Source organism: Polypterus senegalus, chromosome 2, assembly GCF_016835505.1.
Source record: "Polypterus senegalus isolate Bchr_013 chromosome 2, ASM1683550v1, whole genome shotgun sequence".
NCBI classification, from domain to species: Eukaryota; Metazoa; Chordata; class Cladistia; order Polypteriformes; family Polypteridae; genus Polypterus; species Polypterus senegalus.
In genome coordinates, this window is record NC_053155.1 from 184,201,515 (window position 1) to 184,310,983 (window position 109,469).

The 109,469-nt window shown below is 40.9% G+C and overlaps 1 long non-coding RNA gene across 4 annotated transcripts; it reads right to left on the reverse strand.

The window, feature by feature from the left end:
* Positions 1 to 36,349: 36,349 nt before the first annotated feature.
* Positions 36,350 to 98,498, reverse strand: LOC120523581. 4 transcript variants are annotated; one of them, XR_005632660.1, is made up of 7 exons: positions 98,262 to 98,498; positions 47,106 to 47,197; positions 46,873 to 47,012; positions 37,944 to 38,044; positions 37,355 to 37,519; positions 37,008 to 37,118; positions 36,350 to 36,896 (listed from the first exon to the last, which is right to left on the reverse strand). It is a non-coding gene; the product is annotated as an uncharacterized LOC120523581 (long non-coding RNA). The 4 variants fall into 4 exon arrangements; XR_005632658.1 differs by having other exon boundaries at positions 37,719 to 38,044; XR_005632659.1 differs by lacking the exon at positions 98,262 to 98,498 and adding an exon at positions 48,902 to 48,938 and having other exon boundaries at positions 37,719 to 38,044.
* Positions 98,499 to 109,469: the final 10,971 nt, after the last annotated feature.

The following is a 109,469-nucleotide window of genomic DNA, read 5'->3' on the forward strand; positions in this document are numbered from 1 at the left end:
CAGTTAGCTTTGGGAACCCGCGTACCAAATTTCTTGAAGATGGGCCCATAAGTAACAAAGACCGTTGAAAAGTTCAATATGGCAGCCGACAGTGGCATCATACCACCAAAATAAGTACCAAATTTCAGCCTTCTACCTACATGGGAAGTTGGAGAATTAGTGACGTTGGAAAGTTCAATATGGCGGCTGACAGTGGCGTCATACCACCAAAATACGTACGTACATTCGTTTCGGTTAGCGCAGGGAAGCCGCCTACCAAATTTTGTGAAGATGGGGCCATAAATAAGAAAGTTCAACATGGCGGACGTTGTTGACCGTTATGACCGTTACATGTAGAATTTTGAAATGAAATCTGCTTAACTTTTGTAAGTAAGCTGTAAGGAATGAGCCTGTCAAATTTCAGACTTCTACCTACACGGGAAGTTCCAGAATTAGTGATGAGTGAGTGAGTAAGTCAGTGAGGGCTTTGCCTTTTATTAGTATAGATATACACACATACATCCATATATATACATATATATATATACATATCTACATATATACACACATAAATATACACATATATATATACTGTATATACCCTTTGGGGTGCGAGCAGCTGTTGCTGGGGGTGCCAGAATCCATCGAGGAAAAAAAATGAAAAACATTATTTGTACAAAATCTTAATTTATCTATCCATTCCTAAATAATTAAATGGGCAGGCTATTTCGTATCAGTGCAATACGCTGCTTGTTAAAACGGATGACTTCTGCTCTTACGTGCACTTAGTGCTGCATAGGTATTATGAACTATCGTATCTGTTCAAGTTCTATTTAAATTTTTAATATAAGTAATTTTTATTTAGTCGACAGAAATATATTTGGTAGGAATAGTTAAATTTAGTCATCATTGCATAAATTTTTCTTCACCATAGAAATGTAAAGACTAAATTCAACTTACATTCCTACCAAAGACATTTCTGTCGACTAAATAGAACCTACTTATATCCAAATAGAACTTGAAAAGATATATTTTTTTGAATCTGATCGCGCATTTTAGATCAATTTGATGTGCACTACATCAAGCCCGCGTGCTATTGTGCTCTCGCCTGCCTGCCTCAATAAGTCACCGTCGCTTCGCTCTTACTTTTTTACCGTTCATTTAATCATGGCTAGTCGCGAAAAAATTTGAAAATGGAAGGAGGATTACACTGAGTATGGCTTTACCAAAACAATTATTGATTGCGAATAAAGTATCCATTATTCATAAAGCTTCAATTAGTGATCTGTTTTTCTGCGTTAACCTCATATTTTTTCATACTTCTTCTCAAACCAATGCGGTGCGAAGGTAAAATGAATCGGGAAGCGCTGATATTAGAATATTAGAACATTAGAACACTCTAGATGAGAACAGGCCATTCAGCCCAACAAAGCTTGCCAGTCCTATCCACTTGTTTCCTCCAAGAAAACATCAAGTGAAGTTTTGAAAATTTCTAACATCTTACTGTCTACCACACTACTTGGTAGCTTATTCCAAGTGTCTATCGTTCTTTGTGTAAAGAAAAACTTCCTAATGTTTGTATGAAATTTACCCTTAACAAGTTTCCAACTGTGTCCCTGTGTTCTTGATGAACTCATTTTAAAATACAAGTCTCGATCCACTGTACTAATTCCCTTCATAATTTTAAACACTTCAATCATGTCACCTCTTAATCTTCTTTTGCTTAAACTGTAAAGGCTCAGCTCTTTTAATCTTTCCTCATAATTCAGTCCTGGAATCAGCCTAGTCGCTCTTCTCTGAACCTTTTCTAGTGCTGCTCTGTCCTTTTTGTAGCCTGAAAACCAAAACTGCACACAGTACTCAAGATGAAGCCTCACCAGTGCATTATAAAGACTGAGCATAACCTCCTTGGACTTGTACTCCACACATTGTGCTATATATCCTAACATTCTGTTAGCCTTCTTAATGGCTTCTGAACACTGTTGGGAAGTAGATAGCTTAGAGTTCACTATGACTCCTAAATCCTTCTCATAAGGTGTACTCTCGATTTTACAACCGTCCATTGTGTATTCAAACCTAATATTTTTACTTCCTATGTGTAATACTTTACATTTACTGACATTAAATTTCATCTGCCACAAATCTGCCCAAGCTTGTATGCTATCCAAGTCCTTCTGTAATGATATAACGGATTCCAAATTATCTGCTAATCCACCTATCTTGGTATCATCTGCAAACTTAACCAGCTTGTTACTTATATTCCTATCTAAATCATTTATATATATTAAAAATAGCAGCGGCCCTAGCACTGACCCCTGTGGAACACCACTCTTAACATCGGCCAGTTCTGATGAGGTTCCTCGCACCATCACCCTCTGCCTTCTGTGTCTGAGCCAATTCTGCACCCATCTAAAAACATCACCCTGAACTCCCACTTCTTTTAACTTGATGCCCAACCTCTCATGTGGCACCTTATCAAATGCTTTCTGAAAGTCCAGATAAATAATATCAAAAGCTCCACTTTGATCATATGCTTTTGTTGCAACCTCATAGAATTCCAACATGTTAGTAAAACACGACCTCCCTTTTCTGAACCCATGCTGACTGTTCAGAATAACTCCTGTCTTTGCCATGTGTTGCTCAATCTTATCCTTAATAATTCCTTCCAGTAATTTTCCTGTGATGCATGTTAAGCTTATTGGCCTATAGTTGCTTGGATCTGCCCTGTCACCCTTTTTATATAATGGGATGATATTTGCCATTTTCCAGTCCTTCGGAATCTCTCCAGTGCTCAGTGACTTCCTAAAAATATGTGTCAAGGGTTTATATATGTACTCACTAGCCTCCTTAAGAACACGAGGATAAATATTATCTGGGCCTGGTGATTTGTTTGATTTCATCTTATTTAATCTGAGCAGCACTTCTCCCTCTACAATTTCCAAATCCCTCAGTACCTCCTTAGTAGTTGCATTTACCTCTGGGAGGTTATCCACTTGCTCACTTGTAAACACCTCAGAAAAATATAAGTTTATGGCATCTGCTATTTCACTGTCTGTATCTTTTAATTCCCCTTTACTATCCTGATGAACTTGACCTCCTCAACTGTTCTTTTACTACTAAAATACTGAAAGAATCTCTTGGGGTCTTCTTTCGCCTTATCTGCTATATTCCTCTCCAACTGTCTTTTAGCCTCTCTGATATCCTTCTTAATGGTTGCCCTCATGTTCTCATACTCGCTACGATTCACTTTGCAGTCATTAGTCTTATATGCCTTATACAGCAGTTTTTTCCTTTGCAACTTCTTTTTTAAATCTTTATTAATCTATCGTGGAGTTTTTTTTAGTTTCCTATTAATTCCAAATTTAGGTATGTATCTGTCCTGCATTACATGTAAAACATTTTTAAACCTGTTCCACTGCTCCTCGACTGTCTCCACATTTACGATTCACTTTGCAGTCATTAGTCTTATATGCCTTATACAGCAGTTTTTTCCTTTGCAACTTCTTTTTTAAATCTTTATTAATCTATCGTGGAGTTTTTTTTAGTTTCCTATTAATTCCAAATTTAGGTATGTATCTGTCCTGCATTACATGTAGAACATTTTTAAACCTGTTCCACTGCTCCTCGACTGTCTCCACATTTAAAAGCTTATCCCAGTCTATCCTACTTAGACTTTGTCGCATCTGCTCAAAATTAGCCCTACCAAAGTTCAACTTAACAATTTTAGTCTTTGCATCTGTACTCTTACAAAATACTGAGAATTGTATTACATTATAGTCACTTGACCCTAGTGGTTCAATCACCTCTACACCCTCAATTCTATCCTGATTATTACAGAATACTAAATCCAGACAGGCTTCACCCCGTGTTGGTGCTTTAACATGCTGAGTTAAAAAACAGTCGCTGATTACTTCTAAAAACTCCTGCTCTTGTGCTCCTCCATCTGCAAGGTTATCCCAGTTAATATTTGGATAATTAAAGTCCCCCATGACTATAATATCCCCCTGTAAACTTGCCTTTTTGATATTACTAAAAAGATGTGTGTTGAAAGTACTGTCTGAATTGGGTGGTCTATAACACACTCCTAAAATACCTCTTTCCCTAAAATTTTCCAGGTGCAGACACATATCCTCACTAAGATGGGGCTCATCATCCAACTGTAGAGGTCTTACATTTAAACCCTGTTTTGATACTTCTAGCATTAAGGCAAGCTATTTTAATGTGTTAATCCTTCTACATTTACGTGTTTGCTTAGAATTTACATTACTATGCATTTTTATTTCTACACCATTGCTTGTTCTTCCATTATAGATCTAAACCTGGCCTATCCTAAACTCCCTGCCCCCATTCCCTATTTTAAACATTCCTCGAATAGCCTACACATACGCCTCCCCAATACATTGGTGCCCCTCCGGTTCAGATGTAACCCGTCACGGCGGAACAGGTCCCATCTGTTCCAAAAGGAGTCCCAATGCCCCATAAACCTATACCCTTCTACCCTGCACCAAGATTTGAGCCACGCGTTAAGCCTTCTAATCTCCTCAATCTTACCTGGACTCGCGCATGGCACAGGCAGAACTTCAGAAAAGACTACCTTGTCAGTTCTGCTCCTCAGCTTGGTACCTAACTCTTTGAATTTGGATCGCAGAACTGACAGACTACCCTTATGTATGTCATTTGTTCCAATGTGGACAATGACAACTGGATCCACCCCTGCTCTGGCCAAGAGCCTATCCACCCTTCCAGGGAGGTCTCCCACCTGTGATCCCGGAAGGCAACACTCCATGCGAGACTCTCTCTCTCTGGAGCACACCTGCACTTCAATCCCCCTAATGATTGAGTCCCCAACTATCACTACCTCTCTCTTTTTGGGAACTGGTTTTGAGGTGGCCCATTGGGGCTTTTCAACCCTGCCTACCACCTCAGAATTATAATGGTCACCATCCAGCTCCGCAAGGACATGATAACAGTTAGACGCTTCTAATTCTGGGGTTGATGCTCGGACAGTGTGCACCCTTTACCTTACATCTTGTGACTGTGACCCACCTATTCCTACCTGTCTGGTCTGGAATCTCCTACCTTAGGGGTGCACACTATCTCTCTAAAGGACACCTGGGCCAAGTCCACCAATTCTGTATTACAACGCAGGTCAGCCAACTCCTCTTCCAGTTCAGCGACCCTGAGCTCAAGGTGCTGGATCAGCTGGCATCTCTTGCAGATGTAGCCCTCATAGACAACTGGCTCTTCCAAACTATCATCTAAAAAGTCCAACATCCAACAGGACTTGCATTGCACTGGCCTCATTATTAAATTTGACTTGATATATATGTATGTGTGTGTGTATATATAATATATATATATATATATATATATATATATATATATATATATATATATATATATATATATACAGTCATGTGAAAACATTAGGACACCCTTTGAAAGCATGTGGTTTTGTAACATTTTTAATAAATGGTTATTTCATCTCCGTTTCAACAATACAGAGAGATTAAAGTAATCCAACTAAACAAAGAAAACTGAAGAAAAGTCTTTTCAAGATCTTCTGTAAATGTCATTCTACAAAATGCCTATTCTAACTGAGGAAAAAGATAGGACACCCTCACATGTATTCCCTCTTAAATTGGCTCAGATCTCACACAGGTATATCACACCAGGTGCACATAATTAGTAGATTGTTACTCTGCATGTTGAATGAGGCTTGCCCTATTTAAACCTCAGACATTTAGTTTGGTGTGCTCCTGACTGTTGAAGTGAGAGTGAGCACCATGGTGAGAACAAAAGAGCTGTCAGAGGACTTCAGAAAAAGATTGTAGCAGCCTATGAGTCTGGGAAGGATTTAAAAGATCTCAAAAGATTTTGAAATCAGCCATTCCACTGTCCGGAAGATAGTCTACAAGTGGAGGGCTTTCAAAACAACTGCCAACATGCCCAGGACTGGTCGCCCCAGCAAGTTCACCCCAAGAGCAGACCGCAAGATGCTAAAAGAGGTCTCCAAAACCCTAAAGTGTCATCTCGAGAACTACAGCAGGCTCTGGCTACTGTTGATGTAGAAGTACATGCCTCTACAATCAGAAAGAGACTGTACAAGTTTAACTTGCATGGGAGGTGTGCAAGGAGGAAACCTTTGCTTTCCAAGAGAAACATCGAGGCCAGACTGACATTTGCCAGAGATAAAGTTGACAAAGACCAGGACTTCTGGAATAATGTTCTTTGGACAGATGAGTCCAAAATTGAATTATTTGGACACAACAGCAGAGGACATGTTTGGTGAAACCAAACACAGCATTCCAAGAAAAGAACCTCATACCAACTGTGAAGCATGGAGGTGGAAGTGTCATGGTTTGGGGCTGCTTTGCTGCAGCAGGACCTGGTCAGCTCACCATCATAGAATCCACGATGAATTCTACTGTGTATCAGAAGGTGCTTGAAGAACATGTGAGACCATCAGTTAGAAAATTAAAGCTGAAGCGGAACTGGACCATGCAACATGACAATGACCCAAAACATACTAGTAAATCAACCAAAGATTGGCTGAAAAGAAGAAATGGAGAGTCCTGGAATGGCCAAGTCAAAGTCCAGATTTGAATCCCACTGAGATGCTGTGGGGTGACTTGAAAAGGGCTGTACGTGCAAGAAACCCTCAAACATCTCACAGCTGAAAAAGTTCTGCATTGAGGAGTGGGGTAAAATTTCCTCAGACCGATGTCAAGACTGGTAGATGGCTACAAGAACCGTCTCACTGCAGTTATTTCAGCCAAAGGAGGTAACACTCGCTATTAGGGGCAAGGGTGTCCTATCTTTTTCCTCAGTTAGAATAGGCATTTTGTAGAATGACATTTACAGAAGATCTTGAAAAGACTTTTCTTCAGTTTTCTTTGTTTAGTTGGATTACTTTAATCTCTGTATTGTTGAAACGGAGATGAAATAACCATTTATTAAAAATGTTACAAAAACCACATGCTTTCAAAGGGTGTCCTAATGTTTTCACATGACTGTATATATATATATATATATATATATATATATTGAAATAGTTTTACTGTCAAATAATGCAAAGAGTACGCAACACGTGTTTCACTCTAATTCTGGGCTCATCAGGTGTACACACTCACTGAACCCTCTCGAATCAAACCTCAGACGTCAGCTAGAGGCTTAAGCCTCTTGTGTTGCGCCACAGCGTGTGGTTCATTTATTTGACAGTATGTAGATCGGGATATATATATATATATATATATATATAAATATATAAGATAACTTCTGTAGTCACAATAAATGCCTTTATTGAATAGACAAACCAGGGGTGAACAAATTCCTTTCTACTGCAGCTACAGCTGCGACACACATAAAAACATCAATAATAACTCATAAACTTGCAATATTATTTATGAAAATCGCAACATTTTACTCACCAAAAATTCAGATTATTTGTAAACAAAATCCATTCTCCTCTCTTTCCTCAAAAACAGTTCAATTACTCTGTCGTACAGATTATCCGTGCGCTTCAGTTCCATCAAAAAGTCCCTTTCTATCGCCATCGAAGCTAATGCTGAAAGTCAAATGCCCTGTCGTATTTCTGGCATAAGTTTTAATTTGCTTTAGGGTTAAAATGTCTGCTCGACAGAAGCAGTGTACACGGAATGGTCACCGCCAAATATACCAATGTGAACAGCTGCCCCATGCTCTCAGTCAGATTTTTCTGATGAAGGAAGTCAAGGAGATCAGTGGGAGATTTTCCTGCAAAATCATCCATGGCATACATTACAGTCAGTTCTATTTTTAGCTGAGACAGATCAAAAACCGCTCCGTGGCTCTTGTGTTAAACTGGAGAAGGCTGCATGCAGGAAATTTTCCTAAATATTCCCGAAACTTCTGGGGTTCAGGTTTTCGTGGTCTTGAACTCTGGTCTGTGTCTCAATCAATCAATCAATCAACATTTATTTATATAGCAAATTATATTGTCCAGAATCCTGCCATGGAGTTGGCGTAGTGCTGGAGAAAAAATAAAATCGCAACCAAGAATCTTGCGTTCGGAGTTGGCCGTAGTGCACGCAAGAATCTTGCGTTCGGAGCGCTTGTAGTGCGTTCAGTGGCCTCGTAGAGTTCCTCATATCGGCTTCTATCCAATCAATGGGTCTGAATACGGTGACGTTGCCGTACACCTGGTAGAGGTCCCTACTGACACCAACTCAATATCTGATCAGTTGAAGCAACAGGTTAATCGACATTTATTCTGTGTTAGAGTGCCCGCACAATGGATTGTGAAGGCCTCGCTGCTGGCAACAAATGATGGCTGAAATATGATTGGTTAAATGCTTTAATATGAAAATACATGCCTGGAAGCAGCACAACCATCGGGAAAGCTATTAAAGGAAGCAGACAGACTAACTTGGAATTATTTAATAAGTATTCATGGACAAAATATAATTAACATCAGTTTGTGATTCAGATATTTTTTAGGCCAGCAGAGAAGGCATGACTTTGCCAGGTGTTTAGCATCGAGGCTTTATACTCTGCGTCTTCTCATTAAAGTTGTATCTCGCGAATATGTTGTGCGATCTTGTGATATCCACGGCTTTATTTAATTTTAGCTCAGACCCAGCACTTAAAAGTTTCTCTCACACTTTCGCTGAGGGAGTTTTTCCGCAGTAGCTGCATTTATGAATATGCTAAGCACAGTCCTTCACCCTCAAATATTTACCTTATATGGGCAGGCACTCAATTACATGGGAGGCATGATGATGTGAGACGCAACTCTGCCTCACACTGCCACTGAGCTGCAGTCTATTAAAGTATATGGACGAAAGTAGGATCCAGTTATGACCATTACACGTAGAATTTCGAAATTAAACCTGCCCAACTTTTGTAAGGAAGCTGTAAGGAATGAGCCTGCCAAATTTCAGCTTTCTACCTACACGGGAAGTTGGAGAATTAATGATGAGTTAGTCAGTAAGTGAGTGAGTGAGTCAGTCAGTAAGGGCTTTGCCTTTTATTACTATAGATGTATGTGTATATGTATATATATGTATGTATGTATGTGTATATATATGTGTATATATATGTATGTGTGTATATATATATATTTATATATATATATATATATATATATATATATATATATAGCAAAATACCAGCTTAGAGGAGAAGTAGTGTGTTAAAGAAGCAATGAAAAGAAAAGGAAACATTTTGAAAATAATGTAACATGATTGTCAATGTAATTGTTTTGTCACTGTTGTGAATGATGAGTGTTGCTGTCATATATATTATATATATATATATATATATATATATATATATATATATATATATATTATACACACACACACATAAACATATATATATACATATCTATACATATACACATATATATACACACACACATATATACATACATATATATATCTACATATATACACATACATATACATACACACATACATACATACACACACATATATACACACAAATACATATATATACATACACACACACATATATAAACATATATATACATATACATACATATCTACATATATACACACACAGCTATTTCAGATCAGTGCAATACGCTGCTTGTTAAAACGGATAACTCCGCTCTTACGTGCAAGTCTGCGTGGATATTATGAACTATCATATTTGTTCAAGTTCTATTTAAATTTTAAATAGAAGGAATTTTTATTTAGTCGACAGAAATATCTTTGGTAGGAATGGTAAAACAGACAGGAATATTATTCTGAATAAATCAACTCAAACCTTAAACAACTTATAATATTTTGCTCTCCATAAAAATATATCCTGTCTAAATTATACAAGTTAGAAATAAAGTAAACGTTAAAAGAACAAACATTCAAATTTCTTTACTCTTATGTAATTTTATATAAAAAATAAACTTAGATTTTAAATATCCCAAAAGATTTTGCTCTCCATAAAAATATATCCTGTCAAAATTATACAAATTCAAATATGAACATGCTGCATAACAAAACCTGGAAATATAAATAAAATGTGTTCCTTTCAGCAATAACAAATCAAATCATTCAGTTGTCTTTGCTCATATGTCATTTTAGAGCTGGACGCCTGGCATCTTTTTTGGCACAGGTTCGTTTCTGTTTGGTGTGAGGTTCTGTGTTGTGGAGATTCTCAGGATGGATTGCAGGTGCTCATCAGTGAGGCGACTCCTGTGTGCTGTTTTGTTAGTCTTTATCACTGAGAAGAGCTTCTCACACAGATATGTGCTACCAAACATGCACAAGGTTCGAGCCGCATGTAGACGGACTTTTTGTTCTTCAAAGTCACCAAAGCGCCGTGCAAACTCAGTGCGCTCAGTTTATCAGCAAAGTGCGTATTTGGGAACACCGTAGTGACGACTTGGTTGAACATTACTTGGCAACAGGGAAAGTGGGGCAAATTGTACTGGTGCATTTGTGTCTCCCATAAAAGCAGCTTCACTTTGTGATTGTGCACGGGTAAAAACGTCCGCTGAAGTGTCAGATTCTTATTTAATTCTTCTGCTTTCTGTATCTTCTGCATTGCATTCAGGTTACCCTGATGTTTTGTCTCATAGTGCCGCCTTTAGATTAAATTCTGTAATTACAGCCACATTAGCTCCACAAATGAGACACACGGGTTCAGTAAACATATACTCAGCCTCCCATCGGTTTTAAAGGCTCTATTTTCAGAATCAACTTTTCTCTTCAGCATCGTGTGAGCTAGCTTCAATAACTTGCAGCATCATAAGCTAGACTTGATTAACGCGTAAGTGTTGGCAAGGCAGCTGAAGCGCTGCATTATGGGATCTGTAGTTTATTGTGTTACCAGCGCTTCATATACCCGGCCATTAATAACAATAATACAGTATATAAAATGATCTCGGGCGGATATAATTACACGCCGGGCGGATGTGGCCCGGCCCTTGAGTTTGACACATATGGACTAAATAGAACTTGAAAAGATATATTTTTTCAAATGTGATCGCGCAATTCAGATAGAGTTGACGCACTACAGCCTGCATGCCTCAATAAGTCATCCTCCCTCGCTCTTACTTTTTACCGCTCATCTAATGAATACACTGAGTATGGCTTTACCAAAACAATCATTGATGGCGAATAAAGTATCCATTATTCGAGTATGTAGATCGGGATATATATATATATATATATATACCCGTGTATCGCAGCGAGAAGTAGTGTGTTAAAAAGCTAGAAAAGAAAAGGGAACATTTTAAAAATAACGTAACATGACTGTCAATATACAGTATTTGTTTTGTGAGTGTTACTGAGTGTTGCTGTCATCAAGGATTTGATTATCATTATTTCTTTCAATCAGGTTCGTATTTGTAGGATGTGTTGTGTTCAAGTTACATTCCGTGTTTGTCAATCGCTGTAAAGATGACAGGTTTCATTCATCGATTCGTTTCTTACTGCATCAATAAACAGCTCGTCTTCTTCTTTATCTGAGACCTGACACACTGCATGCACGGTTTTTTACACTGTCTTCCTTTAGCGGACATTGACTTTTTCCACGTGTGCTTTGTTTCCGCAGTAGCTGGATTTATGAATATGCTTGTATGTATCAGACGCTTCATATTTTTGCTGCCTTTTCAATTGTGTAATTCGTTTTGTTCAGCTCTTTGGAACTGTTGCTTTTATCTGTGCACTGCGTCAGTTCACGTGAGCCACTCGGTGTACATGCATCGAAGGTTCCCAGCTGTGCTGGTGCCATCTCGTGCTATGTCCATGGCTGTATTTAATGTTACCTTAGTCCTGGCACTTAAAACTTTCTCTCGCAGTTTCGCTGAGTTTGTACCAAACACCACCCTGACCATCTCATCTTCCTCTGCATAAGCACAGTCCTTAACCCGTGAATATTTAGTGGCAGTTTGCTATTGGATTGCTGCTGACGGACGGCCTTATATGGGCAGGCACTAAATTACAAACGCCAGCGGCAGCCTGTCTATGAACTTAATTTAAAGTGTAGGTTTACATCGTGCTTTGTTTCAGTAGCAGAACTCATGAATATGGTTGTATATGTCACTCGCCGCTTCTTATTGTTTCGCTGCCTTCTAAATTATATAATGCATGTTTTCTTCAGCACTTTTTGGAGTTCTTCCTGGTTTTCTATGTACTGCGTGATTACGTGAGGCGTGATGATGTCACACTAAACTCTCCCCACGGCGTTCAAGCTCATCTCCATTACAGTAAATGGAGAAAACAGCTTCCAGTTATGACCATTACGCGTAGAATTTCGATATAAAACCTGCCCAACTTTTGTAAGGAAGCTGTAAGGAATGAACCTGCCAAATTTCAGCCTTCCACCCACACGGGAAGTTGGAGAATTAGTGATGAGTCAGTGAGTGAGTGAGTGAGTGAGTGAGTGAGTGAGTGAGGGCTTTGCCTTTTATTAGTATAGATATATATATATGTGTTTTCTATTTGAGATTCTGCAGTTTTGTTATGAATTTATTTTAGCGATTGTATATAACAGAATCCAGTTGGTGACGACATATTACAAGAAGTCAGACAAAGTGCCTAATTTTCAGACAAAACGTGGTGCCAACTGGTTTATTAAATACAAGTATCCGTTGATGTCAAACGCCATGTAGGAATTGGAGAAGGAATTCATTTTCAGATATCCTACTATACTTGCTGACAGCTGAAGCCCAGTCACCACAAAGTACAGCAGAGGTGCCAACCTGTGGTGCCACAAATCCTAAAAAAAAGAATGAGATGCCCGATGCCACTTCCTCTGTTACTGCTGCATTGGCACTGTGTTCAAAAACAACAACAACAACATTTATTTATATAGCACATTTTCATACAAACAGTAGCTCAAAGTGCTTTACATAATAAAGAATAGAAAAATAAAAGACACAATAAGAAAACAAAATAAGTCAACATTAATTAACATAGAATAAGAGTAAGGTCCAATGACCAGGGGGGACAGAAACAACAAAAAAAAAAACTCCAGACGGCTGGAGAAAAAAATAAAATCTGTAGGGATTCCAGACCGTGAGACCGCCCAGTCCCCTCTGGTGTTAAGGACTTTGTTGTGAGTGTTTATTGTTAGGTGTTCATTGTTGTGTCTAAGTAGGGGAAGGGGAGGGTTACCTGCTTATTAGCAGTTTATATTTCCTTTTCATGTAATATATCACTAAGATATTTATTTATTTTATCTGCTGTTAATTTGTATCTCTGTGTACGAGTGGTACGAGTCAGGCCAAGGCTGGGTGCGTTCCTGCATAGCCTGTGCTGTGTGAGGGAGGGGTTGGGTGGCGTTCTATTTTGTCTCTCTCTCTCTCTGTCTCACCCTGTCCTTCAGGATATCTCCAGGCATGGTGGAACAAGGACTGTGCGGAACAGACAGTGGAGGCAGCAGACCGTCAACTTGTCTACCACAGTAGCCAACTCCAGCACTCCATCAGTCAGCTGAGTAAACGTCTGCTTGGCATGAAGCTGGTCGAGGATTACTCCCGGCCTACAAAATACACTGCTGAGGAGGGCATTTGCCGCAATCTGGCCCTGGTCTTTTTCCCTGTCTGTCTCTCCCTCCCTCTCCTACCTTTTAATTATAACCTGTACCCCTCTTTTCACATGGGAGCTTATCATCATCCAGTATTTGTTGTTGTAGACCAGTTGAGTGTTGCAGGAAGTGATCAGCAGGGATCCCAAAGTTCCAGATGGGACAGTGACCGGCAACAATGAGGGTGACAGCACCGACAATGGCTCCCAGGAGGAGGTGATGGTAGAGCCTCTGGACGACACCCTCTTTGATCTGGAAGAGGACTTCACCAGACTTCACCAGTTGGACTTCTGCCAACTGCCGAACCCACGTCATTGGAGACATCCCAGTCGCATTCTGCCACCGGCGCCTCACAGGCCAGGCCAGCCAACCAGGAGTCCTCCCCTGATGAGACGAGACTATTCCCAGAGTGTGCCATGAGCCAGTAGGTTTTCCACCGAATGGGGGAGTTGGTTACCCCCATGGATTATCTAATAGTACTCCTCTCTCACTTGCGCACACTCTCTCTCCCCTAACAGGATAGCTTGGGATCTGACGGCATGTGGTCAACCCGGTCTGCAGTCTAGTGGAGCATACCTGGTACTGCAAAAGGCCACAAGAAACCTAATAGGATGTCAGCATCTGAAGCAGAGAAGCATCTTGTAATCTTCAATAAGGTTTTGTTTTAATTTACTCAGAATATTGTATTATCTTAGTATTTAAGCTTTGTACAGATATTTTACATCATTGTTTTGTAAGACTGTATGGCAAGGAGTGACAGATTTAGAGTAATGTTTACAATCCAGTCGAGACAGCACTTAGTGAGGCACCAATGCCTAAAACAAGATTTGACAAACTATAAATCAGTTTAACTAAATTGTCTGTGTGGTTACTGGACCATTAAAATATATATATATATTGTAATAAGAAGAGACACGCGGCATGGCAAGGTTTGGGGCAGCCACCCGTTTAATGCGTTTTCCTGGCTGCAAAAGCAAATGATTCATGTAAGACAAGTTTACACGACAGAGTCCAAAACAGGACTGCCTCCCAGAGCAAAGGCGGGAGGCTTTATAGGATGTGGGGCGGAAGTGACGTCGTCCTCGTGGCCGGGACCGGAAGTGATGTCGTCCTCGGGGCCGGGACCGGAAGTGATGTGTCCCGCTTCTAGGTGGTGGCTCCTGGTGGGATTTCCCGAGAAAGACCTGTAGGGAACTTAGAAAGAGCATCAGCGTACAGGGGGAAGAATGTATAATCACTCATCTCTAAGCCCTTCAGCTGCCTCCTATGCACACGTGTGTGACAATATATATATATGAATGAGTGACCTCATTAATCCTGTAGGTTAGAAGTTTCTAAGTCTTTGTCACTCAATATCGCTACCACAGGTTCACCTTTAGTCAGGAACCAATACTCGAGTACCTCAATGCTGTTGAGCAAAGCAAACACCCTCACCTCCTTGCCATCGGGAGAAAGAAGAACAGTGTTCATCAGTACCACATCATTTGGGATAAGCAGGCCATCCTTGCAAGTCAAAAAGTGCCTTTGCCACTTTTGCTGAACTATTCAAGACACACTGTGTTCTGTACAACATGTGCACCTTCATTCAAACAACTGTGTACAAAACAGACATAGGGAAAGTGAAGGAGAGCCCAGGTGTTGCTGAACTCAGAGCCAGATTCCTGTGCTGAAAGCAAAACTGTGTTGTTGTTGTTTGTTCTGCTGATGGAGAAATGATTGCCTATGGAGAAAATGACTTTTTTGGTATACTGCGCAATGCTGTAATTTTATACCAATAAATGAATAATGCAATTGTTGTTTTAGCTGGCAACATATGAAGTAAATTTTGTAATGATCTACATTTGTATGTCCTTTTTAAAATTTGAGGATTTAATGCTTAATAATGACAAAGCAATTAAAAATATCACAGACGAATCAAACCTGTGGTGTAAAAACAGTTCGAGTAAGCAGAGACAATTTAACTCAACAATAAATTAACACCAAGAAATAGCTATGAGAGTTTAATCAACAGTCTTTTAATGTTTAAATTTGTACAACCACAGCAAATGAAATCATTTGCACTACAAGTGTTCATTCTAATTGGTGTCTTATTAACATTCAAGTGCTAAATTTGAACAACAGCAGCAAGTATAGTGTTTACATAGGTGTTCAATTTTCTGCACTACTTGGTGTCTTTTTAACACTCAAAATTCAACACAACTGTAGGAGGTCACTGAACGTCACTACAGTCGGGCATCTTGTTCTTTTTTTAAGATTTGTGGCACCATGGGTTGGCACCTCTGCTGTACTTGGTGGTGACTGGGCTTCAGCTGTCAGCAAGTATTGTAGGATATCTGAAAAGGAATTCCCTCTCCAATTCCTACATGGCGTCTGACATCAACTCATACTTGTATTTTGCTGCAATGGTGAGTGAGCTCTTGGCCTCTGACAATGTTACGGAACCTAATGCACACTGCACTCTCATGTCCCTTGAGAGAGTATTCCTTGAAAGATAACACAAAAAAGTAATTTAAAATCTGTCACAGACTGAAGAAAGAAAATGTTAAAAGACACAACTTTGAAAAAGTTAACAGAAAATTAAATAGAATGTAACTACATAATTCTGTAATACAAAACTCTACATATACAGTGAACTACAGTATATAGGGGCAGCATTTGTGGATAGTGTATTAAATTCCTTATGAAAAGCAATTGCTGAGGAGTAATTGATTTAGAAAAATAAAATTGAATATTGTTTACAAATACCTATGCATTCCAGTCATAGCTAAAACTAGAATATTAATAAACCAGTTGGCACCATGTTTTGTCTGGAAATTTGCCACTTTCTCTATATTCTTGTAATATGTTGTCACCTCCTGGCTTCTGTTATATGATGTCCTTGACAAGCTGTGAAATAAATTCATAAAATGTAACAAAACTGCAGAATCTCAAATAGAATATATATATATTGTGACACCCAGCCGGAATGCCTGATGCCTGGAGAGCCCTGGTCCTCAGCACTTCCGCCACACCCGGGACACCCAGCATTCTTCCGGGTAGCAGCCGGTACTTCCGCCACACTGGGGAGTGCCGGTGGAAGATTATCGGGAGGCACCTGGAGCACGTCCAGGTGATTATAAAAGGGGCTGCCTCCCTCCGTTCGGGGGCTGGAGTCTGGAGCGAAGGAAGACAAGGTCATGGAGGAGGAAAGGAGGTGGCCTGAAGAGTGATGCATTGTGTTAGGGCCTGGACTTTGGGGGAGTTTTGGGGTTCCGTGTGGCACTTTATTGTATATATTTGTAAATAAACGTGTGTGATGATTAAAACCCTGTCTGCCTGTCTGTGTTTGGGCCGTATATCACAATGCCTCACTCTTCAGGCTGTAGTGCAGTGCATTGGTGTTTAGTTGTGTTTGTGTGTTCGTCGCGGTGCAGGAGCTGGTGGATTCATTGTAGTCCCTCTACCTCAAATATCACCATGGACCCCAGGAGGAATGCCTGGAGGATGTCTCGCCTCCGTGGGAAGATCTGGAAAAACAATTCACCCAGCTGGATGAGAAAGTCCGCGAAGTTGCTGAAAGTGCGCTCGGGTGTAAAGATGCCTTGAGGGTTCGGATCAGCAGCTCCCAGGAGGTAATAAAAGAATATATAAATGATCAAATTAAACTCCTGGGGCAGGAAATTGTGTTGTGCTTCCAGAGGCGAGATCAACACTGGCAAGAAAGACTTCAGGGTGAGGTCCAAATGAGTCTCTAGAATTTACATCAGTCACCCTGTCATTCTACACTGTACAGGTCTCGGGGGCTAAATACATCAATCGTCCCTCTTTTCTCAAGTTGGGGGCTCAATATAACATTGATGATGTCCTCAACTTTGTGGAAGAAGGGGAGGCATATCTGGCTGTTAACCCTTTAACCCCAGAAGAGCTTATGGGGGTGATAGGGGCCTCCCTCTCGGGGCCAGTGCGAAGCTGGTGGCTGACGGTGAAGAAGAATATTCAAGACTGGGGATCCTTTCACCAATCTTTCCTCATGGCTTTTCTTCTGGAAGACTACGAATCCGAACTGGAGGACAAGCTGCGATCCATGGTGCAACTGCCTTCGCAATACATCCGGGACTTCACCTATGAATATCGGGCTTTGTGTTTGAAGTCGCGGCCGGCTAGGTCTGAAGAAGAGGTGGTCCACCGCATCCTTAATGCCTGTAGCATGTTAGCTGGGGGTCTCAGGGGGCTTGTGGGGTCGGTGGAAGACCTGGTGAAGGTAGGCTTGCAAGTGGAACGGGACTGGGGAAACTCAGAAATGTACTGGAACAAAGTACAAGCCAGTACTCGAGAAACCCAGCCCCTAAAATCCTAGCGAGCCAAACCTTGATGGTCGGAGGCCAATCTCGTCATCATGCAAGCAAGTATGTCCCTCCTGATCTTCCCAGTGAAGCTGCGGGGGTGGCAGGTGGATGCAGTGGTGGATACAGGGATCCATCACACCTTAATATATTCTGGCATTTGGAAGAGGATTAACCGAACGTCAGACAATTTAACATCTGCCCCGTCTGTCCAATTTGTATTGGCAGATGGGAGTGAACACAAGGCCCTGGGCAAAATCCCCTTGAGGTACAGTGTACTCTCCACCACCTGGGAGATGGATACCTATGTCCTGGATGACCAGCACCTGTCCATCCCATTACTCCTTGGGCTGGATTCTTTCACCACCATAAGGATGGCCATCCATCTCAGTCCCAGGGGGTATATGGTGCCGGGGGAATCCCCTTCTCCAGGACTTGGACACCATCTTCCAACGATTTCATCAAGCGCACCTCACACTGAACATGAAGAAATGTACTTTCATTCAACCCCACATCTGTTTCCTCGGGCACATTCTTTCATCGGAGGGGGTCTCTGTAGACCTCGAGAAGACCTTAGCCATCTGTGACTACCCCACGCCCATGGATTTGAAATCTTTACAATGTTTCCTTGGGTTAGTGGGGTGGTACCACAAGTTCATCCCCAGGATGGCTGATATAGCAGCTTTCTTGAACTAAAGAAAAAAAGATGTCCCATGGGAGTGGTCAATGGAGTGCCAGGACGCAGTTGAGCAACTCAAGATACAGCTACAAAAGCCGCCCGTTCTGGCCCAGCCAGATCCACAGCTCACCTTCCAGGTACAAACTAATGCCAGCAACCTGGGGCTTGGCGCCATGCTTACTCAGAAAATCCACCAGGCTGAACATGTCATTGTGTACGCCTTTCGAACATTGCACGCTGAAAAGGAATGTTTGGCCGTCGTGTGGGCTGTGGAAAAATGAAGACACTATCTGGAAGGCGTTGAGTTTGAAGTGTACACAGACCATCACACTCTGACCTGGGTATTTAATCACCCGAAGACCTCCTCCCGTCTAACCAGGTGGGTACTCCGCCTTCAGAACTTTACTTTCAAGGTGACCTATCGGAAGTATCGGAAGGGCTGTGGCAATATCTTGCCTGATGCTCTGTCCAGGGTGTCAGAGCCACCAGGGATGGTGTATTTGGCAGAGGCAAAGAAGATGGTCCTCCCTCTGCCAAGAAGCCTTCAAGATCTGGCTCAAACACAAACCACCATTCCATTCTGCCAGAACATCAGGGAGAGACTGGAACAGCAGAGTGCCGACCGGGTACACTGTGGACCTGCAGGGGGTTCTGCAAAGGACCACTCCATCCTCCCTTGGGGGTCAACAACACCAACTAGTGGTCCCGGAAGAGCTTATCCCCGACTTCCTGAACTATTACCGTGACAGTCCTTTTGGTGGTCATCTTAGAAGGATAAAAACTTTGTTGAAGATCCTGGGGGTTGCGTGGTGGCCGTCTCTCCGGAAAGACGTTTGCCACCACGTGAAGAAGTGCTTAACCTGCCAGCAGCTCAAAAACCCACCTGGTAAACCGGCAGGATTTTTACAATCGACAATCGCTGATGGACCGGGGGAGACTTTGGGAGTCACCTGATGAGGCAATTTCCTGTTACCAGCTCGAGGAAAACCGTCCTGATGGTGGTGGTTGATTATTTTTCGAAGTGGGTGGAGCTGTTTGTATTAACAAACGCCAAGACCAACAAAATATGCTCCACACTGAATGAAATCTTCACCTGCTGGGGGGTGCCGAAGAACATTGTTTCAGACCGGGGTCCGCAGTTCACGAGCTCTGTGTTGGATGAACTTTATACAGCCTGGGGAGTGAAGAAAAGCCTGACAACAGCATACCATCCCCAGGCCAACATGACAGAGCGAGTGAACCGGACCCTGACGAACATGATAGCCTCCTATGGGGGTGAATGCCATCAGGATTGGGATAAATGGCTCCCTGAGCTCCGGTTTGCCCTGAACACCGCTGTGCATGAAGCCACAGGTGAGATGCCTGCTTTGGTTGTGCTGGGCAGACAGTTGAAGGGCCTGCTTGACCGACTCCTTCCCAGAGCCCCTAGTCCAGAAACCACCAGTTACAATAATTTATTTAAGATCAACGAATTGCGGCGGAGAATCCAACAGAGGTTGGGGAGTTCGATATCCAGACATGCCAAGTTGTATAATGCCCGGCGTAAGGAAGCGCACTTTCAGCTGGGTGATTTGGTCTGGATTCATCTCTCGGATGCCTACAAAAGGTTCTCCGCCAAGCTAGCGCCTAAATGGTTAGGTCCAGCCCAAATCATTTCTCAAACAGGTCCAGTTAATTTCCAGATTCAAAGGGGTATCGGCGCTAACTCCAAGCTAGACATTATTCATGTGGCCAATGTCAAGCCGTGCTTTGGCCCTCCCTTGTCCAAGGTTGGGGGTGGGGGGAGAATGTTGCAGGGCTACATAGTGTTGTCAATGTTTGTGCTGAGTGTGTTTTGTTTCCATCGTCCCGTTTGCTGTTTATCATGTGTGTATGAATGTCAGACTGGGGGATGGATGATTGGAGAAAGACCGCAGCCCCAAGATGGAAAGCACCTGTTCACAATCGGATACATCTGGCTCTTAACTATTTAAACAAACAGGAGGGAACAGTAAAAAGGAAGGAGAAAGACGGAGCTTTCACTTTACGACTATGAACCACCATTACCTGCTGTTTTCTACATTGCGCTTTTGTGACCAGTTTGTTTTTCATTCCGCTGGACTTACTTCAATTCCCTCATCGCCAGAGACCCCGGGGTCAGACTACATCATCCACCACATGCCGAGGATTCACCGTGAAGAACACATCACTTATCTGTTGACAGGGGCAAGGGAGGGTTTGTTATTGTGTATATATGGTGTTGTCACGTTGCCGCTTTGGTGGAGGGATATACAGTAGTCTCACTTATCCTACCTTCGCTTATCCAACATTCCGTATTATCCGACGTCCCACCGCAAAAAAAACAAACAGAAAAAAAAAAATACACATCAATCGGCAACAAGAACTGCAAGCTGCGAGCTTGAGCGTAGTCTATTTTTTGTTGCTCCCGACTCTGCCGCAGCTAATTACAGTGGAACCTCGGTTTGCAAGCATAATTCGTTCTGGAAATGTGCTCGCATTCCAAAGCACTCGTACAGTATATCAATGCAAATTTCCCCATAAGAAATAATGGAAACTCAGATGATTCATTCCACAATCCAAAACTATTCATATAAAAATGATTAATACAAAATATAAAGTAAAAATACATAAAGCAAATTAACCTGCACTTTACCTTTGAAAGAATCATGGCTGATGTGAGTGAGTTTCTAAACTCTTGTGGGATTCCACCCAACGGGACAACACGCTGAAGAGCGTCCCAAAGCAATCGCAGTCTCCCAGCGCTGTAGCAGTTCGATGTAAAAGCCAATCCAAAAAGATCGCGGACATTCTATATGCGCCTGCCATTGATGGGTGATACAAGGAACAAGGGACATTATAAATGCACTGGGCTCAGTATTACTTTCCCCCCGACCCTGCCTGACTGCTGTGTCTGTGTATAGGAGAATAAAAGATCTCGCTACATTAAATAACCTCGCTGTTGCTGTTTCAAGCTTAATAAAGCTGGTGTTGCTAAAAGTACTGAGACTCAGCTTCGAGTTTTCGGGTGCAAGACGGGGACTTACACGTCACAGCACAAACACACACACACGCAGTCACAATGGTGTAGTAAACAGTATACGCTCGTATGGATGTTGACTATATTAGCGACGGAGTTAAGGCTAGAAACTGCAATTAATTACATTGAGCAACAAGAAGAAGCAACAGAAATCGACATATTGATGCTGCAAAGATGGGGAGACTTCACAGCGAAGAAACGGCACTCGTCAGAAAAGCAGACTATGATCAAAAATGTATTTAAATCATCACAGGACTGAACTTTTTAAGTACAGTACATACTCTATTTAACGTCAGACAATTCTGTAACTGTAAGTTCATTTTTTCAGTTAATTTATTCTGTTGTTTTGTTGTAAAACATGATTATTAGGTTCGTAATGTGTAAAATTATAACATAGTTTGAGGTTTAATAGGTTTTTTCTTAACACCTGCCATTATCCAACATTTCCGCTTATCCGACGTTCAGCCGGCCCGTTTATGTCGGATAAGTGAGACTCTACTGTACATATATATTTTTTCTACGTTGGGAATGTGCAGTAGTGTTTTGTTGTGTTTCATTTAATATATTCACTTACCTGATTTTACATGCTTGTTTAAACCGTTGATTGAGGGGAAAATTTCATTTGTTAGAGGTACGGGTTGATATGAGATTCATCTCATTAATTTATCCAGGCCATAGGTCTTGGAAGTGTAGCAGCCGGCTGGGTAAGGGGTCGGCCGTTACAACAGGACTTGCTTTAATTTTACCTGAAGGTGCAGCGCCATCGCTAACTTTCCATTTCATGTCCGACTTCTCATCTAACACTTCACTGCCGATTATCTTCATCAACTTCGGCCCTGGTTTCGTCAATAATGTGCACTTCGGTGTTAATGCTGATGTTGAATTTCTGTTAACATGAAAATCAGTCCTTCCAGTTTAAAAAGCTACCAGTGTGCTCAGCAGTTCTTAATTTTAAATCGACTGACTCACAATGTAATACTTTACCTTCTGTGAGTAATTCTGACAAAAGAGGCTCTATTACGCTTTAATTAAGAGTATTTTTGTGTCATCTGTACTGTACTTTAAAAAGCATATTAACACTGCAGAGAGGTATGCAAAATCATTAAGAATGCTGATTATAAAATGTTATTTTAAAAACAGTACAAGTCATCATAGGCAATGTACCGTATTTGACCCGCTGAACTTATTAACCAGCAGGCTGAACGGATTCCACTACATTAGCGATACATGATGGCAGCCTTTTCAAATCATAAAATTGTCCCTGCCTCAAAACTGCCAAACAGACTTTTTTGTTTTATTGGTACATACTGCTTCAACGACCTCACAATGTTCATTCCTATGAAATATCTTAATTCAAATCGAAACAAGGCAGAACGTTTGAAGTGTTCATTAGTCTCATCACTGCTCGATTGCGGCTGGCATTTGAAAGTTGGAGCGATCACAAAATAACGCTGCCACACCGACCTCAGAAACGTTTAACAAGCCAGTTATTTTGAATGAGTAACCGCTCTGTTTCTGTAGGCAGCGTCATCTTTTCAGATATACAGTGACAAAATGAGGAGCCTCGATCAAACACAATAAGATATATTCACTGGCTGAAAATTCCAAACATTACTAACGTGAGCCACCAAAATATCAGCAATTAGACAGAGCTAAACAAAGACATTTGTAGTTCGAAACTCAAATGGGGCAGATATTGTCTTAATATTATAAATGTTATGCCCAGCAAAGTAGCATGCTATGACAGAGTAAGTTTAGGACAGTCATTTTGAACTCTCTAACAAACAGTATGAGCGCCGATATTTTAACTTCATTTAAATAAAGTGCATACATTTTTTGCTTGCACGTCCAACATTTCTGGAACAAGTATTTAAGAAAATGTACCCCATCTTTAGTCATATGGCGGATTTGAAGATATCTGTAAATCATTTAAAGATATCTTTAATAGCTTTTTTTATAAAGATATCTTTAAAGGATTTACAGATATCTTAACTGCATTTAAAGATATCTTTAAAAGATTTAGAGATATCTTTAAATGTTTTAAAGATATCTCTGAATGATAATTTGGCTTGCCATATTAGTCATGAATTTTGGGTAATGACCGAAAGAAAGAGATCGCGGGTACGAGCGTTCTGAAAACAGCTTTCTCCGAAGCATGGCTGGGCTCTGCCTTAGAGGTCGGATGAGAAGCGTCGACATCCGGGAGATGCTTGGAACAGAGTACAATGCATCGAAAAGGAGGCAACTGAGATGGTTAGGCCATCTGATACGGATTCTTTCTGGACAGCACCCTATGGAGATTTTACGGGCACAGCCAGCCGGGAGGAGACTCCGCAGAATACCTGAAACTCGGTGGGAAGATTATATCTCACAGATGGCATGGGAATGCCTTAGGATCCAACAGTATGAGCTGCTAAGCGTGGCTAGGGAGGAGGATGTTTGGGCCTCAGTGCTAAGACTGTTGCTCCTCGCATCATCGGTGGAAAATTAATGAATAATTTCTCTTCAGAGACGAAGTACTCACATTTTGAATATACTGAAATGTTTTTCGGAAGATTAAAGAATTACCATTACTGTATATCGTCTCCATTTAATTAAAAAAAACATGCCAAATGGATAACACCCCACACTTCTTTCAGTGAACATAGCTAGGAGAGGGTGGCGTTGGTCTGTTCCTGTCTGTACCCAATCAGCATGCGCTTTGTAAAGTTGTGCAAAAAAAGAGTTCTTAGAGTCCAATGTGTGGGCGGAGCCACTGGTGATCCTTTGAATAGACGAGCCCCACTGTACGCTGCACATTTGCGCATTTTGGAGAGAGTCAATAAAATGGTTGAGGAACTTTCAGTTAGTTTTACCCTCCTGAAGACATTCCCGGAGATGTTGTTTCTTCCAGAAATGTGTTGTATTAAGCCAACGTCATTATCAAAGTACGCATAAATGTAAACGAGGTGGCAGCCATTTTACCGGAGAACAAGTAATTTAATGAATGCATTGAGAACATCAGTTTATATTTGATAAATATTTTGGCAGGTCCTGCCTGATGCTAATGATGCACAGAGCTCACAGGCCATGTTCAATCAGCAGATAGAAGATGACAAGGAGAATGAAGAATTACCATAAGTTGAATCAGCAAGTACACACAGAGAGGCAAAAAAACAGATATCATGGGTAGCTACATAGAGGGCCTGGAAAAAGAAGTGTGCACTTTGATGCATTAAGTGCAGCAATGTACAGAAAAACTAAAGTTGTTCACTTTGTGGGAAGCCCAGTTCAAAGATGATGAAGATAAAGTTTGTTATTACACAGGTCTCCATAGTTATTCTACTCTGATGAAGCTGTACAAGTATGTTGAACCTTGTTTGTATGAGGGCACAAATTCTTATTTGTCCAAATTTCAGTGCTTACTGCTGACACTTATGAAACTAAGATTGTATCTTGGGCATCAGATTCTTGCTGACATGTTTCATGTTTCACAAGGAACAGTGTCCAATGTATTTTTAAAAGTTGTGCATGTGCTTTTTGAAAAGTTAAAGTGTTTAATTGCATGGCCTGAGAGGGAGGAACTGTGAAAAGCCACACCTGTAGAATTTATAAGGTCATTTGGTCGCAAAATAAATGATAATTGAATGTTTTGAAATTTTTATTGATAGACCCTCCCGACTATTGGGGCAGGCACCACCCTGCTGCCTGCGCTTAGGAAAGCAGATCATAACCTGCTTCTGCTTTAGCCTCACTACAAACCAAGTGTGAGGGAGCTACCTACAACCACACGCTCATTCAGAAAGTGGTCCCCTGAGGCAGAGCAGGCTCTGAGAGACTGCTTTGGAACTACGGACTGGGATATCCAGCAGGGATCATATAGTGAGAACATTGAGGAGGTTGTTGACTGCACTGCTGACTACATCAACTTCTGTATGCACATTATAATTCCAGTAAGAACAGTACACTGCTATGCTAACAACAAGCCATGGATTACAAGTGACATCAAGGGCCTTTTGAACCAGAAGAAAAGGGCTTTTAAAGGTGGTGATCAGCATGAGCTGAAGCACGTGCAGAAGGAACTCCGAGTCCAGCTCAGGGCGGCTAAGGAGTATTACAGTAGAAAACTGGAGCAGAAGTTGCAGAACAGCATGAAGGAAGTGTGGGAAGGGATGAAGATCATCACTGCCTGCAGCTCGAACTGGGGTACCACCATCGAGAGAGACATGGAGAGAGCCAACCAGAAAAAAAACTTCTTTAACAGGTTTGACCACCCTAACCCACTCTCACCTTGGAGTACTGCACCATCCACCCATCCTTCTGCTGATACCAGCATAGGAGAGAGTTTCCCCCCACCCGCAATTACAGCAGCCCAGGTAAGCAGAGAGCTGAGGAGACTTCGTGCCAGCAAAGCAGCGGGTCCAGATGGAGTATCGTCCTGACTACTGAAGGCCTGTGCACTGGAGATGGGGAGTCCTGTACAGCGCATCTTCAACCTGAGCCTGGAACAGGGGAGAGTCCCCAGGCTTTGGAAAACATCTTGCATCACCCCTGTCCCAAAGGTATCACGTCCTAGTGAGCTGAATGACTTCCGGCCTGTCGCTCTGACGTCACATGTGATGAAGACCATGGAGCGACTGCTGCTTCACCACCTGAGGCCACAGGTGCGCTACACCCTTGACCCTCTGCAGTTCGCCTACCAGGAGAAGGTGGGAGCGGAGGATGCCATCATCTACATGCTATACTGATCCCTCTCCGACTTGGACAGAGGTGGTGCAGTAAGAATTATGTTTCTGGACTTCTGTAGCGCCTTCAACACCATCCTACCTCTGTTCCTTAGGGACAAGCTGACAGAGATGGGAGTAGATTCATACCTGGTGGCATGGATCGTGAACTATCTTCCAGGCAGACCTCAGTATTGCGTCTCAGGAACTGCACGTCTGACATTGTGGTCAGCAACACAGGAGCACTGCAGGGGATTGTACATTTTCCGGTCCTGTTCAGCCTATATACATCAGACTTCCAATAAAACTGTATCACTGACAACACTGCTATTGTTTGCTGCATCAGGAGTAGGCAGGAGGATGAGTATAGGAACCTAATCAAGGACTTTGTTAAATGGTGCAACTCAAACCACTTACACCTGAACACAAGCAAAACCAAGGAGCTGGTGGTGGATTTTAGAAGACCCAGGCCCCTCCTGGACCCCGTGATCATCATAGGTGACTGTGTGCAGAGGGTGCAGACCTATACTGTAAATACCTGGGAGTGCAGCTGGATGATAAATTGGACTGGACTGCAATACTGATGCTCTGTGCAAGAGAGGATATAGCCGTCTATACTTACTTAGAAGGCTGGCATCCTTCAACAACTGTAATTAGATGCTGCAGATGTTCTATCAGACGGTTGTGACAAGTGCCCTGTTCTACGCGGTGGTGTGCTGGGGAGGCAGAATAAAGAAGGACGCCTCACGCCTGAAAAAACTGGTGAGGAAGGCAGGCTCTATTGTAGGCACGGAGCTGGACAGTTTGACATCTGTGGCAGAGTGACGGGTGCTGAGTAGGTTCCTGTCAATCAGGTAGAATCCACTGCATCCACTAAACAGTATCATCTCCAGACAGAGGAGCAGCTTCAGCGAGAGACTGCTGTCAATGTCCTGCTCCACTGACAGACTGAGGAGATCGTTCCTCCTCCACACTATGCGACTCTTCAATGCCACCTCGGGGGGGTAAACATTAACATTATACAATGTTATTGTCTGTTGTACCTGCATTTTTATCACTCTTTAAATTCATTTTTTACTATTTTTGCTGCTAGAGTATGTGAATTTCCCCTTGGGATTAATAAAGTATCTATCTATTCTTCATACAAACAAAACACAAAAACACTGCCAAATACTTAATAGGTATATCACCCCAAGGAGTAGTGACATTTGTATCCCAGGGTTGGTTGGGGTAGTCATGCGAATAACAAACACATTACTGAAAATTCTGAATTTTTAGATAAGTTTCAGTTTGGAGATGTTGTTCTGGCGGACAGAGGTTTTGATATTGCAGAAAGTGTGAGAGTACTGTGTGCCGAGGTTAAAATCCCAGATTTCACAAAAGGCAGAAGCCAGATGCCTGCATGGCATATTGAAAGAACCAGGAAGATGTCACATATCCGAATCCATGTAGAACATGTTATTGGAAATATCACCCAGAAATATTCCATTTTACAAAGTATTATTCAAGTAGATTACCTAATTACACAGGAAGGAGAGACCCCAACCCTGGATAAAATTGTTACAGAGTGTTGTGCTTTATCAAACATGTGCCCTTCAGTTGTACCTTTTACTTAACTGTATCAATTAATACATAATTAACGCAGTTTGATAGAGGTTATGCTGATGGTGCAATTATTTTTCAATTAGGATCCTCAGGTTGAATGTTTGCTGTAAAGCGCATATAAATGATCATGACAATTACTTGCTTCTTGATAGTTTTCTGTGTATGTATGTATAGTCTGTGCATGCATGAGAGAGAACCTTGTTGAATGCATAATGCTAGTTCACATTTTCATAATATAAAACTTTATTTCATTATATAAAGTCCCAAGCTATGATTTATTTAGAAGAAAAACAAGTTGTCTATTGCAAAATTGTAAGCCATTTAGCTTATTTTAATACAATATAGCAACATATATATAAAGTTCTTTTCAAAAACTTTTGGTGGATTTGTCTTTTCTCTGCCTAATGAATACAATCTAATTAACAAGGTACGAACTCCTTTCTGTACTTTGGATGCAAACGTAGAAAGCAAGCTCTGTCACCTGCCTGTTCACTGCCTCCAACTTCTTGCAATACTGCAACGAACCTTCTGCATCTAATTGAGCGATGTACGACATCTTCGACATTCCTTGGTAAATTGGCCGCTAAACACTAATTGTAACGTAATATGCATGTAACTTAATACAACCCATTGTAAGTTAACTAAATCGATGGCTTTGACTGGAGAGGTTTAGTGTTCTTCCATCAATGTGGAAAGTCATTTTCAAGTTACGTTTATCGACGAGCCTTGTGTGTCAGCAGTCATTGCTGGATTTCTGCATGTGCTGCCACCCCGTGATCTCAGGAACAAGAGGAAGAAAAAGAAAATAAAGGAGAAGAGAAATAATGGATTCTCTAAACTGACTAGAAATGAAAAACCTTTGGGGAAAATAGATTATGAGATTTTTTTTTTACTTTTTACAGTTTAATTGTATTTGTAAATGGCATGTTGTATCCATCCATCCATCCATTTTCCAACACGTTGAATCTGAACACAGGGTCACGGGGGTCTGCTGGAGCCAAAGCATGTTGTATTGATTAATAAAGTTCAATTAAAAATAAAAAAAAATTAATCTCTTTCCCTTTTACAAGTATTAAAGTGTTCATTCATTATTGACATTCAAATTCGGTCTCCGGCTAATTTCTATCATGTTAAAAAGAATTTTAAAAGGAATATACCACGTTGTCATCTCAGACGCAGACCCGAGCGGAAGAACGTTCCTCGTCGTCACTGTACATGCGGCCAATCCGGCTTCTGCAAGTGCAGCTGGGTGTGTGCGGAGACCTTTCAATGAGTGGTGCCGGCTTTGCGAAGTGTTCCCACGGCACGAGGGAGAATGCAAAAGGAGAGTAATAAGCGCACCAGCATGTCTCTTCTCCCAACGCTTTAAGCCAGTGTGTAGCCCCCTGCAAGTGACGAAAACACGCCAAACAACGTTTTCTCAATGCAGTCAAAGACTACGGACTTTATTACTGAACGTGTTTAAACTACGTACATAACTCTCCACTCATCACCCCCCACCTCAGTGCGTGTGAAGTGTGTCCTTACACAGACCCCGACAGAATTCACATGCACGGGCATCGTTAACCTGGTCGGGGCACACAACATGCGCCCAGTCCAAGTACAGGTAGGCAAGGTTGAGAACGAACATCTGCATGCTCAGTAGGTAAATGTGTGTTTGAGGAAACAGGGAGCCGGAAAAGAGTCGAAATCCTGAGGGAAATCGATGTGCGCAGGCTTGAGCCAAGCCGTCTGCTCTTTGCCACTGACGTTAAGCACACAAACGCTTTGTCTCCATGTTTCAGGACTCGGAAAGGGCCGTCATAGGGTGGTTTCAGTGCGCTGCGATGTGCCTCCAGCTCGACAAACACAAAGTTTGCTGACTTCCTACGGATGGCGTGAGAACCAGGCGCGAGGTGTGGAAGGCACCGGCAGAAAGTGGACTGCTGTGCCCGGGAGCGGAGAGCGGTGTCGGGATGCAGTCTGAGTCCAGGGGACAGAGCTGGGAGGGATAAATTCCCGGGGCACACGGAGAGGCTGTCCAAATACCAGTTCAGCGGGCGAGACTTGCAGGTCCTCTTTCAGAGTTGTACGTAGCCTGTAAATAGCCCCAATAGCACCCAGGGCAGACGGTCGACTCATTAGCTTGGGGGTGGTAGGCAGTGGTATGGCGTACACAGGGTCCTGTGCCATCGCAGCCCAGCAGCCCAAGTGCTGATAAAAGCTGTCGCTACTTCTGCTACAGTCGTGGACGTCAAAGGCCACCTGGTAGTCCTGTCAGGAACGGTAAGCAAGTGCGCACAACCGTGGGAAAGATGAATGGGGTCTACCAGGGCCACGTGATCATGGTCGACATGACTAGTGGACACCGGGAAAGGTGTCAGTGGGGATTTAACATGGCGATGTATTTTAGCCTTCTGGCATGCTACACAATCTGCTGCCCAGCTCCGAACATCTTTTTTGAGGCCCTGCCAAACAAATCTTCTCACCACCAAACATTGGGATGCCCGCCACCCTGGATGTGAGAGGCAGTGCACAGTGTCAAAAATGTGTCATCTCCAGTTGCTGGAGACAATTGACCATAGGTAACCTGTACACAAAGGAGCTCAGCAGCACTACCGTCCAACTGCACCTCTGACAACTGAGGTCCTCCGGGTCCTTAGCTTGGTCAGCTGCCAGTTGAGAGTTGTCAATTCCAATATGTATGGTTGCTAGTGTGGACCGAGAGAGACACTCAGCCACCTTGTTGTTTTTCCCCCTGACATGCTGGAGGTCTGTTGAGAACTCTGACATGTAGGCCAGATCCCGTTGCTGCCGGGCAGACCATGGCTCAGTGACTTTCGACATTGTGAGGGCAAATGGTTTGTGCTCGACAAATGCAGTGAGTGGCCGGCCTTTAAGCAAGAAGCGGAAAAGCAGAATGGCCATGTACAAATTCAGTAGTTTCCAGTTAAAGGTGCTATACTCGCGTTTATTGGGTTGTATGTAGAGATTTAGTGTGCTTCTAAATTGTAAGCCGATCTTTGTGATGGAAGAGGGCTGCTGGCGTCGCAATGAAAGCTGCGGGCACACAGCAGATCAGCTGCATATAGAGAGCACTTCAAGGGGGTGACGGGACAGAAGCAGATAGACACAGCGATTCAATCAACAATCCAAGGGTTAGGAATAAATAACCAAATAACTATAAACATGGTGGTGCAGTGGGTAGCACTGTTGCCTTGCAGTTAGGAGACCCGGGTTCACTTCCCGGGTCCGCCCTGCGTGGAGTTTTGCATGTTCTCCCCATGTCTGCATGGGTTTCCTCCAGGTACTCCGGTTTCCTCCCACAGTCCAAAGACATGCAGGTTAGGTGTATTGGCGATTCTAAATTGTCCCTTGTGGGTGTGTGCCCTGCAGTGGGCTGGTGCTCTGCCTGGGGTTTGTTGCCTGCCATGTGTTGGCTGGGATTGGCTCCAGCAGACCCCCGTGACCCTGTAGTTAGTATATAGCAGGTTGGATAATGGATGGATGGATGGAACTATACACATGCAATAAATAAAAATCAAACAACAATGCAAGGTCTAAGAAAAACTATCCATCCATCCATCAATCTACAAGAAAAACTATATACATACAATAAACAGAAAACAAAAGGCAGTTATTTACAAAAAAATAAATACAATCAATAAATAGAATACAAAAGGCAGAAAACGATTTTACAGGCAGTGACACATCCCTGCAGATGAAGCCCATAATTAAAAAAGAAAATTGAGAGGAGGAGGCCTGCCAACATACAAAGTGCCAGTTACTCGCATAGATTAACAAGATCTTAAGTAGGCCTCCTCATGAACAAAAAAAAAAGTAAAGTATGGGCCCATCTACAGATTAAATAAGTAAAATAAATAAATAAATGCCTTTAATGGACATCCCTCACCCCCGAGGCACCATCTCACTTCTTCCTCCTTTTTTTTCCTCCAGCCACTCCTGAACGATGGCCTTCACCTTCTTCCTTTGTTTAGGTGAGATACCTTGCTGGTGTACCAGGTCCTTCACCTCCTGCTTCTTCCTGTGCCACCAGGCAGGGGTGTGGTGTACAGGAGGTTGAGCCGGTGGCGGTGGAGGAACAGAAGTGTTGGCCGGCAGGGGGAGTGACAGGTGCTTCATGTGGTACTTGCAGGGTTGGGGTGCCCGATGATGGGCGGTGCCGCATTCATGAGGCCCTGAGCGTCACCTGACCAGACAGATCTGGCAGGCCAAGGAACAAAAAAATCCTGTGCAGTGATCAGCTCAGGGCACGTGGGCGCATGGCAAGGGTGGGCTCTGAAGCCAGGGTTGAGGTGCTCAGCAACGGCATGGTCTGCTCCAGAGCCTGTTGTACCAGGTCCCTGGTGTGAGTGTAGTGCCTGCAGGGACACAAAGCAAAGGAAGTCAGAGTGGGGTGGAGAGGGGCACACGGACCCCACTCGTCCGGTGTGTACTTACTACTGTGCCAAGGTGCACTGCCTGAGGGGGAAGTGCTGAATACAGGTCCGGGCCAGGAGTACCAGCTATCTAAGGTCGTTCTCCAGGATACAGATGTAATCCCTCATGATGGCTGCCCAGCGGTTCACCCTCACGCCGCAGACGGTGGTCCTCTCGGGGTGAATCCTCGACAGCTGGATACAAATGGCCTCCATAAGGCGGCTGATGTTAGACAAACATCATGTCTTGGCAAACCATGCACCTGCAGAAGGGGCGGAGAGGAGAGAGTCAGTTCTGCCATTGACGCGCCTGATCAAAAGGACAGAGGCCATCAAAGAGATCGAGCACCTACCGTTGCAAGCTCTCCACTCCCGAGGTGACACTGGTGTGCGTGTGCTTTCGTCAGAACCTCCCCTTCATCTGTCTTTCCTGGTGGAGTGGCGGGAACTGAACCGGGGCCCTGTTACCCTTTGGCAATCGCTCCTAGTTAGCGACGATCTCTGCCACTTGGCGCTGCGTCACATAGGCATGGTGACGTAGCTCCACGACACTACAGACCAGGTTGACCAAGTGCTGGTAACCTAGGCCACTGTTAGGTACAAAGCTATCCTGTTGGGGGAAGACAGCCAGAGTGAGAGAGGGGAGTACTCATCAGACAATCCACAGGTATATCACAACTCCTCGGGGGACATTTTCTGGCTCGTGGCACACCCTTTGAATGGCCTTGTCTCCATGGGAGGTCTCCTGGTCGGCTGGCCCGGACTGTGAGTAAGGGCGCGACTGGGGCATCTTATACGACATGGGTTTTGGAGTCAGCGGGGCAAAGTCCTTCTCCAGACCGAAGAGTGTGTGGTCCAGAGGCTCCTCTACCACCCCCCTCGTTGACGCTGTCACTGTCGTTGTCTGTCTTGGTCCCATCCGGAGTGTTGGGATCCCTGCCCATCACTTCCTCCAGCACTCGACTGGTCTGCGAAAACAGGTACTAGACGCCGATGAGCTCCTCTGTGGAAAAGAGGGAACTGGTTTAAAATGAAAAGGTGGGAGGGATGGAGACAGACACACAGTCAAGGGCTGGACAGGCTCGCCTTACCAATGTACTTCACAGGCCAGGTGTAATCCTCAATCAGGCTGACTGTTGAGGTTCTGGAATTGGTCACTGTAGGGGACAAGATGACAAACTGCTACCTCCACTATCTGTGCCGCGCGGTCCTCATTCCACTACACCAGGCTTTCCAGGAGATAGGCCTGAAAGTGGGCTGTGCTGGCTGAAGTGCCCGAAAGAAAGGGTGAGACAGAGACAAAAATACAATTCTACCCACTCCCTCACAAAATACAGATCACAAAGGACAGGTTTTTGGGCCTGTACCAGGTATGACATGGTCCAGATGCAGGTGAAACAACTCCAACGAAGATGTGCAACTCTGAACACTGGCAGAGTGATCCCCCTTTGACCAGCTGTCCGGTCTGCATATACAGGTGCATGTCAGCTGGATCCTGGATGCAGTGGAGGTGGCATCCCTGCGTCTTCTAGATGTTCTGGATCTTGTCACAGTCCAAAAGGAGGATCCCCATGGAGTCACTGGCATCTCTGAAGGCCTCCAGTATCTCGTTGATGACCCAGCCGGTCTCCTCCGCCCCACATGTGGAGCAGCGGTCCAGCTTGTTTCATCCAAATATATATTTATTGTGTGAAATATTTTGAAAACAGTAAAAAATTTACAGACCATTTCATGTGGTAAATGCATAAGAAAATTATTTACTAGGATTTAAAAAAAAAAATGATGTTTTGCTTTCAACCTCATTGCCCACATGTGAAGTAATGGCTCATGAAATGGTGTTTGAGAATCAGGTGGCATTGATTTTAAAGAATTTGTGAAGTTCCAAAATAAGGTGCTTGAGGTTGGTGATCATACCCACTAATTACTGGGAGAAAGTTACATTTATGACTTGTAGCAAAAGTAAGAGCCTCCAATATTCATTTCCTTCATCATCATGATCCCCAAAAATCAAAGGAATATTGAGGTTCAAGCAAATGTCTGCATAGCACCAAGTCCAATGTTGTTTTCCGATTGTACAAAATGTAACCGTGTCGGGTGATTATTTTTCCCTCAACATAGTCATTATCATAGGAGTATATCTTATTATATAAGTCTTGTCTGAATATAAGGTTGTCATAAAGGTACCCAAACAGCAACTTGATTTCCAGTTGTGCCACTCTTTCCAGAATATCATGCATTATATCTGCTGCATGATTGTCAGAAACAGGAAAATATTTAAGGTCATTTAACAGGCATGTTCACTTCACCCCAAGACTGCAGAACTGTAGGATCACTTACAGGTTTGCTGCAGTGCTGACTATGCAGTACTTTATCACGTAAAGTGACCCCTGCTTCATCATCAGTTTACAGACTGTGACGTACGTTTGTCAACCAGACAAAAACGGCAGAACATACTCAAGAAATGTGTGCAATTCCAAATCATCACCTGCCACTTGCGCTGCTGTTCCTTGTGCAGGCTCAGCATAAAAACGTATTTTGTTCCCAGTGCTTTCAAGTACTTTGACATTGTTGACTAAGAGCTCTAAAACTGTATTGAAGTCGTACTTCTTGAGGCTAGGGACCTGCATTGGCAATTGGAAGGTTGCCAGTTCGAATCCCATAAAATGCCAAAAGGGACTTTGCTCTGTTGGGCCCTTGAGCAAGGCCCTTAACCTGCAATTGCTAAGCGCTTTGAATAGTGAGAAAAGCGCTATATAAGGGCAAATAATTATTATTACTATTATTAAGTGAAAAAGTGCTGCAAGATGAATGTTCAGTAAGACAGAGGTGACCTTTGGGGAAAGGTTTTGTAGCTGCGTTTCCCCAAAATTACCAAAGTTGTGCAGCTTTAGTTTGCTTCATGGGATTCTAACAATAGCTTGATGCGTTGGAATGATTCCAGAGAAAAAAAATTCTTTGTTTTTAAAATCTTAAGTAAAAATTTATAGTAAAACATTTCCACAAAAACAGAGAAAAAGATGGTATTGCAAAGTAAAGAAAAGTTCTATTTAAAGCTTGTATTGTTTTGTTTCTTTAAGTTTTCTCATACAGTAAATCCATTTCTAAACTGTCAGAAAACTGTATGTCTGTCCCATTTACAAACTGCAAAGAGGTCTCTCAGTCCATGCTAGCAATAGGACTAATTCCGAAACTGACTCAATTAACACTCTCGCTATATCTACCTCATATTAACTTACAGGGGATAAAAGGTTATACTATAATCTGTAGCTTTGAAAGAAAATTATATGCTATTTAAATTTAGCAAAACCTACTAACTTAAAGCATTAACTTTCAAAGATTGGCTCTTACAGGTTTCTTAAAACAAAGTAAATATTGTACTTCCAATCTTGTGGATACCTTGTTTTGAGCCTAAAGGATTTGCCGTTTCAAACTCATCATAAAATAGTTGGATTTGAAGAGCCAATTTTTCTTTGGAGAAATGGAGGTGATTTCTAAAGTAACTGCCATGACAAAAATCTTTAAATACACCGGTTTCTTAACAGGGCTTCACAGTATATTCCAAGAACTTGCGGATTAGAAAATATGACTTTTAGAGTTTCGAACAGTGGCACAAATACTAACTTGTCAGTCATAGGAACTTCATTGTAAGTACCTCAACTCCAATTCCTTCTCAAATCATACCACACATCTATTGGTACCTCAACAGGTTCCACCATAACCCCCTTGTCACTGATATTTATTCCACTTGCTCTTTGTGCTAAAATCTGAAACAGGGTTGTCACGATTATCAAAGTATTCCTGTACCTTGGAACTAAACCCACGATCAGCTGGGAGCAGACTTAACACTTCTTCCTTTATATCTGCATGCAAGTCATGAACAAATTCCTCGAAAATTTCAACAGCTGATTTTATGACATTAGTGGCAACACCACATCCAAGAAGTTTTGCAATTGTAGATGCACACATTTCTTGGGTGCTAACTTTGGTCTAAACAACTTTATTTGATGTTTGTGGACTATCTAAAGGCCACTCAGGCAAAGAAATATCAGCTGGGGGCTCTGGTCTGCAAATTGGAGGAAAGGAATTTTCATGTAGAAGTGGCGGGTCACTACAAACATGTAATTTTTAAAAGATGCTTTCAGAAAGCATAAAAAGAATAAAATCTCTCAACACACTGAGGAAGATCAGCCCCGACACAGACACTGAAACACAAGTCCCAAAGGCCGACACTTTTATTTTCTTCTTTTGTTTTCTTTCAGCACAGTGCACAGATCAGCAACAACATCACTATTCTTCACAATAAAGTTCAGTCCCTTTTGCTTTTTTCTTTCTTTATTCTTTTCTTCTCCATTTCTCTTTCTTTTGCCACCTCTACTTCTATATGGTGGTCTATATTACAGTGTACATGCTCTGTCAAATGACTCATCATAAGAGATGTCAAACACGGAATGTATTTTAGAAAGATTATCAAAAACTGACAGGGACGACCTCACTTGACAAGGAAAGAGATGACCATCCAGCACAATGTAGAAGTCATGGATGCCGTTCTTTGCTTTGTTCCAGCTGCCAGAAGGTAGGACTGTTCGCTCCTCAGTCTGATTGATGTGATCTTCAAGGCTACAGCATGTAAGAAAATAAATAAATAAACAATAAAACAATTCAGGGTTAGCAACTCATACATTTAGACTCTGAAGTACACTTCTCAAGAACACCTTCTTAGATGCTGACCTTGTGAAATTTGACAACATGTTCAACAGCTTCATGGACATTTTTCTTTACAGCCCTCTGTTTGGTGGAGGTGGAAACAGATATCGAAGCAGCAGGATTGATGCCATGTCACTATCACACATTGCAGAAAGGGGAAAAAACAAAAAACACACATTTAAAAACATACACGTTGAGCTTCAGAGAAAGATATTACTAAGTGGCTGCCCGGAATTTGAACTATCCAGCTCATGAAATTAGTTTATGCATTTTCAGACAATGTTTGAAGTACACCAATACTGACAGCAATAACTCAAGGCAAGTGAATAATACAAACTGTAATATTTTAGACATAGCTTTGTCATATTTACCTTGGATCATGAATATTCTCGGCAGACTGGATAAGTTTGCTCAGCAATAAGTCTGAGTAATGTTCTTGGCTTTCTGATGAGTTTGGTCTTGAAGAATGTGACCCATGTCTCCAGAAGCCTGGATGAAGTCTCCATTCCAAAAAGCAATTCAAAGTTTTGAAGAACCTCACAGTATTGGAAAAAAAGTAATAGACATAATTAAGACAATGACAAGATTATGTTCAATCATGCATCACTAAGAAATATTAAATATACATAGTGACAACCTTAACATAAAGATATATACAGTAAAGTACAAAAAAGTGGGCTCAAATATTAAAATGTAAAATGTCTCAAAAGGTACGTGTTAGAATGACAAACTTACCAGGCCTTTCACATCCAGAAACCATAGACACACTTCAAGTGCCGTAGTCGACTTCTTTGCATCATGAATTAATTGTGGCCTGCACTTGAAGGCTGATCTCATCTTTGAGATGACCTGGGCCCGGACTGTCGCATGTTTCAGTAAGGGAACAGCCTCTCTACCGCTGTCACCTTCTAGCTGATCCTTAGGCAAGTTTAAATGATCGTTCAGTGCCTGGCCACTTACTTTTTCAACTGTCTCTTCCGTGGTTGTCACTGCTCCTGCAGAATATTTTGTGCGGAGTTGCTTTTAAGTGCCATGCTACTTTCTTCCTCACAAAAGTGCTCCTGAAAACACAAAAGGAAAACGGCATAAAAGTAAAAACAGCTCAACCTTCTCACTCCCTAAACAGTTTAAGCCAATACATTGTGAAAACCTTTTCTGGATTTCTTAATTTAGTGAAATAACTCCCTTCAAACCTCTACAGGTTTACTGCTATATGAAGTACAGTAAGCTGTCTTACAGTAAATGGCGAACATAATAGGTTTAAAAAGTGAACACAAAAATTAGGCAAACATCTATCTATCAAAACTATCTGGGAATTTAAGCTAATTTTTTGGACCATAATGTTTGTCCATTTTTCATCCCACTAAGTTGAAAAAATAACATTGAGGCACCTACTGTACAAATTGTCTGACAACTCTTTAAAAACTGCAATGATACAAATGGTGTGATTAAACATACAGATGCTCTCCAAACAGGTAGACAGATACACTGACAGACAGACTTACACAGCCTTTTGTTGAATTGGGGTCTTTCAGTGAAGGGAACAGTATTATGATAACTAATGCATACTGCACTCTTATATACTTTGGAGGAATATTCTTTGATACAAAACACAAAAAAGAATTTTAAAATCTGACACAGATCGAAGAAAGAAAATGTTAAAAGATATAACTTTAAAATAAAGTTAACAGAAAATTAAACAGAATGTGAGTACATAATTCCTTAATAGAAAAGTCTTTATATAGTAAAATACATAAGGACAGCATTTGTGAAAAGTGTATTCAATTCTTTATTAAAAGCAAATGAAGAAGAGTAATTGATTTAGAAAAGAAAAAATGAATACTGTTTACACATACCCATGCTTTTCAGTCATAGCTGAAATTAAATTATTAACCAATTCTCACCATGTTTTGTCTGTAATTGTGCCACTTTCTCTGTATTTTTATAATAGTGTTGTTACCACCTGGCTTCTGTTGTAGGGTGTGTTTGACAAGCTGTGAAATAAATTCACAAAATGTAATGAAACTGCAGTACTCAAATAGAAAACAGATGTATGTTTTCTATTTTTTTCTTAATGTACGGTTACTTAGTCTTTGCATTCTTACATACTGCTTATTCAAATTCTTCCCAAACTACATTACCACAGATATGTTAATGTGCAGCTCAATTATGTTTAATTGCAAATAGCTCTTTTACAGAAGTCGAATCATTCTCAGTTTGTGCTCTTTTAGGTGTCTCCTGTGTCTGTACGTGACGATGACTGCACAGGGGATTCTTAAAAAAGAAAAGGGCATCATGTCAGTAGAAGACAGAGCAGAGAAATAAAACATTTTACTAACTAACCTGAAAATTTCATTTCTACCACTAAGCCACCACTCCTGACAGTATAGTGTTAAGTTGTTCACTTGCCTTCAGATGAGGGAGGTTTCTATCTAAATGTAGGATTAATAAAGATGGATGGCCTAAATAGTGTGAGTGTGTCTTTAAGAGATTAGTCACCTGTACACCTGTATAAACTGGCCCAGTATCAGTCTCAAGGCAGGTGTGGGAGGAGAGTAACGTTGAACTGGGAGTTCGCAGTGAGGAAGTGAAATCCGTGCCTTTAGGCCTTGTTCACACGGGCCTTACGTTTTTGGATAAACGAACTTGCTCTGAACGTCCTAGACATTTATGTTGCATTTTGTTGTGGCGATCGATTGACTTCTACACCGGCGTTCGTTTGTCTCTGTCTAACGCCAGCCTGCAGCCCAAATTGTAGTTTGTGTGTTAACCTGTGGAGGCAGTGTCGGGAACTTGGATATGAAAGCCCTTGTCGTTTTATTTGAGGTGCCTCCTTTCAATATGGGCCATTTTGCTATGTTAGATATTAATCTTCTTGTTTTAAAAATACTCGTAATACGGCGACGTAGGGAGAGAAAAAATCGCCGCCGCTACTGGGTTCATCCTCTGACTGCACAACGTCGGGTTAAAGCAGTGCTTCTCAATTATTTTCTGTCATACCCCCCCTAGGAAGAAGAAAACATCTCGCGCCCCCCGCGCGACTATAAATAGTATCATTTGTCTATAAAATTGTTATAAGTGCACCTCTGCATAACACTGTATCCTTATTAACGTATGAGAGAATAAAAAAAGAAAGAAATATGGACCAATTTACAACAAAGAATAACTTTATTAAATGTAACGGAAAAGATTTAAAGTGCATTCTAAATTCAAAAAAAAATTTAAAAGAAAAATAAAAAAAGCATGTTCCCCGAGGTCAAACGTGACCTCCTTGACGGAGCCACGGGGGCGCGCCCCACTATTTGAGAAACACTGGGTTAAAGGAAGTTTTTTGTGCTTTATGAAGAAATGCGAAAATTTCCGCGCAAGTTTTTTAATTACTGTCGGATGTCGGTTTCCACTTTTGATTGTCTGCTGCAGCTGGTGCAATGCCACATTGCACGCCGATCAACCAATATGCGACTTGGTGTTAGCCCCGAAGAGAGACTACTTGTCACTTTGAGGTAAGGAAACAGTAGTCGAGTGTGCGCTTACACGGTGTTATGCACTGAAATGCCCCCCATCCCCGCCATGGATTGCCCCCCTACATAATCGTTATCAAATATTATATTAGAACATAAATTAATAGGTTCGTGGTTTACAAATTACACGAGACAATAAAATAAAATAAGCAATATGAAAATATATATGTTGTATATGAAAACATAAAAATATTAATATTTTTTCATATACAACATGTAAACTTATATATATCCGGTCCTCCGGCGTAAAATAAACGCGCAGAAAACGAACTAGAAGCGGTTTCCTTGCGTTCGTTGGGTTTTGAACGCCAAGAAAAAGCTGCATGCAACGTTTTTTTGATGCCGTATAAACGCGCTGCCGGACAAACGCACGTCACCAAAGCCCGTGTGAACACTCTCATTGACTCCTATGTGTAGAAAACACTCGGCGCTTGATCCGCTCACCGGACGCTACGAACGCAAAAACGCTCGATTTTAACACCCGTGTGAACAAGGCCTAACTGTTTGGTTTTATGATACAAGGGGGCTTGTCACGTTTTTTCTTTACTCTTTTCACAGTATATTGTTAGATTGACTTGTTTTGTTGTATTGTCGCACTGTTTCTTTATAGGTTTTTTTTATTCATTATTTCACTAGTGTTTTTTGGGTTGTGGGGTTTTCATATATTTTATAGTACTAGGGTGTTGTACCATGTTAGCCATTATGAATGTAATGAAAAGTCAAGCAAAATGACACCTTTTACTGGCCAAGTAAAAAGATTGCAATATGCAAGCTTTCGAGGCAACTCGGGCCCCTTCTTCAGGCAAGATGTGTTGCCTCAATAGCTTGCATATTTTAATCTTTTTAGTTAGCCAATAAAAGGTGTCATTTTGCTTAACCTTTCACTACATGCGTTTTCAAGTTCATTTGTATTCATTCAAGCCTTGACGAGTACTATTGTATCTAGTTATTTGTTTGTAATAAAAGTTATGACTCTATAAGGGCAGGGGCATTTGTTTTAAATGCCGGACTGGTGCTGCATAAATATCAAAATAGTAAAAACGAATCGGGTTGGTGCTTGTCGGTCGTTACATATAGGCCAGGGACACAGGGTTTGTTTGCCTCATTTAGGGATGTCGATTTACAAACTGTAGCAGTAGATTAAACTTAAGAAATGTTTGCCAACGCATATTCTCTTTACTACTTTTTTGTTAACATCTTTAATGAATAATATTTAATTTCCATACAAAGTTAATTTATATTACACAAACCAAATTGTTCTAATCACTTTTATTCTGATTGCCTATGTAATTTAAACATCTCTACTGTCTAACACTTTCCCAGTTTCTAGTCATGTCAAAGTACAGAACTTTGGTGTACCACCACAGTAATAAGTGAGGGATAAGCCACAATGGATTATTATCTGCAGAATTTGAATATCAAAACCTTGTTGATATTAAATCATGTAATCTCTCAGTCTTACTGATTAATATTAAATTAAAAACTCCTTTTTATGTCTGAAATTATTTTTAAAAATTAATAACGTGCTGGAATTACAGTTGTGAAGAGAGCACGGATTTAATCAAGCGGAAGCACAGAGCAGCGGCGTCTCCCAAAGGCACGCAGCCCTTCGCAAGCACACGAGCAAGTTCACCTGAGGTAAAGCCGGCAGCTGACCAGTAGAAATAACCGGCAGTGAGAAATTAAAGTCGATCGCTCAGCGGGTGGTGGAAACTTAAAGCGACGGTGATTCAGCTGAACACGGAAAGCGCAGAAGCACCTATAAAACGGCAAAGATGACTTCAACACTTAATGTAAGTTCTATCTGCTCTCTGCCCGTCGAGGCCGCGTTTATATGTTGTGTGTCCTGCAGTATGTACAGCTCAGGTTTTCCGCCGACAGTGCAGATAGCTTCACCTGCCAAAATGTTTAGTTAATTTAGAGTTGGTGGGAAAATACGCAATTGGAGGACCGCGTTAGGAATCTGATAGCGATTAGGCAAACCAAAATTGGATCGACTCGGTTTGTTTAGACAATTCGGCTACATCTGATTGGCTTCAGTCTCTCCAGGTCCCACTGTAGTCAGTGCGAGGCCGAAATCAGCAGCACCAATTCAGCCACAGGGCGAGTGGGTAACAGTAAGACGGGGTCTAAGAATCCAAAATTTAGTCCCCAGCACCCAGGTCACCAATTCGGACCCAGAACAGGTTCTCAGCTCTCCAGCAGCCTGTGGAAACTGAGAATAATAAAGTGCTCATAATTGGCGATTCCATAGTGCGGAATGTTAGAATTCCAAACTATGTTAAACCAGCAGTTAATGTTAAGTGCCTTGCAGGGGCCAAGATTTCTGGCATAAAGGCGCATTGGACCGTGTTGCGACGATGAAGTATCTACCTTATTGCTGCATGTCGGCACTAATGATATTTATTTACAGCAATCTGAGGTATTAAAGCGAACTTCATCTCTATGCACCAAAGCTAAAACAAAATGTCGGAATTTAATTGTATCTGGTCCCTTACCAAGATTATATAGAGGGATGTGATTTATAGCAGATTGCATTCCTTTCACTGCTGGCTAGAAACCTGGTGTGCAAATAAAAGCATAGCATTTGTGAACAATTGGGATGATTTTTGGGAAAGGCCTGGATTTTTCAGAAGAGATGGTCTTCATCCTAACTGGAGGGATCTTATGTATTATCCCAAAATATGGCAGCAAAACTGCCTGGTTGACTGATTAGAGCACCATCCAGGCCGCAGTCATGTGATCTTAAATCACAGGCTGTTCTTTATCCCACCTGTTATTTTCCTGAAGCTGTTACCCATAATCCCTGTTGTGGGGCATCCAGTAAATTTAGTCTTGATACAAACCATAAATTAATTGATAACCAAAAATAAGGTGTATAATTAGACCAAGGGATAAAACCAGACACTCCACCAGGGGCATCTGTAATAGAAATTTAATTCAAATTAAAACAAAAATATATCAGCAGTTCAGAAAGAACCATGCAGTTTTAAATGCTGTTTATTGAACATTCGCTCTCTTGGCACTAAAGCTGTTTTGGTAAATGATATATATTAAGTACAAAATCTGATCTGTGTCTTCTTACTGAAACCTGGCTTAGTAAATGTGACACTGTTCCCTAGCTGAGGCGTCACCAGATGGATACTCGTTCCTTCATAAGTCTAGAGATTCTGGTCGAGGAGGAGGCCTTGGAATAATTCATTGTAACAAAATGCAAATCACTCCTAAAAATTTAGGCAACTTTACATCCTTTGAGGCATTCATTTTAAATATTAAAACAGATTCCAACACAATTCTAGTGCTAGTCTACAGACCACCAGGGCCATATTCATTGTTCATGACTGAATTTAGCAACCTTCTGTCTGATTTGGCTATAAATTATGATCACGTAGTTCTGATGGGGATTTTAATGTACACATTGATGTGGAAACTGACACTTTTAGCAAATGTTTTACTTATTTGTTAAATTCAGTAGGATTTTGTCAGATTGTCAAAGGTCCAACTCATAATCATAACCACACATTAGATTTAATTATAACTTACAAAGTTGAAATTCAAAATTTAAATATTACTCCATTAAATGTAGTTATTTCCGATCACTTCTTAATTACATTTGATTTAGTTCTGCCCATGCCAGCACTCACAGATTAAAACAAAGACAGTGCGACATCTAGATTGTAATTCTGCTTCAAAATTTATAGATACCTTGAGTAAGTCGAGTGTAATTGTGGAAAACCATTTAGATCAGTTAACATCAAATGTAAACGTGGAAAACAATTTAGATCAGCTAACATCACATTATAATGTGACCTTGAGAGATGCTCTGGACACAGTGGCTCCCCTAAAACAAAAGTGATCAAAGCACATAGAAACTCTCCCTGGTTTAATGAAAATACTCGAGCTCTTAAATTAGAGTGTCGAAAACTGGAGCAGATGGAGAACAACAAAGCTACATGTCTTTCAAATTGCATGGACAGAGAGTGTTAATAAATATAAAAAGCCCTCTTTAAAGCTCGCTCAGAATACTATTCTACATTAATAGATAGCAATAATAAAAATCCTAGGGTACTTTTAGAGCAGTGGCTAAATTAACAAATGGGAATTCAGATCAACAGTGCAAAATACCAACAGATATTAGCAGTACAGACTTTATGAACTTCTTCAATGAGAAAATTAAAAATATAAGATCCCAGATCTCAGCATCACAGTACAAACCAAATACTAGCTTAGCAGACCCTGCTACATTGCATTCAGCACTTTAGTAATTTTAATCCTGTAACTGAGCAGGAAGTCTTAACTTTAATTACTAAAATGAAGCCCACTACTTGTTCCCTAGATCCAGTGCCAACAAAACTAGTAAAAGTGCAATGGATGTTCTTGCACCACCTATTCTAACCATTATCAATAGTTCATTACTGCATGGCACGTACCTGATGCACTAAAAGTGTCAGTCATTAAACCTTTACTTAAAAAGTCAGACCTAGACCCACACATACTAAATAACTATAGGCCTATTTCAAATTTACCATTTCTCTCTAAAATACTAGAAAAGTAGTCGCCAGTCAGCTTCAGTCACACCTTACGCATTACAATTTATTTGAGAAATTCCAGTCTGGCTTTCGCACTGGTCATAGTACAGAAACGCACTAACACGGGTTGTAAATGACATTCTGATATCCTCTGATGAAGGAAACTCCACTGTAATTATGTTGTTGGACTTAAGTGCAGCATTTGACACCATTGACCATTCTATTTTACTGCACAGGCTAGAAAGCGATGTTGGGCTTACAGGCCCGTGCTCGCTTGGTTTAGTTCTTATTTATCAAATCGATTCCAATATGTACAGAAATGTGCTGACAGTACTCCATCATTATACACAGAAGTTCAATATGGTGTCCCTTTAAATATCAGCAATATTTTGTCATCATTTAACTCAGTTAAAATCCCAATTAATTTTACTGAATCAGCCCGCAATCTAGGAGTTATCTTTGATTCTAGCATGTCATTTAAAGCACATATTACAAAGTTGTCCAAAACATGTTTCTTCCATCTTAAAAATGTTAGGAAATTAAGGCGCTTTCTAAATAAACAAGATTCTGAGAAATTAATTCATGCATTTATCTCTAGTAGGATTGACTACTGCAATGCGGTGTTCACTGGCTGTTCAAACTGTTCTTTATACAGCCTCCAGTTAATCCAAAATGCGGCTGCAAGAATTATTACAAGAACAAGAAAATATGAACACATAACTCCAGTTCTTAAATCCTTACACTGGCTCCCAGTTAAATTTAGGGCAGATTTCAAAATCCTCCTTTTAACATATAAAGCATTAAATGGCCGAGGTCCGGCTTACTTGTCTGAACTTACCATGACTTACAAACCTGAGCGCACATTAAGATCTCAAGATGCTGGTCTGTTTATGATTCCAAGGATTAATAAAATAACAGTGGGAGGTCGAGCTTTTAGTTACAGGGCCCCTAAACTGTGGAATGGTCTTCCTGCTTCTATAAGAGATGCCCCTTCGGTCCCAGCCTTTAAATCTCGGCTGAAGACTTACTACTTCAGTTTAGCATATTCTGACTAGAGCTGCTGATTAACTGTACAGACTGCATCTCTGTTGTTAGTCATTAGCACTAAAACATAAGTAACATGATTGTTATAATTTGTTACTAACCCTCACCTATTCTGTTTCTGTTCTCGGTACTCAAATGTGGCAATTGGTGCCATGACCCACCTGACAAGCTGTTTGCCTGCCTGTGGTAAAGTCATCCCTGATGGAGGATCACAGGAATCATGGGAAAAAGGGGTACTTTCATTGGATTGGCTGGCCGAGCAACGTTTCAGCCGTGGAATGGCCAAATGGGGAGGCAGCTTGATGGATGAGGTCTCCAGGACTCTAAAAATATCCAAATCTTATTATGTGATATCATCTACTGTTAAACCGTACTTCTAAAATCTTTATTATTATGCTGCATTAAGGATTTGTTCTGTTCTGTATATTGTATTGTATTGACCCCCTTCTTTTGACACCCACTGCATGCCTAACCTACCTGGAAAGGGGTTTCTCTTTGAACTGCCTTTCCCAAGGTTTCTTCCATTTTCCCTACAAGGTTTTTTGGGAGTTTTTCCTTGTCTTCTCAGAGAGTCAAGGCTGGGGGGCTGTCAAGAGGCAGGGCCTGTTAAAGCCCATTGCGGCACTTCCTGTGTGATTTTGGGCTATACAAAAATAAACTGTATTGTATTGTATTGTAATCTTGCAACAGCAGTACTAAGTAGCGCATAACACTTTTAGAGATTAAAACGCGTTTGACAAATCAGAGTCAAAAAGACTTTACTATTGCAGTGACATGACTTGTTTTAAATTTTACCTTAAGGTGCAGCACCATCGCTAACTTTCCGTTTCATGTCCGACTTCTCATCCAACACTTCACTGACGTTTATCTTCATAGACTTCGACCCTGGTGTCGTCCATAATGTGCACTTCGGTGTTACTGCTGATGTTGAATTTCTGTTAACATGAAAATCAGTCCTTCCAGTTTAAAAAGCTACCAGTGTGCTCAGCAGTTTTTTAAATCAACTGAATCACAAAGGAATACTTTACCTTCTGTGAGTAATTCTTACAGAGGCTCCATTATGCTTTAATTAAGAGTATTTTTGTGTCCTCTGTGCTGTACTTTAAAAAGCATAGTGATGCTGTAGAGAGATATGCAAAATCATTAATAATGCTGACCATAAATATTATTTATAAAACTGTACATGTCATCGTAGGCATTGTACCGTATTTGACCCGCTGCATTAGCGATACATCATAAAACTGAAGTTCTAATTCTCATATGCCAGGCTCACAAAGTGTTCCCCTGCCCCAAAACTGTCAAACAGACTTTCTGTTGTGTCGCTACATACTGCTTCAATGATGCATCTCTATGAAATATCTTATTTGAAATCAAAACAGTGCAGAATGCTTGAAATGTTCAGAAGTCTCATCACTGCTCGATAGCGGCATTTGGAAGTTTGAGCGATCACAAAATGGCGCTGCCATGTCGACCTCAGAAAGGTTTAACAAGCCAATCATTTTAAACGAGTAATGGCTACGCTTCTGTGGGCAGTGTCATCTTTCAGGGGTTAAGTGACAGGAGTACAGGGCATACATTTGTAGTTAGAAACTCGAGATATAGCAAACACAATAATAAGATATATTCACTGCGAGATGTGAAAATGCCAAACATTATTAACGCATTTTCTTTATGTCACTGTATCTGGAAAGTTATCACATGTGCAAACTGTAAGATAGAGCTAAGCATTGGATTAGATAGCCAAAGACAACTGGAGGCTTGTATAGTCAGTTTAAACACAGGTTAGGGTATTTCTGTCCTCTATCAGCACAAACCTTCTTTCCTTCTTGGGAAATGAGAATCGACATGTAAGGATATTTCATTTTGCGGAGAGGAATAGCCCTAAACGTGAAGCTATAAAGGTCTGGACAGTGGCCAGACCCTATAACATAGGTGTTGGAAACCCTCCCAGCGTAGGGACGGAAAAATGGCTGACTGTGTTGATCCAGATTCCCACCTGGATAAAGTTTGTCCATATGCCTCCCGTCTGTAACCGCGTAAAGCGTCAGTAAATGTAAGCTAAAAGATATTTTGTCTCATGTGATTCTTGTACGTAATCACTATGGGAGGGATATCATATTATGATATTGTTTAATTATTTAATAAGCCACAATATTAAAAGAACACATTTCCAAGAGAGCTAATGCCTCTGCAGGAAACATAATGGCGCTGCGAGCAGGATTGTGGCTACATTAATAATTATATTATTATATATTAATTATAATATTTTATATATATATTAAACATATGCTTACACTGATGAATGGGAGGCTCGGTAATAATATTTGATATATATATTTCTTGGTTGCGCGCAGGTCATGGACTTAAAAACTGCCTTAACATGCCTGGCCTGATTAATTTATCCCATCAAAAGACAAGAGGCGGACTTGTCAAACTCGGCACAGTGCATGAGGCTGGAAAGAAAGCCCGACATCTGTCGGCGAATCGTGGTAGCGTCTGCTACCTACGGTATGAGAGTGAACTTTAAGCTTTAAGTTTAACGCATAAGTGGGACTAAAATTGGACAAAATAAATGGAATACAACAAGATTGAAACTGATGGCACGAGACTGGCTGTCCAGTACAATGAAACGGCACTCACAGGGGCAGCACAGATTAATTAAATGGCCGTACATCTACCTAGAAAAGTAAATGCCGTGTTGGGAAACACGTATTTACAATAAATTACATCGCTAGCCTTTAGAAAACAATATTGCTATAAAGAACGGCGCGTTATTGTATATTAGTTGCGGCAGGCAGACAAGACATGCAGGCATTGCACTCACCTTGCCGTTTGCGTGGTAATCCCAGCGAGCTGAAAAACTTAAAGATGAAATCAAAGCAACAGCGATAGAATCCATAACGTCTCAATCACGATCGCTAAAATAATTTGTAGAAATCTTTAATGGCATCCAAGCAGCTCGATGCAAAAATACAAGCTTCGTCCACGTGTTACAAGCAGTCTAAAAGACGCCAGCTGTTTCTATCAGTCTACCTACAAGGGTAAAGGTTACAGGTTAAAGGTTTTGGCAAAACCCCCACCTATTTTGGTACTTTTAAGAAATTGCCGTGTGTTTAAACACACAGAAATAATTAAATTACCTTTAAATATAGCTTACTAAGTGACAAAATCAGATACCTCGAGCAAACACAATAATAAGATATATTCACTGTGTGAAAATGCCAAACATTATTAACGCATGCCACTTATGGTTAGCCACTCAATTTAGTGGTTAAAGCCTCTCCATTCAGTGGTAAAGTATCCGAAATAAGATAGAGCTAAGCAATAATACATTTGTAGTTAGAAACTCAAACGGGGCAGATATAGTCTTAATATTATAAATGTTATGCTCTGCAAAGTGGCACGCTATCACATAGAAAGTTTAGGACAGCTCATTTTGAACTCTCCAACTAACAGGATCACTGCGGAGATTTGAAATTCGTTGAAATAAAGCGCATATGTTTTTCGGCAAGTCTGCAATTTCTGGAACAAGTGCCGAAGCCAGAAAACAATCCATGAACTAATGGCGCGGCCAAGTCTCCACGAGCTGCACGACCTACAGTACCGGCACGGGGTTTATTTCCTAGATGTTAGTTTACCTCGGGTCGGCGAACATGAACTCAGCTGGCGCAGTCGATGTTGCACTGTGAGGAATGAATTCATATTGAATGACACATTGAACACTCACACCAACATTTCATAACTACAAATTTGGTTTGGTCATGAGATAAAATATGGTGATTGTGTTGAAAACAAAAACTGTGTACAGTATAGAGTTTGGCCTGGTCAAAGACTGCAACCTTAGGGTTAATGAACTCTTTCTGACTTTTAAAAAATAATTTAAAGAATGCAGTATGAGTCATGGGCTTCGAAACTCCGAGGCGGGGCCAGGAATGGGTCCAGCCAGGTATAAAAGACGGTGAACAATGTGTTGTCATCATTTACAGACAGCAGCTACCTGTGGATTTAAATGACTGGGATGAGGCATTTCCAGGATTTACCGGAGGCTTTATTTATAGCCGAGCTGGTAAGTCAAATAAATGAAACTAAACTGATGGCTTTGGTCGGGGAGTTCTGTGTGCTTCCATTAAAGTGGGGGGCAAGTTTCAGGTTATTTGTTAGAAGTCACGGCCTGATGGCTAACATCTGCCTAAGCTGCCGTGAACTGGAATTTATTTATTTGTATGAAAAAAAAATCTCCACTTTAATTATAGCCAAAATATTTGTCAGAGTCGGTCATTGGCTCAACTGCAGTTGGCTTCTTAGAGTTCTCAAGACGATACTTGTCGTGTCCGTGGAAATAAATACAAGTGCTAAAAAAATAAATAATAAAAAAAAAGCTGTAGGGAGCGCCAGCGTAGATTATGGGGAGTCTGTGCCAGCTCTAAATACGCGTGTTTTGTGTATGTGTTTATTTTAATTTGATAATCATGTTTGAGGCGAATTCAGGTCTTTAACGAGAGTCAATTTCAGTAATACAGTATTATCATGTATCCGTTGGCCCTTCTCGTCAATGGCGGTAACGCATGTTGGACGTTTGCGTTTAATTGTCCCCGGGCCCTGGCATACGTTGTGAAACTCATTCGAGGCCGAGGCATAGATGTCTAAAATGCCTAATGGAACAAAGACTGAGCTCTTTGTTCAGGTGTTTGCATTTTGTCACCTGTTATTATGCGTGTATTCAGTATATATGTATATATATACCAGTAACAGCGCGAATTAACCCCTTGGGATTAATAAAGTATCTATCTATTTATCAATCTGTCTGTCTAATTCACTTGACTTGAGCATTCCTAGTTTTCATCCTTTTTCTTTCTCTGTACGTTTAGCATTCGTTTGCTCAGAGGTTGATGCACATGCTGTTTCCTGAGCAGCTCTTTTTTTTTTTGAAATTTTATTAATTTTATTGCAATCATTCCATACAAATCAATCAATGTTTACAAAAAGTAGGATTAAGAGCAAGTCAACCCCACCCCTGAGAGAGAGAGAGCAAGGCCAACGGAGTAAAACCTAAGGCTTGTAAACATACATAAACTGATGAGTTTAATAGGGCAATAGAGATGAATGGAGAAGAAAAAGAAATGCAGAAATAATTGCTTATGTACTCTGTGCTTTAATATCTTATTTTAAAATATTACTGATTAGATCCTGCCATGTTTTGAAAAAAATCTGTACAGATCCTCTAACTAAGGATTTGATTTTTTTTCCCAATTTCAAATAGTATAGAATATTGGTTTCCCACTGACTTAAAAGAGGAGAGTTAAAAATTCTTCCAATTTAGCAAAATCAGTCTGCATGCCAAAAGTGTAGTGAATTCAATCACACTTTGTTTGTCCTTCTCCACTTTAATCCCATTTGGAAGAACCCCAAACACAGCTGTTAATGGGTTAGGAGGGATTGTGAGACCAAGGCTGTCTGAAAGGTAATTAAAAATTCTGGTCCAGAATGATGTTAATTTGGTGCAGGACCAAAACATGTGACCCAGTGAGGCTGGGACTTGATTGCAGCGTTCGCAGATTGGATCTTGCCCTGGAAACATTTTGGAGAGTTTTAGGCGAGACAGATGTGCACAATATATAATTCTGAGTTGAATAATTGTATGCTTTGCATATATGGAGCTCAAGTGAATTCTCTGCTTTGCTATTTTCCACTCCTTTTCTGATATATTGATTGAGAGATCTTTTTCCCAGTGTCCTCTTGGATCTTTGAAAGGGAGGGACTGTAAAATAATTTTATATATTGCAGAGATGGTGTCTGAGTCCTTGAGATTGAGCAATTTTTTCCAGCATGGACGAGGGTGCACTTTTATTCAGATTGATTCTGAGACCAGAGATCTTTTGAAATTCTGTGAGTGTTGTTAAGACTGCAGGCACAGAATTTTTGGGGTCTGATATATACAGTATCACATCATCTGCATATAGAGAAATTTTCTGTTCCAGTTCTTCTCTGATGATCCCCTTTATCTGATCAGCATTTCAACAGTGTATTGCCAGTGGTTCAATGGCAATTACAAACAGCAGCGGTGATGAGGGGCATCCTTGTCCAGTACCTCGTTTTAGTTTAAAGTAGTCTAAACAGATGTTGCTGATACAAATTGAAGCTTCTGGATTGGTATACAGGAGTTTGATCCATGCACAAATGTTCGGGCCAAACCCAAATTTCTCCAATGTAGTAAAAAGGTATTTCCATTCAATCATGTCAAATGCTTTGTCTGCATCCAATGATAATAATATTTCTGGGGTGTTTGACTTAGTTGGTGAGTATATTACATTAAACAGGCGTAAAAAATTTGAGGATAAGTGTCGATCCTTGATAAATGCAGTTTCATCTTGTGATATTACCTAGGCGAGCACTTTCTCCATCCTTCTAGGTATAATTTTTGAGAGTATCTTAACGTCATTATTCAAAAGTGAAATTGGTCTGTATGATGCACATTGTAATAAGTAGTTATTTTGTTTAGGAAAAGCAGTGATTAATGCTTAACGAAAAGTTTGAGGAAGAGTTTAATTGTCTTTGGCTTCTGTGAATGTTGTTAATAGGAGGGGAGCTAGCTGAGCGGAGAATTTCTTATAAAATTCTACAGGGTAGCCATCAGGGCCTGCTGCTTTCTTGCCTTGAAGTGACTTTATAGCATCTAGTAATTCTGATAATGCCAGAGGTTTATCCAGCTCCTCCGCACTAGGAGTATCTATTTGTGGTATCTGTAATGTATCCAGAAATGCCTAATGGAACAAAGACTGAGCTCTTTGTTCAGGTGTTTGCATTTTGTCACCTGTTATTATGCGTGTATACAGTATGTATGTATGTAAATATATATATATATATATATATATATATATATATATATATATATATATATATATATATATATATATATATACATACACTAGCAAAATACCGCACTAGCAAAATACCCGCACTGGAGAAGTAGTGTGTTAAAGAAGTAATGAAAAAGAAAAGGAAACATTTTGAAAATAATGTAACATTGTCATTGATTGTCAATGTAATTGTTTTGTCACTGTTGTGAGTGATGAGTGTTGCTGTCATACATATACATATACATATACATATACATATACATATATATACACACACACACACACACACACACACACATATATAAACATACATATATACAAACCGGATTCCAAAAAAGTTGGGACACTAAACAAATTGTGAATAGAAACTGAATGCAATGATGTGGAGATGGCAAATGTCAATATTTTATTTGTAATAGATTGTAGATGACAGATCAAACGTTTAATCCGAGTAAATGTATCATTTTAAAGGAAAAATATGTTGATTCAAAATTTCACGGTGTCAACAAATCCCAAAAAAGTTGGGACAAGTTGCAATAAGAGGCTGGAAAAAGTAAATTTGAGCATAACGAAGAGCTGGAAGACCAATAAACACTAATTAGGTCAATTGGCAACATGATTGGGTATAAAAAGAGCTTCTCAGAGTGGCAGTGACTCTCAGAAGCCAAGATGGGTAGAGGATCACCAATTCCCACAATGTTGCGCAGAAAGATAGTGGAGCAATATCAGAAAGGTGTTACCCAGCGAAAAATTGCAAAGACTTTGCATCTATCATCATCAACTGTGCATAATATCATCCGAAGATTCAGAGAATCTGGAACAATCTCTGTGCGTAAGGGTCAAGGCCGTAAAACCATACTGGATGCCCGTGATCTCCGGGCCTTTAAACGACACTGCACCACAAACAGGAATGCTACTGTAAAGGAAATCACAGAATGGGCTCAGGAATACTCCCAGAAACCATTGTCAGTGAACACAATCCACCATTGCCAGCTGAAACTCTACAGTGCAAAGAAGAAGCCATTTCTAAGGAAGATCCACAAGCTCAGGCGTTGTCACTGCGCCAGGGATCGTTTAAAATGGAGTGTGGCAAAATGGAAGACTGTTCTGTGGTCAGACGAGTCATGATTCGAAGTTCTTTTTGGAAATCTGGGACGCCATGTCTTCCGGACCAAAGAGGACAAGGACAACCCAAGTTGTTATCAACGCTCAGTTCAGAAGCCTGCATCTCTAATGGTATGGGGTTGCATGAGTGCGTGTGGCATGGGCAGCTTGCATGTCTAGAAAGGCACCATCAATGCAGAAAAATATATTCAGGTTCTAAAACAACATATGCTCCCATCCAGACGTCATCTCTTTCAGGGAAGACCCTGCATTTTTCAACAAGATAATGCCAGACCACATTCTGCATCAATCACAACATCATGGCTGCGTAGGAGAAGGATCCGGGTACTGAAATGGCCAGTCTGCAGTCCAGATCTTTCACCTATAGAGAACATTTGGCGCATCATAAAGAAGAAGGTGCGACAAAGAAGGCCCAAGACGATTGAACAGTTAGAGGCCTGTATTACACAAGAATGGGAGAGCATTCCTATTTCTAAACTTGAGAAACTGGTCTCCTCGGTCCCCAGACGTCTGTTGAGTGTTGTAAGAAGAAGATGCCACACAGTGGTGAAAATGGCCTTGTCCCAACTTTTTTGGGATTTGTTGACAATCCCAACAAAAAAAATTCTGAATCAACATATTTTTCCCTTAAAATTATACATTTTCTCAGTTTAAACTTTTGTTCCGTGATTTATGTTCTATTCTGAATAAAATATTAGATGTTGGCACCTCCATATCATTGCATTCAGTTTTTATTCACGATTTGTATAGTGTCCCAACTTTTTTGGAATCCGGTTTGTACATCTACATATCTACATATACACACATACATATACATACACATGCACACATACATACATACATACATACACATATATATACACACAAATACATATATACTGTATATATACATAGACACACATATATAAACATATATATACATATAAATTCATATCTACATATATACATATACATACACACACACACACACACACACACATACATATATATATATATATATATATACATATACATATACTTTGGCATCCGGGCCGGGACGTCCAAGAGGACCGGAGGAGGGCTTGTACTTCCTCCAGACTGCGAGGGGGCGTCCGCCCTGATTATGTTGGGGGCCACGGGTAAAGGGCTTGGAAGCCCAGCCCTGTAGGGACCCGTGGCCACCGCCAGGCAGTGCCTCAGTGCCTGAACAACCCTGGAGCCCAGCAATTCCGCCACACCAGGAAGTGCTGGGGGGAAGACTACCGGGGACACCCGGACGGCTTCCGGGTATGCAGCCGGCACTAGGGCGTGTCTGCGGAGGAATGCCGGGGAGCAGCTGGAGCCCATCCAGGTTCCTATTTAAGGGGCTGCCTCCCTTCAGTCGAGAGCGCAAGTCGGGTGGAAGAGAGACGGAGCTGGAGAGAGGATTGGAGGCGGCCTGGGTCGAGGTGGGGACCTGCATTAAAAACAAGTATTTCTGTGGACGGCCCGGCGCAGCAGCGGACCCCACACACTCGCCACGGGAGCGGCCCGTGCACAACCCCGCGGGAGCGGTTTACCCCAGGGACCGCCGCTGGACCGCAGAATGGCCATCCCCGGGTGCGGAGGAAGGAGAACGGGTGTTGCCAGAGTGCAGCGGGCTTCGAAAGTCGTGCAGCCAAGACAGACGGCCAGGCCGGCGTGGCAACACAGAAGGCCACACCGTGGCAGGGGCCTCGGAGTGACGGGATCCGGGAGGTGAGTGCCCTGCCCTGCAGTAATCGGCCCTTCAGGATTGCATTTACCTTTTTTCCCACAGGGAGGGACGATCCGGATCCACGTCCGTGGCAGGAGCACGCCGGGCCACGGGCTGTAGACAGCGCGAGGGCGGCAGCCAAGGAGGCTGTGAAATCGGAGCCGCTGCAGCTCGAAGATCCGCAGCAGCTGCAAGGCTGCCAGGAGGCATGCCACCGCACCCAGAGAAGGGGAGACAAGATGGCCGCGGGCCGGATGTCCCGTCCGCTGACAGGCACGGGATTGGCCAGTGTGTCTTGTGTGCCCGCCAATGACGGTACAGAGGCAGGACCAAGGAATGCCAGTCTCGTGCCGAGAAGAGACCCGATTTGGCCAGAGGGAGTGGCCCACAGGAGGCAGACGACGAGTCTCCCAGTTTTCGCCGGTGGCTCTGCGCGAGCCGGAGGAGTCCCTTCGGCCTGCAGAGTCGCTTTTATTACAGATGCTGAGTGCTCTCGTCGTCCAGCTGGAGAAGCTGAAGTGGAAGGCGGTCGCGTCGGGGAAGACGCAGTGTGACACGGAGGATCGTCGCTACGTTGGAGCCTTTGGCCGACAGAGTACTGCGGGGAAGGTAGGTCTTGGTATTGGGGACATAGTAGGACCCACTCTGGGGACATGCTGCCCTCTCGGGAAGTGCCGCTCGGACTGACATGTCTTCGCTGGCTGTGGGGCACTGTGGCATCCGGCCGGGGCTGGAGCCTGGCCAGGACGCCCAGGAGGACCGGAGGAGAGCTTGTACCTCCTCCAGACCGCGAGGGGGCGTCCACCCTGGTTATGTTGGGGGCCACGGGTAAAGGGCTTGGAAGCCCAGCCCTGTATGGACCCGTGGCCACCGTCAGGCAGCTTCCGGGTGCGCAGCCGGCACTTCCGCCACACTGGGGCGTGTCTGCGGAGGAGTGCCGGGGAGCAGCTGGAGCCCATCCAGGTTCCTATTTAAGGGGCCGCCTCCCTTCAGTCGAGAGCGGAAGTCGGGTGGAAGAGAGATGGAGTGTGGGAGAGAATTGGAGGCGGTCAGGAGAAAGGCACAAGGGCCGTGAGGCCTGGACATTTGTGGGAACGGTGCAGGAGGCACTGGGGAGTGCACGTAAAGAACTGTGTAAATATTGTAAATAAAGGGTGTGTGTGGTGAATTTAAGATGTCCGTCTGTTTGTGTCGACACTCTTTGGGGTGCGAGCAACTGTTGCTGGGGGTGCCAGAATCCATCAAGCAAGAAAAATGAAAAACATTATTTGTACAAAATCTTATTTTATTTATCCATTCCTAAACAATTAAATGGGCAGGCTATTTCGTATCAGTGCAAAACGCTGCTTGTTAAAACGGATGACACCCGCTCTTACGTGCAAGTCTGCGTGGATATTATGAACTATCGTATCTGTTCAAGTTCTATTTAAATTTTAAATAGAAGGAATTTTTATTTAGTCGACAGAAATATCTTTGTTAGGAATGTAAGTTAAATGTAGGCATCATTGCATACATTTTTCTTTACCATAGAAATGTAAAGAGTAAATTCGCCTTACATTTAAACCAAAGATATTTGTGTCGACTAAATAGAACTTGAAAAGATATATTTTTTCAAATGTGATCGCCCAATTTAGATCGAGTTGACGCGCACTACATCGAGCCAGCATGCTATTGTGCTTTCGCCTGCGTGCCTCAATAAGTCACCCTCCCCTCGCTCTTACTTTTTTACCGATTACACTGAGTATGGCTTTACCAAAACAATCATTGATGGCGAATAAAGTATCCATTATTCATAAAGCTTCAATTGTTGCATTAACCGCATATTTTTTCATACATGTCAAACCAAGGGTAAAATGAATCGGGAAGCGCTGATATATATGTAGGTGTGTGTGTGTGTGTGTATATATATGTATGTATATATACTCAGCAAAAAAAGAAACGTCCTCTGACTTTCAACTGTTTTTACTTTCAGTAAACTTAATGTGTAAATATTTGTATGAACACTAAAATAATCAACACCATAAGACATAAACTAAAAATATTTCACAATGTGTCCCTGAATGAAGGAAGGCTCAAAATCAAAAGTACCAGTCAGTATCTGGTGTTGCCACCAGCTGCTTGAAGTACTGCAGTGCATCTCCTCCTCATGGACTGGACCAGATTTGTCAGTTCTTGCTGTGAGATGTTACCCCACTCTTCCACCAAGGCACCTGCAAGTTCCTGGACATTTCTGGGGGGAATGGCCCTAGCCCTCACCCTGCGATCCAACAGGTCCCAGACGTGCTCAATTCCTTCGACGATAAACACGAATCCGTCCATCACTCCTGGTGAGACAAAACCGTGACTCATCAGTGAAGAGCACTTTTTGCCACTCCTGTCTGGTCCAGCGAAGGTGGGTTTGTGCCCATAGGCGGCGTTGTTGCTGGTGATGTCTGGTAAGGATCTGCCTTACAACAGGCCTACAAGCCCTCAGTCCAGCCTCTCTCAGCCTATTGCGGACAGTCTGAGCACTGATGGAGGGATTGTGTGTTCCTGGTGTGACTCGGGCAGTTGTTGTGGCCATTCTGTACCTGTCACGCAGGTGTGATATTCGGATGTACCGATCCTGTGCAGTTGTTGTTACACGTGGTCTTCCACTGCGAGGATGATCAGCCGTTTCTTTTTTTCTTGAGTGTATATATATAGAAATAGTTTTACTGTGAAATAATGCAAAGAGTACGCGACACGTGTTTCGCCCTAATTTTGGGGTCATCAGGCTATATATATATATATATATATATATATATATATAGTGACAGAATTAGGGTTTTCTCGCACCCTCGGACCACACGTCAGACACCAGATAAGAGTCCAAACGCACCGTTTATACATGAGGCCCCTGGTGATCACAAAATTATTTGTCACCTTGCTGACATAGCACATGGAAACTAGGGTCCTGAAACCCAAGAAATGGGTTGCTCACATTTGTTTTTTGTTTTGAGTTAGTTTTAATAAAGTTAAATATTAATTGCTTTCTCTTGTGGCACCATCTTGTTTTTATATGGCAGTCACTATTGTGGAAAATGATTGATGTCCAAGATTGTGGATTCACCATAAAGAAAGAATAAACTTACGAGAAAGTCTTGGGGAGGTCATTCCCAATTATTCTCATTTCTACTGCCCTTGTCATTCCCATTATTATGTATAAAAGCTTTTCATTCTGCCCATTTCTATACATGTAAAGCTCATCCAGAATTCCGTTAGTCAGAGTGATTTAATCAGCTTTATCTTATCTAAATTTGTGTTTTTATTTTATTCTTTATTATTTATATTTCAGCATTTGCTGAAAAGAGTAAGTAGATTCCCTGTGGTTTTATTCTATTGATTTGTGTCTGATGGTCCCTAACGCTACCCCTGACCCTGACGCTTCACTCCTGCGTGGTGACCTGTAGTCTCCAGATGTGAACGGTCGCCGTGTGTTCATCGTCTGACATGTTGTGTTATGTTTATATCAGCGTCTGCATCTTCTGTTTTTCCTCATACACTTGTGATGCCAGGCCATTTTACGTTTCTGTCCTGCTGATTTGCTTGAAGGGTGCCATGATTATTACACATTTAGTACATTTTTGCATTTACGAGGGGTTTGAATATCATAGATCATCATTTCTGTGTTATTATTTTGTTCCCATGAAGTTTTGTCGTTTTTGTTATGTAATGACATTTTGTTTTATTGATATTTTGGACTTCCCTTTGCTGAGTCTCAGCTCCCTGTTGGTCGATGCTGCCTTGGAAGTCCAGTGTTGTGATTTCACCAGCTTGACTCTACCTGTAAATGACACTTTTTAAAATATTACTTACCTTGTGTACTTTGTAGTGGTGGCCGAGAAAAATTTTTAATCTCATATTTTCGTTGAGAAATTACATATAGAAGATTCAAACTCATTGAAACTCTGTGGTGATCAGTTCTGAACAATGGATAAAGACATAAAAAACATTCATGGAAGAAAAAAAATAAACTCTAACATAACTCGTGTTGCAAAATCCACATATCCGATATCTACTTGTATGGTCAAAACATGTAATATGTGTGCATTTTTGCTCACTTATTATTAAGAGTGACTTCTCGAAACTCAGCCTTGAAGGTCCACCAGAAAGATTGTAATTCCTACAGTGCTGTGCGATTGAATTGAACTTGACCAATGAATGGTGAGGAGAAGCATGTCTTCAATTCAAACCAACATTTCCACTTAGTCAATGCCAGGCGACCCAGCTAATAAATTTTAAGACCACAGCCCTTGGGCAGCACGTCTGGCATGCCAGCTTTTTAAAGCCCCTCACCTACTGCACCATTCAGGCCAATTATGGAGGCACCAGAGTCCGGCCTTTCCCTTAGGCTTCCACTCTTGGGTGATCTGAGCCACTCATTCCTTCACTGTATTCTACGAGCCTTTATGGATTTATGCAAATTTGCTTTATTTAAAAGTGCTTGCTTAATAGATTCTTTTGTAAGAATATATTTCCATGCAAATTCCATCCATCTTTCTAACCAGCAAGCACTGGGCCTAAGGCAGGAACAACACCTGGTTACGGTGCTAAACCATCACTGGGCAAACACATCACATGCAAAAAGACCAGTTTAGCATCGCCAATCCACTCCAATTGATCAGTATGCCTTTGGACTGTGGGAGGAGACTGGAGCACCCAAACCAAACCCATGCAGACACGGGGAGATCACACAAACTCCTCACAGAGACCACCTGGGGCACAAGCTCTGGTCTCCTTATTTAGAGGCAGCAGGACCACCACTGGCTCACTGTACCACCATAATATTAATTCCTTTCTGGTGAAAAAAGACTGTGGGCCCAGTATGCTGCAATAGAAGCAGTTTCATGCTGTGCACTGAATGTCATAATAACCGTTGTCTGTTCTATCATTCGCATATTGTGGTAAAGTTATTGGCGGCCTGCCTGATGTGGTCACAATTATGGAAAACAAGGTAAGAGTTGTAATTATTGTCAGAGTGGAAATATCTGCAACGCCTACTGATTTAAATTAGAAACGTTAGAATGATTTAGACACAAAGAGGCCATTCAGCCCAACGAAGCTCGCCAGTCCTGTCCACTTAATTAATTTAAGAAACATCAAGTTGAGTTTTGAAGGTCCCTAAAGTCCACCATACTTCTAGGTCACTTATTCTGCTTGTCTGTGGTTCTCATCCTAATATTTCCCCTTAACAAGTTTCCAACTGTTGTCCTCGTGTTCTTGATGAACTCATTTTAAACTCACAGTCTTGATCCACTGGACTATTTCCCTTCATCATTTTAAACACTTAAATCAGGTCTCCCCTTAATCTTCTTTTGCTTAAACTGTAAAAGCTCAGCTCTTTTAGTCTTTCCTCATAACATCCCCTGTAGCCCTGGATCAGCCCAGTTGCTCTTCTCTGGACCTTTGCTTGTGCTGCTATGTCCTTTTTGTAGCCTGGAGACCAAAACTGCACACAGGACTCCAGATGAGGCCTCACCAGTGTGTCATAAAGCGTGAGCAGACCCTTCTGTGACTCGTCAAGGCGCTATATAACCTGTCAAGGCGCTATATAACCTGACATTCTGTTAACCTTCTTCATAGCTTCTGAACACTGTCAGGTAGTTGATAGAGTTGAGTCCACTGCGAATCCTAAATCCTCCTCATAAGGTGGACTTTCAATTTTCTGATCTCCAATTGTGTATTCAAACCTAACATCTACATGCCCAAATAATAAAGCAGAAGCCACTTTTTGGGGTCTCCATCAAGCTCTGTAGGGCTGCTCAGCTTCCTGCTAACACACACCTCCACCCACAAAGCCTGAGCCTCACTGTTTTTGAAACCTGTGCACTGCCGCGGACCCCAGCCACACTTCACCACAGGGTTCCATGTACTGTTGGCCATATTGTGTACCTTTCCTTTTGCATAATTTCATTCTTCTGGATTTTTCTGTGCTTCCATCTCACCTGTCCAACAAACGCTTTTCTTTATGGTGACCAGGCTGGCAATGGTTTTGAGTCAGTAGGACCCCAATGTTGTCCTAATCAATGGACATCTACTTTTATTAACTTTGTTCTCTTAGAACTTTGCTCATCTTAGATCGTTGCCCCCCCCTACTGCCATTCAACAGATGGATGACTGTGTCCCATTTGATGGAAGGCTGGACCTCCAAGTCTTAGCTTGTCTTTTCCTCCTTTCCCTCTACAATGGCTTCTGTGGGGCATACTGATGGCCCACTCTTAGTCTGACATTAATTACTATTCTGGGATCTTTTCTTCATTTTCTAGTCTGTCGAGTGTTGTGTCATTGCTTTATTTTACTGTAAGTTAAAAATCTGATTAAATAAGAACAACAGAAAAAAAACAAATTAGAAAATGTCGGCGTGGAGTAACATTCAAGCCTGTCTAAAGGCCGAGTTAACTGATTTGAAAGTCGGGGGCATTTGTTGTGTTTAGTTCCTTCAAAGAGTCACTTATCACATTTTTGGTTATTACATATTTTTTGTGATGGTGGCTCGAATATTAAATTGACAGCAATAATGGCATGTAATGACACTGTCTATGGAAAGCATTCAGCCTCTTACCGTACTCATTCCTTATTGTTATTCAACAATGAGTGAAAGCAAATAAAAAAAAAAAAAACTTTAAAACTCCAGAAAACTCTTCTTACTGAGTTGTGGGCTTTGCAACTGGGAAATCACCTGAAGAACCAACTTTACTGTCAGTTTCACAAATCTCAATGTGAATCAAACCTCAGCCGCTTCATTCATCACTAATTACGATCCAAAGAACTGACGGCAAAAGAAAAATGCAACACCAAAATCAAGAAAAAAGAATAAGAACTCAGCCCCAAAACAAATTTTATTTGTGAAAAACTTCACGTCAAAACACTTACAAGAGAATGCCAGTTTTCCTCAGTTGAGAACAAAGATCAGAGAAACCGGACGCATTCAGAAGAATTTGCAGTAGCAAATGAAGAAAACATTTCAGAGCTGCCATGGACTTCCGCTGTGAATTCTGCATTTCTGTAATCTTTGCTGATGAAAAGCCCACTGGCGGAAAGACAACTCTATGTTGTCAAAATGGGAACGGTTCCCTGGAGAAACTGAAAGACATCCCTGAATATTTGATGAAATGAATGGAAAATGAGGACACCAAAAGAAGAAAAAACTTTTAGGCAAAATACCACCAATCGGCTCCCATCTTGGAGAAGAAAACTGCTTCACCATCAGAGAAAGGACAGTGAAGTTGACCAGGAGACACCGGGCAGGAGGTGGATGGCATCCACTAAACTGGGAGATTCATTTGACTGAACCACTGGAACAAAAGCCAGTGTTGAAATGTATACATATATACATTGAAATGTTCATTTATAGCATTAAATACAGTCGACTCCACTTAAGTGCACATCGGTTAAGCGCATGCTCCGCATAGCCGCACGTAACTTGCACAGTCCCTATTTGTATAAAGTCAAGTAAACGGGCAATAACTTTGGATAAGCGCACAATCCACTTAAGTGCATGTACATTATTGATCCCATTGCTGTTCTCTTCAGCCAAATCCACTCCGGTTCACTGCATGGTCTGTTCACATCCACTAGTCAAACAACGATATTGATTGACACGCTCAAATGACGTAATCAGCGTATAATGATGCAAGTAACCCGGGTCTTGTGACTGGCTGAAGGCGGGTCATTCAGGTGCTGATGTCCAATCCCGTTACTGTACTGTACTGACATCAAAACAGAACTGACATTTGGTACAGACAGGGTAGGTTTTAAAACCATAAGGAGGAAGTGATGTCTTTAGGGGTGGAACCAGAAGTGACGCTAAAGGCGAAATTTCCTGCATTTAATCTGTGGAGAACAAGGAGAAGGGGTCAGTGCACTCTGCCACCCCCTGATCCGACCGGGAATGACCTTCTTTCAAGCCCTTTAGCTGTCTCCCATGCATATATAGTGGACACCGGGGGCGTGCAGCTCTCCAAACACCCAACACAACGGACACCAGGTCGCAAGTTCAGCACAACACATATTTATTCAGCTGTGGGAAATGCTTTTCTCTCATTTCCCACCTATGCAGCACAGTACAATAAGCATAGTGACTATAAAGACTTTCTTCCTTTCTCTGTTTTCTGTTTCTTGTCCACCAACACTACTCCCGCAAGCTTTGTCCTCCACCTCCCGAGGCTCCCCTTTTATAGGGCACCCAGAAGTGCTCCTGGTGTTCCACAATCTCCTTCCAGTCGTACTTGCAGGTGTGGCGGCAGCCATGCAGAGGAGGGCTCAGCTGTTCTACTTGCGCTCCCTGTTGGTGACCACAGGACCTAGCAGGGTTGAGCTTCCATGCTCCAAGCCTGCGGCACCACAGTAAGCTGGGGGCTGCCCTCTATTGTCCTGGGGGAGGTACTGCCCTGTGCAATTTCCTTTCCACTGGTCCCGGCTGCCCATTAAGTATATTTGTGTACATTCGTTATATACATTGTATACATAGTATACGTCGTGTGGAGGGTGCAGCAACGCGCTGTCAGCGCACACTCCCAGCAGTGTATCTATGCACACAGTGGATGCAGACAGTTTTCAACTACTTCACATTTTATACATCCTGTTATGTCACAGTCCTGTGCTAAAATAATTTAATTCCTTTCCTCACCAATCAACATTTGATACTTCAAAATGGCAAAACTGAAACATCCCACTGATAGTAGTGTTCAGAGCCTTTGCTATGACACTTGAAATATGGCTCAGGTGTAGGCACACTACCTGCTCTATAGAACAGGTCATCCACCTGAAGCTAAGCCAGTTTGGGTCCGCCAGTACTTGGAGGGGTGACCATCTAGGACAATCTTGGGTTGCTGCTGGAAGAGGTGTTGGTGAGCACCCCCCAGCAGGGAACGCATACCCTGTGGTCTGCATATGGATCTAAGTGCCCCAGTGCAGTGACAGGGACATGGTGCTGTAAAAATGGTACTGGTTCTTGAGGTCATTAAAGATCCCTCGGCACCCACCATGGCCTAGACATTCTGGCTGCGTAATCATCCCCTGTCCTTAATTGGCTTACTATCTCCCTCCACCTCCACCAGTACAATGAGTGTACTGGCACAAAATGGCTGCCATTGCATTATCCAGGTGTATCCACCACCTTTTTGGTTTGTTGAAGTGGCCCCACATAGTGAGAAAATCACTCTATAAGTGTGTCTTCTTCTATTGATCATCATTGAGATGTTCCTACAACTTGTTTGGAGTCCATCTTTGGTCAATTCCATTGACTGAACTGATTAAGAAAGGCACATAGCTGTCTATAGAAGGTCCACAACTGAGCAAAGCCCAAGCCCTGAGGTTGAAGTAATTGTCCGTAGAGCTTAAAGACCGAATTATTTCAAAGTCACAGATCTGGGGAAAGCTATCAAAAAATCCCACAGCATTGAAGATTTTCAAGAGCACAGTGGCCTCCATAATTCTTAAATGGGAAAAGTTTGGAACAACCCTGACTCTTACTGGAACTGGTCAAACTGAGTGACTGGGGAGAAAATGTGATGGCCGCTATAGCTGAGCTCCAGAGAACCTGTTTGGAGATTGCAGAAATGTCTAGATGGACTACTATCACTGAGACACTCCATCAGTCTGAACTTGGCAGAGTGGCCAGACAGAAGCGTCTCCTCAGTAAAAGACACATGAGGGCACACCTGGAATTTACAAAAAAAAAAAAATCTTACAAATAAGACTCCTTAGCCAGATGAAACCAAGATTGAACTGTTTGGCCTCAGTATTAAGTGTCACATCTGGGGGAAGTGGGGCAGCGCCAGGCAGTGAAGTATAATAATAACTTCATTGTGCTGTGGAATTGTTCTTCATCAGCAAGGACTAGGAGACTAGTCAAGGTTGAGGGAAAGTTAGACCGAGAAAAGTATGGAGAGATTCTTAATGAGAACCTGCTCAGAGTTATCTTGACCCCTGGTTGGGCCAAAGGATAATTTTTTATCAGGGCAAAGTCAAGACAACACAAGAGTGGCTTAGGGACAACTCTGGGAATGTCCTGGAGTGGCCCAGCCAGAGTCCAGACTTGAACGTTTCAGGAGAGACCTGAAAACAGCTGTCCACCTATGGAGATCTTCAGGAGATCTTCAGAGAAGAATGGCAGAAAATTCCCTAATTCATGTGTGTGAAGCTTGTCACATCAGACCCATGGAGACTCGGGGCTAGAGTGGCTGCCAAAGGGGCTGAGGTGAAGGGTCTGAATCCTTGTGTCAGTGGGATAGGTCAGTTTTTGTTTTTAATAAATTAGTGAAAATTCCTAAACTCCTGTTTTTTTTTGGAGGTACTGAAGTGTTGGCTTGATGAGGAAAGTCAATGAACTGAAATGATTTTCAGACAAAGCTGCAACAACACAAAAAGTGACGGTGACTGAATGCTTTCTAAAGGCACTTTATATACAGTAGATTCTTTCATCACGTTAGAGAGCCCGGCATGAACTCTACCATAGAAGGCCCATTGGGTCACCAGTACTGTGTATGTCTGACTTTGCCTATTATGGCTGGTCGTGGACCCCAAGAGGTTGATTTTTCTCCACTGATGCTGTTGACATTTTTGAGTTTTTGTTTTCCTCTCTTCCATTGTCAACTGGCCCTATCAATTTAATAAACAATTAATGGACAGTTAGAGCCCAACACTATGTAAGTTAATTAGTTTCAAACCTCATCGTTTTCCTGCCTGATTGTAAAGTTTGTAATCAGACGCAGTGTACGTCTACAGATTTTTAATATCCTCAAACAGATTATTGTGTTCATTAGCTGAATTGCTAGGTCCCTCTTTCTATGTTAGATGCGGTTATTAAAAGACATTTGAAAAACTCCATAAATTTTTAATTGCCTGGTGTATTCATCTGCGACATGCAAGCAAGCAACTGCTAACCTTCGCAATTACGACAAACTGGAACACACGCCTCACAAACCCGGCAGCCCGGCGAGTACAAAGGGACTTTTCATTTTCTTCTCGCTCCGTTCTACAGATGCTGCATTTCCATGCATGTGCCTCAGAATGTCAGGTGTTGGGTTTAGGAAAGCAGATTATTCAGGACACACTTCACTGTTCATTTTGAGTCCCGTCAGGCTCACTCCTCCAAGCTACTTCGGCAGGCTGGCTGAATTAAACCGAATGTGACAGTTGCTGGCTTCCATCAACTCCGGGGAGGACTGTAAGAATTTTTTGGCTGGGGATGTGCGCCTCCTTAATTTCCCCAGGTGTTTGTGTGTGGCTTATTGCTCCGTGGCACAGGTGTACATTTCCAGTTCACACTTTAATTACAGTCTAACTTTCTTCAAAAAAAAAGCCAAAACACATCCGTGATGTATTTAGAAAAATGGACTCAAAAATGACACCAAGGTCAGAAGGGGTCTTTGTAAATGACAAACATTTAATGCAAACGCTTGTGCTCCCTCAGGCCATTTCTACCCAAAGGAGGTCGCTCATTTACATCAAATAACTCATTTTGTGAATATATGAAGGACTCAGGTGTCTCTCTTGATATTCCGACAGAAATGTCGTAGTTTGCTTCTCAGACTCCTTAGTGCCAGTTGTAAATATTCTGGGAGCAGCTGGCAGCTCACTTCATTTTGCTTCCATTGAGTTCACTTTTTAAAAGTTCATTGTTTATTGTCAGATGTGGAATGAAATTCTGACATGAATGTCTCTCACAGACTGGTGACAGGGCTTTTTAGTACCAGTGTCATTATATGGAGTTCTCCACTGAGGCAAAATAGGTGTGAGGCCTAAAAAAACTGCTACTCAAGAAGCCCTAGATCTTCTAAGACTCCCACCTTAACTCAGCCAAGACCGTAAAGTTACTGTACCTGCTGGCTTCAGCGGCAACAGGCCCAAAAATAAAAGAGCTGGCAAAACAGCAATGAATATCACCAATATGTAACAAAAGTCCCACAAGAGGAGCTTATGGTAAAAAGGGCAAACAAAAATACTTTATAAATGACAGATTAATAACAAAAATAGTAAAATATAAAGAAAGGCCTAAAAGAGCAAAAATAAGCACAAAGGAATTAAATAACAAGCAGTCCCACAGTAAACATGTCCAAGTATGATATTGAAATATTAGAATCCATTCCATCCATCCATCCAGTCCATCCATTATCTAACCTGCTACATCCTAACTACAGGGTCATGGGGTTCTGCTAGCCAATCCCAGCCAACACAGGGCGCAAGGCAGGAAACAAAGCCCGGGCAGGGCACCAGCCCACTGCAGGGCGCTCTCTCACACACACCCTCACACTAAGCACACACTGGGTCAATTTAGAATTGCCAGTGCACCTAACCAGCATGTCTTTGGACTGTGAGAGGAAACCGGAGCACCCATGGAGCAGACACGGGGGAACATGCACACTCCTCTGATGGAGGACCTGGGAAGCGAAACCAAGTCTCCTTACTGTGAGGCAGCAGTGCTACCCACTGTGCCACCATGCCGCCCCTAGAATCCTTAAAAATATACTGAAACTCCTATAAGAAACAGCGATACTTACAAAAAAAACTCCAACAAGCACATGATTCCCAACTCCTGAGCCTTCTCAGTGGACATAAATAGCCAGAGGGAGGACTCGGAAGTGGTGATGTCAGAGTGGTCCCACCTCTTGCAGCTCCACCCACTGAGAACAAGGAACAAAACTACATTTAAGGTGATAGGACACAATTCCAAAAGTCACATACAGAGGTCGGTAGTAACAAGTTACATTTACTCCGTTACATTTACTTGAGCAACTTTTTTAAAAAAATTACACTTCTAAGAGTAGTTTTACTGCACTATACTTTTTACTTTTACATTTGTGAAGAAGAAATGCTACTCTTACTCCGCTACATTGGGCAACACTCGACTCATTATTTTTTTCCATGTACACATTACACTATATTTTTGCCAGAGAGAAGCCGCCAGTGGATCTACTGCATGACTGTTTCACAATCACATGTAGCAATAATAATCCCAAGACTCCGTTTCACCAATCAGACATAGAAGTCACATGACCACACACAAACTGTGGTGGCATAGACACTGCCTGACTGCTGTGTCTGTGTATAGGAGAGTGGCAGATCCCGGTACAATAAATAACCGTGTTGTTCCTGTTTCAAGCTGTATAAAGATGGTGCCGCTAAAGTATTGAGACTCAGCTTCATGTTTTGGTGTGCAAGACGGAGATCTGAGACATGTCACACCACAGACACATGGTCACAATTCTCGCTGCTCGTACAGATGTTGACTATATGAGTGAGGCACACTGACACACTATTGCCCACCATCCCACAGAGAGAGAGAGAAGAACCATCAGCTCAGTTGTGATCACATGACGCTTGGCAGACAAAGCGTGTACGGACTACTCGTATTGCAAGACTTCGCTCGTTTATCAAGTCAAAATTTATTAAAAATTTGAGCTCGTCTTGCAAAACACTCGCAAACCAAGTTACTCGCAATCCAAGGTTCCACTGTACATGAAAAATGAGAGCCAACTCCTGATTAAGCTTAACCACTGGAGCACTGAGTGAAGAACAAGCATGTTTTAACCAAACATGCACAGACACAGATAGTCAAGGTAAAGTGAGACTTTTTGTACGTGCACAAGCTGCCTTGTTCTAATGTTATTTTCTATCAGCTGTGCTATTTGGAGGGCAAGTGCTTATGCAGTATTATACTGTCAGTGTAAAGTCAGTATATCTTGTCACTGTAAGTAGTTTGCACTATTCAAACATACATGTTACCTACTGTAGGTATTGGCTTCAAAAGCTTTGTTGTGAAAAGCTGAGATTTGGAACTTTGTACTATTTGTGCATCCTTATGTTGCAAAGATGTTATTTACTTTAACTCATTTTTTATTTTATTATTTGGAAATAGCAGAATTTGCACATTGTTTTATACTTTTCTCTGCCTTATTACAACATTTCTAAAAAATTTATGATTTATTATGATTAAATAGTTACTCAGTACTTCAGTTGTCTTTTCACCAAATACTTTTATACTCTTACTTAAGTAATTTTTTGGATGACTACTTTTTACTTCTACTTGAGTAATATTATTTTTAAGTAACGCTAATGTTACTTGAGTACAATTTTTGGCTACTCTACCCACCTCTGGTCACATGTAGATTGTAACCACAGACTCGGACCTCACATTCCAACTTTTAGCACACTGCGCCTCCCGATTTTTTGCTGGTACTGCAATTCGTGCATGCGCTGCGTTAATTTCTGAGGGCGTGCTCAGAGGACGTGTCAAATGAACGCTGGAAATGCCTGGCAGCCATTATGCGGTTGCGTACGCGTTCTGAGAGTAAAGTATAAATGAGCCCTAAAGAGGTAGAACTCAGAGCTAAACGAACCCATTCCTGCTGTTGAACAACATGTCTCCTCTCAATTAAAGGCTTAGTTTTAACTATGAAGTCGATTTGAGAAGCGGGGCTATCCTGGAAGTATATAAGGGGAAAAGTGCTTTGATAATTGAATTGCTAGTGTCTATTGCTCTTTCGCAGGGTCTAGGACTGCCAACAAAACCCCAGGGAGGACAAGTTTTACTTTATTTTGAAGCCAGTCATGCCTGCTTTAAAATCAAACCCAAATGTATGTTATTGGTGGTTTCAATTCACCCACAGGATAAGACTATAGGGGGCTATTTTGTTTCACACTCCCGTCACGTGCCTTCCTGTTTTAAGCACTACAGTAATGGCCCTTTTGACTCTTAATAGGTAGAACCCGTTCCTGCTGTTGAGCAACATGTCTCCTCTCAATCAAAGACTTAGTTTCAACTGTGGTCAATTGGAGAAGCTGAGCCTTCCTAGAAGTTTTTAAGGATTAAGTGCTGTTTAACTTGAAACACGAGTGTCTGTTGCTCTTTTGCGGAGTGTAGAACATTCCACAAAAGCCCGGGGATGACGCATTTGGTTTTATTTTGAAGCCAGTCAAGCCTGCTTTAAAATCGAGCCCAAATATATGTTTGTGGCTGTTTCGATTCACCTGCAGGATGAGACTATAGGGAGCTATTTTGTTTCACACTCCTGTCACATGACTTAATCATTTTTAACACAAAAAGATGTCGATGAAAGAAGAGAAGACGCAAGCTGCTTGGGTGGAGAAGAGAAGACCTGCTCAGGAAACAGCAAGCGCATCAACATCTGATTAAAAGAATGGTAAACGGACAGAGAAAGAAATAGGATGAAAACTAGGAATGCTCAAGTCAAGTGTATTCACTGCACGTTATCATTATAGCAGTGCACCATTACTCGTGATACTGTAGATCAGGGATGTCGAACTCTGGGCCTGGAGGGCCGCAGTGGCAGCAGGTTTTCACTCTAAACCTTTTCCTAATCAGTGTCCAGTTTTCACTGCTAATTAACTTCTTTTCCCTTTATTTTAATAGCCCTTGTTTTTAAGGATTCAGTCCTCTGAATTGATTCTTTTCTTCATTAAATGACAGCCAAACAGAATTGAGATGTGAAACCAGCTGACAGATGACCAGTTAAACTGGGATTTCAAACTCCAATCAACCTCTTAATGAGAAGACGATTCTTGCAGTTAATTAAACCTGTTATTTAATTCCACAGCTTGTTGCTGCTCTTGTTCTGCTACAGCAGACATTTCCAAAACTGTTGATTTTTCTGTTTTTTCTAAGAACACCGTCAAGATGTTTTGATGAGCTGAGAGATCATGCTTACCGACAACCATCACCTTTCTTTATTTTCAGATATTGTGTGATGGGCAAAGGTGAGCTGGTCATGTGTTTTCTGTCTCATTAATGTCTGGCTGCTAATTAAGGAAAAAGAGGCAACTAAAGGGTCTGAGTCAAGTTAATTAAAACTAAAGAAAATGAAGTTAATTAGCAACACAAACTGGTCCCAAATGAAGAAGATGGTTAAAATGAAAACCTGCAGCCACTGCGGCCCTCCAGGACTGGAGTTTGACACCCATGCTGTAGATAATGGACTACTGTATCAGCGCCTGTGCCAACCCTTTCACAAAACAGCTGAATCAATTATTATTCCTACCTCACTGATTCCCCAAGTACTCCATTATGTTCATGGACACCCAGCAGCTGCTCATTATGGATTGACCAAGACAATGGACAGAACAGCACAGTCCTTTTACTGGCCCTACATGTCTTCAGACTTTGCTAACTGCTGCCAACAGTGTGCTGCTCATCAGTCCAGATGGTCTCCTGTACCTTGTTCACAGGCTCCTTTAGTTTCTGTCACACTTGAATGGCCATTCCAGATTGTTGCTGCAGAGCTGCCACTTTCCACAAAAGGTCACCATTACGTGATAATGCTGGTGGATCTTTATACTTCATTTATCAGTCTTTATCTGTTAAGGGATCAGACTGCTGTCTCAGTGGCACATTATATTTTTGAACCGTTTATCCCACAACATGGAATTCCTGAATCTCTACTCTCAGACCAGGGTCTTAAATTCAATGCAGACCTCGTAAAACAGCTTTGCATGTTCTCGGCACTTCGCAAGCTTCACACTTCTCCATATCATGCACAGTGTGATAGATCAGTGGAACGATATAATCACACCTTAAAAGAGGAGCGGCAGTTTTATACACAATTTGCATTACATTTCTATCATTATTAAGTTATTAAGCAGTTCGCATACACTTGCAACCCGAGATTTTTCTTCTTTTTTTTGCATATAACAAAGACATATGCATTGCATTTGTCATTCCAACAGATTGCACATCACAAACATTAACACTGTTATCATTTTTTCGTGTCTGCCGTTTCTATAGGAGGGTGACAGTGAGTTAAATTCCAATGGATGTTTTTCAAATGTTGACAAGCAATAAGCAAAATGTATCACTGAAAACCACAGAAAACAAAAACAGCAAAAAAAACAGCACGAGGAAAGTTCAAAGAAATACATTTTTTTTACAATGTTTCTGTTTGGGGATCATTGTGCAAATGTGCACAACTGAACTGCAACCACAGATCTAAGTGCTCTGCGGATGATTCGTACAGGCATTTCAAGGTCACTTCATTGTAATGAAAGTATCTGCTGAATGTGCTTCGTAGTAACGAGATTTCTATAGACTCGTGTCATATGGAGAAACTGTTGGGACCATAAAAATGCTTTGTTGTAATACTCTCTCACCTTGGTCTCTCTCCTCTCTCTGCGCCACTGCAAAGCCACCCCCACCCAGCGTTCTGAAAAGTCTGAGTGATTCTCCGTTGCCGGCAGTTCTCTCACAGCCCAGCTGTGGCCCGGTAGCGGGCCGCGGACCAGAGGGTGGGAACCCCTGCCTTAGAGAACTGGAGATCTTGTACTGATGGACAACCCACCACATCATCAAAACAATCATCTGAAAATAATCCTTCTGTCAACTTTACACTCCATGACCTATCAAAACCCCAGACTAAGCTATAAAGTCATCCATTACAATCAACTGAAGCCAAGACTCTGTTTCATCTCCACCTTAATCAACTTAATAGGTCTTATTCCAAGTCTTGTGCCACCAGCTGCACCTTCAGTTCCTACGCTGCTTCAATCACAGCCACGACTGCCTGATCTTACTGTTACAAGTCAGAGCTGAACTCCCTCCACAGCAGAACCAATACCCTGACCGCCCAGTGACCCTCAGGAATGAAGCAAGTTTAGGTAACACAGGATCATCACCTTCTCCTCTCGTTTGGGACTTGCCTCCACATCAGAGGAACATACCTATAAGATTTAAGGACTTTTGTGCTTTGTACTAAGATGTATTGATTAGAGCTCAGTGCTCTGCTACTTTATCACACACTGTTTTATGGTGAAGTATTGCGTGTTGACATTTTCACTTTTTTAGAACACCAACCTCTCTCATTTAATTTACAAATCCTGCTTTAGCCTGTGATTGATATTTAAATACTGCTTAGATGAATTCTGATAGTAGCTGAATTATATTGTGATTGAATTTATTGTTATTTCTTAAAAATATACAAATTAGGACATTTCTTTATTAGGGAGCAATGTAAGCAGTAGTTCATGTTAGAGTAAGTATTAATGAAGTTTAGTGCTGCCATGTGGCACTTCATTCATGTACACTGCAGGTATTTGGTTTTCCTTGCATGCATTTTACACTTCCACTGTTAGGAAGATCAAGTAACTCACCGAGGTTGTCAGTTTTACCATTTTTAGTAATAGAATCTCAGTTAGCAACGGGATGAAGAACAGGTTGTTTGCAAGTCTACAAGCAGTGGAAAAATGTGGACTTGCAGCAATGCCTAGGCAGCTCTTCACAGCAATGACAGCAGGCAGTAACAGGGTTAATATACTTGCAATGCTTTACACGGACTGGCGCCAGTCCATGGGACACACTGGTATAAAGGAGTGACATGCTGGTGCAGTGGTTCTCCTCTGTTTGCATTCTTCAAACCGCAGGGAAGGCTTCATGAAGCCGACACAACTTTGTGATGGAAAGGTCTCCACATCCATCCAGCTGGGCTTGCAGATGACGGACTGGCTACTCGCCCGGCCACGCATGTGCACAATGATGGCGAGTAACATTCTTCTCATACATGCAGCCTGCTGCTGTTTCATTAACCTGTACTGGAGATGTTCCTTGACCCTCTTCACTCGCCCTTTGACGACTGTCTAAGTTTGCGGCTCGTCCGAAAGGCGATTGAGAAGGGCCAACCACTCGGGTCTATACCCGAGATGACAACAGCATACCCTCGAATTAAAAATGTGTTTAAATTTGATAGAAACGAGTCAGGAGACCATGTTCTGAGTATTAACAATAAATGAACATTTAATAATTATTAAAACACACAGAAAAATTAATCTATTTTTGATGATCCTATCTTCATCTTCATTGTGCCTCCATATCCTGGGCTACTTGAATTTCCCAGCCAACTGCATACCGCACAATCAATAAGAAAACATGCATTAAATGAGTAAGCATGAGCCTACCACACACCATCTAAAGGAGACAAAGAAGTGAGAGTTGAAATGACTTGTTTACTGCTAGATGCTGAGTAAGCAGTAGCCACTAGGAGGCTCACCTGCCGAGGTGTCAGCCCATTATATAGCTCCGTTAAGCTCAGACAAAGTTCAGTCACTATGGCATTGAATTCACATCTTAGCTGATTGCAGTCTAACACCCTCACCACAATGCCAAGACTTGCGGTGACAGCACAACACTGAGTTCAGAAGCTTTTGAACCCCTTAGATAGGGGGCAGCTTCAAAGCATCACTGGTAACGCTGACTGGGACCATTTCCACCAGTATCAGCCGAAGCACACCTGCTAGGAGCATGCTGGCTGCTCACCAATTTCAGTTAAAGGCCAGGATCAGGAAACCAAGATCTTCACTTAATTCCTGACCAAGTGTAATCTCCACTGGGACTCAGCTGAACCACCATTTACGAAACTCGACAACACAGGCTGGTGTATGCTGTAGCAAGGCCCTGTAAAATGGACAGTCAAAATTTGGACTGTGAACCAATCCACACATTTCTATTGAATCATTCACTCAACATGGAGGCCAAGAGCTCACTCACCTTTGCATATATGGTATCCTCATTTTTCCCAATGTCTGTTATAGGCATAAACATAACATATATGCTGCAGTACGCCGTAAACGACCGCAGTTGGCACACAACATTCTGAAAAAAAGAGCAAGACATCCAACTGTACTAAAGGTCAGTGACCTCCTCCTCCAAACCCGCAGTGACCCCCATATTTACAGCTGTAACAGCTCCTGGCTTTGTTACACTGACCAGCGTCCACCCATTTTAAGGTAAACAACGGTCCCATCATACATAACTGGCCATAATGGCAGGACGACCGCACACCAGTCAGACTTACCAGAAAACGCCACCAGTACCTTCCTTCAGTCATGTAAAGATCACAAAGAGCGCAAAATTCACGATGGTAGCAACTGCAAAGACTATTGTTAAAATTAGTGACCAATCTTGCTGGATTTTTTTCAGGGACACCAGCAAAAGCAGGTGACCACCAAAAACCAGCAAAAAAAAATAAAGAGACAATGAGAATTAAAGCACAAATCCACAAGTCCCCCATTCCTGGAGTGACCCTACCTCACAGACATCGTACTGATATCCATCAAGCCCCAAAGGTGAAGGTGTTGTAATGGCGGGACCAGAGTTCATGACCAGAACTGACAGGGGGCACACAGGTGGCTCTCTGAAATTCCAGACAGACAAGTTAGGACTTGCTAAGAATCAAATGGGCACTAACTCAGCTGGCAAACATGCCCTTTACAGTGCAGGGCCTAAACCGCCAGGCCACAACACCTCATTAAAATACAATTCGAGCCTAAAGGTGTTTGAACTTTTGTTCAGGTAATCGTGTCTTGGAGGAAACACAGAAGAACCAGTGTGTTATGTCACAACATAGCAGTCTCCTGGACTTGCTGTAAAGCTAAATACACATTTGGTTCATTGACTTGGCTGTCTATTTCCACAAAAAGTGTTATTTATCTTTACTTTCTTTACTGCACACCCAGTAAGTAACAAGTCAGCTGTGGCTACGTGTTTCACCCAACAGTTAGACTGGAAACTGACAAGCATGCGCTGAATCTGGGACGAGAAACGTGACAAGTCGCAACTGTGAAAAGGCCATCCATGTAAATGCCGCATGAGCAGCACACAAGAACAGCAACTAGTGTGAGAGAAAATGAAATAGGGGTAATGGAGAACCTCCAAAAAAATCAGATTGAAGACTTAAGTGCCAGCTTACGTGAAAAATGAAAGAAAACGTACTAAGTAATTACAACACAAGCACTGACTTAATCAATTTTAACACAAAAAGATGGCTTCAAAAGAAGAGAAGACGCGAGCCACTAGGGTGGAGAAAAGAAGAGCTGCAGAAAGAGGATTAAAACTAGGAATGCTCAAGTCAAGTGAATTTGCGCCGTTACTGGTATATATATATAGTTTTTCACACCACTGTGTATATATATTTGCCCCCTTCCTGATTTCTTATTCTTTTGCATGTTTGTCACACAAAATGTTTCTGATCATCAAACACATTTAACCATTATAACCAATATAACACAAGTAAACACAAAATGCAGTTTTTAAATGATGGTTTTTATTATTTAGGGAGAAAAAAATCCAAACCTACATGGCCCTGTGTGAAAAGTAATTGCCCCTTGTTAAAAAATAACCTAACTGTGGTGTATCACACCTGAGTTCAATTTCCGTAGCCACCCCCAGGCCTGATTACTGCCACACCTGTTTCAATCAAGAAACCACTTAAATAGGAGCTGCCTGACACAGAGAAGTAGACCAAAAGCACCTCAAAAGCTAGACATCATGCCACGATCCAAAGAAATTCAGGAACAAATGAGAACAGAAGTAATTGAGATCTATCAGTCTGGTAAAGGTTATAAAGCCATTTCTAAAGCTTTGGGACTCCAGCGAACCACAGTGAGAACCATTATCCACAAATGGCAAAAACATGGAACAGTGGTGAACCTTCCCAGGAGTGGCCGGCCGACCAAAATTACCCCAAGAGCGCAGAGACAACTCATCCGAGAGGTCACAAAAGACCCCAGGACAACATCTAAAGAACTGCAGGCCTCACTTGCCTCAATTAAGGTCAGTGTTCAAGACTCCACCATAAGAAAGAGACTGGGCAAAAACGGCCTGCATGGCAACCCATTTAGCAAACCACTGTTAAGCAAAAAGAACATTAGGGCTCGTCTCAATTTTGCTAAGAAACATCTCAATGATTGCCAAGACTTTTGGGAAAATACCTTGTGGACTGATGAGAGAAAAGTTGAACTTTTTGGAAGGCAAATGTCCCGTTACATCTGGCGTAAAAGGAACACAGCATTTCAGAAAAGAACATCATACCAACAGTAAAATATGGTGGTGGTAGTGTGATGGTCTGGTGTTGTTTTGCTGCTTCAGGACCTGGAAGGCTTGCTGTGATAGATGGAACCATGAATTCTACTGTCTACCAAAAAATCCTGAAGGAGAATGTCCGGCCATCTGTTCGTCAACTCAAGCTGAAGCAATCTTGGGTGCTGCAACAGGACAATGACCCAAAACACACCAGCAAATCCACCTCTGAATGGCTGAAGAAAAACAAAATGAAGACTTTGGAGTGACCTAGTCAAAGTCCTGACCTGAATCCAATTGAGATGCTATGGTATGGCCTTAAAAAGACGGTTCATGCTAGAAAACCCTCAAATAAAGCTGAATTACAACAATTCTGCAAAGATGAGTGGGCCAAAATTCCTCCAGAGCGCTGTAAAAGACTCATTGCAAGTTATCGCAAACACTTGATTGCAGTTATTGCTGCTAAGGGTGGCCCAACCAGTTATTAGGTTCAGGGGGCAATTACTTTTTCACACAGGGCCATGTAGGTTTGGATTTTTTTTCTCCCTAAATAATAAAAACCATCATTTAAAAACTGCATTTTGTGTTTACTTGTGTTATATTTGACTAATGGTTGAATGTGTTTGATGATCAGAAACATTTTGTGTGACAAACATGCAAAAGAATAAGAAATCAGGAAGGGGGCAAATAGTTTTTCACACCACTGTATGTATGTATGAATGTATAGATGGATAGATGGATAGATGGATAGATAGATATAATATATACATTTACATACATGCTGTATACACGCATAACAGGTGACAAAATGCAAACTACTGAACAAAGAGCTCAGTCGTTGTTCCAATGGACATTTTAGACATCTACGCCTCAGCCTTGAATGAGTTTCACAATGTAAACCTGGGCCCGGGGACAACTAAACACAATCGTCCAACATGTGTCACTGCCATCGACAAGAGTGGCCAACGGATACGTGATAATACTGTATTACTGAAATTGACTCTCGTTAAAGACCTGAATTTGCCTCAAACGTGATTAGCAAATTAAAATAAACACATACTGTACGCAAAACACACGTTTTTAGAGCTGGCACGGACTCCCCATAATCTTTGCTGGCGCTCCTTACAGCTTTTTTTTTTTTATTATTTAATTTTTTAGCACATGTATTTATTTCCACGGACACAAGAAGTTTCGTCTTGAGCACCGTGAGAAGCCACCTGCAGTTGAGCCAAAGGCCGACTATGACAAATATTTTGGTTATAAAGAAAGTGGAGATTTTTTTTCATACAAATTAATAAATTCCAGCCACGACAGCTTAGGCAGTTGTTAGCAATCGGGCTGTGACTTCTAACAAATAACTTGAAACTTGCCCCCACATTAATGGAGTCCGTGTTATTATTTGTGTTGTTTTATTGCAATAAAGCTTTAAAACTCCGTTTGCCTATCCTGAGTCCTAATAGCCTTCATTTTCAGGTAAAAAGCCTTCTGGTGATAATTTTTCGCCACGGCAGATTGGTAACCCCTAAACGTGATGGAAACGGTCAGCTGCACGAATCCACTGGCGGGACGGGGCTCTGCGAAACTAACACAGATGGTGGCCACCTATAAGGTAAACGATATTTCGCTAAACTTTTTTGTGTGAAGTTTGGAAGAGCGTCCGCTCCTCCAACTGAGATAAGCAGCATTTGGCCTCTCCAAAACGAACAAGGTAGGAATAAGGGATGGGCATACAGACTTAAATGGAATGTGTGAAGACTGTACAGCTTATATGAATGTGCTTGTATTACTGTGACGACGGCAAACCATGTAGAGATAGGTATGAAATTCCTGAACTAACACCACTTTGCTGTGGCTGTATATGTACTCCAATGAGACGTGAGCGGGGTGGCGTAAAATTGCCGCTTGTCTAGAGAGGGGGCCAGTTTTAGAGAAAAGCTACAGCAGTTCCCTCCGAATGTGCCCCAGCAAGAGAGTTGGTTCAGGTGCGACTGGAGACCTATCGTTGCCGCCCTGAATTAAAGAAGGGGAATTGGCAACGTGTAAGCAAAAAAATCCCATTCGGATAAACGCTTTCAAGTTCGTATAGAGAGCTGGTGGAAGGGATCCGCATGGTAACAGGTGGTTTGAATGTGCTAGCATTAAGGGACAGATAAAGGGAATAGAACTTTTTTTTTTTTTTACTTTCTTTATTTTACCTTTTGATAGGTTAGGGAGGCACGCATATGCTGTATGTATGGAGCGCTTTTAAAAGCGTTGCGGCAATTGTAGAAGCACACAGGTGCAAAGAGTATATGAAGCACGTAAAGGCGATGCGCCGAGTGGAGCACAAAGATGCTGAGTGCAGAAATTTGCGTGGCACAAAGGTGCAACACAAGTGTAGGGCAAAAATAAGGGCACTAGGGCTAGCACGCTAGGTGCTAAAAAGTGTGATTGAGTACGAGTGTGGATTTTTGGGAATGAACAAAATGTGTATGTGTATTATATATATATATATATATATATATATATATATATATATATATATATATATATATATATATATATATATATATATATATATTATATGTGAGTATAACTTTATGTGTGCAAAAATAGACTATATTGCTTTAGAGAACATAGAAAAAACTTGCATGTAATATAGCTGTAAATAAATTTCACCCTGTGGGAGGAGCAGTAGAGCAAGAAAAAGGGCTATTCTTTAGACCTATAATTGTGACTTTACACACTGTTCAGAGACGCGTATAGAGAAAAGTATTGTTACGTAGGATATAAGTTATGGGGTAGAAAAGGCAGAATAAGATTGAACGTTTTTTATGACTTGCATTCGAAAGAGAATAAAAGTACTGGAAATGTGGTTAATGGGAATCAGGATTTGGTCCAATCAACCATACATACAAGTTCAGTGGAACGAATTCGATCTTGCATTAGTAAGAAAGTAAGAAAAGAGATAGAATAGTAAAAAAGCAGCTAGGTGAAGTGTAGACACACACACACACATATATATATTTTAACTGCCCCATGCCCGAATAAGGAATGATTGAGTGAGTGACAGCATGAGCTCCGTTATCTCTTAGTGGTAGTAAAAATGAGCCACAGGTGCTGAGACAAATGTGAGTGTGAATGAGCTCCGGACCCAAATAGTGGGTAACGAGAGACACAGTAAAGTAATCAAGCACATAACGAGGGTGAATGGGATTTTGTAATCGAGTACTTCTTTCACAGAGATACACTGAGAGATTTTTATCAAGACGGTGTCACTGTTAGGAGTTACAGTAAATAAATATATGAAAACCAAAGTAGTTCAAATAAGATGAATATAAATTAAAGATCAAAGAAAGAACATATTACAAAAATACATCCGGAAAAGTATTAACATAGTTCACTTGACAAGATTTCTTAAAAATAAATTTAGTGCCATGATTTAAATACTTTCAGTTGGCATGAGTTTCATTCCTTGCAGCAGTAGGATTACATAAAATTATCAAGAAGCATAATTGAGGTAAGCATAGGAAAATTAGGAGAAAAAGTGTGAGCATTTGGTAAATTGGAAAAGTATTATAATTAGAATTTGGATATTAAAATGAAGTTTTGAAAAAGTTAAAATACTTGTGCTTCATGTTACTCCCTGTTAAAAAAAAAATAATTTGAGCCGTATTTACAGTTTGATATGTAAAATAGCCTTCAGAGAAATGTAGGAATAAAGCACCAAAAGAAAAATTAAGCGATAGAAAAATGTGCGAGTACATAGATTATGTCTGTGTATGTGTATATATTTGTACATATATTTGTGCGGAAAGAATAATTATATGCGCTAAAAAGAAATGTGCACTGTATTTAACTTCAAAGGTACCTGGCGCTCGCTGATGTGAGTGTGTCTCTGCTGAACTTATTTAATGTGTGTGCGTTATTTGTTGTGTGTGTGTGTGTGTGTGTGTGTTTGGGAGTAAGAAAGCGAAACATGGAGACTTCTGAGTAATGTAGTTCAATAGTAATTTGCTGAAACTCCCTTGTGCATATAAATTTCCAGAGTTCTGACCAAATATGGGTTAAAATGAATTTTGAGTATGTGTAATATTTGATAAAATGAAAGAGTATCCACTTTTAAAGTTTAAAAATGTTTATAAATATGCAAAGCATATTTCCTTCGGACCCTGATCAAGTCTTAAGGAAAAGTGTTCTTTTGATGACTATAACATACAAGGGAAACAATTTCTTTCAATTCCCTTCTGTCCTTTTCTTTTTCTTGTGATGTGTGTATATGAGGTTATGCATTATGAGGGTTATTACAGTGGAGTGTGTGGTGGTGCAATGGTTAGCACTCATGCTAAGATTCAAGCTTATATTGATTCGTGTTGAAGCTTACATGTTATTTGTTTTGAGTTAATATTCTCAGTGACTATGTAGCCTTTTTTCTGGGAATGCCGTCTTGCTGTGGTATAGAACCACGTGATTTCTCGATAGTTGGATTAGTCCTTATTGTTGCAGGAGATTGGATTGCCACGGAAGCTGTTCCTTGTTGCTGAGTCAGTTCGCCAACGGAGTCTCCATGATCTAGAAACCAGTGCCATTTAGAGCTGAGCAGGATTGTGTTATGTTTCCTAGGTTTAACACCAGCTAGCGTCATGAGAGGCTGCTATGTTTGTTTGTCCTGAATAATAACGTTACGTGAGCGTGGAACTTCCTCTTCTTCAGAGTTCATTTTTTCTTTCTGATTCCTTTGCTGCATTGTTTCTAAATATATTGTATGTTATTGCAATAATAAGTAATAAAATACTGGGGTAAGGTTGAATGTGTCAAAATGGTTTGAGTAATTTTATGTATGTTATATAGTGAATTAAAGGGATCCCTGCGAGTGCATGTTAAGCAGGTTTAGGTGTGTTTGTGAGAGTTTGTGTGAAACATGTGGTGTTGTTTGAAACGATGAAATCATTGATATTAATGTGTGTGAGAATATAAATGTTTGTTGAAATTAAAAGAGCTCTTAAAATATTAACTGAAAAAGATATGAACAGGTGGTGTAAAATTGTCTCCAGATTAGGCATGATACTATATGAGCACCCCTTTCATTTGAGCACTGACCAGACTCTAATGTAAGGAGGATTTTAGTTAAAAAGAGTAAATTTCAATTGAAGGAGACATTCTTTAAAACAGTAATGAGCTGAAGAAAAACAGTGGCTTCCAGTCTAGGTAGTGTTTCATGCTAAGATATGCTATAAAGGAGAGGGAAAAAACGGGGTTAACTAACAGAAAGACATACTGTGTCTTTTGGAGTTAACATTCTGGAAAACATGTAATAAACATCTGAAAAATAACAATGAAAGAATGTGCAAGATCAACTGGCTTTGGCAGAAGATTATGGGGAAAAGAAATCCAGTGTATATCCACTGTAATAGATTTAGAGAATTCTGGGAAAATTAACTAACAAAGAAGTGGATTCTTCATTCTAAATATGGGAGGGAATGTGCTAATTCTCCTAGAGGGCATCTTAATAAATAAATAAATAAATAAATAAATAATGCACATTATAGGGAATTTTTGATATATTGATTTCTTCCCTCATTCCTTTTGTGTAATATGGATATATTTATGTGAAATATAATGGAACACTGGTATTTGTATTACTACAAAGCTGCTGAAAAGGTTCACTTTTATATTTTGATGCTTTAATGAAACATTGAATGAGACATTTTTATTAAGATTCTAAAACCTAAGATCCAAATGTATGTGGTAATTAATAGAAATAATTAATAATGACAGAAATAAATAAATAATACCTAGGATACATGTATAGAAACTTTAAACTTTTAAATGGCAGGTTATAAAGGGTTATTTATTTTTTGCTGCTAAATGACCTTTGAAATAATTTAAGGAACTTTGAGTGGGGAGGAAAAAAAATATTTTACTTCACTGACCTTGTTAATCTTAGATATGGTCCACATATACTCAAATATGAACATTTTGTGTAAAAGGAAAAATGTTTTTAAGACTTTACATATTTAAACAATGTTCTATGATTGGATACACGGGAGAGGAAATGTGAAGCCTAACTGTTTTTGTTATATTTAATGTCAAAAAACAATTAAGAATTCACCCGTTCAGACTGTGGATTTCTTTCTTGACTTTGCTTGCTATGCTAACTATGAGATGTTCTCTGGAGGTTGCTGGTATACATTGATGTTCATTTAGGAGAAGGGTACAGTAAACACTGAGACAGATTTATATTTATAATACTGTAATTGGCTTACGTCTTCTTGCTTTTTACACCAACCTCCACGGAGCATGGCTCTTTAACTAGTAAATACTCAACCTTCTCTTTGCTTTTATTGGTTCTCTATCCCTGGACGTATTTGTCTTCCTTGGAAGAGAGCTATAAAATTTGGCTTTTATTAAATTATCATATTAATGGGATCAGTTTCAGATATCCTCTTGCTCCACATCTCTACTTGTAAGATAATAATAGTAATATTGACACAAGTGTCAATAAGGGGGGGAAGGGTTGGTATAAGTATTGGTATAAGTAAATGTTTAATTTTGATTAATCTTTTAAACCATGTTTTAATTTTTGAAAATTATTATGGGACCGATTTTTGTAATGATATATTATTGAGTAAATTTTCCTTTGTAATATATTGATTGACTATTTTTATAATGACTTGGGACGTTTTCAATTAAGTAGAAATTGCATATAAAGGAAGGCCTGAACATTTTGCTTATAAATTTCAAACTTTGCTTTGACTGTTTAAAGGCAAATTGACTTAGACAAGCACAGACTGGATTGAAATGACTGTTTTACTGCTAGCAATATTTCTAAAAGGGGTACCCCCAACGAAACAGATCTGACATCTTATGACATATTATATTTGGAATCTATAGGTAGCTACCAATGAAGAACATCTGCAGGTGAAAGCTGTTTTTTCCTTGTAAATCGTAGATGACAGCATTTGAAGTTGAACCAGAGATTGGGCTGTGATAAAGGTCTGCAGATAAGCTAATCATCTGACTCCAAGAAGAACCCAGCCATACCGGAGATGGGATCAAGTCGTGGATCAGGCCATCGACCAACTGACTACTGGACAACGTACTTCAATTCCAGTCCAAGGCATCATGGATCCCTGCTGCCAAGATCTCAACTGTGCTGGCGACGATTGAGCCAAAAGATCAATGTGGATTCCAAATCATAGATGACATCTGATTGCTTTGGTCCAAGACTTCCAGATGTGGTCCTTTTCACCTTGGATTATTGAACCCCAACACCTGCTTTAATCCTTACCAGAGAAGAAAATTTGTCACACTCTTACTCTGCAGGGCTTGATGTTTTTTGCCGGAGCCCACTTTAACTGTCCACTTGTTTGACAACTGGCAACATCTTTCAAAAAGTATTTGAACCATAAACTTATAAAAGGTGGAGAAGGAAAAGCTAATTATTTGCAAGCAAAGCAGTATATAGTATATTAAATGAATGGTTGCATAAATAAGACTACTACATGATTATTATGAATTCAAAGTGGTTAAGAATAGATATTTTTGGATAAGTGTTTTTATATGCCTTCTGATATTTAGTATGAGATAATCGGTTACCTTTAAGGACCAATGATTTATGTAATCTGGAGTTAATCAGAATCAAATCTAATATAACATAAGAGATCTATTAGAGAATGTTAAGTGACTGTCATTGCAGGGGCATTCCACCATTGCTAGTTAGGGTCAGTCCAGTTTAGATATACTAGGTTATTGATTGTAATATTATAACAAATAATGTAGAGCTTAACATTTAGGTACATTTACTAATTGAGAATAATAATAGTAAGCTTATGGGATGACACACAACTCGTATTTTGGGAATAAGGGACACTTACTGTAGGTCAGAACATCCATAACCTTTATAATGGGATGATACAGTTTAGGCTTGCATGTTGATGGCAATACAGGTCAAATGATAAACATTATGGCTTGTTGAGTATATACATTATTAAAATAGTGAAATTAAGTAATAATTTGGCGCATAGGAGATGGAGTGTCTTATACATGCAGTGGTGAATGTGCAGTCTGTGAATCAAAAAGCCCAGATGAAGTCTGAAGGTCTCTGAAGATTTGAACCCTTAATGAGAACCCAGTGACTTGCATTTTGGAAAGTAGTGCTGACATCTTCCGAAGGGAGGATTGACACCTACTGTCCACAAAATAGCTGCATTAATATGATAAATGTGGTTCAAGATTGAGACCACAGCTGGATATTTATTTGGGCAAATTTATGAATGAATGTGTTAGGATGTGAGCATGGTGAGGTGTATAAGGATGTTCCCTCTGATTATCATTGTGCACAGCAGTGGCAACATAAAATTGGGAACTTTTGAGTTTTTTTAAGATAAATATTTATGCTATCTGTGTTGCCACCAAACAATATTATTAACAGGTCTGATTGTAGATGAACACAAATAAACTAGGTATATTAAATAGTTATTTCACCATATTTAGGAACTGGGACAATTCTGACATTGTGTGTAAACTCACCTTAGACACAAAAAGGTAAAACCAGTACACTTAGTATTGGCTTCATTTGAACCAAGGGACATGGGGACCTTTGTTTGTCAAAGCAGGAATTTACTTTCTTGATTGCATCGTTATTGTCCTTGAATGGTAGTTTGCTGCTTATTGCCAGTTTTCTAATTGTTACCAGAGTTGCTGTCAAACAAGTGTACATCCAAGTTCTTACACCATGGACATCTTCAAACTACAGATTTTAACTCTTCTTGATGACAATGTAGATAATGAAATACTAAACCAAAAGGCTCCCTGGGTGAAGTGCTAGTAACCGCTCCCCAGGGAGGTGACCCTCTACAGTGCGCAAAATACCTGGGTTGAAGAAAAAATGTCATTTCACTGAAAATATATCTCTCCAACCAAAGAACAAAAGCACTTATTACTGACAATTGTTTTATTACTCTTTTCAGCTTTATGAATGTCCTGTTTTGTAACCTTCATGGATTATGATATTCCTATGATGTTCAATTTTATCTACACCTGTGATTAATTATGCATCATTTTTGACTGTTAGGGTAGGGCCAGGAAGTCTTTTACTCCTCCCTGTTGATTGATGGGGGAGATGTTTGGCTCCTGTGCCACCAGAGGAGGGGTACGGATGTTGAAGATTGAGAAGAACTACGAGGGGTCCGTATTAGGCTCAGAAGAAGAATTGAACCAACATCCCCTACCTTTCTTTTGGAATCTCAGGTTAGGTGGTGAGGCTTGAATAAGCCTCAAAGGGAGGAATATGGAAGAGAAAAAATGTATATATTAGCATAAATAGTCATAAAGTTATTAAAAGCTTCTAAAACTTTAGATTAAGCATAAATTAGAATGTCAAGCAAATAAGATAAGTCAAGCAAATGGTTAACTAAAAAATCAGTCATATTGCATTATTTTTTAAAGCTTGAGGCAGAATTGCTAGTTTGGGAAAGGACAGGACAGGAATGACGCATAGAAACTGCCCGTGCACCTGTGTGGACAAGATAGGAAGCTAAGAAAAAGGTGGCCTTGGTAGACATGCGAGAGACCAGCTGGATTGGTGAATCAGCAAAAGACTTGCGCTATAAACAAGGTCAAAATAATGTAATACATGAATAACAAAATTAGTATATTCAAGCACTAGCATAAATAAATATAGAAAAATATATTTAAATTAGCGCAGAGATAAAGCCAAATCAAGCATGCCAAACAAATGATTAAATAAAGGCACATGCTGTATTTCTTTTAGTTAAAAGCTTAGCTTTGGGCACCAAATAAACTAGCTTGAAAGCAGAGAAAGAGGAAGTGATGCCCATAAATGGAAGAACGTATGTACTGGCCTTGGCCAGTGAAATAAATAAGCAAAAACAGAAACTAAAAATGGACAATAGACAGTGAAATAACAGAGGCCCAGCTGCAGGGGAAGTCAAAAGATAATGTTTCTCATGAGAACCCAAGAAATTGGCTGGACAGGTGTAGAAGGGAGTCAGAGAAAAACAACAAATGAGCTAATTGAGAGAGGTCAGAGTGATAAGAAATTGTTACATAAACTTCAATTGCTGAACTGTTCGGGGCTCAGCTCAATTTGGCCATATTGGGTTGAGTCTGTGTTATTATTTGTGTTGTTTTATTGCAATAAAGCTTTAAAACTCTGTTTGCCTATCCTGAGTCCTAATAGCCTTCATTTTCAGGTAAAAAGCCTTCTGGTGATAATTTTTCACCACGACAGATTGGTGACCCCTAAACGTGATGAGAACGGTCAACTGCACGAATCCAGCGGCGGGACAGGGCTCTGCGAAACTAACACAGATTTCGCCACGACACTAGAAACACTGTAGTCATTTGAATTAAGTATCTTCAATGGTAGCTACCGTCTGTAAATGATGACAACACCTTGTGCACCGTGTTTTATGCCTGACCCATTCCTGGCCCCGCATCGGAGTTCCGAAGCCCATAACTCATAGTACATTTTTCTTTATTTTTTAAAAGTCCATAAAATCGTTCATTAACCCTAAGATTGCCCTCTTTGACCAGGCCAAACTCTATACACACTTTGTTGTTTTCAACACAATCACCATATTTTATCTCATGACAAAAAAAAAATTTGTGGTATTGAAATCTTGGTATGAGTGTTCAACGTATCTTTCAATATGAATTAATTCTTTATAGTGTGACTTCGACTCCACCAACCGAATTCATGTGAAGTGTGACCCACCTGTTCGCCGACCCGAGGTAAACTAACATCTGGGAAATAAACCCCGTGCCGGTACTGTAGGGTGTGCTGCTCATGGAGATTTGGCAGCGCCATTTGTTCATGGATTGTTTTCTGGCTTTGACAATTTGGACGGGTGTACATCTCCTTAATTACTTGTTCCAGAAATTGTAAACTTGCCGAAAAACGCATGCACTTTATTTCAACGAATTTCAAATCTCCATGGTGATCCTGTTAGTTGGAGAGTTCAAAATGAGCTGTCCTAAACTTTCTCTGTGATAGTGTGCCTCTTTGCCGAGTGTAACATTTATAATATTAAGACGATATCTGCTCCATTTGAGTTTCTAACTACAAATGTCTTTTTACTTAGCTCCATCTTATTTTGGATACTTTTGTGGCTTGCGTTAGTAATGTTTGGCATTTTCAGCAAGCGAATATATCATATTATTGTGTTTGCTCAATATATCTCATGTCACTTAGTTGTACCCCTGAAAAGATGACACTGCCTACAGAAACGGAGCGGTTCAAAATGACTGGCTTGTTAAACCTTCCCGAGGTCGGCGTGGTGGCGCCATTTTGTGATCGCTCCAACTTCCAAATGCCAGCCGCAATCGAGCAGTGATGAGTCTTATGAACATTTCAAGCATTTTGCATTGTTTTGATTTCAAATAAGATATTTCATAGAGATGCATCATTGAGGCAGTATGTAGTGACACAACAGAAAGTCTGTTTGACAGTGTTGGGGCAGGGGAACACTTCGTCAGCCTAGCATATCAGAATTAGAACTTCAGTTTTATGATTTGAAAAGTCTGCCATCATGTATCGCTAATGCAGTGGGTCAAATATGGAACATTGCTTACGATGACTTGTACAGCTTTATAAATAACTTTTTATGGTCAGCATTCTTAATGATTCTGCGTATCTCTCTACAGCGTCTCTATGCTTTTTAAAGTACAGTACAGAGGACATGAAAATACTCTTAATTAAAGCGTAATGGAGCCTCTTTGTCAGAATTACTCACAGAAGGTAAAGTATTCCTTTGTGATTCATTCGATTTAAAATGGCTAAGAAGTGCTGAGCACACTGGTAGCTTTTTAAACTGGAAGGACTGATTTTCATGTTAACAGAAAATTCAACATCAGCATTAACACCGAAGTGCACGTTATGGACGACACCGGGGCCGAAGTCAATGAAGATAATCATCAGTGAAGTGTTAGATGAGAAGTTGGACATGAAATGGAAAGTTAGCGATAGTGCTGCACCTTCAGGTAAAATTAAAGCAAGTCCTGTGTTAACGGCCAACCCCTTACCCAGCCGGCAGCTACACTTCCGAGACCTGTGGCCTGGATAAATTACTGAGATGAATCTTATATTAAGCCGTACCTCTAACAAATGAAAATTTTCCCCTCAATCGACGGTTTACACAAGCACGCAAAAGCATGTAACTGAATATATTAAATGGAACACAACAAAACACTACTGCACATTCCCAATGTAGACAAAATATATATGTATATCCCTCCACCAAAGCAGCAATGTGACAACACCAAATACAGTATGTATGTGTGTGTGTGTATATATATTATATATATTATATATATATATATATATATTTATATATATATATATATATATATATATATATATATATACACACACACACACACACACAATAACAAACCCTCCCTTCCCCCTGTAACATATAACCAACAACATGAATAACAAGGAATGAATACGGAATGACAATGATCGTGAACTTGAGTCCGAATATGCAACTGTCCTGAATGCAGATGACTGGTCAACAGTGTTTGTATTTCCCGGAACAAATGGAACAACCTCACCGTGAATCCTTGGCATATAGTGGATGATGTAGTCTGACCCCGGGGTCTCTGGTGATGAGGGAATTTAAGTCCAGCAGAATGAAAAACAAACTGGTAACAGAAGTGCGATGTGGAGAACGGCAGGTAATGGTGGCTCGTAGTCATAAAGTGAAATCTCCGTCTTTCTCCTTCCTTTTTTCTGTTCCCTCCTGATTGTTTAAATAGTTAAGAGCCGGATGTAACTGATTGTGAACAGGTGCTTTCCATCTTGGGGCTGCGGTCTTTCTCCAATCATCCGTCCCCCTATATTTACAGGGACGATATTCACTGATACACACATGATAAATAGCAAACGGAACGATGGAAACAAAACGCACTCAGCACAAACATTGACAACACTATTACTACTATGTGGCCACGCTACATTCCCCCAAACCTTGGACAAGGGAGGGCCGAAGTACGGCTTGACATTGGCCACATGAATTGTGTCTAGCTTGGAGTTAGCGTCGATACCCCTTTGAATATGCAAATTAACTGAACCTTTTTGAAAATTAATTTTAATTAACTATATTTGTGCTTAAAAACTTAAAAAAATATTTACATACAGTTCGTACGGTCTGGAACAGATTAATTGTATTTACGTACAATCCTATGGGGGAAATTACTTCGGTTCACGACCAAATCGGGTTACGACCAGAGTTTTGGAACGAATTATGGTCGTGAACCAAGGTTCTGCTGTACTTTGTTCCAGTACATATCTGAGTTTCCGCAGTCACGTTCCACTTGTGAGCCTACCTTCACCAAGTCTTCCACCGACCCCACAAACCCCCTGACACCCCCAGCTAACCACAGGTTACAGGCATTAAGGATGCAGCGGACAACCTCTTTTAAAGACATTGCCGGCCACCACTTCAAACACAAAGCCCGATATTCATAGGCGAAGTTTCAAATGCCGTCCTGTTTAAAGCATTAATGCCCGCGTTGACTCTAAAAGAGGTAGAACCCAGAGCTAAACGAACCCATTCCTGCTATTCACCAGCAAGTCTCCTCTCAATTAAAGCCCTAGTTTTAACTGTGAAGTCTTTGGAGAAGCGGAACCTTCCGAGAAGTGTTTAAGGGATAAGTACTATGAGACTTGAAACGCGAGTGTATTTTGCTCTTTCGTGAAGTCTAGAATGGCCCACAAAAACCCAGGGATGGTGCATTTGGTTTCATTTCAAAGCCCGTCATGCCTGCTTTAAATCTAACCCAAATATATTTTTGTGGCTATTTCGTTTCACCAGCAGGATGAGACTATAGGTGGCTATTTTGTATCATACTACCGTCAAATGCTGTCCTGTTTAAAGCATTAATGTCCACGTTGACTCTAAAGACAACCCAGTGCTAAACGAACCCATTCCTGCCATTCACCAGCATGTCTCCTCTCAATTAAAGAATTAATTTTAAATGTGAAGTCGTTTGACGAAGCAGGGCCTTCCTAGATGCGTTTAAGGGATATGAGCTGTGAGACTTGAAACGAGAGTTTTTTATTGCTCTTTTGTGGAGTATGGAATGGCCCAGACAACCCTAGTTATGATGCATTTGGTTTCATTTCGAAGCCAGTCATGCCTGCTTTAAATCGAGCCCAAATATATGATTGTGGCTGTTTCGTTTCACCAACAGGATGAGACTATAGTGGAATATTTTGTTTCACACTCCCGTCAAATGCCGTCTTGTTTTAAGCATTATTGTCCGTGGTGCCTCTAAAGAGGTAGAACCCAGAGCTAAATGAACCCATTCATGCTATTCACCAGCAAGTTTCCTCTTAATTAAAGCCTTAGCTTTAACTAAGAAGTCATTTGGAGAAAAGGAGCCTTCCTAGAAGTGTTTAAGGTATATGTGCTGTGAGACCTGAAACGCGACTGTCTTTTGCTCTTATGCGTAGTCTGGAATGGCCCAGACAGACCTGGTGATGATGCATTTGGTTTCATTTCGAAGCAAGTCATTGCCTGCCTTAATTCGAACCCAAATATATGTTTGTGTCTGTTTCGTTTCACGAGCAGGATGAGACTATAGTGGGATATTTTGTTTCACACTTCCCTCATATAATGTCCTTTTTTAAGCATTAATGTCCGTGTTGAATCTACAGAGGTAGAACCCAGAGCTAAACGAACCCATTCCTGCTATTCACCAGTAAGTCTCCTCTCAATTAAAGAATTAGTTTTAAATGTGAAGTCATTTGGAGAAGCGGAGCCTTCCTAGATGCGTTTAATGGATAAGTACTGCGAGACTTGAAACACGAGAGTCTATTGCTCTTTTGCGGAGTCTGGAACAGCCCAGAAAACCCCTAGGATGATGTGTTTGGCTTCATTTTAAAGCTAGTCATGCCTGCTTTAAATCAAACCCTAATACATGTTTGTGGCTGTTTCCTTACACCAGCAGGATGAGACTATAGTGAGATACTTTGTTTCGCACTACCTCACATGCCGTCCTGTTTTAAGCATTAATGTCCGCTTTGAACCTAAAGAGGTAGACCCCAGAGCTAAAAGAACCCATTCCTGCTATTCATTAGCAAGTCTCCTCTCAGTCCCCTTTTGTACTCTTTATTGCGCAGACTTTATCAGAAGTCCTCAAATCCCACAGACTTACTGCACTTTATAAGGAGGTATTGTACATTAGCATTTCTCTCCCTTCCTTGTCTTTCTGTGCATCCTGAAAATAACTGGCCAGAAATGCAAATGTGACCAGAGACATTTGCATGTTGCCTGAAACTACACATCTCACATTTATATATCAGGTCATATGGTTTGCCAACATTCATCTTGTACTTTGCTTCCATATTGTTTTTTATGAATATCTTCTTATATAAATACACTGCCATGGCTGTCCGTTTTACTGTCCAGGGACCTCATGTATAACGCCGTGCGTAGAACTCGCACTATAACATGGCGTAAGCACAAAAGCTGAAATGTGCTTACGCACAGAAAAATCCAGATGCAGGAATCTGTGCGTACTCCAACTTCCACGTCCTTCCGTTACATAAATCCCGATCAGCGTGAAAACTAACGCTCGCGCACGCGCATTATGTAACGCCCCAAATCCTCCCAGAATTACGCCTATTTGAATATGCAAATCAATATAAATCGCCCTTAAGCGCAGCCTTCTGTGAAAAGACAATGGGAAAAGCACGGGGAAAATATAAGAATTTCAGCGAATACCAAGTGGAGGCAAAGGAAAAACATACTATTTGTTCAAATAAACCGTGGTATAATCAACAAAATGAAGTTGATCGAGTGACATAGCGTGTTGGAGAAACTTGAAAGCTCACATTCACAAAATCGCACAGTGCCGGAAATAAAAAAGAAGTCACATATCAAAGTTGCCGTGAAAAGAAGAGTTGTAAGCCCACTGTCTGAGTGTCATATGAAAGTTTATTAGGGTACAGAGAAAAAAGGCACACGGTGGGGAAAAAGCACGAAATGTCAACTTTAATCTCGAATTTTCCACTTTAATCACGTAGTTTATTTTGTCATTTAGTAGAACATTATAAACTTCATCTTAAAATCGTTTAATTAACCAGTTTCTCAAATCACATCGTAATTAAAGTAGCACGTTAAATGCTTTGTTTTGTATTTGATCTTCTACTCGTATGTGATCTGTGTGTGAATCACTACTTGCTTCTTAAACTGGCTCTCTTCCTCCAACTGGACACAGAATCCATTACATTCATGATATTACAGCTCTCTGAATAACTAAAATACTGAGATGTATACGTGATATCATTTTCATGATGATAGGAGCTAAAGCACATTATTAAACATGTGTTTCATGAGCCTCGTGCTCATGACAAGCATTTATCTTTTGTCGAAATTTGTCGCTGCGTTTTTAGCTGTGTTATTTTCTCTCTGTTTTATATTCAATATATATTGGCGTACGCCCAAGAGTCCTTGCTTTTCTTTCCCGAAGTAACCGATCGCCATACAATCAGCTCTGTAATAGACGTTAAGCCATCTGTAAGCTTAGCGCCGATTCTTCAAAACGCTTTAAAGAACATTGAAATATCTTCGTAGTACATGTTTAATTATTCTATCCTTCACGACACTCCCAGTGAAGAATATAGATTATTTAAATGAAGTTAAAGTTTTATGTGTATAATTTAACAAACATATTTTGCTGCATTTCACCTTAAAAATGATATCGTCATCATATGTAAATACGCTTTATAAAGTGGCTCAGGTTGTGAGATATTCTAACTGTAGTGCAAGTTTACAGTGGGGTGATTGTATTTATAAGTACAAACCGTTCTACAAGGAGCAATTGATGGAGTGCATTTAAAGTTCTTGGGATGAAACGGTTTCTGAACCACGAGGTCCGTACAGGAAAGGCTTTAAAACATTTTGCAGTGGCAGAGACAGCGTGTGCTTAATGCTATATACTGATAATTCTCTTTCCGATCAGCTGCTGCTGTGATTCACACTCAGATACAGTGATATAAATACTCCGAGTCATGCAGTGAGAGAAATATGAAAAAAAGATGATCCGCTGTGGAAACTCCTAACGGGAGGAGCTGAAAGAAGAAGAAGAAATAGAAGTGAGAGTAACAACGCTAAAGCAGTTATGGCATTTGGAATACTATGGCTGTTCCCTGGACCATTATATTGTTACGAGTTAATTACAATAAGATGCATTACACTAATAAACAATATGCGGTTAGTTTCTGTGTATTTATAAAGCCGTCATGAAAATAATGAGTAATCACACAAGAACAGTACCATTGCTTTGATCGCTGGGTGCCGCCAGTTTGCAAAACCGAGCGGAGAACTTGCGTGCGACAAGGCATGAGGTACCGTGGAAAAGTGCGTGGCTTTACGCCAAGTGTAGGTTTTATACATCGCGATTTGAACGTGGAAAAGTTCTTACGCAACATTTCTGTGCGTAAGCACCGTTTATACATGAGGCCTCAGGATTTTAAATCACCTTTAGTGCATATATATATATACATTATATATAAATAATATGTGACATCTACTATCCGCTTTCGGGGTGATAATTGACAGCCAAGGTTATTCCTATTTTTATTTTATTGTAGAATTAATTCTTGACAGCAGCCAGCAGGGAGGCTGTGTGGCGCATGTGTACAGGTGCCGTTTTCATTCCCTACCACCTTCTCCATCGCTTCCCCTACCTCTTCATATCTTAAATTATTCTTGAGGCAGATCGAAGACGTAAGTGCCAGCTTAAGTGAAAACTTAACGAAAACATACTAAGTAATTTCAACACAAACACTGACTTAATCAGTTTTAACATGAAAAGATGCTGAAGAAAGAAGAGAAGAACCGGGCCGCTAGGGTGGAGAAAAGAAGAGCTGCTCAGGAATCAGCAAGCACATCAGCCTCCGAGCAAACAAATGCCAAACGTACAAAGAAAGAGTATGAAAACCAGGAATGCTCAAGTCAAGTGTATTCACTGCATGTTATCATGCAGTGTGCCATTACTGGTGGTCAATAATACATTATTAAATGTGTAATTTGACTCCTGCTTGTTCTTTTATTGTGTCAAATTGCCTGAGGTTATAGACATACAAGTAAAGTGAGAAGTGTTAAAATACAATAAAAAATGCTAAAGTCTGTGGAATTTGTGGCCCTCTAATAAACATTTTGGGAATGCGTCAAATTAACATCATTGTAGACTAAAACACACTGGGGTCTCAGTCCTTCCTTAACCCATCATCAGGTGTATTTGGAGGACTCAAAGGTGGGTTTACAGCGAAGGGGACAATGGATCATACCAGGCTATACCATACTACTAGTGTATACATTTATCTTGCTTAACTGGAAGACTACCAACCCATAACTGGTCTGTCCAAAAAGTCATTAAAAGATTGCAGCACTTCATTTAAAAAATCTTAGAATAAGCATACATATTGTGTATGGGAAAGTCTAGGGGGGCTTTCATCTCCTTCTGGAGGGAGTTGAATTTTTGTTCAAGTTTTGTTAGATTTTATTTCATCATTGTTCTCTTTTATAACTATAATTTTCTGTTTGTTCTTCTGAATTCATTTTGAAATTATTTGGTGTACAAATTGTACCTGTTTTATTGTACACTGTTACTTTTTAAAATGAAATAAATTAACAAAAGATATTTAAAAATATATTATTTGTACACCTTAATTCTTCCTTAATAACAAAAAATGCCTCTTCTTATTAGACCTTAGCTAAATGGTTATTTTCTTGCTGTCCTGAAGTCTCTTACCGCTTTCGCCCTTCCGCGCACCCAAAATGCTGCAAAATTTGAACCCAATTCCCTCTTCATGATACAGGCGTAAAAAAAATAAATAACAGCAAAAACTTTTTATATGAGCATTGGTCTGGGAAATGAAACAGTACGGAGGGGTGCTGTAACCCTCTTCATTTTTTTGCTTTTGTCTTGTGTCCGATTTAATTGCAAACGTTACGTATTGTGATGTAATGCTGTTTACGTTCAGAAGAACAAGATAAAAGGTCACGTGTTAACCACGGCAACTGCACTGGCGTATTAACGCACCCTGGGTATTGTAATGAGCGGCCTGTGCCATTAGGGGGTCTCTACTGCACCTCAGCCCAGAGTGCAATGGAGTGTGACAAGGCACCTCGGTGACCGGTAATGCAAGGCGAGGCATTGCCTCGCAGAACCGACACACCGACGTGTGAGCTACTGTCACAAGACACTAGCCGGGAAAACCTAACAGTACGGCACAAAATCTGTACACAAAAAGCTGCGGCAAAATCAGTTAAATCACATTTAATACGCTCTGGTACAGGACAACAAAGGCACTAGAGCATGAAAGGGGGGCTATAAAATTGTTATGTCATTAGCGGTTGATCATGAACGTGCGGCATTATAAACATAGTTTCCCATCCATGAGACCCATTCAAATACAACAGTTACTAAAACATAACATTCTAAACAGTCCCGTTATTTAAGGCTCCTAACGCGGCGAAGCAACTTGAACAAAAACAAGTCCAGGGCATCTCGAAGGAGGCAGAACTCATGGGGTCTTGACTCGAATACACTGTGTGATCCGAGTGCAGTCCACATGTTCTCCCGTAACTTGGTGGTGTGCTTCACAATTCTAAAAACGAGCGGTGTGCTCAATTGAGGAGTCCCAGTACATGGTGACTGGCCTCCACTTCGGTGTGGGGCCCCAAACGGGAGATATCGCATGTCGATTGGATTACTACCTTTTAACAATAAATTAACTACAGTTTTCCAGTCAGTAAGTGCCCTCGACCTCTGCCCTCGTATACCAAATTGACAACTGTGGGTAGAAACCCACCTTAAGTGTCTCGTACAGCAGAGCAGGGTTACTGGAACCTGGAAAGATCACTTCAAAAACACAACTCGCGATCTAACAGCTCGACCTGTCCACTTACAAATATCTGTCTTCCGGACACTATTATAACTCAAAATTTAAGACTTCGGCTTCGTTACCAAAAAGAAGCCTTCCGTAGGCCTACTAACACAATAGGTAGGCAGATACCTCACTTCAAAACTAAACGGTATGCCTGTCATGCACATCACACACGTCCAAGTGACTGAAACAATGCGTGCCAGTCAGAAGACTCGACATTTGTCCACTTGTTCCAGTTTTATATTTTTATGCTCAGTTGCAGCTCTGCGTGGGCTGTCACTTGATCTTTCGTGCTTACGGTGTTCTGACATTTCAGCATAATTTGTCAGAATAGCATACCGGTCTTGCTGAACTCGCATGAAACAACTTTAGAAAACTAGAATAAAACTTCATTTTCAAACAGTACGACTACGTTTTTAAGAGTGAACTGCTCTCACTGTAGCTATATAACAAATGGACAGTAAAATGGTACTAATAATGCGCAATTACTTACCTTTAGTCGGTGGTATCCTGAAATGATAAATGAGAGCAAAACAAAGTTTAGCGCATGCGCAAATATCGTGTTAACGTTCTTCATTAGCCCACTACAGTATGCCCTTTATGTCATTCTGATAGGTATGCTGAAATGTCAGAACAACGGCTCATTCGGACGAGAGCCTTCTATTAGCTTCAACAACCACAGTAGCACAGGCAATTACGTAGAATTCCATCTGACTCACTTACTAAAATAATACAAATAATAATAATAACATCAATTACCTGTTTCGCGTTGTTGAAATGACCTGTATTCTTCTTGCTTCTGGCATATGTTTAAACATTAGGAGAGTAAGAAGGTCCCGGCCGTCTCTCCAGAACTAAACTTTAATAACTTTGCAAAAACATTAAAGAACTCCTAGCGTTTCGTTTGACCGGTCAGCGTGAAAAGCCGAAGGCAACGCCCCCCGCACAGGTGCGCCCGTTTTCCACTCATTTTTCACATAGTCTGACTGCAGCCAAATTGCGAAGAGTGGGCGGGACAACATAGCCCAGTACTAGAACTCGATAGGTTGCTAAGACTATCCAATAGAATTTAGAGGAGGTGGAGCAAGCTGCCTGTCATCCGCCGCTGGTGTGGATAACGGAATTCGCATATGGGAAGCCTTTTCAGAATTGAATCGTTTTTCTTGATATCAAAATTTCTGATATTGTATGTCTTTGAAATTTGATAATGACAAGATATTGACGTTTTAAAAAGTGATATTAAGTTTCCTAATTCTGATATCAGCATTTTAAAATGTGACATCCGGACTTACAAAGCACACTGGCGCAGTGGTTGCGCTGCTGCCTCACACTAAGGAATTTGCCTATTCTTCCCGTGCCTGCATGTGTTTACTCCGGGTGCTCCGCTTTCCTCCCAATGTCCAATGACATACAGGTTAGGTGAACTGCCGACTCTACGTTAGCCCCAGTGCGTGTTTGACGTGTGTGTGTTTGTTAGCCATCAGAGCACAGCAATCCATGTCGTATGTCAGTGGGTACTACGCTACTTATCTGATCACTGAGTAAATCCTTAGCTTTTTTGCGTGGTAAAAATGTCCACCCACGCTTTGATTTTCTGCAGCGAATCTAGTGTGGGTGATTGGGGCAGCAGTCTAAGCAAAGGTTATAGAATTCTCTTTTCCTGCCACCTGCTCCAAATCCCCCAGGGGGACACCGACTCATTCCCACCCAGCCTTGGTCTTCCCCGAGGTCCCCTCCCGGTTGGACATGGCTGAAACATCTCCCCAGGCTGGCGTCCAGAAGGTATCCTATCAGAAACATCTCGTCTGCGCTCCTCACCCCATCTCGAAGGCTGAGCTCAGACACCCTGAAACTAATTTCCGCCGCTCGTATCTGCGATCTAGTGCTTCGGTCAATACGCACAGTTCATGGCCATAGGTGACGACTCAGCACCCTCTCAGAAATAAACTAAACTGTTTTTGAATTGTACAAATTGCTCATATTGGGATAATATTTGGAGGTTTGTTTTCAGAATTGTGATATATGTAGAAATGAAATTAACATGCTCTCGGTCTTCTATAACCAATTGATATTAGGCTTACATACTAAATGGAACCCCAAGTTAATAAAAAGCAATACATTATAATGAAATCCCATAATAATACATATATCTTCTTGTTAAACTTTGGGTATATTCCTGAAAATAACTAACAGAACATGGACTCCTCTGTGATGCTGTAAAGAATAAACAGGATCTACTGCCCCCTGAATCTGACAATCATTAATCTGATTTACCTATAAATTATGATTGTGTAGTGAGCAAAAGTTTTATTTATTTGTTGAATTCAGTAGGATTTTGACAGATTGTCAAAGGTCTAACTCATAATCATAACCACATTAGATTTAATTCATTGAAATTCAAAATGTAAATATTACTTCAGTAAATGAAGTTATTTCTGATCACTTCTTAACTAAGTTTGATTTGGTTTTGCTATTACAAATACATCCACAAATTAAAACAAAGACAGTGCGACATCTAAATTGTAATTCTGCTTCAAGATACTTTGAGTAAATCAAGTGTAATTATTGAAAACAATTTAGATCAGCTAACATCAAATTATAATGTGACCTTGAGAGATGCTCTGGATGCAATGGCTCCCCCTTTATACATATGTGATCAAAGCAGACAGAAACTCATCCTGGTTTAATGGGAGCACTCAAGCTCTTAAATCAGAGTGTCAAAAACTGGAACATGGATTAAAAAAAAAGCTGCAGGTCACTCAAATTGCATGGACAGAGAGTGTTAAAAAATATAAAAATGCTCTCTTTAAAGCTCTAACTCAGACTACTATTCTAAAATAATACATAACAATAATAATAATCCTTGTGTACTGTTTAGAACAGTGGCTAATTTAACAAATGTGAATTCAGAACTACAGTTCAAAATATCAACAGACATTAGCAATACAGACGTTATAAACTTGTTTAATGAGAAAATTTAAAATATAAGATCCCTGATCTCAGCATCACAGTGCCAATCTAATACTAGCTTGGCAGACCCTGCCTAGCCTCGCATTCAACACTTTAGAAATTTTAATCCTGTAACAGAACAGGAAGCCTTAACTTTAATTTTTAAAATGAAACCTATTATTTGTTCTCTCGATCCGGTGTTAACAAAACTAGTAAAATTCACAATGGATGTTTGTGCAGCACCATTTCTTAGCATTATCAATAGTTAATTATTGCATGGTACAATACCTGATGCACTCAGAGTGTCAGTTATCAAACCATTACTTAAAAAGTCAGACTTTGACCCACATATACTTAATAATTAGAGACCCTGATCAAATTTACCTTATCTCTCTACTATACTTGAAAATTAGTTGACAGTCAGTTTTTGTCCCACACTTATGCATCACAATTTACTTGAGAAATTCCAGTCTGGGTTCTGTACTAGTCATACTATAGAAACGGGACTAAAGCATGTTGTAAATGACATTCTGATATCATCTGATGTAGAAAATTCCTCTGTAATTATGTTGTTAGACTTAAGCGCAGCATTTTGCACAACTGACCATTCTATTTTACTGCACAGGCTAGACAGTAGTCCATCATTATACTCTTTACTATTTTCACTTTTCATGCCTCCACTGGGACCTGTCATTAGAAAACATAATGTTAATTTTCAATCATACTGTATGCAGATGACACCCAGTTATGCCTTTCTTTTAGACCAAATAACTTTTCCCCGGTTATCTTTAATTAGATGTCTTAGTGAATAAAAAGAGTGGATGGATGTGAATTACTTGTCTTTAAACACTGATAAAACAGAGATGTTTATTATTGAAGGAAATAATGCTGATTGCAACAATATTTTGTCATTATTATTTAACTTGGTTGGAATCACCATTAGTTATACTGAATCAGCCCACAATCTAGGCATTATCCTTGACTTCAAAATGTCATTTAAAGCTCAGATTACAAAACTGTCCAAGACATGTTTCTTCCATCTTTAAAATTTTGGAAAATTAAGGTGTTTTCTAAATATTCAGGATACTGAGAAATGAATTCATTAATTTATTTCTAGTAGGATTGACCACTGCAATGTGGTGTTCACTGGATGTTAAAATTGTTCTTTATACAGCTTTCAAGCAAGATGCAATTATTGCCTGATTACATCTTGCCTGAAGAAGGGCCTGAGTTGCTTCAAAAGCTTTCATATTGTAATCTTTCTGTTTAGCAAATAAAAGTTGTAATTTTGCTTATCCTCTTACCATATCCATAATGGCTAACATGGTACAACACCCTAGTACTACATCTTTTAGTTAATTCAACATGCTGCAGCAATAATTATTACAAGAACAGGAAAATGCAAACACATTACTCCAGTTCTTAAATCTTTGCGCCTACTCTCGGTTAAGTGTAGGGTAGATTTCAAAAATCCTTCTTTTAACATGGAAAGCCTTAAATGGCCAAGGTCTGGTTTATTTATCTGAGCACATCAGTACTTACAAACCGGAGCACTCATTTAGATCTTAAGATACATGACTGCTTTTGATTCCATTGATTAAAAAAGTAACAGTGAGAGGTTGAGCTTTTAGTTACAGGGCCCCTAAACTGTGGAATAGTCTGCCTGCTACTATAAGAGATGCCCTTCAGTTTCAGTTTTCAAATCAGTGCTGAAGGTTCACTACTTCAGTTTAGCATACCCTGACTAGAGCTGCTGACTAACTATGCGTCTCTGTTGTTAGTCATTAGCACTAAAATATTAGTAATATGATATTTATAATTTGTTACTAACCCTCACCTATTCTGTTTCTCTTCTCGGTACTCAAATGTGGCAATTGGTGCCACTTGCCCTACTGCCAGGTTGTTTGCCAGCCTATGGAAAAGTCACCTCTGATAAAGGAGCACTAGTATTATTGGGTAGAAGGGTCCTTTTATCAAATTGGCCGGCCCGGTGCTGACTCAGCTAAGGAATGGCCAGTAAGGGGGAGGTAGCTTGTTGGCCGAGGTCTACAGGACTCTGAACAATCCTCATACAGGCATATCATATAATCTGCTCTTGCATTTTGCTTTGTACTTGTACTATTACTATTGTACTATTGTATTGTATTTCTGAAGTGGCAATGATAAATAGGCCATCTAGATCTGTGAAGAGGATTATTTGTGTTCAATTCTTTGTATTGTATTGTATTTTCTCCATTTTCTTTCCTTTCAAGGGTGTTTTGAGAATTGTTCTTGTCTTCATAGGGAGTCAAGGCTGGGGTGCTGTCAAAAAGCAGGGCATGTGAAAGGCCATTGTGGCATTCCTTATGTGATTTTTGGCTATGTAAAAAATATATTATTGTTATTATTATTACTTTGCAAAATACCCAAGACTTGTATTTTCTCATTGTGAGGTGGGACTTTATGCTCCCTCTTAGCTTTCCAGTGGTTGTGTTGATGATTTTTTTCACAATGAATAAAGGGTGCACACAATATGATATGAAGGACCTCACAGTACTTTGCAGTTGGGGCTTGAACAGCTTTTGTTTAGAGACATGCCTGGCAGCACCTGCTGTTGTTTACGTGTGTGTCTTGGTAAACAATAACAGTTTCTCAGGTTGAAATTTTAGTATCAGTGTACTGATCACCTACAGGCAGTCTAGGCATGTGTCCAAGCCCTTTTGTTTTTTGGAATTTGTGGCCTTTTTTTTTATCCGTGGTTTGTTGAATATGTAGATGTGGAATCTACGCAGATGAGGGCCGACTGGTTTACTGTGAATGTGTATTTAAGACCCAAACTCATTAATTGAATGTCCTTGGTGGTCCCTCAACAGCAGACAAGAAGAAGTACTGAGGACAAATCTGCTGCAATATCTTACACATACTACTCACACGAAGACTGACTTTCTGTAATAGGAAGAATCCTAATATTGTCTGAAATTGAAAAAGATTAAAATCTCTTTGAGGAAAAGTTGAAGAATGTTTTACAATTTTTCAGTCATTCAATATTGGTATGGTAAAATGCCTATAATTATTAAGCCTGATGTAAAATAGAAAAATATACAGTATGTGTATTATCTGTTTCAGGTGACATACTCATGACTGCACAACAGTGGATGCTGAGCCTTGAGAGCCAAGTGATGTGTGAGGGGCGAAGTTCTGCCACATCAATGTGAGTGCAACTGCAGACGTCTTTTTAAGTTTCTAGAATTTTGCCTACCAAGAAAAAGCCTGATTAACCCTTGAATTCCTACAAAGGTACACAAAGAATATGATTTTCATGTCAATGTTTCTTCTCTTTTAAGGGGTGCCAAAACTACTTCCTTTTTTGCTCTTTGTTTGGTTCTCAGGGTCACAGTAATTTAGTAATCTCTGGCAGCATAGGGTGCTGGGCAGTGGACCCCCTGGAAAAGGTGCCAACTTCACAGGACACACACAAACAGAGAGACACTCGGTGACACATGCAACCAGTTTCACCTCTACATGTCTTTGGATTATGGTAGGAACAAGGAGAACACGGAAACTCCACCCAGACCTCATTTTACCCATCAACTCTGGCACTGAGGGGCGTGAGTGCTAAGCAACACTGATTGACAGCACTGCCAGCCCAATAGGGACTTGCTGAACTAAAAACATGAGTAGTGATAATTATTCTGCTTCCATTACTTTCACACATAGAGTCCTTTAAAAGGTGTTGCCTATATAGCTTTATATTATTAGTTGCTAAATCAGCATTCTGGAATACTAAATTGGCATTTTATAGAATGTCTCAAAACTGCAATAACTTTAAAAGTACAAAGGTGAAAAGGTGGCACACCATCTGCATAAGAGGGCCTCAGTGCATGGCAAAGAGGACCAAAGCAACGTGCTGTCACAAACCAGTGGAGTCACAGAGCAGTCTAAAAAATGTCAGGTTTCTCAGTGTTTTCCTTGTGAATGTTGTCAAAACCTTGTTATCTGCAGGTCTACTGAGTCACCTCTAAAGAAAGAAGATCTTTCTGCGTTTTGTGACATAACAGTTACAGTGTCCTTGATGCTGAGGAAAACGTTACGTATTATATTTATGCGGACACTGTATTCATATAATCCCATAGTTTTATTCCTGTTCTATCGATTTAAATCACTGCAAAAGTGTGTTGTTTTTGCACACTTGCCAGCACATTGTCGGGTCGAGGTTTGAAAAGTGCAGGCAGACGCCGCTGAAGATGTTCGACTCCAAAACTGACAGGATTTCAGGTCAGCCCGATTTCTTAATTAGACATTTTGGACTAGCACCATGTTTGCAGTCTCTCCAGGCCCCAACTGTAACTTTTAGTTTTAAAGTGCCACACTTCATGTTTATAGTTGCGCTTGAGGAGGGAGTCCACACTTTCACTAAACAAGGCATATTTGGTTTTATTTGGGGGTGGAGTGGGTTGACTAAAATGTGGGGTGGCTTTATGCTTGTTGTTGAATATGGGCTTACTGGCATAATAGCTTGGGGACCTGGGGCCCCATGCATAACGCTGTGCATAGAATTCGCATTATAACATGACGTAAGCACAAAAGCCAAATTGTGCTTACGCACAAAAAAATCCAGATGCATAAATCTGTGCGTTCGCCAACTTCCACGTTCTTCCGCTACATAAATCCCACTCAGCGTGAAAATTAACGCACGTGCACGTGCTTGCTGCCCCACCCCAACTCCTCCCAGAATTACACCTCTTTGAATATGCAAATCAATATAAATAGCCCTTAAGCTCAGTTTTCTGTGAAAAGGCAGTGGCAAAAGCACAAGGGAAAATAGAATTTCAGTGAATACCAAGTGGAGGCAAGGAAAACTGCACTATTTGTTGGTTTAAACAGTGGTATAAACAACAAAAGGAAGTTGATTGAGTGACATAGCGTGTCGGGGAAACTCGAAAGCTGAAGTTCACAAAGTCACACAGTGCCTAAAATAAAAAAGAAGTTGTCAGATATCAAAGTGAAAAGTTGAGTCGTAGCCCACCATCCGAGTGGCATATGAAAGAGTGTTAGGGTACAGAGAAAAACAAAAGGCACACAGTGGGGAAAAAAGCACGAAATGTCAACTTTAATCTCGAAATTTCCACTTTAATCATGTAGTTTATTTTGTCATTAAAGTAGAACATCATAAACTTCATCTTAAAATTGTTTAATTTATTAGTTTGTCAAATCCCATCAAAACTAAAGTAGCATGTTAAATGCTTTGTTTTGTATTTGATCTTCTATGTGCTCTATGTGTGTGAATCACTACATGCTTCCGGGCTTTCTCTTCCTCTGACAGGACAGAGAATCTATTACATTCGTGATATTACAGCTCTCTGGATAATTAAAATACTGAGATGTATACGTGATGTCATTTTCATGATGATAGGAGTTAAAGCATGTTATTAAACATGGGAACACGGTGGCGCAGTGATTGTTCATGTCTCACACAAGATGTTTGCTGCACCATGCGCGACCTTCAATGAAATACTTTATTGTAGCAGTACAGTAATCCCTCGCTATATCGCGCTTTGACTTTCGCGGCTTCACTCTATCGCGGATTTTAAATGTAAGCATATCTAAATATATATCACAGATTTTTCGCTGGTTCGCGGATTTCTACGGACAATGGGTCTTTTCATTTATGGTACATTCTTCCTCAGTTTGTTTGCCCAGCTGATTTCATACAAGGGACGCTATTGGCGGATGGCTTAGAAGCTACCCAATCAGACCATGTATTACATATTAATTAAAACTCTTCATTGATATAAGATATGCTTCCTGCGCGGTGCTTCATTGTTTGCTTTTCTCAGTCTCTCAATCTCTCTGACATTCTCTGCGCCTGACGGAGGGGGTGTGAGCAGAGGGGCTGTTTGCACAAAGGCTGTTTTCCTAGAGGATATGGATGCTCCTCTACAAAATGCCGCTTTATCCCAGTGCTTCGGCATACTTAAAAGCACGTATTGATTTTTTGATTGCTTGCTTTTATCTCGCTCTCTCTCTCTGACATTCTCTGCTCCTGACAGCACTCCTTTGAAGAGAAGATATGTTTGCATTCTTTTAATTGTGAGAAAGAACTGTCATCTCTGACTTGTCATGGAGCACAGTTTAAACTTTTGACTAAAGGGTGTCATTTCATGTCTAGAGGGCTCTAATAATGTTAACAGTGTGGGAGAGTTTATAAGGGCTTAAATATATATAAAAATAAACATACAAACATATGGATTCTACTTCGCGGATTTTCATCTATCGCGGGGGGTTCTGGAACGCAACCCCCGCGATCGAGGAGGGATTACTGTACTGTCTCTTTCAAACGTACTAACCTCCAAGTCCATACTTTTCTTTCTCCAAATACCCAATAGCCATACAATCAGCTCTGTAATAGACGTTAAGCCATCTGTAAGCTTAGAACGCCGATTCTTCAAAAATTTTAAGGAACATTGAAATATCATCGTAGTACGTGTTGCGACAGATAGGGGGCGCTGTCGTCCCCTTGAACCCTCAGATCAGTTGCCAGACACCAGGTAAAAGTCCAAATATTGACTTTATTACAATTATACCGTGCATAAAGCACCCTCCTCTCCACCATACTCATATAAATCCACAATACAATCAATAATCCTCCACTCCCAGACGTGTTGCCAACCTGCCACCCAGCTCAGCTCATCGCTTGGGATCTCCAACAGTCTTTTATAGTCTGTGACCCGGAAGTGCTTCTGAATCCCTGTCCATGTGACTTCTTAACACTTCCAGGTCAGATCAAAAGTCTTCTTTTCTTCAACCCAGAAGCTCGTCATTTCCTCTGTCCATTTGACTAGGACGCACTTCCGGGTTATAGGCGAAACCCTCGTTGTTCCTCCCTGCAGCGCCTTCTAGCGACCCCTGTGGTATCCAGCAGGGCAGCAGGGCGGCCTGGGGGTATTGGCCGGGATGACTGGCCAGCCATAGTCCACAGTGTTTAATTACTCTTTCCATCTATCCATCCAGTGTTGCACCAGCCCCAGCAAATATACAGCGCAAGGCAGGAACAATCTGTGAACGGATGCTGCGGCACCGTGTCCTCACATGTTTCATTATTAACAATATAGATTATTTAAATGAAGTTAAAATTGTATCTGTATAATATAATAAACATATTTTGCTGCATTTCATCTTAAAAATGATATCGTCATCATATGTAAATACGCGCTTTATAAAGTGGCTCAGGTTGTGCAATATTATAACTGTATCGCAGGTTTAAAGTGAAGTAATTGTGTTTATAAGTACAAACAGTTCTACACTTCATGTACTTTTTGAGTGCGTTTAGAGTCCTTGGGATGAAACTGTTTCTGAACCGCGAGGAAAGGCTCTGAAGCGTTCGCCGTATCACAACAGTTCAATAAACAGTATGGCTGAGGCAGCATGTGCTTGATGCTGTATACCGATAATTCTCTTTCTGATCAGCTGTTGTATAGCTGTGATTCACACTCAGATACAGTGATATAAATTCTCCAAGTGGTGCAGTGAGAGTAATATGTAAAAAGATAATCCGATGTGGCAACCCCTAAGAGGAGCAGCTGAAAGAAGAAGAAAAAGCTGCAGTGTGAGTAACAATGCTAAATAAAGCAGCTACGGTATTTGGAATAGTTTGACCATTCTGTGGACCATTATATTGTTACAGGTTAATTACAATCAGATGCATTAAACTAATAAACAATATGCACTTAATTTCAATGTATTTATAAAGCCACGTCAGGAATGTGGATATAAAAAAGAAAGGAAAACCACACAGGAACAATTGCACTGCATGGATGCTGGGTGCCGCCAGTCTGCAAAACCAAGCGCAGAAGTTACGTACGACAGGGTATGAGCTACCGCGGAAATGTGCGTGGCTTTATGCCAAGTTTAGGTTTTATACATCACGATTTGAACATGGAAACGTTCTTACGCAACATTTTTGTGCGTATGCACTATTTATACATGATGCCCAAGGTCAGTTGGGAGCCCCCAAAAGCAGTTTTTGCAGCTAACCAGGGTCATCTTAATGCATAGGAATGCTGGGCAGTTGCCTGGGGGGGCCACGAGCATAGGGGTACCATACTATTCTGTCTGTTTGTTGTGACTTGCTGAGTGGTTGTGTAGGTAGGGGCCCCAGTGCACTGCTTTGGGTGGAAACCTGGTGGGTTTCGTGGCAAAATTTTATTTTATTTTATATTTATTTCATTTTTTTTTATTTCCTGAAAGTTCAGCATTCTGTCAGCATAGGCACACATTCTTTTTACTCCTTTCCTCCTCATGGTTTGTGACACGTGTTGAATATTTCTAGGTAGTATTCTGGGAAAGATTGTTATAGCAATGGCCAACATCCCACCCCAAAAACACAAACAAATACGTCATTGTGCCAAGGTGGTAAATTTCAACTTTTTTCATATTTCCTTATGATAAAGAGTTATTTGTAGATTCTTTAAGTTCAAACATATTGGAAAAAAATAAAGAATACTAATTATACAATACAATACAATACAATACAATTTATTTTTGTATAGCCCAAAATCACACAAGGAGTGCCACAATGGGCTTTAACAGGCCCTGCCACTTGACAGCCCCCCAGCCTTGACTCTCTAAGAAGACAAAGAACAACTCCCAAAAAATCCCCAGTAGGGAAAAAATGGAAGAAACCTCGGGAAAGGCAGTTCAAAGAGAGACCCCTTTCCAGGTAGGTTGGGTGTGCAGTGAGTGTCAAAAAGAAGGGGGTCAATACAATACAATACACAGAACAGAACAAAATATAGTTTAAAAATAAAAATTTTAGAAGTATGTAGCAAAATTTAACAATGGATGACATCACATAATATGATTTGGTTTTTTTCAGAGTCTTGGAGACCTCATCCATCAAGCTGCCTCCCCCATTTGGCCATTCCACAGCTGAAACAGTGCTGGGCCAGCCAATCCAATGAAAGGACCTCTCTTTCCCATGATTTCAGCAATCCTCCATCAGGGATGACTTTACCATAAGCAGGCACAACAACTTGGCAG